The sequence below is a fragment of the Muntiacus reevesi genome, chromosome 1, assembly GCF_963930625.1.
Source record: "Muntiacus reevesi chromosome 1, mMunRee1.1, whole genome shotgun sequence".
In the NCBI taxonomy this organism is placed as follows: domain Eukaryota; kingdom Metazoa; phylum Chordata; class Mammalia; order Artiodactyla; family Cervidae; genus Muntiacus; species Muntiacus reevesi.
The window spans coordinates 92299530-92443708 of NC_089249.1; the positions used below are offsets into that span (position 1 = coordinate 92299530).

The window sequence follows — 144179 nt, forward strand, 5'->3', positions numbered from 1 at the left end:
TATTTTAGCTGAGACCCAAAGGTTAGGAGTTGTTCAAATGGACTTCCCTGGTGGTACAGTAGACAGGAATCTGCCTGCCAGGCAGGAAACATAGGTTCAATCCCTGGTCCAGGAAGATTCCACATGCTGTGGAGCAACTAAGCCAGTGTACCACAATTACTGGAGCCCGCGTGCTGCAACTTCTGAAGACCATGTGCCTAAAGCCTGTGCTCTGCAACAGGAGAAGTCACCACAATGAGAAACCCACACACCAAAACAAAGAGGAGCCCCTGCTCACTGCAATTAGAGAGACCCCATGCATAGCAACAAAGACTCAGAGCAACCAAAAAGAAAATAAATAAATAACTTAAAAAAAAAAAAAGAATTGGTCAAATGATGAATTAAAAAAAAAAAAGAAGAAGAACATGGCAAGCAGAAAGAACAGCATGAGTCTTTACTCATGGTTCTGGGATGGTAAGGGTTTGATGTATGACAGGTACGCAGTAAATATCTACTGAATTAACTTTTAAAATAAATACTACAATTTGTGCAGGGCCAGAGCACTTTAGGAGCACATAGGAGATGCACTGAACTCTTGCCAAGGGCAGCTGGAATGACGCAATGAGGAATAAGCGAAAGTGAAGTTAAAATTGACTTCCTGGCTTTCAGGAGAAGAAACAGCATGTGCAAAGTCCCTGGGATTAGAAAGAGATTAGAAAGCAGTGCTGTATGGCTGGACAGATAGCAAGCTAGATTTAGGAAGGAAAGGTTGGCTGAGGGAAGATGGAAAAGTAGAACTGGCAAGAAATGAGGCTGGACGTGTAAACCAGAGCCAGACCATGATAGAGCCTCGTAAGTCATGGTAAGATGTTTGGACTATGTTAATGAGGTGGTTTTAGCAAAGGAAATGACATGCTCAGATCAGTACATTAGAAAGATCAGTACATTGGTTGCCAGGTGAAGAGGAGGCTGGATGGGGCCTCAGGCAGCAAGACCAAGAAGGAAACTTACAGAAATGCAAGGGAAGGTGGTGGGCAGAGGCAGTGACAGTGGGAATGGGAGAGGAAGAGAGATCCCTAGAGGAAGGTTATGGTACCTGATGCAGTTAGATCAGCAAGGTAGAAGAATCACAACAGGGGCGGGAGCCAGGCTGGTTCCTAGTTCCTCTTCTTTCAGGAAGCTAGCCAGTCTCTTATTTTCGGTGAAGGGTTTCTTTCCAGTAACAGGACTGCCTGTGTCCTACTGGTCATCCTGGGCTCCATATCTTTGTTCACTCCTCGGATCCTGCTCTTTTTTCTCTGACTTCTTGTTGGGTTCAGCCAATGGCAGCTGACAGAGGACTGGATGTCAGGGGAGAAAGGTCACAGTGTTTAATCCCTGTGGCCTCCCTAAGAGAAGGACCCAGGCTAGTTATGCCCTTCAGTCTCTCAGGTCAGCCTTCTCATCTCTACTTTCCCCCTCCCTGGTTTCAGTATTCACTTCCCTCCCCTTCAGTTAGGGCTTACGGAGGTTACAGCTCCACTGACCCGCGGCAGAATCACCCCACCATCTCTTGGTTTCCGTGTGCCTCATCCACACCTTGGTAAGAGCTTTTGAATCAGACCACACCCCCACAAGCCCCGCAGCCAAAAAGGCCAAGATCGCACCCTCAGCCCTTCCTGGTGACCAACCGGCATCTTCCTGTGCACCTTGGCCCATGTCAAGTCCAGTTCCCTCCCGCAGTGTGGAATTCATCTCTGATTCATGGCTCTGACTCTCAGGACTTCCCGAGCATTGCCCACCCCTGCCCTGTTCCGTCCCTGGGGCTTTCCTCCAGCACCAGGGAGACTTGGGGAGCCAGTCATCACATGACTAGTGGTCAAGATCCCTGCCTGCCTCCCTGAGAGGTCAGACTACACCTGCCCAATTGCTGTTCTCAGACTCTCAGATGCTGTTACCATCCTCGAGGCTCCCTGCTGACCTGTAACCTTCTTTATGTCTATCAAGATGTATGTGTCTAGTTCAGTTGCTCAGTCATGTCCGACTCTTTGCAACTCCATGGACTGCACCATGCCAGGCTTCCCTGTCCATCACCAACTCCTGGAGCTTGCTCAAACTCATGTCCATCGAGTCAGTGATACCATCTAACTATCTCTTCCTCTGTCATCCCCGTCTCCTCCTGCCCTTCAATCTTTCCCAGCACCAGGGCCTTTTCCAATGAGTCAGTTTTTTGCATCAGGTGGTCATGTAAATAAGTATAAATAATCGTATTTGGAACAGAATCCAGTCTCCTTACCTCACCACTGCCTATTCTTTTCCTCTACTGCTCATCTCCTTTCTCATCAGGGTCTTTTCCAATGAGTTGGTTCTTTGCATCAGGTGGCCAAAGAAATGGAATTTCAGTTTCAGCATCAGTCCTTCCAACGAATATTCAGGACTAATCTCCTTTAGGATGGATTGGTTGGCTCTCCTTGCAGTCCAAGGGACTCTCAAGCGTCTTCTCCAACACCACAGTTCGAAAGCATCAATTCTTTGGTGCTCAGTTTTCTTTCTAGTCCAGCTCATATCCATACATGACTACTGGAAAAACTATAGCTTTGGCTAGATGGACCTTTGTTGACAAAGTAATATCTCTGCTTTTTAATATGCTGTCTAGGTTGGTCATAGCTTTTCTTCCAAGGAGCAAACATCTTTTGATAGCTCAGTTGGTATGTGTCTCAGTCGCTGGTATTGGTCTATTCCTCCCTCCCCACCCCCCTGGGGGCAAGGATGTTGCCCAGTTCTTGCTTTATTCCAGCACCTACCCCGGTGCCTGGGACCTAGTGGTTACTGGGTAACTTTTTGGCGACCAACGGACCAATCAACTGGACTCTCGTTTTCTGCTAGACAAGATAGAGCACCATTGATTAGGCTGCAGATTTAGTCTTACCTCCTGGAGAAGCATCTCGTCAACATCATGACTATTTCCCATTCATATATGACAACTCCTCAGTTATGTATATATAATATTCTTGTGCGACACTCCTTGGGCCCAATTAATGTCTTCATTGGCCCTAAGCACTGCTAAGTACACAAGGACTGACTTCACATGAAAATAAAAATAAAATTTCATTTTTTGATCTAACAATTGCTAAAACTTTTAAAAGAAACTTCCTTCTAGATTTTTTGCCTGCAAAATTATGAATAAACTCATTACAGTTATACTTATGTTTCTTCCTGTCTCTCAGTTTGGTGGGACCCCAGGCATGTATTTCCTCTATTGGGTAATAGTTTCCATGATGCAGAATAATTCCATTCACTATATGTGGGTTTTACTAGTTTGACTTGACAAAGTCAAGCAAAGGTGGGGGTGGGGTAGGGTAAACCTTCCCTCTCTTTTGTCATCCTGGAAGGATGGAGGGGGCAAGGAAGAGTGAGAAGGAGTCAATTCCCCATTACCATTGCAGGTGTTTTTCAACCTTGGCTCTACTGTAGGGACAAATCTTTGCATGAGATTAACCTACTCATTGCAGGACATTTATCATTTCTGATTTCCAGGTACTAAAGGCTAATAGCACCTTTCAGTCATTGTGACAATTAAAAAAAAAAAAAAAACCTCCAAAACCTTCCTAGGGCGCAGTGCTACTTCAGGGTAAGCCGTAGTACCTCAGGTTAAGAAGCACTGTGACCTGTGTGGTTGAATGCAGGTTGAAAGAATGTCCTGAGTGGTCCTACATTCCCCAGTTCTTTACATCCTCTCTGTCCCTCCCTCCTGAACTTGCTGAGCCAAGGTCAGCAGGTCTCTATGCCCTCAGCTTCTCCCCACTCTGAGCAAGCAACTATGGCTCATGTAGTATTTTGTCATGTGGTGTGACTCTCATTATATCATCATTTTTCACATTAATTAACTCTCAGGGTTTGTTCTAGAACATTTCCAAACCTGCTGGTGTGTCTCTGAGCAAATCATAAGCTCCCAGAGGGCAGAACCCATGTTTTATACCTCTTTAAGGTGAAGTGTGTCCTCCTATACAGTTCAGGAGGTTCTCATGATAAGTATACTAGGGTGGTTTGCCATTCCCCCCTCCAGTGGATCAGGTTTTGTCAGAACTCTCCGCTATAACCTATCTGTCTTGGGTAGCCCTACAGAGCTTGGCTTATAGCTTCAATGGGTTACTCAAGCCCCTTTGCCATGGCAAGGCGGTGATCTGTGAAGGGAGGCATGGTGTGCTGCAGTCCATGGGGTCGCAAAGAGTTAGACACAACTGGGCGGCTGAACAAGAGCAACAAGGTGAAACTTAGGTGTAAGGTGACTCAGGAGGAGGCATCTAGAGATCAGTGTGGAATGTGGGTCTGAGGAGGAGAGAGGAGTTTAGAGCCCAACACAGATTTGGGATGCAGCTACCCGCAGGAGGAGCTGACACTGCTGGGAGAAGCTATGACATTATTTGAAAAAATGACCACCTTCAGGATGTGGGAGGAAATATAATGCCCAACTGAGGAAAAGACGGGATGATAGGCTTGTGGGAGTTCATGGGAATGTTGCTGACTCACAGAAGTCGACAGGGAGGGGACAGGTCACCAGGACCAGAGCACGCGGGAGTGAGGAAGGGCCGCTCCACAGGTCCGCTGAGGAGTTGAAGGTGCCTTCTGGGAGAGAGAGAAACAGTTTGTTGGCAGAGGTGGAAGAACTGTTTGCAATGGAGTGTTTGAAGATGCAGGCAAGCCAGGTCTGGGTAGGAGAACATGAGCTTCAGGTGGGGGCTCTTGGACTTGGTCAAGAAACAAACATTCCTGGAAGACAGGAATGATGGCATGCAGGGAGGGTGGGAAAAAATGGATATTTTGCAGTGAAGGGATTGCTTCCCTAGCAAGTTTGCCAAAAACATGAAATAACTCTGATTCTTTCTTATTTATGCAGAGTCATTTTGATGGATATCAGAAGCTCTTGAGCCTCTTATAGAATGCAGGATTTCTGTCATTAGATTTAAAATGTCTACCCTAGAACATTATAGCTCAAGCCTAGAGAGAGAGGGCATTTGAGGGCAGGCTCAGAAAAAGGAGATAACAGTACCAATGAGCCCAGAAAACCAAAATGCCTCTTTCATTCCGAGCACAGAGATCAGTAATAAAGAAGCATTTAATCCACAGCCTGAATGCAAAGGTTAGAAGCAGGGGGGGAAAAGGCAACCCTAAACTATATGATGCCCACTCTTCCTTTTTACAACCCTGACAAAAATAGGCAGGAGACAAATCCCATTTGTAAGGACAGCAAAATCTCGATCTCCTCTCTGACCCAAACCCTCTCTATGCATCATAAATATTTCCATAGTCATAAATATCATTGATGAGGAAGCAGAAGGCTCTTAATTGGCTCCAACTCATTTCACGGTGGAGGAAGCTAGGAAAAATGCACTGAATAAGAAGAAGACAGGGTGAGAAATCTCCTGGGAGGAAATTAAAATAGCATCTTCTGCCAAAATGATTCTCTATCTATGTGCTGATTTACACCAGGAAAGAATTAGCTGAAGACTCATTGTGAGAAGTATTTTCTCCCACCGTCCCAGGGTCTTTTCTACTTTAGAAATGTCAGTTCTCTTCAAGCTGAGTTTTATGGTGGTTGATTTCGTTGAAAATGAGCCACTATAAGGAAAGAATGGAGCTCACTAGTATTTATCAAAACGTCATAGCAGGATAGTGGATAAATAAACAGTAGTATATTCATACAATGGAATACTATTTAACAGCAAAAGAGATGGGCCACTAATCACACAACATCAGGGACGGATTTCAAAAACATTATGCTGAGTGAAAGAAGCCATATACAAAAGAGTACACACTATAGGATTCCATTAACATTATGCTCTCTAATAGGTGATCTATGGTGGGGAAAAAGTCCAAACAATGGTTGCCTCTGTGGGTTGGAAAAAAGATGGGAAGGGATGTGAGGGAACTTTCTGTAATGATAGAAATGTTCTCTGCATCTTGATGGGAGTTTGCATTACACAGGCACTCACATTTGTCAAAACTCAGCAAAAGTTCCCTTAAGATTTGGGTATGCCATTGTATCTAAATTTTACATCAAATGAAAAAGCTAGACAAAGGCCGAGCTTTAGTAATGGTATGCATACTGAAGTATTTAGCGGAAAGTGTTCTGCTGTCTACAAATTACAGTGAAAAGCACCACTAAAATAAAATAGATTCATGGATGGATACAGAAATGGAACAATACGTGAGAAAGCAATTTTAGTAAGATGTTAATAGTAGAGTTTAGGTGGCTAGTAGACAGCTGTTCCCTGTAAAATTCTTTCCACTTTGCTATGTGTATGAAAAATGTCACAATAAAATGGGAGAAATAAGAATAGTGTGATTCATTAAAAATAGCAAACATTTACTGATTCCCTAGGTTCGCCAAGTGCTTTACATAAATTTTTCCTCATCCTATCCTGATTTTACAGACCAGGAGGTTAGCATTCAGAGAAACGCAATTTCAGAGTCAGGAACTCTTCTCTGCCCTTCTTTTATATGTGCCCTCCAGATGAAGGCACTTATAGTTTGGGTAATAAACACTCTCTTCTGCACCTGCGACCACTAAACCTTCATCCTCATTAACTAGGAAGGTGAAGAGGCCTTCTTGACCAACAATCAATCAACAGTGTCACAAAGACTAACCAAACACCTACTACTTTCCAGGTGGCTCAGTGGTAAAGAATCTGCCTGCCAACACAGGAGACACAGGAGACTTGTGTTCGATCCTTGGGTCGGGAAGATCCCCTAAAGGAGGAAATGGCAACCCACTCCAGTATTCTTGCCTGGAGAATCCCATGGACAGAGGAGCCTGGTGGGCTGTAGTTCATCAAGTCGCAAAGAGTCAGATGCAATTGAACACACACATTCATTACTACATATAGGAAATTCAAAGAAATATAAAACACAGTCTCAGCCTTCAAGAGGTTCCTGCAGTATTGAGCCTAGCCTGGAGAACTGGACTCTGTGTGTGACTTTGGCACTAATTAGCTATGTGACCTTGAGCAACTTACTTCAACTCTTGGGCTTTATTCTCTTTATCTGTGAAATAAGGGCTTGAACTAGACCAGCCCTCAGGTTCCTGACCACCCTCGTGTTTCTGTGACTCTTGACCCATAGTAATTTAAGAGTCAACAGCTGGTCCAGATAGTGTTTGCTAACAGAATACTGAGGAAGGAAATCTCTAGGTGAAGGTGAGTGGGGGATGAAAAATCTCCAGGAAACGGGGTCTAAGCAGTGCCCGTGTGGATGGGGGAGGAGATGCAAACATGGGGCCTGGAGGCAGGACACACAGGGACTGTGAAGAGGGAGTGTGACTGGAGAGCGAGCTTAGTTACCAGAAGCCGAGACAAAAACCAAGATAACAATTTGCACTTTAACTTCTGAGAAGCAGCATCCCACCAGAGATGTTAAGCATGGGAAGTATGTGATGAGATGGTATCTGAGGAAGATTAATCTATTTATTTTCAGTCCTGGAAGAAAAGAGCAGCATAAATAATCACAAATGGCAGATCATTATAAGACTGTGTGGCAGACTCTGGAATACCCTTGCTCTGTGGCTTTCAAGTTACCATCTTGAGAACATTAGGGCTCGTGGGAGCAGGGGGCACTGGGGGGAGGCAGGGGCCAGCACCCTCTCCCATTCCCACCTTAACCACAACAGCACTGCTTTTAACAGTTTCATACATGGGAGTTCCAGGTCAAATTTATTTTTAAATAATTCAAGACTTCAGTTGAATGATGTAAATTAATTACACAAATAAGCAGCCAGACAAATGTGTCGGGGGGGCAGTTGTTGGAGGAGAAATAATTTGCTGGGCACGTGCCTCACACAGCTAACTGAGACTCCACATTTCCACCTGGGAGGTGCCAGCGCTGACGAAGGAGAAGGGTCTTAGGAAGAGGGCAGGTTTGGGAACAGCTGCGCCTGTGCCCCATGGTGTTAACGAAACATCCTCACTCCGTGCAACATGCATGTGCAGGGGACTTTCAACTACTAAGCCCCGGGGGCCTGACTCGGGCTAGGCAGGGCTCTGTCCTAACTTGAGTCCCTCAGCAGGTCCCAGGGCCTCACTCACTTGCCTCTCTTCCTGGTGGCTGCCTCCAAGTAGCTTTGGGTGGGGCACTCCCCGACTCTTTGTGACGTGCCACCCTAAACAAACATTCAAGAGCTTTCCACCCTGTAAAACTAGACCAGAGTGGCAAAAACAACAAAACTTCGGGAGGTTCCACAGGTTCTAGATTCTTGGTTGGCTCTCCTGGCTTTTGTCTTCTTTGCAGGAGATATTAACTGACAGATTCTGCCCTCCACATTTATTCTTGAATGGTCTCATCAGTGGTCTTCTTTCAGACATGACTCTTAGATGCCCTTAGGCACAGCATTAGCTCTGTGTTTGTTTCAAGTGCTCGCTGACCCTCTGTCCCATAGAAAAAGGGCCTTCCTCATAGCTGTGTTTTCACCCCACTACTTCATGCATGACTTTACGCTCTGCACCCTGGTTCTCTAACACTGCCTGACAAGTCACCCAAAGATTAATGGCTTAAAAAAAAAAACCACATCATTTATTCTCTCTGACAGTTTCTGTGGGTCAGGAACTTGGGAAGGACCCAGTAGGACAGTTCTGGCCCAGGGTCTCTCACGTGATTGCAGTCCTGCATCTGCTGGCGCTGTGGCCATCTGAAGGCTTGGCTGGGGCAGGAGGATCCGCTTCCAAGGAGGCTCACTCACCTGACTGTTGAACTACTGCTGGCTCTTGTCAGGGGGACCCAGTTCCTCTCCATGTGGGTCTCCCCGTTTTGCTGCTTGAGTGGCCTCATGGTGTGGCAGCTGGCCTCCCCCAGGCAAAAAACCAAGAGTCCAAGCCAGATGCTGCAATGATTTCCATGGCCTAGCCTTGAATGTCATACCCTATCCCTCCTACTCATCACACAGGGACAGCCCCGACTCAGTGAGAAAGAGGACCATGAAGGGAGCCAAGGATCATTGGAGGTCATCTTGGATGCTGGCCCACGACACTATAGGAGGGTCAGAAGAGGAGGACCTGACTCAAGCCATCAAGTAGTTTACAACTTGGTAGGAGATGGGGGAGAGAAGTCTTACATACTTGTAATAGGAGGAGGAGGAAGGAGGAGGAGGGGAAGGAGGAGAAAAGAAGCAGCAGTGGAAGGGGGAGGGGAAGGAGGAGGAAGAGAAAGGAAGGAAGGAAGGAATAAGGGGACGACAAAGGAAGAAAAGGCCAGTAGACATGCCCTAGAATGCAAATTAGGTATGGAGTAAGCACATAGGAAAGATATAGTCTCTGCCCTCTTGAAGTTTGTGATCTGGTGGGAATGACTGTTTTCATGTCAGTTCAGTTCAGTTGCTCAGTCGTGTCTGACTCTTTGTAACCCCATGGACTGCCAGGCTTCCCTGCCCATCACCAACTCCTGGAGCTTGCTCAAACTCATGTACATTGCACCAGTAATGCCATCCAACCAACTCATCCTCTATCGTCCCCTTCTCCTCCTGCCCTTCAATCTTTCCCAGCATCAGGGTCTTTTACAGTGAGCCAGTTTTTCACATCAGGTGGTCATGTAAATAAGTATAAATACTTGTACTTGGAACAAAATCCAACCTCCTTACCTTGTCCTGCCTATTCTTTTACTCTACTGCTCATCTCCTTTCTCAATGAGCTTCGACCATTCAACCACACTGGCCCTTCCTCCCACACACCAAGCTCCCATCTCCTTCGGGACCTTCCCCTTCTGTTCCCTGGAATGCTCTCCAGATCTCAGCACAGTCAACTCCTTCCTGCCATTCAGGTCTCTATATTTAGTTGCCACATGATCTTTTCTAGTTTTGTCATTCAATTCCTCCAACTGGAACATAAGCTTCATAGAACAGAGACATCGTTAACCTCCAGACCCAGAGAGCACTTGTTACACACAAGTGATGAATATATGAGTATATAATGAGTAAATGAAGTGCCTCTTTCTGACATGGTTCTAAAATTGTATAAAATCATCCTTCTAGAATGTTGTAAACTGAAGCTCCAGCCCTGTCTCTTGTTCATCTTGCAGTCCAAACCAAGGTTGGTGACTTGCAGGCCTACCGAAAATCTAACCTTGCTGACTTCTCATCTCTGAGCAAACAACATACCTCTGCCACACCTGATCTTCTGCCACATCTGAATTCAGTGGATCCAATCTGGGCTGACTGTGTTGCTTGTGTTTTCCCTCAGAGTGGGGTCCTCAATTTCTGACTGCCTTTGCTTGGCTTCTGGAACAACTCCCCTCTCTCTCTCCTCCAAGGGAAGGGCCTTCCAGCCTGTTTTGTTGCACTCATGTTTTCAGCTTTCCTGGGCTGAAATATTGAAAACAGTTGCTCATTAATATCCCAGCTTTCCTGCTTTTCAGGAGAAACAATATGACAGAGATCCCCACGCATATTCGTTTTGAAAAAATGGTTTTTAATTTGAAAGTAAATGGATGCTGCTGGTCTGCAGGTCTTTTCACCTGCTGCGGTGTGTGATTAGTGAGGCCTTTTCTCTCTGGGTGGTGGTGCCAGCTAATGGACTCACGCTTCCTCTGTATGTTTATTTATCTCAGTTAATTAAAATTTTGCCAAGTCTTCCTCACCGCCCTTGTGCATGGCAGGCCAAACATTGGCTTGTGGCACTGATCCGGGCTGGAAGGCTGGGTGGGGGCAGCCATTCTATTAAATATTAATCGAAGAGGGCAATCAGGCCTGTGGGCTTCCACCCCTGGGGTTCTCCCGCTGGGAAGTCACAAATCGATGCCAGAGCTCAGTGCTGGTGGCAATTGTCCCACCAGGCCTGAGTCAGCATCAGATGCAATTATTTGGAATGGTTATTTGACAATAAATCTGAGCAGAATTCTGGGAGATGTCTCTTAAAAACTGGAATGAATTACATACACATCTATCTTGAAAGGGGATGTTAACCATCATGTGAAACTCTATCTTATAAATGATGACAGAGTCAATTTGCTAGCATTAATTTTGAAGTTATGGGTTAGATTAAAGCTAGAAGAGTAACCTACACTTCAGATGTTATGAAACTGGGCCTCCACCATGGCTGGGGGAGGAGATTAAGAATTGAGTGGGCACTCAAGGCCTCTGCTGCTCCATTTTTGGAAATGCTCACAAGTTCACCTTCTCACCAGCCTCCTCCCTTCAGCCACAGTGAGTTGTGTCCTAGCTTTTGAATCATTTCAACAGGTACCATGGCTGACAAACTTGGAAGATAGGAATAGTGCTCTGTTGTGAGTTGAAGTGTTCTATATGAGTAGAAGATGAGTTGAAGTCTTAACCCCCAGGACCTGTGAATGTGACCTTATTTACAAATAGGGTCTTTGTAGACGTGATAGTCAACATGAGGCCATATTGGATTGTGCAGGCCTGATTCAGTGACTGGTGTACTTATAAGAAGAGATCACAAGGACCTATCGTACTGAAACTAACCCAACATTATATATCAACTGTAATTCAATAAAAAAAAGAAGAAGAAGAAAGAAAATAAGAATAGATCACAGAGCCACACAGGGAGACCACCATGTGATGTGAGAGGTGCAGATTGCATTGATACATCTACCAGCTAAGCTGTGCCAAGGATTGCCAGCAATGCCAGAAGGTAGGAAGAAGCAAAGAAGGACCCTCTCGTGGAGCCTTCGGAGACAGCAGCCCTACTAATGCCTTGATTCTGGGCTTCCAGCCTCCAGAACTCCAGAGAGGATAAATTTCTGTTGTTTTAAGTCACTGAGTTTGCAATACTTTGTTACAGCTGCCCAAAGAAACTTAAACACACTCTACTCCAGGCCCCATTGCTGCCTGCCTCAGCCAACTTGCCTCTCTGCTGGACCTCTTGGTCACCCTGGTTCCTTTCCCTTTCTGAGAGGTCTTATACAGTGAAATCCCAACTGGCTAGTAGGTTTACAAAGTGAGGAGTCAGACTAAGAAGAAAACCTCATCATATCTCAAGTCTTGTGGATGATTTTTGCAACATCGTAGTCTGCCTTCTTGCCTAAGTGGAGGTCAGTGAACATAGTAAGATGGTTCATTGACAGTGGAGGATGTTGCTCTGCCTCAAGGGTCATCACTCTAAATTCAAGTCTCCCTGGTTGGCATCACAGATAGAGAGAAAATAAGATGTTGGCATAAAATTGTACTGACCTCAGCACTTATTCTGGAAATTGAATTTTTATTTTCATATTTTTGAGTAGCTCTTTGTCTCTTATAAAATTTGAGTGTATAAGTGCAGTTAGATAGAGAGCTAGGTGAGTTTCTAGTAACCAACCTATCGTTAGGTGAGTTGCCAGCCAACAAGATTCTATAATATTCTGTTGTAGCTGGGGGGAGGGGGTGAACTTGAGGTTAGAAAACTTGAACTTGAATTCTAGCTCTCCTCATCCTCACAACAGGCTTGCAAGGTAAGTATGATTACCCCCCAGTTATGCATGGCAGGTTGGACTGAGACTGTCCCCAGCCCCTCTCCAAAGAGATACACTCAAGAACTAGAAGGATGGCTTCTGCTTTGTTTTGCTGAGTGGGGCACACCCACTGAAGGCAGAGGTGAACTACTCCCGACAATGGGGAGAGTTTTAAGAAGATATAAAGGTGAAAAGGTAAAAAGGTGAGAGAGCAGGAATGACTGACAGGGAAGAGAAATTTGGGAGGGTAGGTGGGAAAGAAATGTGTGATGCAAGTGCTTAAGCTCCAAAATATCCATACACCCATACAATTCAACAAAAAAATAAATAAATAATCCCATCAAAAATGGGCAGAGAACCTTAATAGACATTTCTCCAAAGAGGACATAGAGATGGCCAGGAGGCACATGAAAAGATGCTCAAAATCACTAATTATTAGAGAACTGAAAATCAAAACTATAATGAGGTACCACCTCATACCAGTCAGGCTGGCCATCATTGAAAAGTCTACAAATAACAAATTCTGGAGAGGATGTAGAGAAAAGGGAATCCTCATACACTGTTGGTAGGAATGTAAATGGAAAAGAATGTGGAAGTTCTTCAGAAAACTAAAAATAGAATTACCATATGATCTAGCAACCCACTCCTAAGAATATATCCAAACAAAACTATAATTTAAAAATATATATGCACCCCTGACATGGAAATAACCTAACTGTCCATCAACAGATGAATGGATAAAGAAGATGTAGTACATATATACAATGGGATACTACTCATCCAGAAAAAAAAATGAAATAATGCCACTCGCAGCAACATGGATGAAACTAGAGATTATCACACTAAGTGAAGTAAGTCAGAAACGGAAAGCTAAACATCATATGATATCATTTACACGTGGAATCTAAAATATGGCACAAATGAACCTACCTGCAAAATAGAAACAGACTCAAAGAGAACAGCCTTGCGGTTGCCAAGGGGAAGGGGGGAGGGAGAGGGATGCATTGAGGAGTTTGGGGTTGCATATGCAAGCCATTACTTTTAGAATGAATAAACAACAAAGTCCTACTGTATAACATAGGGAACTATATGGAATATCCTGTGATAAACCATAATGGAAAAAGAGTATTAAAAAGAATATATAAATATGTGTACAACTGAGTCACTTTGTATAGCAGAGATTGACACAACATTGTAAATCAACTATACTTTGATTAAAATTTTTTTAAAAAAGGAGTCTGTCGGAGAAATTGATTTAGTATCTATTATGTAGTATGTGTGGGGGCTTTCCTGGTGACTCAGATGGTAAAGAATTCACCCACAATGCCGGTTCGATCCCCGGGTTGGGAAAACTCCGTGGAGAAGGAAATGGCAGCTGCGTAGTGTGTGATCTGTGTCTTCTCCCCTATATCCCCCCCCACAAAAGATTTCGAGCTAATACGTTATTGAGTTGGATCTGGCTGGGCAGTAGGAATCTGATGACAACAAAGACCACCTATGAGGATTCAACTGTCCCAGGGCTAAAAGGGAGCTGAAGTTCAAAGAGCTTGGGTGCCTCACACAGGGTTGCACAGCCTCAGGTTCTGAAGTCAGATCTGTCTGACTCCACACCTATGTTCTCTCCTACAACATACAGCTTATTCTCATCGTCAACTTGTCAAACTATTTCAAGCCCAAGAAGCAGAGAAGGCTGAACGTTCAAATATTTCAGAACTATTTGTATAAATGTCCTGAACAACAAGCAATAATGACTTATTAATTATAGTTTTCATATGGCTAGACCTTTGCAGTTTTGAGACGTGGCCTTCATTTATTGAGCGTTTACTCAGTGTCAAACACTTTCCTGTGCATTTTATGATCTAATCTTCTGAGTAGGCCTGAATAGTAGACATTTTAATCCCTATTTTACAAGTGAGGAAATATTAAAGAGTTACTAAACCAAGTTGCTGCTGAAAAGCAGCAGATCTAAGACCTAAACACCAAAAATCATGTAATTTACTTTGTCAATAGTTAACATATACACATAGTACAATGTTTACCAAGGATAAGGTCAACACTGAAAAGTTAAAGCCTTTCTCTTCACCATCCCCCAGAGACCCAGTTCCCTTTCCTGCCAGCCTCATATTACCCACTCTGACCAGTTCTTGAGTGTCCTTCAAAGATATCCTAGGTATTTACACATATTTCCCTGAGGGTGCAGCCTTCAGGGAAAAAAGAATGTTTGAAGTTAACTGGAGGAAACAGTGACTTCCCTCAGCCCTCTCTAAGCTTCAGTTCTAAACTTCTGGAGCTCAGATACAATGGAGTATGTTTTTTTTTGTCTTCCTAGGAGCCGGAGAGGGATACAGAACAGAGCATGTGGTCTGGAATCTGATAGGACTAAGTTCAAGTTCATGCTGAGAACTGGTGACTTGACCTCTCTAAGGCATTTCCACACCTGAAAACAGAAGCAAATATCCCTACCTCCAAGGGCTGCTAGGAGGACAAGAAAATAAAAGTAAAATATCTGGCACATCAGACAGCCTTCCTCCCTCCCTCCTGAACAAGAGGCTACAGCTTTCCCAGTGCATCTTTAAGAACACAGAGAAAAGGAAAAGCAAACTCCCCACATCTACGTGCAGTTTAGTGATCGGCTTTGACCCAATTCTACTTCAAAGCCTTTCCTTCTCTTTCCTACCTCCCACTGCCTCCCACCCAGCTGCCAAGTATAGAGAATGCATGAAAACTTAGGCCAAATGGGAACCTGGAATGTTAAAGCCTTTGAGAAAACAGCTGTTTGTTTGTTCATTTATCACCGTACTTTTGCCCCTGTCTCATTTGATTACAAGTCTGTGGGAAAAATAAAAACCCGTTGTGTGGAGACTAGTCTACACAGGGATATCCCACCCTTGGTTTCACTCTGCAGCAGCTCTGTGAAAGAGGCAAAACTGTGACTCAGGTATTAAATGCTTTGGCTAAGAGGCGCGAGGCAGAAATGGGGCCAGAATCCAGGTCTACACTGATTTTCTTGCCTTTTGGTCTCTCTAGTAGCTTTTTATGTATAATCGCTACTGTATTGGTTAGGATCCATTTGGCTGCAAGCAACTGAAAAGCCAAGCAACACTTGCTGACATAACTGGAAACGCGGAGGTTGGATGTCTTTGGTGGAAGCCAAGGACTGTGACTCTGTGTTCTCTCTGCCCATCTCGTGTTTCTTTCCTCATCTGTGTACTGGCTTCATTTTCAGGCTGGCTTCTCTCATGCCAAAATTATTTATTGCACTCCAAACACCACACCAACACATCACAATGTCCAAAGGAGGAAAAGAAAGTCTCTTATTGTGTCTGTCTTGTAAATGAGGACGATTCTTCCTAAGAGATCCCAACCAACAATGCTGTTGGGCCTCATTTTCTCAAACTGGAGCCAATCTTGTGGCAGAGTCTGTCATACGTGTAGTCACTCTGTCTCTTTGGAACACTCATCCTTTATGTGGACAAGGTTAAAATTTTAAGTCCCAAACTTCCCTGGTGGTTCAGTGGTTAAGCATCTGCCTGCCAGTGCAGAGGATCACAGAGCAACAAAGCCTGTACGCCACAACTACTGAGCCAGACAGGAGAAAGGAAGAAAAGTTAAGATGGCAGGAATAGAGGGGCAGATTAGTCTGAGCCCCAACCTGAGCCATCCTATGGCTGAGCCTCTCTCACCTGCTCTCCTCGCCTCCTCCTACCTCTGCATTTCATTCAGCCTCCTCTTCCTACCCCAGGTTTGATAGGTTCTGTTACTCCAGAAGTCCTGGACTTTCCCTCTCAAAATCAGGCCATCTTGTGGTAGATGCTTTTCTTTTAGCGGGTATCCATCATTCCCTTCAACTTTAACTTCGTATTGTTGCCTTAATTTCCCTTTGGGGGAAATCACCCATTGTATATATGCGTGTTTGTGTATGCTCATTCAGTCATGTTCAACTCTTTACAACCCCAAGGACTGCAGTCCACCAGGCTCCTCTGTCCATAGGGTTCTCCAGGAAAAAATACTGGAGTGGGTTGCCATTTATTCCTCCAGCGGATCTTCCCAACCCAGAGATCAAACCTGTGTCTCCTGCAGTGGCAGGGGGATTCTTTACCACTGAGCCACCTGGGAAGCCCTGCCCATTGTATATATAATGCCTCTCTTATGCTATAGAGGCTGGAATGATTAGATCATTCCTCTCCTTGGTCCAGAGTTGGTGGGAAGAGGAGTGGATACATAAAGCTTGACCAACTGTAGGCTCTTTCCTGGACTTTGACTCTTGGGTGAGAGGCAAAGGGCAGGCTGCAGTGGCGTGCAGGCCTGAGCATTCCCCTGGGACGGCCCTGCCGAAGGAGCAATTGCCTGGCCACTGACCGACCTGTGGCCCTTGTCCCATTTCCCAAGCCCAGCCCTTCAGCCTCCTCCTTATGCATTCTGGAAGACTCCATGATCTTGCTGATAATTTCTTCTTTGTTCAAGAGGGCCGGGGTCAATTTCTGCTGTTTGCAATCAAGAATCCCAATCATACCATATGACCAGTCAATTCCACTTTTAGGCATATATCCAAGAAAAATCATAACATATATCCATGTGAAAACTTGTACACCAGTGTTCTTAGCAGTATTCATCATGACAGCCAAAAGTGGAAATGACTCAAAGGTCCATTAACCGATAAATGAGTAACGGAAATGTAGTATATCCATACAATGGAATAATACTCAGCCATCAAAGAAATGAAATGCTGATAGATGCAGCAACATGGATGAACTTTGAAAACATACTCTAAGTGAAAGAAGTTGACACAAAAGACCACGTACTATGTGACTCCATTTATGTAAAATGTCCAGAACAGGCAAACCTATAGAGAGGCAGAAGGTAGATTAGTCGTTGACAGGGGCTTGAGGGGAAGGTGTGGACATGGTATTGTAATCAACCCAGCATTTTGCCTGGAAAACTTTTTGGACAGAGGAGTCTGGTGGGCTATACAGTCCATGAGGTTGTAAGGAGCTAGACACGACTTACTGACTGACCACACACTCATGTACTGATAGTGATAAATGTCCTAATATTGACCATGCTCTTGGTTATACAACGCTGTGAATATACTAAAACCCACAGAATGGCACACTCCAAAAGGGTGAATTTTATGGTATGTGAGTCATATTATAATATTATATGTAATATATATACATGTATATGTATATATGTAATATATGCAAAATATGTAATATATATATATGATATATAATATCATAATATATTATAATAAAGCATTATTTAAAAACAAAAGAGCTCTGAGGATTTCTTGGTTCAGTGGTAAAGAACCCACCTGCCGAGACATGAGTTCAGTCCCTGCTCCAGGAAGATCCCACATGGAACTAAGCCCACGTGCCACAACTACTGAACCTATGCTCTGGAGCCAGGGAGCAGGAACTACTGAAGTCTGTGCTCCCTAGAGCCTATGCCCCACAACAGGAGAAACCACTGCAATGAGAAGCCCATGCACTGTGATTAGAGAGCAGCCCTCGCTCACTGCAGCTAGAGAAAAGCCTGTGCAGCAACCCAGCACAGCCAAAAATAAATAAATAAAATTATTTGAAAAAAGAGCTCTAATCAAAATGCCTTCTGGTTTAAAAAAAAAAAAAAATTGCCTTCTGGTACTAGCAGCTCAAGGTGGGAAGGCGGCCTGGGCTTCTGAGAAGACCACCAGCCCAGGCTCTGGAGGGTTCAGTTCTCAACCCAGCTCTGCTTCTTGACAGCCTTCACCTTCACTCTTTTGGACCTCAGTGTTTTCAGCGGTAACAAGAAGGGGCTTATAAGATCAGTGTTTCCCATACCAGAGTCATTTGTGAGCCACCTTCACGATTATTATTGTGTCAACTGAAGGATTATTTACCTGGTTCTTTAAACAAATGCATTTTTTAAAACCTAGTATCATTCTAGACAAAATTATTTATAAAATCACGCATTTGCTGTGCTGGTTCCATTTTCCCAAAACACATTAAAATCAACATTAGGTGGTAAAGTTAGAAGTGTTCACTCTCCATGTCACTGCCTGATTCCTACCATTTGGGGATCCTGGACTGGGGTCTTCAAGGCTCGTCTACAAACTAGCCCACTGGGTAGAGGACCAGGCCTTGCCTTTGTTCCTCTCTCAGCTAACATGGATTTTTAATTATTGCCTCTTAGGACATGGCCTTGTCCTGTGGCCATCCCTCACTCTGGTTGTGGAAACTTCCAGTCAGAGAGGATGAAGGCTGTCCCAAGGTCACTCAAGGGGTTCTTCCTGAGATGCTGGTGATGGTTATTGTTAATCTAATCTTACAGAGTGGGGAAACTGTCTCAGAAGAGACAGGATTCAAATCCAAATCTTTCCAAAATTCCTGGGTTCTTTATATCACAATAGACTATTGGATCAGATAATATGGGGTGGATGTAACTCTCCGTTGCCATTAAATCAGGCCCTACACATAACTGCCACCTTTGCCTAAGGGCAGGAACAGCACAGAAGGAATGGGACACTAATGTGGCTTCTGAGATGAAAACTATATCCATCAAATTTCTATCATTTCTCTATAATAGTAATAAGCAGTAACAGACTCTGCTGTACTTCCTTCATTATATACATCCCACTAATACTTCCTTGTTCAAAATCCCTATTCCCCACTAGTCAATGACCATGTCTTTCTTATTCACTGCTGCTTCTGAACGCTGGACCCAGCATTTGGCACAGAGCAGGCCTGGCTCAGAGGTAAAGAATCCACCTGCCAATGCAGGAGATGTGGCTTCAGTCCCTGGGTCGGGAAGATCCCCTGGAGAAGAAAACGGCAACCCACTCCAGTATTCTTGGCCTGGGAAATCCCATGGACAGAAGCCGCCAGTGGGCTACAGCCCATGAGGTCACAAAGAGTCAGACACAACTTAGCAACTATCACACACAGGCCCCTCATAAGTCTCAATTATAAGTTCACTTCACTAACAGTCCCTGACCTCAAAGGTCCTCTAGCCTAGGTGCATGTGTTTGGGACGGGGAATGAGGTGGGCCAAGACAAGCCCACAGCAAGGGCAGGACTCAGCTCTGTGTCCCGGTGCCTGCACAGCGGGCAGGAGGAGGTTGGGACGGCCTTCAGTCATGTACCATACAGAGATCAACGTGTATCCCACATCCTCTACCGTGGAGCAGACGGCTGCAGCCACCTGGGTCCATCTGTGGAAATGGTTTCGATCCGTCCAGATCAGAGAGCAGAGCTGAGGAGTGATGCATTTATTCCACCCAACAAGTAACTGTTGACAGTCAGCCCCATGCACAGTCCAGGTACTGTGGAGGAGACAAGTGCAACTCAGGCTTGCACTGAGCCCCATGCCAGCCTCCCGGGTACACAGATCCACCAGCCTAAGTCTGCCAGTTCCTTGTGCAGTATTCCCTCCACAGCAGCGCCGCCTTCCAGAGAGGACGTCTGAACTGCCAGGATTAGGAGCGGTTTTTCCCTTCTGTATCCTCTGGAAAGATGAACCTGGGACTTCTGCACAAGGGGTCTGCAGTGAGCCGGTGAGAGCGTTCCTGGGTAAACAGGACTCATCCAATTCCAGGATCCTTCCAGTGGGGGCTGGGTCAGTGTCTAGATGAGATGGAGGGGGTAAGAAGGACCTGCTCTCAGAGGTAAGAGGACGAGGTAAGATACAGGCTTAGTGCCGGGGCGGGGTGTGGATGCATGTATGCAGGGCCTGTGAAGTGCTGTGTTCCGGGGCTTCAGTGACCTGGGGCTTTCTGGTTGGTTCCTATCAGGGGAGGGGGCGCTCCTTCCTAAGGTAACAAGCCCAGGAACTCTTTCCGTAGCCTCTGCCCTTTTGGGACCAGCAATGACAATGGACCTAAAGGCTCTGTTTTCTGCTTCTGGCACTCAGCATTCTTTCCCCAGGAGGTTTCTGCCCTCGAGGCTCCCAGAGAGCCAGGTGTGCCCTCCAGGATGAATGCAGCGGCCCACCCCCTTGGGAGGCATTTCAGCTGCACAAGCGATCAAAGATGAAGAACCAGGTAAAAGAGTTTTCAGGGAGTCCTAAAGAGATGACGTAATGGTTGATCTACATGGGATTTCTCAGCCTTGGCACTACTGACATCTGAGTCGTATCATTCTTTGCCTTGTGTAGTGTAGAGTGTTCAGCAGCTTCTGTGGCCTCTACTTACTACGTGGTAGTGAGCAATTCCCCAGTTGTGGCAACCAAAAATGTTTCAGATCATTTCCTGTGTCCCCTGGTGGGTAAGATCGGTCCTTGATGAGGAACCACTGCTGTACAGGCTTCAAGGCTTCAGGTTTGAATCTTGGTTCTATCACTGGCTGCTGCGTGAGCACTGCAGTTTGTTTAATCCAGGCCTTAGTTTTCTTATCTGTAAAATGGGGTAATAGTAATATCTATCTCAGAATATTGTTATGAAATAATATGTGTAAAGAATAGTGTCTAGCACATAATAACCACTCAATAAATGCTATTGCTCTTATCACCAGAAACCAAAAGCAGATAAAGTAGAATATCAAAAAGACTGCTCCATAAACACTTAGCACAGTACAAAATAAGAAATTTAATTAATTCGTTCATTTTCTGCCCTGCTTTTTTCTGGAAAACTATCTGAAGCAGCTTAAAATAAAAGCACACATTCTATTGGGCAATTAAAAATTTTTTTTACAACACAAGGGTAATTTTTATATTTAAAGAAATCATACAGATCAATAAGCAAGCACTAACATCACTTAGATTGATGAGGACAGGACCTAAAGCACAAAAATTTATAGGAGAAAATAACACGAAAAAGTGCTCAACAAAGATAAAACAATTTAAATACCAACCAAAAAACAACCTATTAAAAATGTCAGATTAATAGATAAGAGGCAATGAAAGTGATAGTTTCATATATTGTAGTTAGAAGCATGACAAATTAAAATTGATTCCAAGATGAAACTTCCCTGGTGGTCTGATGGTCTCCATGCTCCCAATGCAGGGGACATGGGTTGAATCCCTAGCTAGGGACTAAGATCCTGTACGCCGCATGGCATGATCTAAAAAAAAAATTGATTCAGAGATTAATACCCTTTAAAATTGGAGGGAAAACTAGACAGGGGGAAGTTAATTTCATCAAGAACTCAAAATCGGATAGAGTATTCTCTTAAGCAACAAATAGAAACCCGGGCTTCCTAGCAGCCACTGCAAAAATAAAAACATAGCCAAGAGAACTCACCATCAGGACTTTCAAGATCCATCTATATTTACTTAAGTGAGCATAGTTCACCATTCAACCATCTTTCTTTTCCCAACTTTCAAATGAGATAAACTTTGTTCACGAAACGTAAGAGGAAACTTTTATCAAGTGAGTCTTAACACAAGGGCCTTGAGTAACAGTTAGACAACGTTTCAACAGCAGTTCTGAGGCCATAAAACATGTGCCTCAGCTAGAACAAAAACTCATCTCAGACACTACATACAACTCTATACCGCTGCTCCCGCCCCTCTTCACCTCAAATGCCTTCCCTGCATTTGCTTGCCCCTCTAAGTACAAGTTGGGGCTGGCAGGAAAAGCAGGCTCTCTCCACTGCCTGCTCAGCTGGCCTGCAGGCCCCCTTCCAGACTGACTACAGGACTGGAGGCTAGGACATGCTGCCAGCTGCTGAAACCACGTCGATGGCTTGGCTCTCGTAGCCCCTCAGTGAGGGGATGGCCACAGCAGAGCCTGGCACGGGCGCAGCACCATACCCAAACTCCCCCAGTGCTATTCTGAGTGACCCTCTGGGGACAAGGAGGCAGGGGAAGGACCCAGCTCTGAGTGTGTGGAATAAATGAAGTAGAGGCTCGGAGTGCCCCCAAGGCAAAGGAACACAGTCACCTGAACAGGACGTGGTGAAAGCAGCTCCTTCCCCTCTTAACCTTGCTGTGCCTCAGCTTCCTCTTCTGTAAAATGGGGATAATATTGATTCATGGGGTTATTGTGAGGATTAAAAGAGTTCTACGCATGAAGTGCTTAGAGATACAGTGCCTGACATACAGTAAATGTTCACTACTATTACTATTATTTTAATTTTTGCCCTCAGCACTCTTCTGTGTATATCCTAGACTCAAGCAATATATCTCCTGGCGGGGTTCACAGTACAGGGAGGTGACAGGAAAAGATTTCTGAACCTTTGAATTACTGGGAAGCCCTCAGCCTGAAGACAAGCTATGGGACCAAGTACTAGCTCAAGATACACTGGAGGAGCCCAAAGCACAGAGGACTAGTCCAGTCCTGCCACTTAACTAGTGCCCTTGTACCAGGGCCTAGGGCCTTGGGCACATCCTTGCTCTAGTCTGGACCTCAGTTATTCACCTGCAAAATGAAAAGAAGGGACCCAATAATTCCTAAATTTGACTATGCATCCACATCATTTCAGTTCAGTTCAGTTCAGTCGCTCAGTCGTGTCCAACTCTTTGCGACCCCATGAACCGCAGCACGCCAGGCCTCCCTGTCCATCACCAACTCCCAGAGTTTACCCAAAGTCATGTCCATTGAGTCGGTGATATCATCCAATCATCTCATCCTCTGTCGTCCTCTTCTCCTCCTGCCTTCAATCTTTCCCAGCATCAGGGTCCTTTCAAATGAGTCAGCTTTTCTCATCAGGTGGCCAAAGTATTGCAGTTTCAGCTTCAACATCAGTCCCTCCAATGAACACTCAGGACTGATCTCCTTTAGGATTGACTGGTTGGATCTCCTTGTAGTCCAAGGGAGTCTCAAGAGTCTTCTCCAACACCACAGTTCAAAAGCATCAATTCTTCTGTGCTCAGCTTTCTTTATAGTCCAACTCTCACATCCATACTTGACCACTGGAAAAACCATAGCCTTGACTAGACGGACATTAGTTGACAAAGTAATCTCTCTGCTTTTTAATATGCTGTCTAGGTTGGTCATAACTTTCCTTCCAAGGAGTAAGCATCTTTTAATTTCATAGCTGCAATCACCATCTGCAGTGATTTTGGAGACCCCAAAAAATTAAAGTCTGACACTCTTTCCACTGTTTCCCCATCTGTTTGCCATGAAGTGATAGGACCAGATTCCATGATCTTAGTTTTCTGAATGTTGAGCTTTAAGCCAACTTTTTCACTCTCCTCTTTCACTTTCATCAAGAGGCTTTTTAGTTCTTCTTCACTTTCTGCCATAAGGGTGGTGTCATCTGCATATCTGAGGTTATTGATATTTCTCCCAGCAATCTTGATTCCAGCTTGTGTTTCTTGCAGCCCAGCGCTTCTCATGATATACTCTGCACGTAAGTTAAATAAGCAGGGTGACAGTATACAGCCTTGACGTACTCCTTTTCCTATTTGGATCCAGTCTGCTGTTCCATGTCCAGTTCTAACTGTTGCTTCCTGACCTGCATACAGGTTTCTCAAGAGGCAGGTCAGGTGGTCTGGTATTCCCATCTCTTTCAGAATTTTCCACAGTTTATTGTGATCCACACAGTCAAAGGCTTTGGCATAGTCAATAAAGCAGAAATAGATGTTTCTCTGGAACTCTCTTGCTTTGATGATCCAGCAGATGTTGGCAATTTGATCTCTGGTTCCTCTGCCTTTTCTAAAACCAGCTTGAACATCTGGAAGTTCATGGTTCAAATATTGCTGAAGCCTGGCTTGGAGAATTTTGAGCATTACTTTACTAGTGTGTAAGATGAGTGCAATTGTTTGGTAGTTTGAGCATTCTTTGACATTGCCCTTCTCTGAGATTGGAATGAAAACTGACCTTTTCCAGTCCTGTGGCCACTGCTGAGTTTTCCACATTTGCTGACACATTGAGTGCAGCACTTTCACAGCATCATCTTTTAGGATTTGAAATAGCTCAACTGGTTTCCATCACCTCCACTAGCTTTGTTCATAGTGATGCTTCCTAAGGGCCACTTGATTTCACATTCCAGGATGTCTGGCTTTAGGTGAGTGATCACACCATCATGATTATTTGGGTCGTGAAGATCTTTTTTGTATAGTTCTTTTGTGTATTCTTAACACCTCTTCTTAATATCTTCTGCTTCTGTTAGGTCCATGCCATTTCTGTCCTTTATTGAACTCATCTTTGCATGAAATGTTCCCTTGGTATTTCTACTTTTCTTGAAGAGATCTCTAGTCTTTCCCATTCTATTGTTTTCCTCTATTTCTTTGCACTCATCGCTGAGGAAGGCTTTCTTATCTCTCGCTGCTATTCTTTAGAACTCTGCATTCAAATGGGTACATCTTTCCTTTTCTCCTTTGCTTTTCGCTTCTCTTTGGGACATCATAAACTGCAGATTCCCAGGTTGCAGCAAGTTTGGGAAAGTACTTTCCCAGACTTGAGCGTCTGGAAAGGGAGACGGAGAATCTGCATGTTAATGAGCTCCTTGGAGAAACTGGTGCTCAGTCATGTTGGAAAGTTATTGAGTAGATAATCTCGAAGGCCCTTTCCAATATTCACGTGCTAAATTAAAACAGTAGACTCCTGGAGCAAAGGAGATTGGAGTGATCATACAGCTTAGGGGCCCGGAGCAGGTGGCCACTTGCCTGTGAGAGAGCTCCAGAAGAATAAGGCTAATGCTCTTGGTGCTCTCCCAGGGTTTAACCATCCCCAGAGATGAGAAGTTATACTTTCTGTCTAAACAAATATTCTGTCTCTCCCACCCTGCAGACTTTGTTCCCACAGCTGCAGAGTAGGGCTAGTTGGTGCCCTTCCCCACAACCTGCACAACCTTGAGTGCTGTTTGAAGTCAGCCTGGTCCTAACAACACTACTGGGGAGATGGATCTTGATTTGGGCCCTTTCTCTCCATTCCTGCTGCCCTAGTTTATAGGCTGTTAATTCTTTTTGTTTGGACCATATAACAGCTTCCCAGCTAATCTTCTGCCCTTCAGTCTCTCCAGTCTTCAATCTCTCCTTCATGGCACCAAAAGTTCTTTTCCTAACCCCAGTCCTGATTGCATCACATGTCCTGCCCACTCTCCTCCATGCCTATCAATCAAACCTTAATTCAGCCAATCATTCAAGGCCTTTCAGATTCAAAACCAAGCCACATTTTTGCTTTTATAGCTAGTTGCATTTCTCTTCCATAACCCCTCTCTGGCCAAGAGTCATCTTGGGCTACCATTGACTATCTTGACTATTTTTGACAGAAAGTTCCCCAAACTTGAATACTGTGGAACTCCATTTCTCCACTACTGCCTGTTCTTTGTGGCAAAATACTGATAACAGCTCATGGATACCAAGTGATTCATGGAACTCGGTTTGGGAAATACCCCCTATGCGCTTCCACCTGCTTATCAATAGCCTGACTCTGGGGTCTGCCCAGGTCTTGAACTCCAACTCAGGACAACTGCTAAGGTTGTCATGCCATCTGACATGACAGGTTTCTCTCCATCTGGCTGTTTTTGAATACCATCAAGGTTCTACAAAGGCATGAAGAATTCAGAACATTATTCTGTCCCCATCCTTATTCCTCCTTTGCCTTCCTTCTTGAGCTGGTACTACTTTTCCCCCGAGTGTTGAATTTCTCAAGGTCCATGTTGATTTACTTACATGAGCATAGGTGATCATTTCACCATTTTTGTTTTTCCAACTATCAGATAAAAAGCCTCCTCTTCTAATGAGCAATTTTAGCAGGTACATATCTACCTCTGTTGGGGTTATTCCCCTTTCCCACATCTACAATGGACGCTGTTGACTGATCATAGCACTTGCTCCCCAGCCCCAGATGTGATGGTGTAGATTCAGAATCCTTCTCAACACTCTTCCCCAGATAGGTATTATCCATCAACCAAAGTTGGCATGCCAGTTGAGACAGTCCTACTTACCATCAATGACCTAGTTGATTAAATGGCTAATGTGTTTACTAGAAAAGTCTGTTGAGTTTCAGTTTCAACTCTCTTATGGAAACTTAAACTAGAGTAGTCTCTAGTTACATTCTATCTACTCTAGTCTTTGAGGCTGGAGGATCTGGGCTGTGGGGGAGGCTCTATTAGAAGTCTCATTTGGCATAAGAATTGTAATAAGACTGCCAAGGTCAGAAGGGCTTCAACTAAGAACTGTCTTGGGGCATTGTCTACGTTACCTCTCCTCCTGCCAAGACCCACAGAAATGTCTGGTGAACTGACTGGTGAGAGTGATTAAAAGTAGCACCTGAGAGGCTACAAAACAAATAAAAAACTACCTCTAGAAAGATGAATCTCTGGGGCAGAGAACAATTGGAGATGCCTTTGATGTCTCTAAGCAGCAGCAAGGTTTTCAATTTGGCCTGAACCAATGGAAAAATCATCATTGGAAACACTGATATCTTTGGTCAGATAGCAGGCTGCTCCAGTTTCTTCTCTCCTCCACCCCCTCCTTCTCCTCCAAGCTGATCACATTTCTTTGGTGATTTTCATGCTTAGTCAGTAGGTCTTAGGGGACAAGTGTCAATTCCATAGGGACATATGGACCTTGTCCATATAAACTACTGTGTACTAATGTTATCCTCTGTATGGATTCTTCCTTCCTGTCCTCCTGCCAAAAGCGCTGATTAAACAACTACTATGTGCTATCTGGTAAGCACCACTATGGAAAGCATTTGAACTGCAAACAGGAGTCACCAGGGGAGGCTCTGTAGAGACAAAGATAATAGCACTGCGCAGATCAGCAGAAAAATGCATTTCAAGTTACGTTCTCTCTTCTTTAGATCTCAAAAGAGCTGTAATTGAGTGGGAGCAAATTGAGAGGCTGGCAGCTAGAACGCAGGAATTCCAGGGATTCTACAAAATCATGAAGAGGTGAACATAGGGTGAATACAAAACAGTCTCAAATCCAGAATACAACTGAGAGAGGTCAACAGAATACTTTCTAGCCTTTAATTATTACCTAGGATTGTTAAATTGTTTTATACATATTAACTCTCTAAATCCCCATAATAACGCTCTGAATTAAATATCTCATTATCATCACTCCAAAGATGAGAAATAGAGGCACAAGAGGTTAAATGATTTGCCCAAGGTCAGCAACTTGGAAGAAAGTGGTGGAGTCGGGACTTGAACTTATGTAGCTCTCATTGTAGAGTCCTAAACTACCTGAAATATGTATATCTAAACAACAAAGAAAGTGTTAATTCATGAACTGGAGTGGGATGGGGTGGATAATAACTGGTTGGAGTTTTTGACCCAAAGATATTCTGTCAGTCAGAGACAGAAGTTTTGGGGACTTCCCTGGTTTCCCAGTAAAGATTTCATCTTGCAATGCAGGGGATACTGGTTTGATCCCTGGTCTGGGAACTAAGATTCCACATACCATGGAGCACACACATTGGCCACAGCTAGAGAGTCCATGTGCCGCAACGAAAGATCTCTCATGACAGAACAAAGACCCCATGTGCCACAACAAAGACCTGACACAGTCAAAAATAGTTTTTTGTTTGTTTTCTTTTTGTTGTTTGTTTGTTTTGGCTGTGCTGTGCAACTTACAGAATCTTAGTTCCCCAACCAAGGATTGAATCTCAGCCCTCCAAAGTAAGAGAGTGGAGTTCTAACCCTTGGACTGCCAGGGAATTCCTGATAGAAGGGTTTTGATAGATGCGAAGCTCAGAGTGCCTAGCATGCCCTCATGCTTCTAAGGAAGGACACACAAATGCCAGTCGCTCCCCTAGACTCACTCAGATCTGCTAGTGTGCCCTTGACAGATGGTTGACTGGGGCTCCAGGGCCTGAGCCAGATTATAGTGTTCATGTTCTTTAACGCCAGACATGGAGACAGATCTGCATGGGTCCCTGTAAAAGCAACCTATATTTTTGACTAGAAAAACATGTGATGTAATTAGTAGTGTAGCAATGTTGCTGGTCCTAGAAGCCTGAAACCCTACCCTCTACACTAGACTCTACTACCTACTGTCCCTTGATTTGGTTTCTTCATCTGTAAATATTTATTCATTCAGTAAACAATTTTGAGTGCCTCTCTGTGCCAAGTACCACATGCTAAACTCTGAAATCACCAAGTTGGACTCGGTAGTTGGCCCCCAAAGATCTATTTACTGGCAGAGGCAGACAGGGAAAGGGTGTATTATGATGCCCTGTGTCCTCTCCAGAGACCTAGGGAAGGCCCCACTCTGGAGGGCCGCACCCTCCTCCCTGGGGGTCAGTGAGCAGCAAATGAGATCACACCGCGGAAAGCGCTTGGTAAACAACAGAGGGTGAGGATGAGGTGTGCTGGGAGGAGGGGAGGGCTATAACCCAGGAACTGTCTGCAGACCTTGGGCAGGCAGCTGACCAAGCTAAGTGCTCAGTCTGGGGCTGGGCACCTGGGTGAGGCCTCCTGGATGCGAGGGGACCAAACCTGAAGCTCTTGAGTCGCTGTCCCAGCAGGCTGAGCCCAAATCTTGCAACCTGGCCAAGCTTCTCTGGGCTCTGCCAGGCAGCAACCTAAACCTGTGTGATGTTGCCTGGGACTAGGTGCTTTTGCGGCACTGCGCCACCCACGACCTCTTCTGGGTGGCTGGAACGTGGCAAAGGCCAGGTCACCCCTCTATTGTGCAGCCCATGAAGCCCGATTCCCACGAATCCCCTTATATAATGAATATCCCCAAGAAACGCAGGCACTAGGTGACGCCAGCTACTACCATTCTCTGTGCTAAAGCGCCACCTAGAGGTCAGCTCTAGCTCAAACGGTTGTGTGGGTTCGTCTCACCATTTGCCTCCGCCAGGAAAACATGGAAAAGAGATGTTCAAAGGACTAAAAGGAAAGAAAACAGCAGGTGACAGGTAAGAGGATCCCATCATTCCTCCACCAGGCCCCCTGTCACTTGCTGATGAGATAGTCAAGGGCTGAAATGTCTCAGCTTCTCACTGGTCAGGGTTTCCTCCATGACTAGGGACCAGTGTGAGAATGTCACTGTATCTCACATACTCTAAACTCTAGATCCGAAGAGCAAGCATGCCAAGAAAACCCTCCAGTTTGCCCTGCAGCCTAGACCCCAGCCCATCTACTCCTCCTTTCCTACCCCAAAGTTTAGACTCTCTGTCTAGCTTGGGAAAATAGTTTTTCGGCAGATAAGCCCTCCTCCTAGCGAGAGTTTGCTGATGCTGCTTACATTTCTGGGATCGGCTACCTTATGCTGAGCATGAACACACATTTATCGTGGGCCATTTATTCAGAAGTAGCTGGATGAATCTACAGAGGCATCAAAAATAAGCCAATACTTCAAAATCAACACAGAGTTATTTTTTCCTGAAGAAAATCCAAGCCAGATGGTAGTAGAGTATCAAGAAAAGTAAGCCAAAGCTCCCAAACTGAGCAAGGATCCCTTTTTTAAACCCTCTTACTTTAGGTTTTTCTCTTCAATCTCTTGCCAGACCTGCAACTTAGTTTCCTACTACTAAGCTTTTTAAATTCAAGTATAATTGGAAAATAAGATACATAAAATATTCAATCTCCCATTATCCATCAAAGTGTCCTAGTTCTTGCTGCTTGGAGATAGCACTATGTGTAGTATCCATGGAATGCTCACAGAGACAATACATCTTTGCCTGCAGGCAGCTTCTGGTTGCTCTTCACACCAAGGACAATTCAAACACAGGGAAACCCTGAGGAGCCTTAGGAAAACTAGAATTATGTTTTGAATCTATTTTTTAAAAGCTATAGCTGTTTATCATGGTATAAAGTGCAGTCTACTGACTGGTCGAAGGGGCCAGAGGAAATGAAGTTGCCATTTCCCTTCACCTATACTCTCAAGTAAGGTGGATGAACTAAATTCCCAGGTGGTACAGTGGTAAAAAATCTGCCTACCAATGCAGGAGATGCAAGAGACTCGGGTTCAATCCTCTGGGTCAGAAAGATCCCCTGGAGGAGTAATAGCAACCCACTCCAGTATTCTTGCCTGGACAATTCCATGGACAGAGGATCCTGGTGGGCTACAGTTATTGGGGTCGCAAAGAGTTGGACATGACTGAGCAACTGAACACACACACATGCTAAATCTAGTAAATTCAGTTTGCTTCTCCTGGTCGCAACAATTCACTCGGTGATCACACAATCTTGATGCGAGATTCTGAGATAGTATTATTATTGCTGTCTTTCAGAGAAAGAAACAGAGGCTAAAAGAAACTGCATACTTTTCCTATAAGTGAAGTAGCCAAGATTCGAACTCAAGTGTTCTGCTTCCAGTTTTCCCAAGGTCAACATCTCTCTTGGCATGAAGTCAATGTATTAAGTACTGAAAAGAATGTTCTGAAAAACAATTCAGTCTGCCACAGATTGTTGCAAAAATTCTTACAGTCATCAGTACTACACAGTAAGTGGAATTTGTAGACCAAGGATGACCCTCATTCAGGGTCACTGGAGGTCAGTTCATACAACACACTTTCTGGGAGGATCAATATTTCTCCAACAAAAAGATTTCTTTAGATTTTGGTTCCAACTTCATTCCTTTCATTTAAGCTAGACAGGTTCTTTGCCCCCTATAAAATCCCATGCAAGTGTTGTAATTATTATACTCTGAAAAAATGAGTTCCCTCCTGGGGCTGGGAGACTGGGTGAGGCTACCTGGATGCAAGGGGACAAAACCTGAGGCCCTTGGCTAGCTATCTCAGCAGCCCTAGCCAAGAATGAAGAACCACTAAACAATAACTAGAAGAAACAAAGACACAATAGGGACAGTGGTGAGGATGGGTCTCTGTGCCCAGAAAAACCAGTATTTCAGAACTGGAATGGGGCCTCTGAGAGCATCTGATGACTTTCCAAATGCTCTCTTGGCAGATGATATCAAGACCCAGCAGTTAAGCTACTTTCCAAGATCACACGGTCAGCAAGTGGCACAGCTGATCAGAATGTCAGTCCAATTGATTTTTAGCTAAAGGTACTTTTTCGTTTAACCATAGATTCAGATTGTATCTTGTTTCTAAATACAATCCAACTAGGAACCCAAATCTCTGGGGCTACCCTTGAAATGACTCTTGAGGGAAACTTGACATTCCTTATCTTGAGCTGTTTGAGATGGGATGGGATGGGAAGGGGAGAGCAGGGACAGGAAGGAAAGGGAGGGGCGGGGAGTGTTCTTGGGTGCCCATAACAATAGCCGATAGCTGAAGTTTTCCCCACAGTTTGCTGGGAACTGTGCTTAGTACTTTAAATGCATTACCTCCTCACAACAACAGGATATGGTAGGCATGATTCTTTCTACTTTACAGAAAAGGACAAGGCACAAGACTTGAGATTTCACAATGTGTGAGAGGTGAAGGCAGGAAGGGAACAGAGCTGTTCTACATCAAAGACGGTGCTTCAAATCATCGACTTAAAAACTGTATGGTTAATGCAGGGCCCAGGGAAACTCAAAATTTTGTTGGTCGTAAGAAATCCTCACATACCAGTCAGTTGTCCCTGCAGAAAAGCACAGCTCTACTGAGCATGAAAGAGGGTATTTCCACCATGGATGGCAGATGGGGTACTTAGGAGTTTAGTTTTTTTGCTTATTCTGGCCAAAGTCTCTTACCGGGGCAGGAGAGAAGAGTAGGATGAGCAATACGGAAGGGAACGTTCAGGACTGGAGGTTTAGTGGAGACAGAAAGGAAACAGGTTTGCTTTCTAAGCCAATGTGTGTGTGCTAAGTCACTTCAGTTGTGTCCAATTCTCTGTGACCCTACGGACTGTAGCCCTCCAGGCTCTTCTGTCCATGGGAATCTCCAGGCAAGAATACGGGAGTGAGTTTTCATGCCCTCCTCCAAGGGATCTTCCCAAGCCAAAGGTATTCTAAAAGCCCACTCTGCCTTCAAGAGCTACAAAAGAAATTCTGTCATTCTTTTTTTTTTTCCAAGCCCTCCCCCTGACCCCTCCCCACCTATGCCATTCTTAAATTCTGTCATATACCCTCAGTAACTATTTGACTAACAAATCCTGCATCTGCTAGAATTTGAATTTGACACAAGGAAAGACTTCTGGGGAAAATGAACCAGTCATCTCTGTAAACTGGAATTTCTCATTATAGACTCCCTTTCCTGGAGTAAGGAAAGTAATATACCCAGCCAGTTCTTAAGGGCTTCTCTAAATTAAGGCTGAAAGGAAGAAACATTGAGACTTTCAACAGGGGAAGACAAGGAGGTAGTTTTCAAACTTCTTCCCTCCTCGGGTACTAAAGTCTTTCCACCTCAAAGGACCTTCCAAAAATGGTACATATTCACAGGTAAGACAGATGACTAAAGTGTCAGAGAAGACTGAAGCTTGTGGAGGAGTGGGGCCTGGGAGGCAAAACTCCAGCCGATAGGATGCATTGCTTTTTCCCCAAACCTGCAATTCATTGCGATTTATTCTGTGCTTCTCCAGAAGTTAAAAGTCCTCAACATTACACACTTGAGTCTTAACCTGAACTTCCTTTTCAGTAAGAGCTCATCTGTGTGGTCCCCATGCCACCTCCAGATTACTCATATAAAGAACAGGGCCCTGGAAGCAGCGGTAATTCACTGTTTGATGATAATTGTATTTCTTCTCTGCACTAACTGTTCTAGCATGGAACATATACTCATGCACTTGTCTCTGGAGCTTGCCCAGAAGAATAAATAACTCCAGCTAGCCTCTAGCACTGTGACCTTAACCACATGTCTATTGTTTTTGAGAGAGAGGAATTCACACAGCCTTTGACGGCACATTTTAAAAAGACAAAAAGTTAAACTACTTGATCTGGCATACGACTCAAAAGCAGTCATTCCACATATGGGATTCCACTTATTGATTTAAAAACCTGGCCTCTCCTTTGGAAAGAAGAAGAAAACAGAAGCTTAAATGCACTTACTTCTAAATGCTTCAAATACCTTGCTTTTGGATCCAGATGCACTCAACATACAATCATTCATGCCGTAAACACGTGTCACTTTTTGTGTTCTGGCAAAGCATCGTTCAGTACTGCAGTCACTGTTGCAACTGCTGTGAGGCTGGCGATGTGCGATATTTCAGAACTCCAAGCAAGCCAGTCAGTGTTCGCCAGTTTGATTTCCAGTCTCTACAGTGCATTTCAGTAGATACAGCATCAACTGACGTCAGAGAAGCAGCAGCAGCTCAGTAGAAGCCCATGGGTTTCGGATCATCTGACTAAACAACTTACTTAGCCTGAGTTGTAAGAAAATTCTACCAGCCTGGCTGGGTTACTGAAAGACTGAATTAGTTTGCTGGGGCTACTACAACCAAAGACCACTGAGTGGGTGGCTGAAATGACAGAAGTTTATTTTTTCACAATTTTGCAGTCTGGAAGTCCAGGGTCAGTATGTCAGCAGGTCTGGTTTCTTCTGAGGCCTCTTGGGGGCCTGCAGATGACTGCTTTCTCACTGCATCCTTCTTGCATGTGGTCTTTCTTCTGTGCACTTCCAAGTCTGGTGCCCAGATTTCTTCTTGTTAGAAAGACACCAGTTATATTGGATTATGGCCTACGCTAAAGTCTTCACTTTAATATAATTACCTTTAAAGACCTTACAGGGTCACATCCTGGGGTACTGGAGATTAGGGCTTCAACATGTGAATTTGGGGGGCAGGGAGGTGGGGCACAGAATTCAGCCCATAACAAAGACTAAATGACAAAGTAAGGCCTTGATAAAAAGTTCATTTTTTCCTTTCTAGGCATGGGGTACGAACCTGTGCTTTGAAATCATGAAGTGTAATTTTAACTCCTGCTTCTATTGCATGTTAATTATGTGAATTTGTCTAAGTTACTTGTTTCAACATCTGTAAAAACCTCCTGCAGGGCTTCCCTGGTGGTCCAGTGGTTACGAATCTGCCTTGTAATGCAAGGGACATCAGTTCAATCCCGGTCCAGAAAGATCCTTCCTGCCGTGGGGCAGCTGAGCCCCATATGCCATAACTAATGAGTCTGCACTGTGGAACCTGTGCTCTGGAGCCCATGAAACAGCGCTACTGAAGCCTGCGTGCCTAGAGCCCATGCTCCACCAGAGAAGCCACCACAGTGAGAAGCCTGCACGCCACAACTAGAGAGTAGCCCCCACTCACCCCAACTGAAAAAAGCAGCAACAAACACCCAGCACAGCCAAAAGTGAATAAGTAAAACTTAAAAAAAAAACCAAAACACCTCCTCAAACCACTCTTGTGAAGATGAAGTGCTGAGTATGTGAAGTGCTTAACAATACCTGAAAGGGGTAGGCAGAATGTGTTTGCTAAAATTGCATTATTTGTTCCTAGCAGTAACTGACTGATGCTACCAGACCACCTTCCTTGTCTCCTGAGAAACCTGTATACAGGTCAAGAAGCAAGTTAGAACCTTACATGGAACAACTGATGGGTTCAAAATTGGGAAAGGAGTAAGACAAGGCTGTATACTGTTACCCTGTTTATTTAACTTACATGCAGAGTACATCATATGAAGTGTCACATGGATGAATCACAAGCTGGAATCAAGACTGCCAAGAAAAAAAGCAACCTCAGATATGCAGATGATACCACTCTAATGGCAGAAAGCAAAGATGAACTAAACAGCCTCTTGATGAGGGTGAAAGAGAAGAGTGAAAATGCTGGCTTAAAATTCATACATTCAAATAACTAAGATCACAGCATCCTGTCTCATCACTTCATGGCAAATAGAAGAGGAAAAAATGGAAGCAGTGGATGGTGACTGCAGTCATGAAGTTAAAAGGCACTTTTGCTCCTTGGAAGGAAAACTATTGACAAACCTAGACAGCAGATTAAAAAGCAGAGATACCACTTTGCTGACAACGGTCCGTATAGTCAAAGCTATTGCTTTTCCAGTAGTCATGTACAGATGTGAGAGTTGAACCATAAAGAAGGCTGAGTGCTGAAGAATTGATGCTTTTGAATTGTGGTGCTGGAGAAGACTCTTGGGAGTCCCTTGGGCAGCAAGAAGATCAAACCAGTCAATCCTAAAGGAAATCAACTCTGAATATTCATTGGAAGGACTGATGCTGAAGCTCCAATACTTTGGCCATCTGATGCAAAGAGCTGACTCATTGGAAAAGACCCTGATGCTGAGAAAGACTGAAGGCAAAAGGAGAAGAGGGTGGCAGAGGATGAGATGGTTAGATAGTATCATTGACTCAATGATCATGAGTTTGGGTAAACTCCAGGGGATCGTGACGGACCAAGAAAGCCTGGTGAGCTGCAGTCCATGGGGTCATGAGGAGTCAGACAGGAGTTAAGAGACTGAACAACAACAGTGCTTCTTGTCTCTTTTGTCAGGAGCTTTGGGAACTGCCTTTGATGTTGCCCTATGACCTAAATAAAGTGACCAAACTTGGTCTTAGAAATTTCAAGATTTCTTAAAAAAAAAAAAAAAAAAGAAATTTCAACATTTCTTGATTGGCTGAAAAAAGCAGCAGAGGTGGCAGATGGAACATTCCCTATAGAGCCTTGATTACACAAGGCTTAGTGAATTTTACAAACATGTAGGTCCTAGCAACTGGCCCTGCAACACAGACAGCTTCAGCACTGGGTTACAAGCTTCTAAACAGCTGAGGGCAAACAAATGCCTTTAACTCAGCAGGACTATGACTTGGGCCCTAGTACATCACACTTCAAGACAAAAAAAAAAATGATAAAGTCATGGCATTTTTCTTCATTCCACCTAATAAGAAAATGACAGTGTGTTTCCCTATCAGGAATAAAGTAAAAATCAGCTTCCACTGTACATTTCCAGTCCAGTCGTTGACCATATTGAAAGTGGTCAATGCCCAGAAGGCTTTTATTCCAATGTTTGTCTGTAAGCACTCTTCAGAACTGGAAAAATATCACAGTGGGAAAAATTCTGAACATGAGTCAGAAGTTCTGAATTCAAATCCTGACTCTATTGCCTAAAAGCTTTTTCACACAGTTTGATGATCTCAATGAGCCATTTGTGGTAACTACAGAAAAGTAGATTAAAATCCTCTGCCCAATCCACATCTTAGGAGTACTGTGTGAGTCAAACAAAGTGTTTGTGGAACATGCGTCAAAGAATAAACAGCAGCAGAGGTGACGATGGGATCAGTATTATGAGCTTGGCCTTCAAAGAGTTGACAAACTCAAAGGAAATAGCCCCTAAGACCATACAGCAAGGAGGCTGACCAGAATACTGACATTCTTCAAGTATCTTATTAAAGATTTACCAGATAGAAGACAGTCTTCAAATTCTTGATGCAGAAAGCACTCTTATTTTAGTTGTACTGGATCTTCATTGCTCTACACCAGCTTCTAGAGAGAGCAGGGGCTCCTCTCCAATTGCACTGTGCAGGCTTCTCATTGCCATGGCTCCTTTTGTTGTGGAGCACAGCCTCTAGGCACACAGGCTCAGTGGTTGCGGCTCTCAGGCTCTGGAGCTCGGGCTCAGAAGTTGTGGCACATGAGCTTAATTGTTCTGCAGCATGTGGGATCTCCCTGGACTAGGGATCCAACTAAAGTCTCCCACATTGGCAGGCAGATTTGTTACCACTGAGCCTCCAGGGAAATCCAGCACTCTTACTTTCTAACAAACTGTCAGATGCGTTTCTTTCCATCCACCAGGCATACAGCACCACAGTGGGCAGCATAAGGGAGGAAGAGAACGAGCAGTGCCCACCCGGGGCAGCTCACAGTGCAGGCTGCGTGCACCCACAGCAGGCTGGAGGCTGTGTGCGACAGCTACACATGGCAGGAACTAAAGGAGAGCAGCTCTTCCCCATTTTAACTTGTACAGCTATTTGGAGACCGTCTCAAAAGGACCACAAACTTTAAAATGCACCACTTCATTCCTGTCCTTTAGGCAAGAAAAGACCAGAACATCCTCATGTATTTTAGCTTTATTGAAGACATTACAGTAGACAAACAAGTAGACAAACACATGCTTTATAAAATATACATTCTCATGTGTGAGAAAATATAAATAGATACTAGGAAGGGCCACACTGAATGACAACTTGGCTTATAATTCTCTTTACATACATCGAGTACCACGGCAGCTCAGACTGACATCCTCTGACAGGTAAAAAGGGAGAAAGGGAAAGGAGAGGGAGAAGCAGTCTCTCGATGGATCAAGAGGCCACTTTAAGTAGCCAAGAGATATCCAAAGAGCACTTGACCACCTGCTGATCAATTAGAACTGACAAAAGATCACTTCACTCCTTACATTTGAAAACAGGTTCAAATCAAGCTGTTTCTTTACCTTCACCCCACCTGTTGGTAGAGATTATTAGAACTGCTAAGAAATACTCAACATACAACCTTGAGGGAGCAGGTCCAAGTATTACTCCTCACACATGCCCATGTGCACGCGCGCGCGCACACACACACACACACACGTCCCTCACTACACACACACACGTCCCTCACTACACACACACACACACACGTCCCTCACCACACACACACACACACACACACACACACACACACACACACACACACACACACACACACGTCCCTCACTACCCACAAAATCTCCAGGTGATTCGTGGGCTTTCAGGTGTTGTTAAGAGAACTTTGTAACATATCTCAATTCAGAACATGTTACTTTTGTCAACAAACCAAAAAGTTGTGAAAGAGAGGAACTGAGGGAAGGAAGGAAGGAAGGAAGGAGAAAGGAAAGAAAGAGGAAGAAGGAAGAAAATTAAGGTTAACTGATGTTGACTTAGACTGTACTCCAAACAAAAAAATTTTAGGTTAGAAGAGGGAAAAACATCTGCCAAATTGAACTAGGAAAGAGACCACGTAATGGAAAAATGGAAAAATGAAACGTTACTAACAGGTTGCCTAGCAATCTTAACTCAACTTTCTTGAGGTCCAATTGCTTCACAATTACTTCTATAATTTGCATCAGAAGCAAAATAAGAAATGGAAGATGTAGCATAAAATGACAGCCAATTTACCTCTGTTAGTTCACCACTCCTTTGGCATTTCTGTGGCTATGAACATGATTAGAAGAGGCCACAACACACTTGGGTAAAACACTGGCTACAAACCACCACCACAATCCCATTCCCATTCCCATGGAGCCCCACTGATACAGAAATGGTGGGGGGGTGGGGAATAAAAAGAAAGAAACAGGAATAAAAATTAAAGAGTAAAGGAGTTATAAGCTGTAACATTTTTTTATTATGGTAACGCCATTTGGCTTAGGAGCATTATAGATTTCCTCAAAAGAATAAGCCCAGTTTCAGGTTTGCCATTATTAACACAGAACAGGCTCCTTTTGTCAACCAAAGAACATAATCTTTTAGTTAAAAATAAATTTTTTTAAATTATACAGTAAATTTACTGTATACAAAGGATTCTGAAGGACGAAGATTTTAGACTGACCGCTTCTGGAGAATTCCAATGATAAAATTGCAAGAGGGTTTAAGTCATCTTGTCCATATTCCATTTCAATACAGAAATTTCTCCAATGCTCTTAATAGATGATTACTTCGCTTCTGTGTATACTTCTCTCATCAAAGGCTGATTATTCCTATTGTCAAACAAATCTAATTTTTAGAGTGTTAGGATATATAGAATTATTGGCAAGTGTATAAACTCTATTTCCCTGTAACTTCTGTCCCACTGATATGACCCCTGTCCAATGGAATAAAAAGAGTTCATCTAATCCTTGTTCCCTATGACAACCCTCTACGTAACTAAAGACTTTATCTCTCCCTCTTCTTAGGAAAATGGGTAAGATTCTTAAGTTGCTTAACATCTTAATGTTGCTTTTACAACCTCCCAATGGGCAACATGAAGGTAACTGTTTTTAAACATGAGATTTACCTTACAGAAATATACACATTTAAAGCATTATAAGACGGCACATTAGAGGGGACAGCACTTTGGGCTGGGTTTCTGGTACTTCCTGTTCTACAGATTCACCTGCATCTAGGGAAAGCACATCAGAGGCTGAATGACAGACAGAAAGCCAGCAGGGTCCACTTGTAGATTCTGTGGCAGGGAAGCTTGAAGTACAAGAAAAACATTATTTCTTCTTCAAGGTAGGCTTACAGAATCAGTCTCAGAGGGGCACAAACAAATGAAGAGAATGTATGCATCCCAACTGTTATGAAGTGGTAATTGGGTGGGGGACAGAGTATTTCTCTCGGCATTTGTTTGCCTTGCTCTTACAACATTTCTGATTAAATGGGTGGCAGGCAGACATTACACTGCTGGGAGGAAACAATGATGAGCCACTAATCCTGTTTATAGCAGAGCATCTGCTTGGTCAAAAACACGCAGTAATGAAAAATTTCAGGAATTCCACCTCCTAAGATTAGAATTTATTAAATTTACTATTTTTAAGACCAGGGGTAGACTATCCCCATTTAACCAAATTCCTGACTAGTTTTTTAGGCGAGTGTTTTTATTTAGGAAAGCTAGCAATATCTGGGAGGACATCTCAGCCAGCTGACACGACAGAGAACCTGGCTACACAGGAGCAGCCTGACACCAGGGGCAGTAGAAGGACCACTGCTAAAGGAGAAGCAGCGACTGTGTATTTTAAGTTTTCTGGAGCACTGGTTTTGTCCTCTCACATGTAACGGCTGATGCTCATTGCAGCCTTGCTCTAACTCCACCTTTCTCACTGAAGAAAGTCCATCAGAATGTGCGTCAGAGTACTATAATTAGAAGAATGAAAGGTGAGTCATAAACTGGTCACAAATTAGCAGTGGCATACCTCTCAACAGATTCGGATACTCTGGTGTGCTGTAACACACCAAGGGTGGTTCTCAATCTAGTCAAGATTTTTCACGTTTACTGATACTGTTTTAGAAGCTGAAGGTATTTTCCCCTCATGAAAGGTTCTTATAGCATTACTCCTGCTATAGAGGAAATAAATCTGGCTCAAGTCAGAGTAAGCAGCATCACTCCTGTTCTACTCTAACAAATATTTCATGAAAGCAGCTTTTTATTAGAGTAGATAATCCTCCTTGATTCCTGGAGGGACCACAGATTCATAGAACGTTACAGCTGGAAAGGGCTTTAGAGCATCTAGTAAAACATCGTTTCACAAATGAAAAAGTCAGGCTGAGAAGTAAAGAGACTTGCCCTTGATTATACAACTTGTAAGCAGCAGAGCTAAAACTAAATCAGGTTTCTTGATTCCAAGTCAGCACAGTACAAGCTACACTATTAATACAACCTAGTAAGTAAGAAGAGGGATCCAAAATTGAAAGGAGAAGAAAATAGTGGTACTTAAGTTCAAAATGAAAATGAATGAGGCTATTTAAAAAGGAAAAAAAAAAAAGATGTGTTGGTATAAAACAGTTAGAAAGTGCTACTGCCTATGGGACAAAAACAGGATTGAAAACTAGTATGAAATTCAGCCAAACTTCTTGGCAAAGAGCTGAGAAATTACATAAAGTTTAAAACCCTTGAAATGTACAATGACTTAAAAACTGATATTTTCATTTAAGTGACTGAATTCATCTAGTACATAACTACTCCTCACTAAACTCAGAGGACAGAATCCGACAGCCTTTCTTTCTGAAAGCAGAAAGAAAGAAGAGCTTTAGTTCATTACACTTTATTACAGCACTAAGTCTTTTGTTAACATAAAGCCTTCTGCTATCAGAAATTCAAGAAAACGTTTTGGCTTAAATAATCACTTGTACAAAACAAGGACCATGCTGAAGTTTTATGAGTTTCTGCATGTTCTTCCCCAAAGCAGTATTCCCTTAAGATATACTGTGCATTGGCAAAAGAGATATTAAACTGTTTAAAACAAACACACACGCACAGAAAAAAACCAATCTTTGGTTTCCTCATCAACAAAGTACTTTGCTGAAAGAAGATATTCCCAAAACAAGTTTTCCTTTATCTATGTGTATATGACAATAACAAGATTACTAGTCTTTTGAAAGTCTTTTTATGCTAGAAAGATTATATTACCTGGCACTTGTAAACAGATGACAAATGATTAGATGTATGAATCTTTAGGTATAAAGAAAGTGGTTAATTACACCAAGATTGTGTTTGTGTGCACGCAATCACTAGGTACCGTGCTTCTATACTTATTATACTTCTTAACAAGTATGTATTCAAAACTCGAAACAAAATCTTTGGATTCACTAAACCAAGTTGTACAAAATCTGTGGTCTGAGAAGCTGTTGTCAATATTATAACTGGATATTATATATATAATTTTAGCATATCAAAAATATTTACATTGCAACACATATGATCAATGAATACAAAAATTATTTATAAATGCACATATATTTACAATGAGACCCCTGAACCAAAAAAGAGAGAAAGTCACAAGAATACAAAACTCTTGACCTGGTAACAATTGGTCAAATCTGGGATTCCTGTCGACGACCTTGAATATCAAAGCCCCACTCTCACCTATACGTTTAAAATCACTGCAGAATCCCAGGCACATTTCCCAGGGGCCTCCAAAGTTATTTCTCTTCCTTGGAAGGCAAAACAAAATGGCGTTGTTTATTCAGGGTCATTCTGTAGGTTGAGACAATCCAAGGTGTTTAAGCAGCAAGAAGACTCTTCCTAAGAGGCCACGCACACCTGGGCACATCCTGGCAGAACCATCAAAAAGCACTTTGTCCTTTATCTTCCTCTGCTCGGGTTGCACATTTTCTATGAGATGTACCCATTTCGGTCAGCCGTTACCCTTTCTTCATCAAGTATAAGCCAAACGAATGCCCGGCCTACCTTGGTGTGGTCAGATAGAATTGTAGACGCAAGTAAAGCAAATGCTGACTCGGGGGTTTCTTCTGAACTCTGAGGTAGTAAATACAAAATCAACTAATCTGAGTCTGCTGAAATTTCATCCTAGAGTGAGTTTCATGTGCCCTCACTGCCATCTTGAATGTTCCGAGTCCTACTAAAATCAAAAGTGTGGTCGTGTAACCTGTGACAGGGCATGGGGGAAGTGGAACAGTCTGGATCACTCTCTGCCAGGCCCTCGTTTTGATGGAGTTGTGATGACTCAAGGACTGACTGCTGGGGAAAAGGAGGATGAGGCATACCTGGTTCTCTGCTTATGTTCCACAGAGGCCGCTGCAAGGTTTCTGAGAATGAAAGACAGTAATAATTACCAGTGGTGAATGGAAGTTTAAATTTTCTAAGACTTAATTTTCTTCTACCAAGTCTTCAAAGAAATAAAGATGCCCAATATTCCTAAATAAGGACATTAAGATCAAATTTATACTTGCCATTTTTCTTGTAACGGCCAAAACAAGAAAAGAAAACAAAAACTGGAACTATGGTCTTTCAAACCGTTCTAACGAACAACCTCACCAATTAATTACTGAAATTGTGCTATGTATGATCTACTTTCACCTATTATTGGTGTTTCTGCTACTATAAAAATGAAAGCTTAAAATTCTTTATACACATGGAAACAGACTAAAAGAGAATTAGTATCCAAATAGTAATGAAAGTTGCATAATACATAGGAAAAAAACATGGCTTAAGCAGTCAGTATATCATTAAATAACAAATAGCTATCTTTAAAAAATCATTTTAAAAATAAACAACCATTCCCCTTCAGCTTCTAGCATGCCAGTAATTCTAAAAACAAAATAATAACCAAAAGCTGGTGTTTTTAAATCAGATTATCTGTACTTTGGTTTAAAAAATATGCATTTCTCATTATTATTTACTGCAGTGGTGAGCTCTTTCCCCAGAGAACATTGACTGAAAGTTATATTATTAACTTAATGGGGCTGCATTTTGGAAAAGGCTAGCCCAACATTCTAGAAACAAACACTCAGAAATAAAAATAAGACCATGTGCAAAATAAGCTAGAGCAGGGTTTCTCAAGCTTTAATACGCATAAAATAACCTGGAGACTGTGTTAAAATACAGACTCTGGTTCACATGCTCTGCATTTCTAACAAGCTCCTAGGTAATGCTAATGCTTTGAGAAGCAAGAAGCTAGGTAAGGAACAAGCAGCGTACCAAAGCACTCTCATTTGCTGAGTTCCTCACTTACAGACCAGATTAACAATACAGATAACCCCAAAGCTGGGGAAAGATACACTGCATTTTTAGTTCTACTTAGTATTTTTTGTGTGTGTACAGCTCTTCTAAGACATGGGGAAATGGATTTAGTGTTGATGCCTTTCTTTCACGGACACAGAACTTTAAAGACGAGACTAACTTTAATAACAGGATATTTTTCTCTGACCTGTATGCACCCTCTTTAGACAACTTAGTTAAGAAAACAACAGAGCACATAGCAAAAGTCCTTGCTGTTCCATTTACTCCAGCCAGAACCATCCCTGGAGGCACCACTACACAACGTCTTCCACTGGAAACCTGCAGTGGTGAGCCCCACCCTACTTCCAGCACTCTTCTATTCCAGGCTGATGAGAGGGTGAGAGCTGATGAAGAGTCTGGATGGATAAGAAGACATACTCAGGAATGCCCTTCATGGTCTAGAAAGTTTCATTTTGCTTTGTTTTGATTTGCTTTACTGACTGGGTTGTTTCAAATGCCCCATCACACAACACAACATGTGTTCCTCTTCCTCATCTGCACAATACAATTGAAAGCAAACACCTGCCAAGTCAAACTGACATTCAACTTTACCTAATAGAACAGCAACCAAATAAAATGTTTTTAAGTCATAGAAGTGCAAATATTCACCAAATTATGCCCAAATTATTGTATCCTTGGTATTTCAGGTCTCCATTGTTTAAATAAACATGGAAGAAAAAAGTACTGCCTATGTGCAACTTTTTTTTATAGAAACTTTTTCTGTAACTTTTCCTGAATCTTTACAAATAAGACCTTGCTACTCCCACAAAAACAGCTTTCATCCTACAACTTCAGACTTTTTTCCATAAAAATCTCTGGCTCTAGTTTATAAAAGTTAACAGTAGCTAATTATTACAATATACCAATTTGTTTGTTTCTGTCAAATGAGAGTGCTACGGACATGGCAGAAGGAAAAATCAAGTAGGTGAAAGTGAAAACCAACCAAAATAACAAAAAACACTGTGCCCTTTACCACTGCTCATCTGTGTGGAGGAAAGTTTCTTCTCATTTATCCGCTCATGGTTGGTGGGAAAGGCAGATCTCTCTCTATCTGTTGACGACACCAGGCTCTCCAGGGTAGTGGCATCTTGGGGAGGATGTGCCAAGTAAGTCTCTTTGGGCATCTGGACCATGAGGCTGGACAGTGTCTGATCCAGAACATCCTCTTCAGTAATATAGGTGTACGGACAGTATTCTCGGGTCCGGGAGTAGATGTTAGCATTGTCATAGCAATCTGAGCAGATAACTCGGGTGCCAGTGCCACCTAATGACAACATGGAAAAGAAACCAAACTTCCCTCAGTTAAGGACTCAGTCTTGCCAATCATTAGTTTTGGCTAACAGTTGTCATCATTGTCATCGCAGCTGGCATTTGTCAAAACTTACATTATAAACGTGATGAAGTTTCAAGGCCTTTCTGTGAATCAACTTATTTAATCCTTGTAATATGCTTATGAGGTAAGGGCTAACTATTATCGCTATATTACACATGGAATAACTACAACACAGAGGGGTTGGGTAACCTGCCCGAAGACATATTGCCCAGTGGAAAGCTAAAACCTAAACTCTGGTCCTCTGACTTCAGCACGCAGGCTCTTGAATAGTACATTAAATTATCCTTGTCCAGCCTGAATAAAGTCATGCTAAAATCAAGAGGGCCAAGATAAGGTTGGCACTGTGCTACAAGACACATGTTTGGCTTAAGCAAACTAAAGCAGAGAAGAAGCTAAGATGATTTCAGTTCACAAAAGCCCCTGTGACTTTCATGAGTCAAGCGGTTAAGCAACACTAATTGCTAAAAGGACTCCTAGAGAAAGTTTCTGACAGTCAAGGGTCCTGCCTGACATGTGTGTGTTTGGTAGAAGTAAAAGTTTAATAACGAGCTCCCTGGACCATTATGTGTTTGAAAATTGAATGATAAAAGAGAGGAAAGTGAGAACTAGAGAGTGAGTTACTTATTCATGATCAAGCAACAGAATTGTTAGAATGGGAAATGAACTGGAAGTAATTAAGTTTAACCCAGAAAGTAGTGCTATTTTCTACAAATTGCAAAGAGTAGAGGCTTTTAAGTATTCTTTAAACAGCTAGAAGGACTTCCCTGTCAGTGCAGTGGTTACAATTTGCTGTTTTCACTGCCATGGCCCCTGGTTCAATCCCTGGTCGCAGAACTAAGATCCTACACACTGCTGGGTGCAGCCAAAAAAAGCTAGAAATACCCTCCTTTCCATGGAAAGTCAAAAGAAAATCCAACTTGTCGATTTACATAGAAGTTCTAGTAACACCCAGTCTAAAAAAAAAATCTCTGTAGAAATGAAAAAAACCTTCCATTTGATTAGTACTTGAAGTACTACACGGATTCATTCAAAGAATCTTTGAGAATCTTGAGAGAAATGCTTTATAAAATTTTGTTGCTTTATTTTTAAAATGAAGAAATTAAAGCTCAAATTTTAAATAGCTTCTTCATGACCACATGGCTGGAAAGAACTGAGAGCCAAACCCAATTCTATCCCTTAACTCTCCTCCCTGTGCCTGTCACTCCCCATGGGAAGGGTGGAGTGGAGAAAACTGCTGTTGAGAAGTTAGGTTCTTAATTATTAGAACTTAATTATTTTATATCTTAACTATGTTATCTCTCTGATGCTCTCCAATATATACTGAGAATAATCAATGCCCTTTAAACTTGAGTGAATGTCTACCCGTCAGCAGACAGAATAAACTTCCTGGACATGGTCTGAAGGGTGCTCATGCCTGAAAAGGATAAAAGACACCTCAAAGAAGTTTCTAGAACATCTCTCTCCCATAACAATACTTTGGTTTGAAAGCCTTTGCTGTGTTCGCCAATCCCTTGTTTAAGAATGTGTTCCTCTGGAGTAGGAAATGGCAACCCACTCCAGTATTCTTGCCTGGAAAATCCCATGGACAGAGGAGCCTGGCGGGTTACAGTCCATTGGGTCACAAAGAGTTGGATGTGACTTAGCACACACATAAGGAAATAATTACTGTGTATGTGTCACTTTCTCTTTGCTTGTAATTTATATTTGTCATGTAGTAGATTAGCTAATGATATGGGTTGTAGAAATAGATTACCTAGGTTTGAATTTTTCCTCCCTCTAAATGATCACTAAGTGTAGCCTTGTATAAATGTCTTAATTTCTCTGTACCTCAGTCTTCTAATTGGTGCAGTAGTGATTATACTGGCACTGAATACATAGACTGCCATGGGGACTGAGTCTGCACATGTAAAAATATTTAAATGGTTTCTGACACATAGTAAACATCATTCAATAAATGCTAACTATTTTTGTCTTTTTGAAAAAAAACAAAAGAACCTGTTCCTCCTTTCTGTCAAATGATTTTCTCCTCTGCTAAGACTCTAGTCAATTTTCATCCTATTTTGCATGGATCCAAATGTTTTCATTGTGTATCTTATTTTAAAATACTGCCTCAAGTTAGTGGGGAAGACTATCCACTGAAAACTAAACCCAACAGGGTAGGCTGAAACAATAAGCACAGACAATGAAGAGTTATTACCATCAGTGCCTTTGTGTAAATATCCATTGGCAGGAGGCATAAGTTGCTGATGACTGCCTGCCTCAGAGTTGCTGTAGCCTTCCTGTGGTTCAGACAGTGTTCCTTGGGAAGACAAGTAGCTGGGAATGTCTGCAGGCAAATTGAGTTCCTCTGTAAAAGAGACATCTGTAACTCTCAAATAAAGTTAGGTAATTTAAGCCAACACTCAGAAGACTATTTTGCAAATGTATGTACCCAGGAACTCAAGAGCTCTTAGAATTTTCTCTGAAAATTATTTCTCATTAGATTTCTCCCCCAAGCTTCATTTTAAAAGTATTAGCAAAAGAAACAAAACCTAAAGTCTGAAATCCATAGATGCACTTTCACAATCTATCTGGCTGTACTGTACCTCCTCTCTCACAGGGTTTCAGGGTGAGTGAGAGGTGTGAAAGACTGACCTCTGTCATAAGGACTCCACTCTTTCCCACAGGAAAATTAGAAGAGAAATGAGTCTTAGGAATTAAAGAAAGAAGGTGCACTGCAACTGTTTGTAAGAGCAAAGCCTGGGGGAACTGTCTAGAAATTCTTAAAATTATTCACTAGAGAGGTTCCATCACATCAAAGAAGTAGGACATTTTAACAGAAAAACTCTTCCTCTATCACACATAAAGTATCAAAACTCTTTACTACATTCTGACACAGACACAAGCCACAGTGGTCAACCGGATACCACTTACCTGTGTTCGTGATGCTATAGTCTTCGTTTTTCCTTCTCATGTGGTAAATAACAATGACCCAGATCAAAGAGGTACCCACTACACAGCAGACCACAACAATGATCACAATGCCAACTGTGGTCCAACCATCATCTTCATGTCCAATGCTACTCTGGGAAGAGTCACAATTGGGGGATGAAATCACATTTAGGTAAATGTGACCACGTTCTGTCCCAAGAGTGTTTGACATAATGCAGGTATATTTCCCAGCATCATCTAGCCCAGCATCTACGATGATAAGTAGCTGGTTGGCTGCAGCAAAGAAGTGTCGTTCTGTCACCAGCAAAGGTCCATCATCTTTGGTCCAGTTGAGGCGAGGGGCGGGACTCCCTCCAGCTATGCACTGTAATACTGCAGTTTCACCTCGGGTTACTGTCTTGTCCTCCAGGGGTCTAATAAATGAGGGCGTCTCTAACAGAAAGATGCATTAAAAAAAATATCAGGCAATTTTATCCTTAAGATTCTACTGAATTAGACTAATGAGGTTATGATGAAATAAGCATTTTCTAAGCTCATGGGAGGATTAGAAGTTTTTCAGAAAAGCAAAAGTCTGAAAAAATCTAAATCTCCTCTCAAAAATTCTACCTAGAGCAAGTGATCCTAGGCAAAGAAGTCAAGATTCATATACAAAAATGTTTATTACAAAATTAACTGTAATTTTTAAAGATGAAAAAATCTAGCAGAAAAATGAGTAACTTACAGTACAGTCACATATTTCATGAAGACTTAATGACAATGTAACCCTGTGATACAATATTAAGTGGAAAAAAGTAGGTATACACAATCACATGAAGATGAGTATTTTTAAAAAGTCCAGAATATGCCAAAATCTAAACAGGGTTTGAGTGACTTTCGCTCCTTTTTTCAAATTTTCTGTATATCTTAAAATTTTTAAACAATAAATTTATTTTCCTGGCTACACAAGTAGTTAAACAAACCAACACATTTTAAAAAACCCCAACATCTGGAAGCAAAGAGAATTTGCCTTGATTTGAGTCCCATAAAGACAAATGTTATAATAAGGAAAAAAAAAAAACTGGCTTATCAGGGGAAATCTACAGGGAAAAGATATTTTACCAGAGCACAAGATTAACAGGAGCACACTGAAAGGAAAACAGGAAATCTAACCAGAAGACAGGTCTTTTCATCTTTTACAATTTTTTTTTTTAATGAAGGGGGAAAAGTTAAATTGTCTCAAGTTCTCTGAAGCAGTATGATGAAAATTCACTATGAATGGTAGAAAAAACATATACATGAAGTAGAAAGCTGACAGAGAGAAATGTAACAGGACAGAGGGATTTGAATTTTCAATTCATGGGATAAAAATCTCCAATTCTGCCCTCAAAATTTCCTGATTCCAGTTAACTGTTCCACTAATATCCAAGCTTGACACATACCTGTATAAATTGGCAGAACAATGAAACAAAGATATAAGGATCCCAACCGAAATCTAACTTGAGATTTTTCTTGCCATTAAGACGAAGAGCTGATCCACAATAAAAGGACTCCCACAAAAGTATGGATCTACAAAGCAGTAAACATACCTAACACGATGAGTGAGGCATTTGCTGAGAGACCGCCTGCTATATTCTGTGCCATGCAGCTATAGATTCCCATGTCTTCTATTTTCACATTTGCAATGAAGAAGACATCATCCTCAGGCATGACATGCATGCGTCTCTCTCGAGCCGCAGGAAAGTCAGTACCACCATCTTTCTGCCAGGAAATCTGAGGTGCAGGGTGCCCCTCCGCAGCACATTCTAATCTGGCCATGGCACCAGTGCGAATAGTTAGATCCATTGGAGTTTTCAGAAAAGATGGCATCTCTGTTCCAAAAGAGATCACCAAAAGATAGTGGGTGGGGAAAAATATATATACATACACAGACACACACAAGGGAGAATCTATTAGGCAAAATACCAACTGTTGTGTTGCTCCATTTCTTTGAGAAGACATGCTCTCTGTATTGATAGTAAATACAACTTCAGAGGCCATGTTTTCTCTAAGAGTCTCAGAGCATGGAGTTACAGTGATGACTAACTCTTCCAGAATGCATGACAAATCTACCTGATCTCCTTGACAGGGGCAGAAAAAGCTGAGGCCATAAACTTTTCTGAACCCACATTTTAGCACTTAATATTTACTATTCCTTACTTAAGAGATGCATGATAAAAAAAAATTTATGCCTTCAAACAGCTCATAAAACAGCCCGAGAGCAAGACACATGTACATCTTTCGGTTGCACAAAGCCTGAAGTGCTGTAGTTATTCAATCTAATAGGCAATAGACCAATCAAGCTGTTGTTTATCAGACACAATGAAAAAGAGCATTATTTTCAAAAATGGTTTCATTGACTACACTTAGACAATAATGATCAATGGCCCCCAAATGTTCTCGACACTCCACTATTAAGACGGCCCTGTGACAAGTGTCGGGAATAAATTTTATAGTTTTTAGAAGAGAATTACAGTTCTAGAAAGAAAATGGAGAATTAAAAATAAATTTTTTTTTTTTCAAAAACACAAAAGAGAATAGTTCATCTCCTGAAACCATGGAATTCACCTTTACCCCTCAGTCAAAGACTAATTAGGGACAGTAAGTGAGTAAATTAACAATCCCGCCTGTACACTATCATAACCCTAAAGACAAAAATAGTAAGGACCCTGAGCCAGTGTCAGGTTTAATGTAATATTCTTGGTCAAAAGTTCAAAAATTAAACACGAAAAATCATTCTAACTATAAAACCAGCAGGGAGCATCATTTCTTACCATTCACAGTCAGTTTGGCTTTATGAGAATAGTTAGAACCAAAGTGATTAGTAATAATACACTGATATTTTCCTTCATCTGTGAAATTCACATTGAAAAGATGTAGGACACTAGTATATTCCAGAGCTTCTCCAGCCTGTTGCTGATAACGAACAAAATTCTCAATATCAGCATCATACAAGGCTTCACTGTCTTTGCGCCACAGAGCAGACATGGGTGAATCACTGCTGCTCACTGCAGTGCATGTCAGAGTCACATTCACGCCTCTCAGAGCAACTGTGGTTTCAGGATGAGTTCTTATCTGTGGCTTGAGCAAATCATCTAAGAGGGAAAAATACAGGGCAGGAGCCAAGTCACTTATTTATTTTTGCTTCTACAGATTCAATTTTAAAGCAAATAATGTAAAACTGCATGTTCTGTTGACAAAATGTCATGATAAGGTTGAAAGGGCCTACAGAACCAGAACCCAATTCCCTTATTTCAACATGAGGAAAATGACATCCAGAAGGGTCAATGACTTGCTCTAAGATATATAAGTCAGCAGCTCAGTCTGGACTGGAACCCAAGTTTTCACTGGAACCCAAGTTTTCAAACTTCAGGGCTTAGTACTCTTTCTACCCTCCCTTACTGTCACTTACACTTAATACGCACCATCTTAAGTATTACCAGTTACTGGCAAAAGCAAAAACTTAAATTAGAATTTTAAAACAAGCTTTAATTCTATTACCCTTTGTATCTATGAATATGTATGTGTTTGTGTATATATAACATATAAAAATAGATATTCTATTAATAAAACATACTATCTCAAAGTACTTTGGCATAACTCTCAACTAAAATAGTGAAAAATTTCAAATACATCGAAAATCCAACTGAAGACTGGCTTAGGACTGGCTAAAAAACTATAGATTAATAAATAATAATATATTAATGAATTGATTCAGAGAAGATATATGAGTTTTTAATGAAATGTCTTTACTCAGTAACATTTCACTGTGTCATATATAGCGTATGTTTACCTTTAACACTAAGTAAAGTCAGAAGGGCATTCATGGCACTGTAACTAGGTTCTTTGCTTTCTTCCTTAAAATCTGTTTTACAAATTCACAAATTTTACAAATTTTAAATTCGTAAAAACAAGTAAAGTATTTTATGCACCTGAACTTCTAAATGTCCTAAGCATTTTTAAGTGATCTGGCAATATACAGGTATCTAAATGCTACTAGCAACACAGACAGACTGATCTAAAAGTTCCATTGTGTAAAAGCTAAGAATTAACTACTTTAAAGGAAATGTAAGTGTAAAAGAAAAATCTCCAAAATGAGAATACAGATGTATACTTGAAATGACGATTAAGCATTAGAATTAAGACAATTCGTCTATGACAATTTGTCTATGTCCCCTCTTCCCCTCCAAAAAACTGCCAAATCTTGCTGCTTTTGTCTTAAGAAAATGTATTAAAAGTAGAAACCAAATGAAACTGGTACATCCATACATTGCTGGTGACCACATAAACTAGTGCTGTTTGAAAATGCCTGGGAGCACTTTTTTAAGATCCACCAAATATAAAATCATACTTTTGAATGAATTCATGAACAAACTAACTCATACTTCTTGATGCAGGAATCTTACTAGATATTTATTCTAAGGCTAACAATCCCCTACAAAGAAAAGGCTTACATTCATAAAGATGCTATTATACTGACATTATTTTAAATGACTGTTTAAGAATACACAGAGGAAAAAAGACTGCCTAAGTTATATTAAGTCAAAGAACACAAAATTTAAGCTACAATTATAATATTACAGAAAAAAGTAAACAAATGGAAACAGGCCAGTGGGAAAGCATTCTACTTTAAATTTTTTAAATTCTGTTAAGACAGTAAGGAATAAGATACAAAATTTAAAACAAAAATACAAACCACAGACAAAATCTTTCAGATCCACATTCAGGATGCTTTGCCCTGCAAGCCATTCAGGGTGTGCACAGCTTACATTCACAGAATGTTGAAAGTTATTATCAACCAGCCACTGAAGCAACCATTTCAAATGGCAGTCACAGAGCAAACTGTTTGTGTTCAGAATCCTGTAGAAATAAAGAGGAAAATAACTGCTCTTTATTTTTCATTCCAAGTTTCTCCAGCATTAAAAGCTCGCTGCATATCTATTCACTTTTTTTGCCAAAAAAATGCCTAACCTGACTTTAAGCATAAGAAAACAAATTCAAGCGGTCAATCTTGTTTCCTGAAATATGACAGCATGATGAAAGACACTAACAAAAGATGTTGGGGGATAAGGGTAAGGGATTTATTTTTAGTGTAAACGAAACTAAAGAGTCATTACAATCAAATGTAAAGTGAGATACTTCATTAAGAAAATATATCTACAAAGGACATTTTTTGGACACTGGGGAAATCTAAGTATCGACTGCATATTAGATATTATTTTATCAATGTTAATTTCACTAGGTGTGATAATAGTATTGTGGTTATGCAAGAAAATAACCTTGCATAGGAAATACATGCTGAGATATTTTAGGAGTAAAATGTCATGATGTCTGTAGCTTACTTTCAACTGGTTAAGCAAAGTAATAGTATGTATATGTATATGAGTGTGTGTGGAAAGAGGGAGAGGGATGGAGAGAAAGGGAGGGTAAAGGAAGGAAGGAGGGAGAGAGAAAAATATGTAGCAAATTTAGCAAATAGTTCAGAATTGATGAATCCATGTAAACAACATGGATATTCACTGTGCCTTCCTTTAAATTTTTGAGGTTTAAAAATTTTCTCAAAGAAATTTGGAGAAGAGCCTACTGTATGCATTAGAACAAAGAGACAACTTTGTTGTGGAGAGGGTATAATTATTCTCAAATTATTTCATCAAGATTAAAAACATTTCAGCCCTGTGGCAACATGTACTGCAACTTAAACTAAGAACCACTGAAAAATGGTTTGTGGTCAAAACAGGCCTATAAAATACATCTGAAAAGTCAGTGTTTTCTTTTCATCACCCTTAAATGTCCCATCCCCTTGGAACTACGGAAAGCAAGTGATTTTGACAATATTATAACCTGCTTTGTATGCATCTTTAAAATCCTCAAGTAGTTTTACAGTTTGGTATAAAAATATCTAAGATCTGATTCCAAAGAAGTTTCAAACAGTCTTTAAGGGTAGCCCAAAAGTCATATTTTATCAAGGGCAATTTTAAGTAAGCAGGCCAAAGACTACCTTCTGCATTTAAGAATTCTTATGCTATATGCATTCATTCATAGAGAAATATCTGAGACTACTATATGCCAGGCACTATTCTAGGCTGTGGCACTATCGCCCTCACAAAGCTTGTATATTTAGACTCAAGCAATAAACAAACAAATGCAAAGTAGAGTTACAAAGTTAAATCCTATCAAGGAAAACAAAGCTGGGCAGAGACAGAAGGAAAGCAGCTACCACTTTAAAGAGAGCAGCTACCAGTTTAGGTAAAGCAGTCAGGGAAAGATTTTTTTAAGAGATGGCATTTGGGCAAAGACCTGAAAGAATCAAGAAAGCAAATCACGTGATCTGGGGTAAGAGTGTCACAAATGGAGGAAACCGCACAAACACCTTGAGGCCAATGCTTAGGAAAAGCATCTACAAGGAAAAGCTCCAGGAAAAGAAAGTGGGCCACTGACGCCAGAGCAAAGAAAGTGAAGGGACAAGGATGGGAATGAGCCCCAAGAACTGGGCAAGAAGGACCAGACGGGGCAAGTGCTTTATAAATTTAGGAAAGAACCTGAGTTGTTCTTTTCCTACATGTGCTAGAATACACCAGAAAGTTAGGAACAGAGGAATAATATATGGTCTGATTTATGCTGTCTTAGGTATAATGTAAGTTGGCTCATGAGACCTGGACTCATATCCTAATTTCACTACTTACCTTAAGCAAGATACTGAATGCCTCCAAAATCTCAATTTCTTTTTCTGGAAACTGGGATTGAGAATGCCTACCTCAAAGATTGTTTTGACTAAAGCATTTAGCACAGTGCCTGGTCACAGATACCAGAGAGTCCACATTAGTTCACTTCACTTCCACTTCTTCTCCATCTTTCCACTCTTCACAAGCTAATGAACCCTGTCTCGCCAGTGGAGTACACCCTGTGTTCTCTCCACAAGTATATGGAGAGATATACATCAAATACTAACAGTGGTTGTCTTCTGAGTACTGAGGATTAGGGGTCTTTCTCTCCCTTGGTTTAATTATCGAATTTTCTACCATGATTATAGAACTTTAATGCAAAACAATTTTTAATTTATATCTGACTCTCCCATCTCCCCCTCAGGATTTTTGTAAAGCACTGTGAAGGATACAAAAAAGTATCAAGAGATATTTTAATAAATGGTGATGTCAAATTCAGTATCATAAACATGACTTAAATTTAAGAGCAACTAAAGAGCAACTAAAACTTCTCAGTAAAAAAAAATCTATTAGAATTCCTGCATTAGCAGCCTATTCAAACCAACTCACAAAATTACCAAATGACTCTCTGAAGAATGAAACTACAGTATTTGCTTTCACCTACTATATAAATTATATTTAAAACAGAGTTCTCTTTAGAATTAAAACTTTCTTGCTGGCCCTCAGATTATCACAACCAAAAAATGGTAATACCGATATACTGTTATGCAGTAAGCTGTGCCTTTTCAAGTTCAAGTGAGCCTTAAGAGAAATAACTCAAAATATGTCAAGAGACCAAAAACAAAAAAAAAGCCACTTTAAAAATCTGGCAGAAAGTAACAAAAAATGAACTTCATATTTTAACTTTTGCTGTTATCTTAGTTATTCATCTCTTACTGTGTGCCAGGCTCTGTGTGAAACATCTTCTCAAAAGCTTTCTAAAGCATTTGGTGGTAAATCCATGGCTGACTCATGTCAATGTATGGCAAAAACCACTACAATATAAAATTTTTTAAAAAAATGATATTGTAAAAAAAAAAAAGCATTTGGTGGTTGGGGGCGGGGGGGACGACGACACAGGACGGGTTGTGAAATCCTAACTATTCATGGCCTATTAGGCCCTACATGATGCTGTCAACTTAACTCTCTGCCCTCTTTCCTACCACTTTTCTCCTTGCTCTTGTCTTCCAGCCACACTAGTGTGTCTGCCATTCTTCAAGCACAAGAAGCAAGTTTCTACCTCTGGGTCTTTTCGCCTGCTCTTCCCTGTGCCTAGACTGCCCCTCACCCAGTATAAAATGGCTTGCCACTTCATCTCGCTAAGGGCCTGGCTCTAAGGCTGTTACCTTTAGAATAGCCTTCCCTCACTATTTCAAATAACAATCCCTGTCACTCTGTACACCTTTGACCCAGTTTTTTCTTCAGAACATTACCTGATGAGATATCATACACCTACTTGTTCACAATTTATTTTTCCTTTAGAATTCACTGCAACATGCTGTGAGGACAGAGGCTTTGTCTTGTTCACTGCTGCATTTTTAGCATTTAGAACAGTATGCTACATAGCAAATGACAATATTTCTCGGACAAACAAATTATTTCATTTTATCCTCACATAACCCTGAGGACAGTGCTATTCCCATTTTGAGAAGGGAAACTGAGTCTTAGGCTAAATACATAGTAATAAAGAATGGAATAAGAATCTAAACCTAGACAGTTTGAATTCACATACTTCCAGTGTATCACAAACTATATGTGGAGAAGGACCAGTTTTTTAAATTCTCAATCTGTTCTGATCAATACTTTTATAAAATTCAACAAAAGTGTCATAGTAATGTCAAATTGTTCTTAAAAGTTTCTAAAACCATGTGTTCTGAATTTCTGTCCTGATCTCATCATGAATCCATTCTGGTCCATAGACCTCCCTTTGAGCAGCCTTCTGGCAAAGCAAGATAAGTTGATATACCCCATTGATTCTCACCAGTGGCTAAATATTCAAATCACCAGAGCTTAAAATTAATAGCAGTGCCCAACTAACCACTCTTCCCCTGGGAAATCCACACCTAGGAAATAAGAATAATTTTTTAAAAATCATGAACAAAAAATGGTAAAAATGGCATGTATTTTTCTATCATAACTATTCAATAGTTTTGGAACATTTTAGTCATTTGAACAGACTACAGGCATCCTCTCTGACCATTAAAATCAAAGTGCTAGATCACCTCCAAAAAATTATGTAATATCTTAACTGTAACCCACCCCAAGGGAACACATGTCTCCAATAGTCCAAAAAGGAAGAAAGGAATAAAAAAGGAACAGAAGGATAAACATAAAGCATAAGGAGTAGCGCTAAGGTCTCTTTTAACTATAAGCATCAGCAGCATAGGAAAAGAAATAGAAGGTCTTGGAGCCACACACTCTGGGCTTTTCAATGTTGAGTTATTTTTAAATTACATCCAACCACCAAAGTAACTGAATGTTAACACTTTCTTTTTTCCTGCCTGAATTGTGTGCTTTGCGAAATATCTGGGTCACATTCATCACACATACACAACAAGCATGGATAACTATCTAATTAGTGACAAAAAAGACTTAAGGTACTTACAGTTCTTTCAAGCGAGTCTGGGAAAAAGCATTTTCTTGGATAGACATTATAGCATTGTTGTTCAAATCTCTGAAATGAAGAGAAATGAAACATTCCCAGTCACCATTTCTACAGTTAAGTTATATAAACATTTTAAATGGTCATGAAAACCTCTGCTAATAGCAAAGATTATTTATATACTAATCAAAATGAATGATAAATACTCACAGATGCTCAAGGGACTCAAGACCAATGAATGCTTTCTTTGTAACTGACTTAATCTGATTTCCTTGTAAGATTCTGAAATACAAACAAACCTTTCTAATAAAGCTCTCCACTAAACAAAATTAAGTTCATTAAAATAAACATTTACAAAAAAAATAAACAAAAAAATAAACATTTACCTATAAAAAGTGAAAATAAGCTTAACATGCATTTTTAAGAAAGTTATGAATCTTTATTATCAACCAATGCAAAGTACAGAATAAAGGCATCTATTAACATGTTGGTGCTCAATGAGGTACCTGTAAACAACTATCTGACCACAGATAACTCTTGTGGTTTTTAATAATAAACTGGATCATATTCCCAGTTTCTCCCTTCTCAGCAAAAGATCATTCAGTCAAAGAAATTCAGGCAAGTGTGAAGCCTTGGAGACATTCTTAATGGGAGATCTAAAATCTTACTTGAGAGAATTCTCTTTTGCTAGTTAAATTACTCATAAATCTCACATGATTAAAAAGATCACTAGTTCAATTGTAGTTTCAGTGCATTTCTTTTACTTAAACTGAAATTTTAGTTCCACAAATAGCTTCTCTTTAAGTGACCTTAGGAATGCTCTTTCAGAGAAAGTGCCCCACCACACACATACACACACAAAGAGAGAAAGAGAAAAACAAACCAAAACACAAAAACGTTAATAAACAACAAAGTTTCTTCCTTTAGTGGATGAGTGAAAAGGCTGACTTTCTAGCCATAGCAAATAGATACAATCCAATTACATTTACAACTGATTCTTGACCTTTGCAAACATACATAAATGTGAAAAATACATACAATTTAGTGAGACTTGTGAGTCCAGCAAAGGCTTCACTAGCATCTTCTATGGCCCATGAAATTTCATTGTTTCTTAAGTTTCTATAAAAATGTCAAGGATAGACAGGTTATTTTAGTCAGCATGACCATCATACCATCAGGCATCATCCTGACATAGCAATGCTAATTTTGACTCTTATATTAAAGGTTATTTATGATAAACATTCAATTCCTCCTCTTAAAGAATACTGAGATAAGCATGTAAGCACTAATTCTCATAAGCTAAGAATTAAGCCAACCTTGATAAAGACATTAAGCAACCCGCTAAGAGTATTAATCTTCCTAGTTAATAGCCTGTAACTGTGTTAGCATATTAGAAATTAGTCAAGGACCTACAAAAAGCAGGAGGAATTCAAGATGCAAGGCACATGGCTTACCAATCTGATTTCAGACTGATGGGATTTGGGGTGACCCACACCTTCCCCTGAGACCTCAAACCTGACAGAAACTAATGTCATTAGAGAGCTTCACAGCTCAACAGCAATTAAACAGGCCCCCTGGGAAGTAACAATGATATACCCATGTGCTAGAGTGATCACTCTGCTTTCTTTAAAAGAAAAAATATGGGTCTTTTAAAAATTCATTCTTCCATTCTCAGAGGACATGCAACTGCACTGCACCTTGTCCTCATAGACGAAATACCAGTTAAAGATATTTAGTCACTTTTGCACGTGCACCCCAATGTTCATTGCAGCACTGTTTATAATAGCCAGGACATGGAAGCAACCTAGATGCCCATCAGCAGACGAATGGATAAGGAAGCTGTGGTACATATACACCATGGAATATTACTCAGCCATTAAAAAGAATTCATTTGAATCAGTTCTAATGAGATGGATGAAACTGGAGCCCATTATACAGAGTGAAGTAAGCCAAAAAGATAAAGAACATTACAGCATACTAACACATATATATGGAATTTAGAAAGATGGTAACGATAACCCTATATGCAAAACAGAAAAAGAGACACAGAAGTACAGAACAGACTTTTGAACTCTGTGGGAGAAGGTGAGGGTGGGATGTTTCGAAAGAACAGCATGTATATTACCTATGGTGAAACAGATTACCAGCCCAGGTGGGATGCATGAGTTAAGTGCTCGGGCCTGGTACACTGGGAAGACCCAGAGGAATCGGGTGGAGTGGGAGGTGGGAGGGGGGATCGGGATGGGGAATACGTGTAACTCTATGGCTGATTCATATCAATGTATGACAAAACCCACTGGAAAAAAAAAAAAAAAACTAAATAAAATTAAAAAAAAAAAGATATTTAGTCACTTTTGTTTCTTAAGTCATCTCAGAACAAAGCACAAAGCTTTTCGCTTTGTAAGACATATGTAAAGTTATGTGAATAACAGTAAGGAGATAGATCACTCTTCCCATTTAGCTATGTCTCTACTTGAAGTGAAAGCTATAAAAGATCACCTTATTTTACCAAAGAATATACAACTGATGGCTCAACTCTGCAGGACTCTGCACTCCTCCGCAGAACTCACTCACCAAAGTGAGTAACAAGTGTATCTACTCTGGCAAGAGCCCTGATCCAAAGCCAGAATATTTCAGATCTGTTCCTAACTCTGCCTTAACTATCTTTGTAGCATTAGTTATTACTGCTGCAATTACTTTCCTAAGCTTTAATACTAAAAGTGATAATCAGTGCTGTACTGAAAGAACCTGTCTGCCATCCCATGCACTGCCAAAAGGCTACAGCTGCTTCTAATATAAATTCTTAAATAAATTCCTGAGATTGCACTCATCTAATTTAACCTCTGATAATGTAGAAAAAATAATCACCTTTAATTTTTCAAGGTCAACCCTAAAGGAGGACTATTTCATTAAGTAAAAAAAAACCAAGCCCACACTGTGCGCCACGGACACCGTCACAGAGTCACCAGGCTCTGTCACTGACGGTTAGGTCCCGAGGTTAGGAACCTGCCTCTTGTCTAAGTCCATTCATCAACTAAACCTGACGACCAAAGAGGCCCCTACTCAAGAGCCTTAGCAATCTACAAATTCTACCAATTACTCTTACTTCATTATGCTCTAAGTTTGAGTTTACTGTATCTCATTAAAGTATCTCTTCATTCTATTACATTCCATGATAAGGATAAAACATTCAACTTACAGAACCACAGAGTTGAAAATGCCTTTTGCAACTATCTAATCCTATGTCCATCCTTCACTGGACAAAAAGAAAAAAATAACACCCAGGAAAAGTTAAGTGATTCTGTTTGTCTGGTAGTAAAGTAAAAGATCACATAAGCTTTAGTATAAAAAAGACTTGGGTTCTAATCCTGGCCCAAACATTTACAAGGGATGACTTTAAATAAATCATTTTAATCTCTCTGAACTTCAGTCCCCCAATATGGAAAGGAGTAGTAATAACCTAATACTCTGAAAGCCCTTGACCCATATCAGATCATTAATAAATGTTAGTTTTTTCTGTCCAAAATAATGCAGCAAATAACAGTAGCAGGTCTCCTGCCAGGGCTGTTCCCATAATACATCCTGCATTCTTCTGAATGAGAAATGGTAGTTCTGGTATTCTACTATTAGCGGAAGGTCAGAAGAGTACGAAAATGTATGTTCTTGACACTAGCAACTGCATATTATTCCACAGTAAAAGATGCTCTGTTGTTTAGTTAACTCAGAATTCAAGTACAAGCTGAAATCACTAAAGTAAAATTTATGTATAGGGATAAAGATAAGCAAGACTGTCTTGCCCCACAACACAGAAGAGAACTGCAAAATATTAACATACACAAATTTGTAGATTCATTAGTTATTTTGCTTCACTGCTTTAAAAAAAAGTCAGCAAAAAAAAAAAAAAAAACCCCAAAAAGGACAGATGTACTTACAGTGTTTGTAGATTGGAAAGAAACCTAAATACACCATCAGCAATGTGAGTGACTCTGTTGTCCCCTAAATTCAGCCTCTCCAGTAAGCTCAGACCCACAAAGGCAGATTCATCCAGACGGGTCAACTGGTTATAGGACAAATCACTAAAAATAGGAAACATGGTAAACAAGTAAAAAATTCACTCTCTTTTAGTTCCACTATCATATTCTTACTCCACTTACATGATAAATTTAGGGCTTTCAAACTTCTAATAAAAAGGGATATTAGATCTCATTACTAGCCATGGGAATGACTTATTCAATCTGCTCTAGTCTCTCAGCCCCCACTGAAATGCCATCCCACACTCACAGTTCAGACAGTCTTTGGCAGAACTCCCACGCATCAGGGCTGATTCTTTCAACAGCATTCTGGCTCACATAGAGCTGCTGCAACATTCGCAAGCCGTACAACCAGCCCTTGTTCACTTCTGTAAGGTTATTATGCTCCAGTTCTCTGCAGAATTAGAGAAAGAAAGGGGGAAATATGTTTCAAACAAGGCACTGCAATGGGAGATTCCAAAATCCTCATTAAGTCTTAAACAGAGAGCCATACACTTTTGCTCAACCCAAGTGAACAAATTCTTTTCATAAATATGTTACTTTAGATTTAGTGCAAGAAAGTAGTGAGATTGTCTAAAATGTACCTGTAAAACAAACTCACCACAAGATATAGTATACCTGGTTCTAGTTAAATTCTGATAATTTTCACCTACCAAACATTAAGGGAATACAAACACTTTAGATGAAATGTTTGGAAAAATGACAACAAAAACAATGGTTAGATAACAAAGCTTATAGTTTAACTTATTTCACATAAAAACTGAAGTACTCTGTTAGAATTAAAGTTACTATCTTAGCTGTTGAGCACTGAAAAGACCAGGACTCCTTTCCTGACAATCTCCTATTCTAGTTCACAGTACTTACAATTCTTCCATGTTATCCAAGCCAAAAAAAGCTCCATCCTTAAGTTTGCTAATTCCATTCCGTTGCATTTTCAAAGATCTTAAGGAGTCAAGCCCTTGGAATGTGAGACCCTCCACAACTTTAATCCTGTTTCTTTTAAGTTCCCTTTAAAAAAATTGTTTTACAGTCAGAAAACCGGTTTGCTGATTTTCCCTAATAATAATAAAAAGAAACAGACACTATAAGAAAAAACGATCTTCTTATAATCCATCTATTCAGTTACTCACAAGAACTGGAGGTGAGGTAGCTTGAAGATCTTGGGTGGAATCATGCTAATTCTGTTCCTGTTTAACTTCACCACTAATAAGGAACTTGACAAATTATCAAAGCAACCAGCCTCCAAGACGGTTATCCTATTATTACTCAAATTCCTAAAATGAACAAGGTAACAACAAAAAAAATTTAATGAAACTAAATAAACATTCTACCACCAGAAAGCTGCCCCAAGTCTATGACTGAATCCCAGTTCTACCACTTAGCAACTGTAAACAACTTTACATATCATGTAACTGCTTTGCTTCTTCAACACAAAACAAGGGTAATACCTACTTCATTCAGGCTGAAACAGTGTGAACATGTTTTATAAACTGTAAAACATTAGCATACATACATACATATCATCATCATCACACAGAGTAAGCTGCTATTTAACAGACCACTACCATTTATCTTTCACTAAACTGGTAGTAAAACACAATCCACAATTAAATCTCAAAAACTGCCCTGGATACTTAATATTTTCTGTAAATAGGGTACTCTTTCTTGAAGGGCAGGGAAAAAAACCAAAAAATCTAACCTAGGTTTGTTTCAAATAAGCAAAATCACAATAAACAACAGACATATCTGGGAAGATAAATATCAACGAATAACAAACAAGCACTTCAAAGTAAATCTAACTTAAATTCTTATTTTACCAAAAAAAAAAAAAAAAAAATTCTTATTTTACTTACAGATATTTAAGCTGCATTCGAGGAAATGAAGATGTCTTGATTTCTGATATTAGATTTGAGCTGAGATCTAAAGTCTCGAGAGCAGGGTAAAACTGGAACACTTCTGCATTTATTTCCGGGATTATATTATGAACTCTACAAAACAAAGATTACATTGAAGCTATTGCCAGGGATCCACCCTAGAGCACAAAAATAACTACGGTTAACAACAAGGGTCCCTAAAACAAAAATAAAAAAACTGTGTACTATTCACAATTTAAGTAAAAGACCTGACATCTTATTTACTTACAACGAGAGGAGAGTAATATTAGAAGTTGGTTCTCCAAAATACGGGATTTCTGTTAGTTCATTGTAATTCATTTTCCTGGATAGGAGGAAAAATAGATTTAAAAATTTAGTGAGGGAAATGTTACCTCTTGAGTTCTAGCTTCTAGCTAATACATATTCTTTAGAATAGATGCCACATTTGGGAAAAAGCCTATGACTCAGAATGAGTCAGACTAAATGTATTCTACTGATAAATTGGAAATTTTAATTAACAAGTTTTCATAGCACAGAACTATAATTTGATACCAACATTTGAAAGGTTAGGAAATATTTTGCAACACTATATATTTTTAATTCCCAGCAAGGTTTTTTCAATAGTTATATAAGCTATTGAATACAGTTTTTAAAATATACACACACAAATCTTTTTTAAGTTACTCAAAGTTAGGGAAAGCTGTTTGAGACCACAGACCTAACAGGTTATCTCAGTTGTTTCAGTAGTAAATCTAATGCAATCACATTTCACCAACCTGGTTTTCAATCACTGAGCAACCTCAACAATCTAGAATACAGAAAAGAAGCCAGGAGTAAAATGCCTCCAATCAACCAAATGAAGTAACTAAGTCCATGCAATATATAATAAAGCTCATGCACTTCCCACTGAGCATTTTCCTTTCCTCAGGGCCTACTCTTTCAGCTAATAAGCTTGTTAATTGTTCATTCAGTCCACAGCAGATTAGAGGTGGTCAATTTGAGGCAGGTAAGAAGAGAATGCAGAGACAATGAGAGCACGAAGTACCTTTTGTCACAAAGATATTCAAAAGAAAAACTCATCTGAGGTTCTGGGGGTGTTTAGTACAGAGGTAAACAGTTGTGCCTCTGAAAACATCACAATGCAATAACTACATTAATAATATTTTAGAAAACACTCTCCAAAAACTACATAATAATACATTTCAGTACTAAAGGAAAAATGTTAGTGAAGTGGAATAATGAATTACATTAAACAACACTCTTCAAATGATACCAAAAATATTGTATTTCATATAAATTTACTTCAGACATGACGCTTCCATCTCAGACAAGTCAAAAGGTAAAAAATAAATTTACACAACAGAGAGTTTTAAGGCTAAAACTCTGGCAAAATATATACACACACACACACACACACCACTCTAAACAGGGGAGAAATCTTACTTTAGGGCCCCTGGAAGTAGAATAGTATTTCTATGCAGTTTACAACTTGAAATCATCAACTCAATGGCATAATACCCAAAGAGTTTGTGATAGTAACAAAGCTAAACATAAGTTTAGATTTTTAAATATATTTTAATCTAAAGTTTTATTTTCTTCAAAATTTTTTTTTTTTTACATTTTTGGACTGAATATCCTGAAATTCCTAATTCACCAAATCCCCTCCAAGAACTTGATGTAAATTTAAGTAAATAAAAATAACTTACAGTACATATACACCATGGAATATTACTCAGCCGTTAAAAAGAATTCATTTGAATCAGTTCTAATGAGATGGATGAAACTGGAGCCCATTATACAGAGTGAGGTGAGCCAGAAAGATAAAGAACATTACAGTATACTAACACATATATACGGAATTTAGAAAGATGGTAACGATGGCCCTGTATGCAGGGCAGAAGAAGAGACGCAGAAGTACAGAACAGACTTTTGAACTCTGTGGGAGAAGGGGAGGGTGGGATGTTTCCAAAGAACAGCATGTATATTATCTGTGGTGAAACAGACCACCAGCCCAGGTGGGAGGCATGAGTCAAGTGCTCGGGCCTGTTGGGCTGGGAAGATCCAGAGGAATCGGGTGGAGAGGGAGGTGGGATGGGAGACCGGGATGGAGAATTCGTGTAACTCTATGGCTGATTCATATCAATGTATGACAAAACCCATTGGAAAATTAAAAAAAAAAAAAAAAAGAAAAGAAAAAAATGGCAAATATTGCCAAATCCCTTTGGAATAAATCCCTCATTCTGTCGAAAAGGGAAGGCTGGAGATCCATGTATCACTGAATCAGAGCCCTCTGGATTTATATGAAATTTTAAATTAATAAGAGAAGAGAAACATAATCAGCAAAAAAAAAAAAAAAAAAAAAAATAACTTACACTTCTTGTAATGTTTGAGACTCCAAGCTGATGTTCCAGTTAGACAACCGATTATGACTCAAATCCCTAAATGAAGGACAAAAGACCATTTTTAGGTTAATGTTGGAAAGCACACTTCAAGGAAAGAAAAAACAGTGAAACTAAACTAAGAATCTAAAAAGCGCTATCAAACATGAATCTGAGTAGCACAGATAAAAAAACGTTTACAAAGGATAAATAAAAATTCATCTAGATTTCAAAATAGCTTTTTCAGTTTTATTGAGGGCTTTTTTAATTTTTGTTTTTACTCACTACGAAATACATTCACGTGATTCAATAATCAAGAAGCATAAAAGGATGTACAGTAAAAAGTCTCCCACTTTTCTCCGGTCATTCAACTTTCCTTCCCAACATCAACAAATGAAAATATATATATATATATATTTTTTTAAATATATTAATACCATTTCTTTTATAGCCTGTCAGATATACCAGAAAAATTGTATACAAATGGTAGAATAATTTACACATTATTTCGCCTCTTGCTTTTTTCACTTAACAATACATCTTATAGATCATTTCAGTGATATGGTTTCTTCATCCCTTCTAGTGATTATATTATACTTTTTATTATAACGCACTATATTCTATATACTTTTGAAAGAAATACACACTTTTAAAAAGTAATAAGAAGTAATATATACTTCTAAGGTAATATACACTTCACATAATATATATTACAATATGTTATATATTATACTTTAACTATAGATAAACTTGAAGATGGACTGGATTTCACAAGTCAAAACAGTGAGTTTCTATTTTAGAATTAAGGTTGACCACATCCCTGATAGAGATGTAGTCTTCCTTAAAAAAAAAAAAAGGGAATCTAGCTTCAGAGAAGGGAAATTCATCTCACTCCAAGTTACCTTAATGATGATGATAGTAGTGGCAGCAACAGCTAACATTTATTAAGTGCCACACACTCTTCTATGCACTTTATACATATTAACTGTCTAAGTCCATACAATAACCTTATGAGGCAAATACTTTTACAATCCTCACTTTCCCAGCAGAAACAGATGGAGAAATTAATAATTTGGCAATCCAAGGTCACACAGCTAATAAGTGAGGAAGCTGTAATCTTGAAATTCCATCATCTCACTTCTTGTATTCTTGAAATTCCATCTCACTTCTATCAGATACAGCAGAGATTTCACTGATATTTAGTCATGAGTCTAAATATTTAAATAGGCTTAAAAATTCACCTTGATGCTTTCTGGCATCTTTTCAAGGCTGAGATGGAATCCAGCCCACACAAGCTGTCTGCCCAAGAGATGTATTATACATTACAATATGGCTAGCAATGGGGACACACTAGAGACACATTACAGATCACTTTATCTCACTGTGCCACCATGGGCAGCTGACAGATGCATGCAGTTTGAACGATGTCTCTATCACAGCAGAACAATTTGTTCTCAGCTAGATTCCTGTCTGTGCATCTGTAAAACCTAGCCACTTTCATGTAAGAGCCTAATTTACACCATAATGTAACTAAGGCTAGAGCCAATCATCACTTTTTCACATAGTTCTAAAATCTTTTTCATACAGTTCTAAAATCTATATTTTAAGATATGTGACACCAGATATCAGCTCAAGGACACTCATGAATGGAGGGACATGCTGGAAAATGTTAAGAAATAAAAATATGAATTCACTCCACATAAAAATCTTATATGCACTTTCTTTAACTGGAGAATAATTACTTCACAATATTGTGGTGGTTTTTGCCATACATCGACATGAATCAGCCACGGGTACACATGTGTCCCCCCATCCTGAACCCCTCTTCACCTCTCTCCCCGCCCTATCCCTCTGGGTTGTCCTAGAGTGTTGGCTTTGGGTTCTCTGCTTCACACATCAAACTTGCACTGCTTATCTATTTTATATATGATAATATACATGTTTCAAAGCTATTGTCTCAAATCATACCATCCTAGCCTTCTCCCACAGAGTTTGTTCTTTACATCTGTGTGTCTCTTGCTGCCCTTATGCAGACACTTTCATCCAATTCACACCTGCTACTGAACAGTAAACACAGAATTTCAAATTAATACAAGCAAAAAGATATTTATTTATTGTGGTGCTTCAACTGAAGGAGAAATTCAACTGTTTTAATTTAAGTTAGATACTCTGTATTCTGCTTCAAGGTGGCTGGTCTGGCCAACAGAGAGCTAGCATCATCTGTGTAGAAGGCTAGCACAGTAGTATTTCATTCCATATCTCATGCTTTCTGGAAATTAGGGTTTTTTCCTTTTACAGATTAAAGGCTTTCATTTTAATCAGTGCCTCTAATGCCTTTCCAAACCCTAATCTCCTTGACAGTATAACTTTTGGCTCTATGATCCCCTACAGTTCTCTCATGGATGTTAATGATGACCAGACAATCAGTTTTAAAGAAAACCATTATTAAAGAAACCTAAAGCAATCAAATGAAACTCAACTTATATATAGTATAAGCCACTATGTACTCAGTATCAGTGAAAACTGTCCAGTGTTCTCTACTGGAGTAAAGAATAATTTTCTCTGTATGTTTGAAGAACCTCTAAGGATTTTCAGTGGAACGCAAAAGATACCTGAAAAACTCTGGAGCCTCTCTATAGACTAACACTGTCTTAAGAATATATGCCTCATAGAACCCCATAAAATGAGGCTCTCTGGACTTTTCTGCAACAAATCTACATAGTACAGACTAAAAAATTCAGCAAACTGAAATTCACTCCCCTAAGTAGTACTATCATATAAAGCAACTAGTATAAATCATATAGCTGCTCTATCAAAATACCAGGTGTATAACTACAATTATATGGATTGATCTGATAACAGATATTTATGCACAAGCATTTGCTGAACCATATGCCAGGCACTGTGCAAGTGCTAAGGTTACAACCACTGTCAACCTTAGTAATCTTTTTGTCTTTTTCAAAAGCAGCATTTAGAGTACTCTGTGGAGTCACTTCAAAAAAGTAAACATGAATTCAACATCAACTCAGCTACTACTCTTCATGGAAAAGGCGTAAATTAACTTTTTTATATCTTAATTTCACTCTGGCGTTTAATGTTACATGGGCATATGAAGGGGCTTCCCAGACGGCAACAGTGGCAAAGAACCCGCCTGCCAATGCAAGAGACATAAGTAGATGTGGGTTTGATCCCTGAGTTGGGACAATCCCCTGGAGAACATGGCAACCCACTCCAGTATTCTTGCCTGGAGAATCCCTGGGCAAAGGAGCCTGGTGGGCTATACTCTATGGGTTTGCAAAGGGTCGGACACGAGTGAAGCAACTTAGCACACCAACAGGCATATGGAGGCGTGCACGCACACATACACACACACACACACACACTTGCTTTCCATAAGCATGCCTTCCTTTTTTTTTAAAGTACTCCAAAAAGCCCAAAGGAGACAAATTTGAACACTTCAAATATCAGATGTAAAACCCTTAAGATTAACAATTTGAATAATTTTCAAAATTAAGGTCTCTCTCACTATTCTTGTCAATGGCCAGTCATTAATTTCATTTTAGTTCAGTAAAACTAATGCTAGTTTGTTTTTTAGTGAAAGTCCTGAAATGGAGAACTGTCTTTCGAAGATTTTCCCCTTGAAGTATCCTTAAAATGCACTTAACTAGGTGAAGCAATTTAATGCTTCATAAACATAACCTAAAGAGTCTAGCTTAAAAAAAAAAAAAAAGAGAGAGAAAGAGAGTCTAGCTTTCGAACAGTCAATAATCTTTATTTTTAACAGCACTAATATCTGAATATTTATTGATATGATATTTGGAGAATAAAGACCTGAGCAAAGGCCTTAGCTCAGTGTTATACTCAGCTCTCACTCATGCTCATCTACAGGGATGCAGCTGTAATAAAAGATGAATTATTTAAGTTCTTGATATCATGTGGAGCCAGAGGTGCCATTAATGCATCCATTTAGCATCATCAGGGTGTAAATAATTTATAGGATGTGCAGAGCAATCACAACAGTTTGAGGAGAATCAAGTTCTGCAAGCTAACTGCAAAGAAGTCCTGTAGCACTGGAGACACTGGAGTTTTCTTCTGTCCAGTCATATAAGTACATCTTTGAGCCATCATCAATATTTTTTGTTTTTCAGAATATGTAGCACTAATAATTCTGAACTGTGAACTTCAACAATAACAGAATTTGTGATGAAGGGGCTCTTTGCAAAAGTTGTAAGATAGTAACAATATATATTAAGTCCAATAGTTTGGGTATGACAATGCTTTATGTATTTATCTGGTATAATTCACCCTTTCTTCTGTGAATGGAAATCCCTGTTTTGCTAATTAGAGTGTATCCAGCATAATTTACTTTTAAAAATAATACTCAGGATTATCATTTTGGTGAATTATAACACTATGATTTAACAGGCTGATGCTCAATCAGCCTTAAGGGCTCTTGGAGCACACTAAAGACAGATTCCAAAACAACTCGAAATGTTGTCTGCTTTTAGTTTTACTTTTCCTTTACCACCAACAGCTGTACACAAAAGCTATCCCTTCTTGGAATTGTCAGTCTTCACGTCTCTAACAGTACTCTTTGCATTTTTTTCTAATTTGTTGCTTCCTATCATCTATCATAGGCTAGAAAACCCAGTGCCTGTTAGAACTGTCCGAAATAGGAGTAAATGAGATAGATGTGTGTGAGGGTATGAGAAGCTCCTTTACAATAAGTGCTTCCTGGAAGCACTTTTGCTTTTCTGTTGAACTAGTCAATCCTAAATGAAATCAACACTGAATATTAGTTGGAAGGATTGATGATGAAGCTCCAATACTTTGGCCACCTGATGCGAAGAGCCGACTCATCTGAAAAGACCCTGATGCTGGGAAAGACTGAAGACAGAAGGAGAAGAGGATGACAGAAGATGAGATGATTGGATGGCATCATCACTGATTCAATGGCCATGAACTCTGGTGAATTCTGGGAGATGGTGAGGGACAGGGAGGCCTAGAGTGCTACAGTTCATGGGGCAGCAAAGAGACGGACACGACTTAGGAACTGGACAACAAAAGGCACAGCTGGAGATATTGGGCAAGTATCTTTTAGTATAAATAAAACTGTATTATGGCATGAAACACAATGCTACTCCAAATTAAAGTTTCTATCCTTCATTTGCACTACTTACTTGCAATACACTGTGTAACACTTTTTATATGAATACAAAAAGTTGAAGGTGGTAGGAAAAACGGAGCATTAACTTCAAGAGGCATATGTTCTTCCATTATCTTTCTCTGGGATATTAATGATCGAAAATACTGCGTCATTGTGGGGACCACAACAACAAAACAAAAAATACAAATTCTATAGTTACATTTAAGAACAGAGTTTCTGCAAGCCCAGTCTTTGTACCTGGGGCAAGTCATTTAACCTCTCTAAACTTGAGTTTTATCTACTATTAAATAAGGATACTATTAATAGTAACAACCTCAGTGGATTGCTCAGATGATTAAAAGGATACAGATAAAATGTTTAGAATACAGATCAGTGTGTACACAGTAGGTGATTATATAATTGTTGTTCAGTCGCTCAGTTTTGTCCGACTCTTTGTGACCCCATGGATTGCAGCATGCCAGGCTTCCCTGTCCGTCACCATCTCCTGCAGCTTGCTCAAACTCATGTCCATTGAGTTGATAATGCCATCCAACCATCTCGACTTCTGTCATCCCCTTCTCCTCCCGCCTCAATCTATCCCAGCATCAGGGTCTTTTCTAATGAGTCAGCTCTTCGCATCAGGTGGCCAAAGTATTGGAGCTTCAGCTTCAGTATCAATCCTTCTAATGAATATTCAGGACTGATTTCCTTTAGGATTGACTGGAATGATTTCCTTGCTGTCCAAGAGACTCCCAAGAGTCTTCTCCAGCACTACAATTCAAAAGTATCAATTCTTTAGCACTTAGTCTTCATTATGGTTCAACTCACATCCATACGTGACTACTGGAACAACCACAGCTTTGACTGGACCTTTGTAGGCAAAGTAATGTCTCTGCTTTTTAACATGCTGTCTAGGTTTGTCATAGCTTTTCTTTCAAGGAGCAAGCATCTTTTAATTTCATATCTGCAGTGATTTTGGAGCCCAAGAAAATTAGATTTGAAATAGAATGATGGTTCAACACTATCACCTATTCTAAGTATTTAATTTTTTGTATACAAAGGCATAATCCACTTCCCAAGGTAAAATCCTTTTTTTTTTTTTTTTGGTCATCCCACAGAATGTGGGATCTTCTTTCCCATCCCAGGGATAGAATCCTCTGCATTGGAAGCACAGTGCTTAACCATTAGATCACCAAGGAAGTCCTGGCAAAATTTTAATTAACTGGAACTACTCCCCTAAATTAGTTTATTAAAGTTAATAAACTATATATTGCTTCTGAATTCCAATTTCATGAGAAAAATGCCAGTAATAAGGCAGTCCACCAAAGATTTGGTCAAATTATTGAGGTATAAACCTACATCAAGGGCTTCCCAGGTGGTTCAGTGATAAAGAATCCACCTGCCAATGCAGGAGATGTGGGTTTGAGCCTTGAGTCAGGAAGATTCCCTGGAGGAGAAAATGGCAACCCATGCCAGTATTCTTGCCTGAAAAATTCCATAAACAGAGGACCCTGACAGGCTACAAAAGTCCATGGGATCTCAGAGAGTCAGACATGACTGAGCAAGAAACCTATACCACAAGGTGTTTTAGAATAACCCAGTAATACTTCTAAGAATCCATTCTACATATACAGCCATGTAATTATTAAGAGATACCTACCAGGAAGTTACTATAATAGCAAAACCATAAAATAAAAAGAAATCTAAATGCTCATTAAAACAAGATCAATGAAATAACTTATGAAAGTTCCATAGAATGGAAATCTCTGCCGCCAGTAAAAAGAACAGCATCAGGAATATGGTGAATAATACTGTTAATAACTTTATATGGAGACAGATGGTTATCATGACACCAGACTCATCATGGGGATCACTTCATAATGTGTGCAAGTGTGAAATCATTATGTAGCACACCTGAGACTAACATAATACTGAGCACCAACTAAAAGAATAAGAGATATTTATACATAATACATAGAACAGCACTGCGGGGGGGGGGGGGGGTGTTTAAAGAAAAGGGAGGACCTCCAAGAAGGTTCCACCAGGGGGCACCTTCTAGGACTGCTGCTGCCAACGCCTCTAACCCTGAGGCAGGCCCCTGCTAACCCACACCTCCATGGGAGACCTTCCAACACTAGCAGGAGGAGATGAGTGCCCGTCCTCCTACTCCGCCACCCTGAAGTAACGTCCCATGAAATCATTAGATATTGGCCCCTTGTGTTCAATGTGGCATTATCTAAAATAGCCAAGATGTGGAAACTAAGTGCTCACTGACGAATGGATAGAAAAAGGATATATAAGAATATATGTATATGTATGTGAATATATATACACACATATATCTGTATTTATATATTCATATATAACATAATTGCATATAAATATTATATATATTTATCTGTATTATATACGTACATATACAAATATTATTCAGCCACAAAAAAAAAAAAAGAATCCCTGTGATTTGTGACCAAAAAAAAAAAGGAAAAGTCATATATGTAAAACTTTGTGGAAGTACACCCAAGAAACAGTTAACAGTGAGCCTTCCTTAGATGGAACAAAGGAACCTTTCACTTTTCTATTTTATATGCTCCTGTACTGTTTTAATAGTTTACCATAGGAAAGTATTATTTAAAAATAAACTCACACATAAAATCTATCTTTAGCCCAAGATATGACTGGGAAAGATTTTAATTCTGTTACTTTTCAAAGAGATTAGGAATCTTCTTCAGAACAACACCCTAAATTGACCCAATGGGGTTAATTATGACATTGGACAATGGAAAAAATAATAATCAGATTTTTTTTGTATTCCTAATTAGTAATATACCTCAGAAACAGAGTGTAAAATACATATATACTAGACTTAGTTTTTGGACTGACTTATGAAACAGTGAATTGCACTTTATATCCCAGTGTCTGACCCTCAAATCTCAAGCCAATGAACAGCTGAATTTTTAATAAGCAGTACAAAACCATGGTCCATCTAGTCAAAGCTATGGTTTTTCCAGTGGTCATGTATGGAAGTGACAGTTGGACTGTGAAGAAAGCTGAGCACCGAAGAATTGATGCTTTTGAACTGTGGTGTTGGAGAAGACTCTTGAGAGTCCCTTGAACTGCAAGGAGATCCAACCAGTCCATCCTAAAGGAGATCAGTCCTGGGTGTTCAATGAAAGGATTGATGCTGAACCTGAAACTCCAATACTTTGGCCACCTCATGCGAAGAGTTGACTCACTGGAAAAGACGCTGATGCTGGGAGGGATTGGGGGCAGGAGGAGAAGGGGATGACAGAGAATGAGATGGTTGGATGGCATCACCGACTCAATGAACATGAATTTGAGTAAACTCCGGGAGTTGGTGATGGACAGGGAGGCCTGGCATGCTGCGATTCCTGGGGTCGCAAAGAGTCGGACACAACTGAGCGACTGAACTGAACTGAACAAAACCATGGCATACTAATCCCATGCTTTTATTTTTTATTGGCTATTAACTGCTTTGCAATATTGTGTTTCTGCTGTACAACGAAGTGAACCAGCTATATGTATACATATATCCCCTCCCTCTAGGACTTCCCTCCCACCTCCCCTCACCCCACCCATCTAGGTCATCACAGAGTAATCTCATGTTTTCATTTTTTTTTCCATTTAGTCAATAAAATAAAAAACAATTCATCAACAGCAGGACAAAGGCTGTTGCTTATATATGAAAATATACAGAAAGCTAAGGTATGATCCATCATCAGTTTCTGGGTATCAAGTGGGTTCACATCTGTGTATCAAACTATTTTATATTTATATTTGGACAGACTATATTTTATTATATTAGGTTGGTGCAAACATAACTGTGGTTTCAGACCATGAATTTTAAGTCATTATAACTAGGCTCAAACAACATCTTTATTAATTAAAATAGGAACCATGATCTTCAACACATTTTTGCCAATAAGAACTAAGTTTGTTTATAGCTGTAGCATAAAAATGCATGCTTTGGAATTCGACAAACTCTTGAAAACATCCTGCTAGTTGTAGAAGCAAAAGGTTGTCAAGATACTTTAAGTGGTAGTTGGTTGGTGAGAGGTCAGATGAGTATGATAGATGAGGCAAAACTTCATAGCCCAACTCATTCAACTTTTGAAGCACTGGTTGTGCAATGTGCAATTGGGTGTTGTCGCAGAGAACTGTGCCAGTTCCAGGCACTGCAGTTTTCAGTACATCTCATCGATCTGCTGAGCATACTTCTCAGATGTAAAGATTCTGCTGGGATTCAGAAAGCTGTAGTGGATCAGACTGGCAGCAGAGCACCAGCGACCATGACCTTTTCCTGGTGCAAGTTTGGCTAAGTGCTTTGGAGCTTCTTCTCAGTCACAGTGTGATCTCATGCCACAATCCGATCAAGAAGTGGTGCACTGTTGTTGTGTAGAGTAAGATGACACTTCAAAATGACAACTTTTTTGGTTTGCAGTCAACTCATGAGGCACCCACTTACTGAAGCTTTTTCACCTTTCCAATTTGCTTCAAATGCCAAATGACTGTAGAATGGTTGATGCTGAGTTCTTCGACAACTTCTCATGTAGTTTTAAGAGGGTCAGCTTCAATGATCCTCTCAACTGGTCACTGTCAACTTCAGATGGCCAGCCACTATGCTCCTCATCTTCAAGTCTCTCATCTCCTTTGCAAAACTTCGTGAACCACCACTGCACCGGTATGTTTGTTAGGAGTTCCTGAGCCAAATGCATTGTTGATGTTGCAAGTGCTTTATGCACAAGTGCAAGTGCACTGCTTTACGACCCATTTTGAAGTCAAGTAAGAAAACTGATCAAATTTGCTTTTTGTCTAACATCATTTTCCTAGTCTAAAATAAATATGAAATAAACAGCAAATACAAGCTATTAGAAGAAAAAAGAAAAAGCAAGAAATGTGTATGAAAATTATGTATAACATAAGCACATTTATTTAAGAATATATTCCAGTATCAAATGGCAAAGTTCAACAATGAAAAACTGGAATTACTTTTGTACCAACCCAATAATTATTAAGTTACAGTAAAGATTGTGGGAAGTGAATAGATATGCATTAATATAAGTTGTCTTATCACAATATTGGCAGAGAAGGCAGGTCTAACCAAAGCCAAGCATCAGCTGGTTTCTCACTATTAACATAATCCATCATTCCTTAATACTCATGTAGCTTAACCTGGCACCAAGTCTAGTATCTCCTCAAATATACCTAATTATGCTCAGGGTTGGTTATGCTTTTCAGGCTGCAACCTGCCAAGATTTTTGATTAAATAAGCAGGGTGTCAAAGTGATTTTGAAAAGGAAATGCAAAAAATAAAAATGTATAAGAAAAATCCAAAGTTAAGAAGCATTTAGCAACAAATTTATTTACATCACACTTCATTAATGTTGCACTGTTTATGGTTTAACTTGTATTTTTTTTTATGGTTTAACTTTAAACTATTCATCACTACTAGTATTCTGATAGTTATTCCAGTATTTAAGTTTATTACAAACAACATAGTTACAGTCTCTTTTTTGGGGAAAAGTTGGGGAACAACAAGAGAAACAGAGGAAAAGAATACACACACTTAAAAAAAGGTTTACAGCAAAGTAAAAAAGCTGGCATTAAATATTCTATTCTGGTTTTTATTCCAAATATGAAATTAATAATTTGGATGGAATCTAATTACTTAAATTGCTTTTGTTTTTTATTTGAACCAGCGAAACATCTTAACATTTTTGATGACTAGAATAACACAAGCTGTGTCATTTAGTTTGGCATAAAAAAGAAAACAACATACAAATGCATTGTTTTTTTTAAACATTTTGGCTAATCTCTTAATATGATTTGCTTTCTCTACTGCTTAAATGCCAGTTTTCCATTAGTATTAAAAAGTCCTCAATAAAGAAAGTATACTGTATAAAATGTCATGAACCTAAGATAAGGGAAATGTATTTTCCAGCATGCGGAAGCCAAATGATTATCTTAATGTACAAGTAACTCTTTGATTACTCATGCGCTGATTATATATGTTGTATATAAGGAAATGCAAAATACTTTTAATGTAATGAAACATAATTAGGCCAACAATCTCTATAAAAATAAAAGTGTCTTCCAAAGCATAAAGGACTTAATTCTTTTAAAGAATTAAGTAAAGCACAGATCTTCCAAGTAACATTCAGTAAGCAACAACCATTTACGGTTCAGCGGTTCTTCACCACCACTGTACATCAGCATTACCCGGGAACATCTAAAGCACTGATGCAGGGGTCTCCTTCAGACCAATCAGAGCAGAATCGCTGCGGTGTGAGACCCAACCACTGGTACTGTGCTAAGGTTCTCCAAGTAGCAATCTAACCCGCAGCCAGTGCTGAGAACCACTCTGCTTCTCCAGAAATCTAATACCCAAAAGGATGCTCTGCTAAGGTTCTTTCTTTTCTCTTCCCGCCTTACAATAAACCTGTCAACAAATATTTGACATCTACCATATGCCAGGCACTGCACTAAAAAGCAGAGAATAAAACAGGCATATTTAAGAGTTATACAATCCCTCTTGGAGTTTACAAGATCACCTTAAGATAAAGTCTCAAAAAAAAAAAAAAAAAGATAAAGTCTCACTGACACCAAAATGTCACTAAACAGTATTCATTATCAAGATGAAATTCCTATAAATCTCTATTTGCACCACAGGAAGGTAGGATAGAAGGGGCAGAAGAAGGGATGGATGCTTTTCTATTTAATTCACCTCTGTTTTGCTTATTTCTTTTAATAAGAATATATGCCCTTTAATAATGTATGCATGTTTTCTAAAATTAGATTTTAAAAATGAAGTCTTAGATAAACACAGCAAGACATACTAGTAGATTGTTGGATAGCTCCATGGATATCTCACTGGAGAACAGAGTCAGGATATAGGTTTAGGTAGGGAGTCTATGGGATTCCCAGGTGGTGGCAGTGGTAAAGAAACTGTCTGACAATGCAGGAGACAAGCGGGTCCCATCCCTGGGTTGGGAAGATCCCCTAGAGGAGGGTGTGGCAACCCACTCCAGTATTCTTGCCTGGAGAATTCCATGGACAGAGGAGTTTGGCGGGCTGCAGACCACAGTGCTGCAACAAGCTAGAGACAACCAAAGCGACTTCACACGCAGGGGAGTCTAGCAAGGTAAAATGACCCTAGGTTTTCTTACCACTTTTCAGCAGTAGCCTTGTCTGTCTGTCTTCATCTTTTAACTACTGTTCCCTTGCCAGCAAGATCTTGTCAAAAAGACCAAAGCTCAAAGATAAAACTCCTAAAAGATATACTGAGCACACTACTCTCCTCTTTCCAAGTGGTTCTAACACCTAAAATTAAGTGCCATTCAGGACAAGGGAAGCAGTGGAGGCAAGTTAATAATAAGAGAATCAAATTATACAAAGAAAAGCAATTAAACCAATATGATTTTCCCCTACCAGATTAACAAAAAATAATTTAGATGATGATAATCAATGCTAGGGAAAGTGTGATAAGAAAGGCACTCTCAGTGTCAAAAGGAGTTTAGATGGTAAATCAAAACAGCAAGGAGAGACAGGAAAGCTTTAAGTGAACAATACAAAGAAATAGAAGAAAACAATTAGAGATCTACTAAAGATCTCTTCAAGAAAACTGGAGATACCAAGGGAACATTGCATACAAACACAGGCACAATAAAGGACAGAAATGGCAAGGACCTAACTGAAGCTAAAGAGATTAAGAAGTGGCAAGAACACACAAAAGAACTATACAAAGGTCTTAATGACCTGGATAATGTGTTCACTCACCTAGAACCAGACATCCTGGAGTGCAAAGTCAAGTGGACCTTAGGAACCATTACCACAAAGCTAGTGGAGATGTTAGAATTCCAGATGAGCTATTTAAAATCCTAAAAGATGATGCTGTTAAAGTGCTGCACTCAACATGCCAGCAAATTTGGAAAACTAAGCAGTGGCCATAGGGCTGGAAAAGGTCTGTTATCATTCCAATTCCAAAGAAAGGTAATGTCAAAGAAAGTTCAAGCTACTCTACAATTATGCTCATTTCACATGCAACCAAGATAAAGTTCAAAATCCTTCAAGTTAGGCTTCAATATATGTGAATCAAGAACACCCAGATGTAGAAGTTAAGATTTAGAAAAAGCAGAGGAACCAGCAATCAAATTGCCACCATTCTTTGGATCATAGAAAAAGTAAGGGAATTAAAAAAAAAATCTACTTCTGCTTCACTGACTAGGCTAACATCTTTGACTGTGGCTCACAGCTAACAGTGGAAAATTCTTAAAGGGATGAGAATACCAGACCACCTTGCCTGCCTTCTGAGAAATCAGTACGCGGGACAAGAAGCAACAGTAAGAACTGGACATGGAACAATGAACTGGTTCAAAGGTGGGGAAGGAGTACATCAAGGCTGTATACTGTCACCCTCCTTATTTAACTTATATGCAGAGTACATCATGCGAAATGCCAGGATGGATGAAGCTCAAGCTGGAATCAAGATTGCCGGGAGAAATATCAATAACCTCAGACATCCAGATGACACCACCCTAATGGCAGAAAGTAAAGAGAGCCTCTTGATGAAGATGAAAAGGAGAGTGAAAAAGCTGGCTTAAAACTCAACATTCAAAAATCTAAAAGCATGGCATCCGGTCCCACCACCTCATGGCAAATAAATGGGGAAAAAAATGGAAATAGTGACAGACTTTAATTTCTTAGGCTCCAAAATCACTGTGGATGGTGACTGCAACCATGAAATTGAGATACTTGCTCCTTGGAAGAAAAGCTATGACCAACCAAACCAGCATATTAGAAAGTAGAGACATCACTTTGCCGTCCATATAGTCAAAGCTGTGGTTTTTCCAGTAGTCATGTATGGATGTTGAGAGTTGAACCATAATGAAGGCTGAGTGCTGAAGAATTAATACTTTTGAACTGCAGTGCTGGAGAAGACTCTTGAGAGTCGCTTGGACAGCAAGGACATCATACTAGTCAATCCTAAAGAAAATCAACCCTGAATATTCATCAGAAGGACTGAAGCTGAAGCTCCAACACTTTGGCCACCTGATGCAAAGAGCTAACTCACTGGAAAAGACCCTCGTGCTAGGAAAGACTGAGGGCAGAAGAAGGGAACGACAGAGGATGAGACGATTGAATGGCATCATCAACTCAATGGACAGGAGTATGAGCAAACTTCGGGAGACAATGAAGGAAAGGGTAACCTGGAGTGCTGCAGTCCCTGGGGTCACAGAACCAGACAGGACTGAGTATACGAAATCCAATCAATCTAGTCCAGCAGTGGTTCCCAAATACATGATGCAGTTGCCACCAGTCAACAAGAAATGAAAATAAAGTCAAGGTTACAAGTTTTCCATAAAGCTAAATATATTTAATCTACAGAAATTGCCCTTAACTCTAAAATCATGTATTTGCTAATTTTTTGATGCTATCATGACCATCAGTTCAGTTCAGTCGCTCAGTCGTTTCCGACTCTTTTCAACCCCGTGGACTGCAGCACACCAGGCTTCCCTGCCCATCACCAACTCCCGGAGTTTTCTCAAACTCATGTTCATCGAGTCAGTGATGCCATCCAACCATCTCATCCTGTCATTCCCTTCTATTCCCGTCTTCAATCTTTCCCAGCATCAGGGTCTTTTCCAACGAGTCAGTTTGGCATGAGGTGGCCAAAGTATTGGAGTTTCAGCTTCAGCATCAGTCCTTCCAATGCATATTCAGGACTGATTTCCTACAGGATGGATTGGTTGGATCTCCTTGCAGTCCAAGGGACTCTCAAGAGTCTTCTCCAGCACTACAGCTCAAAAGCATCAATTCTTCAGTGCTCAGCTTTATGGTCCAACTCTCACATTCATACATGACTACTAGAAAAACCACAGCTTTGACTAGACGGATCTTTGTTGGCAAAGTAATGTCTCTGGCTTTTTAAAATGCTGTCTAGGTTGGTCATAACTTTTCTTCCAAGGAGCAAGTATCTTTTAATTTCACGGCTGCAGTCACCATCTGCAGTGATTTTGCAGCTCCCAAAAATAAAGTCTCTCACTGTTTCCACTCTTTCCCCATCTATTTGCCATGAAGTGATGGGATCAGATGCCATGATCTTAGTTTTCTGAATGTTGAGTTTTAAGCCAACTTTTTCACTCTCCTCTTTCACTTTCATCAAGAGGCTCTTTAGTCCTTCTTTGCTTTCTGCCATAAGGGTCGTGTCATCTGCATTTCTGAGGTTATTGATATTTCTTCTGACAATCCTATTTCCAGCTTGTGCTTCATCCAGCCTGGCATTTCACATGATGTATTCTGCATGTTAAGTTAAATAAGCAGGGTGACAATACATAGTCTTGATGTACTCCTTTCCCAATTTGGAACCAGTCTATTGTTCCATGTCCAGTTCTAACTGTTGCTGCTTGACCTGCACATACATTTCTCAGGAGGCAAGGTCAGGTGATCTGGTATGCTCATCTCTTTCAGAATTTTCCACAGTTGTTGTGATCCACACAGTGAAAGGCTTTGGCATAGTCAATAAAGCAGAAGTAGATGTTTTTCTGGAACTCTCTTGCTTTTTCAATGATCCAGCAGATGTTGGCAATTTGATTTCCGATCCCTCTGCCTTTTCTCAATCCAGCTTGAACATCTGGAAGCTCATGGTTCACGTACGGTTGAAGCCTGGCTTGGAGAATTTTGAGCATTACTTTGCTAGCATGTGAAATGAGTGCAACCGTGCAGTAGTTTGAACGTTCTTTGGCATTATCTTTCTTTGGGATTAGAATGAAAACTGATCTTTTCCAGTCCTGTGGCCACTGTTGCATCTTTCAAATTTTCTGGCATATTGATTGCAGCACTTTCACAGCATCATCTTTTAGGATTTGAAATAGCTCAACTGGAATTCCATCACCTCCATTAGCTTTGTTCGTAGTGATGCTTCTTAAGGCCCACTTGACTCTGCATTCCAAGATCTGGCTCAGTGAGTGATCACACCATCGTGGTTATCTGAGGCATGAAGATCTTTTTGTATAGTTCTTCTGTGTATTCTTGCCACCTCTTCTCAATATCTTCTTCTTCTGTTAGGTCCATACCATTTTGTGGTGTAAGATGGTGGAGTAGAAGGATCTGTGCTCATCTGCAAGAACTCCAAAACTACAACTCACTACTGAACCACCATCGACTGAAGAATGCTGGATCCCACCAAAAAAGATACCCCATGTCCAAGGGCAAAGGAGAAGCCCCAGCAAGATGGTAGGAGGGGCAAAATCATGTTTAGAATCAAACCTCATACCCACCAGAGACACTCAGAGGGCTCAAACAAACCTTGGGCACACCAGGACCCAGAGACCCCACAGAGACTGAGCCAGAACTGTATCTGAGTGTCTCCTGTGAAGGTACCGGTCAGCAGCGGCCCACCGCAGGGGCAGGAGCTCTGGGTGCAGCAGACCTTGGTACGGCATAAGCCCTCTTGGAGGAGGTCACCATTAACCCCACCACAGAGCCGCCAGAACTTACAGAGGACTGGGGAAACAGGCTCTTGGAGGGTCAAACTACGGTGGAGGGAACACAGCTCTACCCATCAACAGAAAATTGGATTAAACATTTACTGAGCATAGCCCTGCCCATCAAAACAAGACCCAGATTCCCTCTCAGTCAGTCTCTCCCATCAGGAAGCTTCCATAAGCCTCTTATCCTTATTCATCAGGGGGCAGACAGAATGAAAACCACAGTCACAGAAAACTAACCAAATTGATCACATGGACCACAGTCTTGTCTAATTCAATGAAACTATGAGCCACGCCATGTAGGGCCAGCCAAGACAGGTGGGACATGGTAGAGTTCTGACAAAACATGGTCCACTGGAGAAGGGAATGGCAGACCACTTCAGTATTCTTGCCTTGAGAACCCCATCAACAGCATGAAAAAGCAAAAGGAAAGGACCCTGAAAGATGAACTCTCCACGTCGGTAGGTGCCCAAAATACTACTGGAGATCAGTGGAGAAATAACTCCAGAAGAATGAAGAGACTGAGCCAAAGGAAAAACACCACCCAGTTGTGGATGTGACTGGTGATGGACTTAAAGTCCGATGCTGTAAAGAGAAATACTGCATAGGAACTTGGAATGTTAGGTCTGTGAATCAAGGTAAGTTGGAAGTGGTCAAACAGGAGATGGCAAGAGTGAACATTGACATTTTAGGGAATCAGTGAGTTAAAATGGACTGGAATGGGTGAATTTAACTCAGATGATCATTATATCTACTACTGTGGGCAAGAATTCCTTAGAAGAAATGGAGTAATCATCATAGTAAACAAGAGTCCAAAATGCAGTACTTGGATGCAATCCCAAAAATGACAGAATGATCTCTGTTCGTTTCCAAGGCAAACCATTCAATATCACAGTAATCACGACCATAAAAACAAATAAATGTTGGAAAAGAGGGGTTCTAATGCCCTTACTTGAAACAAACAAAAAATTGACTAATACATCTGGTCCTTCAATTCTCTGTGTATGGGGGGTGGTAGGGGTGTAAAATCAGAACAATGTGATACAGATCTCTGCACATATGAAGAATCCAGTGAGTTTTTAAATAACCAAATAAAATTTAGAAGTTTCTGACATACAGACGCAAAGACAGTATCTAGGGAATTTCCTGGCGATCCAGTGATTAGGACTCAGTGCTTTCACTTAGGGGCCTGGCTTCTATCCCTGATCGGGGAACTAAGATCCTGCAAACTGAGTAACACGATCAAAAAAAAACCCAGTACCTATAACCGGTACAACCACTATGGAGAAAAGTATGGAGATTCCTTAAAAAACTGAAACTAGAACTATCATATGATCCAGCAATCCCACTCCCGGGCATATATCCAGAGAAAACCACAGTTTGAAAACATACATGCATCCCAATGTTCACTGCAGCACTTTTTACAACCACCCAGACGCAAAAGCAACTTAAATGTCCACTGACAGAGGCATGGATAAAGACAATGTAGTACATATACACTGTGGAATATTACTCAGCCACAAAAAGGAATGAAATAATGCCATTTGCAGCAACATGGATGGACCTAGACATTATCATACTAAGTGAAGTAAATCAGATAAAGAAAGGCAAATATCACATACTGCTTATATGTGGAATCTAAAAAAGAAAAAAAGTACAAATGAACTTATTTACAAAACAGAAAGAATCACAGACTCTGAAAACAAACTTATGGTTACCAAAGGGGAAACGTGGGAGGGAAGGACAAATCAGGAATCTGGGATCAACAAATACACACTATACATAAAATAAACAAGGATCTACTTGTACAGCACAGGGAACCCTACTCAGTATTCTGCAATAACCTACACGCAAAAAGAACCTGGAAAAGAATAGACATGTGTGTATATATATACAATGAATCCTTTTGCTGTGCACTTGAAACTAACACAACACTGTAAATCAACTATAATATAAGAAAAAAAATTTTAAAGACAGTATCAAATAATAAAGTTTCTGTCCAGGAAAAATATTTTATCTTTACTCACACACACAATGCTCCTGACGCCAGATATTTCGGGGCTTCTCCCCCCACACGAACCAATTCTCCAACACCCACTGGATATCCTGCGATTCAATTCTGACACTAACTAGAGTTAGTGCAAACCCCATAAATTAAGGTTTTAGTACCACAAGACTGCCCCCATCCCCACTTTAAACACCAATTACAAATAGAAGGTCCCCATGTTACCCACAACTTCTGTCTGACTTGGCTACAAACTGGAGGTTTCCATGACACCCTCCTTGGATTCAAACACCTGCTAGAACAGTTCACAGAACTCAGGAAAACACTTATGTTTACTAGTCTACTATGTAACAAGAGAATATGATAAAGGACTCAGATAAACAGCCAGATGAAGATACACACAGGGGGAGATCCGGAAGGGTCCAGTGCAGGAGCTTCGGTCTCCATGGGGTTGGGATGAACCCCCCACAGCATACCTACCAGCAAGTGTGGTCATCAACTCAGAAGCTCTCTCAACTCCATACTTTCAGGAATTTTATAGAGGATTCATCACACAGGTATGATCAAGTACTACCTCAATCTCTACCCCTCTCCTCCTTTAGGAGGATGGAGGGGGCAGGGGAATGCAGGTGAAAAGTTCCAAGCCTCTAACCACAGCTTGGTCTTTCTGGTGACCAACCCCCATCCTGAAGCTATCTGGAGCCTACCAACAGTCACCTCATTAGGTCAAAAGACACTCCTATCACCCAGGAAATCCCAAGAGATGTAGGAGCTCTGTGTCAGGAATCAGGGTCAAAGAACAAATATTATACCAGTAGGCATTCCAAATCCTCTTTTCACTTTGGAAATCACAGGGGTTTCAGGAGCTCTGTGTCAGGAACCAGGAGCAGAGATCAATTCACGTATTTTCTGTTATTTCACAGCACACATTCTTGGTCTCTGGCCAACCCCCCCTTACAGCAAAATGACACACAACTCAAAAAAGACACTGGCACATTGTTAGAATCCCATTCAGTCATTAATAACTGGACCATCTGTCATCATATGATATGAAAAATAATTTCCAGGCATGGCCACTTGGGTTTGCAGGCTTCCAATTAAACTTGTCAGGTTCCAAATGCAGGTATGGTCTAGGCAAACATATAATTTCATTGTTTAAGTTGTCTGGTGTAACTGAACTAAGATATGATATTATCTACTACTCTGAGCCCTTCTGAAGTGTTAATATTGGATTTCCCTCACTATAACAACCCATTTATTTGTTTCTTTATCTTCAGCTCTTCCAACCCAAACTCTTCCAACTTTAGAAGGAACATCAGGTTCAGCCACTGTGCTGATCTAGATAGCAAACATCGATACTAGTTTAGCAAGTTCCTCCCCTTCAATCCACTCATTCATTTAGAGTAAGGTTACAAACGTATAGAACTATTGGGCTATTTCTACCACCAGGCAATATAGAGACATTCACTGTTGGCCTCAATTTTACGAGATGGAATGAAAGCACAACACACTCCACCAGACACTTAGGAACCTTGGCCCCAAATCTAAAATTAGAGTTAGTTTCTTGCTTAAGAACCATCCATTTCCAGCACTTGTATTTGCAGCCCTGGTCCTGGTAACCACTGCATCAAGCAGGTGAAAAAAGTTGATATGACATGGGGAAGAAAGAAAAAAGTATAGTTATTACACCAGCATTCTTCTCCCTTGGTAAGAATTGCATAGTCATTCCACACCCTCTTCCCCAGACTCACCAAAAGAGAACTCTATAGAGTACGGTCACTCCTTTAACCACACCCCATGTTGTGAGTACACTTTGATGGTATATAATAAGCCAGCCTTTCACATCTTTATCTCCCCCATCTTAGATAACCAATGTTTTAATTGCCCATTCCAGTTCTCCATCAAACTAGTACCCTGCAGAGGCTCTCTCTCTGCCCACTGTTGGGACATTATGGGCTATAAAGTATAGTCTTTGGTCTGAAGAAATGATGGTCGACCATCCAAATTGGTACAATTACCTTCTCTTCTGGTTCTTTTAAAGCACTCTTGAACACTGGCATCTTCCATCAAGTAAGCAAAGCCTGGTCCAGAGTCAGTGTCTACTCTATCGGGACTCATTTGTAGCCCCTCAGGCCCACCAGCACCAGGCTCACTTACCAGCTATGTTCAAGCCTTTCCACCAGAGCAATCTGACATAACCATCTGCTGCCTTTGTCTCTTTTGCTTGGAGACAGAACATTATTCTGTCAACGATTACTGTCACTTTGTGCCTCAGGGGTACAAGAGAATTATGTTTATAGATTCAGACTATCTCTGCATTCCTGCAGTGTCCCCAGATCCACCTCAAGAAAGCACACAGGCGTATTTGCTTATTGATCCTAATCACCTTCTGAAACTAGAAGGGGCTTCTCCTAGTGGGCATCAAGAAAGTCCTACTTTAATGCACCCTTCAAATTCCCACAGTAATTCCCACAGGGCCCTGCCCCTTAAGGGCATCCCTTAAACAGGCCAGGTTTTCACTACTCTTCTGCCTGACCATATGGCCTGGCCATAGGCCACTGCCCATGAGTCAAACTCAAACATAGGGGTTTTTACCACTGTTAAATTCTTACTCTAGGAAAGAGGACTCCAGGAAAACAGCATGCAATTCAACCCACTGAACTAATGTCCTTACCTTCTTCAATCAGTGGTGGCCTTCCAAATAGGATGCTGTCCATTCACCTCGCAACTGTCATTCACAAACTAAGCAACTCTTTGTTGGTCAGTTATAGGACACTGCTAGGTGACAACAGAACCCAGCAGCTGCTCACAGTTCCAGAGCCAGTCCTGGGGGGAAAGAGGCTCCCTGCTCTTCAGGATCCCCTCCTCACACGCCCCAGGCAGTACGATTCTGTGTAAACCATTTTCACTTTACTACTCTTCTGGGCACTGCCCTCCCCCAGAGTGTTTATCAGACATTATGCAAGACATCACGAGTATTTCACATTTCAAGATTACTTTATGAGTTTTAGTCATAGTGGCAGTTTCAATTAATGTGCAATAGCAAGCCAATAACTACCCTTCAACTGGGAATTCTGCAGTCTAAAGTCCTAGTAGTTGCTGCTGGGAGGCATTCGGGTACACACAGGGCTATCACACAGAGAATTTGTTCATACCAACACTCCAACTTCTACCCTATATTGTGTGGGCTTGGTCCATCTCATAGGTTCCCACTTAGCAGGTCCAATTAATATTGCTTGAAGGGTAGATTTACATGCCTTCTGTTTTATGATACTATGTGGTAGAAGAAACATTCCCTGATCAGATACAATGTCCATCCTCATTATGTAATCAGGTAAAAGTCTGATCAAACATATCAATCTCCTACAAACTTTCACCTTACATTCTTAACTGTAGCCTCCACTAGGGCTGATATTAACAGGTTTTTATTTTACAATACTAAGTAAGGGAAGCAATCCCCATCCAGATATAACACCCATTCTCATAAAATATTCAGATAAAGGAGATACAGCTTTTTTACATAAAGCCTGTTTAAACATTCCTACTTTCATAATTCTATCAACTCTTAAACTTTTATGTTCTTAGCTGCATCAGGTTTCACAAATGGTTTTGGTACCACAGGGCAAGATGCTCTCCTATCAAAAAATCCTGGGAAATTCTCTGCCTTCTGACCATTATCCACTCTACTGCAAAAGGTTTCAGGGTACTCCCACCATAGGCTGAGCCAAGGGACCCTGGTCCTCTTTGTCAATTTTTTTTTCATCCATGCCACAAGGCATATGGGATACTAGTTCCCCAACCCGGGATCAAACCTATACTCCTTGCAGGGGAAGTGGGAAGTGTGGCATCCCAACCACTGGACTGCCAGAGAAGTCCCCCTTTGGGTCAATTTTTATCCCATTTAATCTGCCTAACCAATGACCCAAGCATTTGCTGGTCATGTTTCTCACTGCACTCTCAGTCTTCGGACTTTCAGACTTCTTCAAACTAAACAGCAGATTCAAGGCCCTTTACTCTTCGGGGATCAGAACGAGGTCCCTTCAGCCTGCCCAGCCTTGGATAGTGCAGTATTAAAGCCTTTGTTTCAACCCAATTAAAGTCCATTTTATTCATCCCATTTCTTAAAAGTCATCTAAAGCCTTCCATTCTCCATTCTGCTTTCCATGGGTTGGATCCCATGATTCTTCCCTATTTCCTTTGTTTTGCTAAAAATAATTGCTTTATTCCCCACATTTCTAAATTTTTAAAATGTTTGCCCTAAAATAAACAAATGGATCTTTAATCCATTTTGAGTTTGTTTTTGTGTATGGTGTTAGAAAGTGTTCTAGTTTCATTCTTTTACAAGTGGCTGACCAGTTTTCCCAGCACCACTTGTTAAAGAGGTTGTCTTTTTTCCATTGTATTAAAGATCTAAATGCAAGACCAGAAACTATAAAACTCCTAGAGGAGAACATAGGCAACATAAATCACAGCAGGATCCTCTATGACCCACCTCCCAGAATATTGGAAATAAAAGCAAGAATAAACAAATGGGATCTAATGAAACTTAAAAGCTTCTGCACAACAAAGGAAACTATAAGCAAGGTGAAAAGACAGCCCTCAGAATGAGAGAAAATAATAGCAAACGAAGCAACAGACAAATGATTAATCGCAAAAATATACAAGCAACTCCTGAAGCTCAATTCCAGAAAAATAAATGACCCAATCAAAAAATGGGCCAAAGAACTAAACAGACATTTCTCCAAAGAAGACATACAGATGGCTAACAAACACATGAAAAGATGCTCAACATCACTCATCATCAGAGAAATGCAAATCAAAACCACAATGAGGTACCATTACATGCCAGTCAGGATGGCTGCTATCCAAAAGTCTACAAGCAATAAATGCTGGAGAGGGTGTGGAGAAAAGGGAACCCTCTTATACTGTTGGTGGGAATGCAAACTAGTACAGCCGCTATGGAGAACAGTGTGGAGATTTCTTAAAAATCTGGAACTAGAACTGCCATATGATCCAGCAATCCCACTTCTGGGCCTATACACCGAGGAAACCAGATCTGAAAGAGACACGTACACCCCAATGTTCATCGCAGCACTGTTTATAATAGCCAGGACATGGAAGCAACCTAGATGCCCATCAGCAGACGAATGGATAAGAAAGCTATGGTACATATACACAATGGAATATTACTCAGCCATTAAAAAGAATTCATTTGAATCAGTTCTAATGAGATGGATGAAACTGGAGCCCATTATACAGAGTGAAGTAAGCCAGAAAGATAAACACCAATACAGTGTACTAACGCATATATATGGAATTTAGAAAGATGGTAACGATAACCCTATACGCAAAACAGAAAAAGAGACACAGATGTACAGAACAGACTTTTGGACTCTGTGGGAGAAGGCGAGGGTGGGATGATCTGAGAGAACAGCATCGAAACATGTGTATTATCAAGTGTGAAACAGATCGCCAGTCCAAGCTGGATGCATGAGACAAGCGCTCGGGGCTGGTGCACTGGGATGACCCAGGGGGATGGGATGGGGAGGGAGGTAGGAGGGGGGTTCAGGATTGGGAACACATGTAAACCCATGGCTGATTCATGTCAATGTATGGCAAAAACCACTACAATATTGTAAAGTAATTAGCCTCCAACTAATAAAAATAAATGGAAAAAAAAAGTTTGCCTTGCTAAGATCAGCTCCTTAACTCTCTCCTTTGCCTTTCCTCATTATTACTAACCTAAAGTTTTTATTGGCATCTATGTAAGATCCCTTGTAGCTCAGTCTGTAAAGAAATCTGCTTGCAGTGCAGGAGACCTGGGTTCAATCCCTGGGTTGGGAAGATCCCACAGAGAAGGAAATGGCAACCCACTCCAGGATTGTTGCCTGGAAAATCGTTGCCTGGTGGGCTGCAGTCTATGGGGTCGGAAAAAGTCGGGCACAACTGGGCAACTAACAATTATGTAAGATCCAGAGGGCAAGCTGAAGCAGCAAATGCAAAAGCCTTCCACATCTGTCCCTTGGCTTTGCAGCAGTAAGGTTATACGGGGTGCCCATATAAGAGTTCCCCCTCAACCACAGCAGTTACCATGGACTGGGTAACAAACATACTCAGCAGGTGACTATCTCAATTATCAGAAAGATAAATCCACGGGGCTTATATATGAAACACAGTTTGCTTTCCCTTGATATTTTTTGGAGGAGGTGGGCAGTCCTCTACTTCAGGGATAGGGAGACCTTACAGTGGCTTCTGTCCAATCCATTAGGCTGGCTGTTCCCTCAGGAACAAACTGCTTTGTGTCTGAATCACATATGGCCATCAGTGATTGTTTCATGGTAAGCTGTGGGTCTTTCATCAACTCAAACATGCTTTTCCCCATTGTGGCATCTAAAACCAGATACTGCTACTAAATTAATTACTCCACAATCCATTTTAATAAAGGTTCTTCAGGGTATTTCCTGGTCTTCAGTAAGCTGGTATTACTGATCCACAAAAGCAAACATCTTCACACTATACTCCCTGATTTCAGTAGTTTCTTGGTTTTCCTCTCCTCCCACCCTGACTACATTCTTGATGACCAGAGGTCTAAGAGGTACTTTCTGCTATCCTTGCATAATTTTTTCCTTGGTGGGCAGCTTTGAGGCCAACGACCAAAGCTCTGACTTAGTGAAATCTGACCTTGGTCCAACATCAAGGTCTGACTCAGGACTCACTTTTAATTTCAATTTTAGCTCTTACTCATTATATTACAAAGAAAAGGCAATAGCGACCCACTCCAGTACTCTTGCCTGGAAAATCCCATGGATGGAGGAGCCTGGTAGGCTGCAGTCTATGGGGTCTCGAAGAGTTGGACACGACTGAACAACTTCACTTTCACTTTTCACTTTCATACATTGGAGAAGGAAATGACAACCCACTCCAGTGTTCTTGCCTGGAGAATCCCAGGGACAGAGGAGCCTTGTAGGCTACCGTCTAGGGGCTCACACAGAGTCAAACACGACTGAAGTGACTTAGCATCAGCAGCATTGTATTATATTATTTCAATGTCAGCTATTATTATTTGGTTACCACAATAACCAAGAGATTAAACATTTCACCTTCTTGTTAGTTTCCATTTCCTTATGCATCCAGTGGACCAACATGCTGGGAATTTGATTCATCTCTAAATTCCATTGGTAACTTTCACCGTTAGTAACTGAGAGCAGCAAAGCTGCTGCTCCATACTATGGGTGACCACATGCTCTCCCAGGAATCGAAGGTTCTGCATCCCCTGCCTTTTATCCTTTCTCTTCCCATACCATGTTTCCATGAGCCAGGTCCATTCTAGCAAGTCTCACTCCTGTGATACCAAATGTCCAGGAAAAACTCCCTGTGCTAAAAGAAAACATAATCAATGACACTCATTAAAACCTGGTAAGAAAGACTTTATTCATGGTGATGCAGGTTATCTCTATGAGTACAAGGACTAAAATGATGGAATTCTGCAGTGGGGGAAGAAATTGAGCTCAACTCCAAATACTGCATGTGCTAATACAGATTCACAGCCACGAAGCAGGGTGGACAGACAAGGTCAATGGATGGAAAACTGGAAACAAGGGGAAGGGGGGTTCTGGCTAAATAGACCTAAGTGGATTCTTGCTGAAGACAATCCATGGTGATCAGACATCACCTGAGAGATGGCAGAAGATGAGAAACCAGATCACAGATCAAGGGTGATCAGATATCAAGGGTTTATTGCTAAACTGACTTAGCAGGATTCTTGCTAAAACTGCATTTTACAAGGAAGTATACAGATGAGCCTAGAAGGAGTCCGATTAAAATTTAGTCAAAGAATCTTTGTCAGGCCCCTTTCTGTTCAAGGAGAGGAGAAACATACGTCTATTTTCTCATTCAGTGGTCTTTTGCTCATTAAAGACCAGGGTAAACCTTCTGTGGAGACTTGGTATTAGTGGATATTTGCTCAATGGTGCCAGTAGTCAAGCATTTAATAATGGCAGTTTCTATGAAAATAAAAGAGAAACCAAAATTAATAACTAGAGACCCAGTTTATCAATCCAGACACAGCCAGTTGGGATTCTTAGATTTTGACCTTGAAGCATCTTTTAATGGTAGAGTGAGGATGGTAGTGGTCACCTGAAGAAGTTTCCTGGTTTGCAGTTTCAATGTCTCTGGTGAAGGCACTAACTGTTCAGGGGGCACAGAGGTTGCCCATATACAAGGTGTTGTGGTCTTTTTTTTTTAGGCTTATACCAAGTCATCTAGCTTCATCTTGCAGAATTTCAGGAAAAGAGCAACTTTAGTTCTCAGGGATGCCACGTCAGGAGGGTGGGAGAAAAACTGGAAACATCAGTTTGGAGCATCACAGCCAGCTGTCAGAGGAAACTAGAACTGAGAATGTGTAAGGACTGGCCAATGTGCAAGACAGAATTCACAAGACTGCTGTACAGTTTTTGTTTTTTGTTTTTCCCTATTTTTTTTTCCATTTATTTTTACTAGTTGGAGGCTAATTACTTTACAATATTGTAGTGGTTTTTGCCATACATCGACATGAATCAGCCATGGATTTACATGTGTTCCCCATCCCGATCCCCGCACTACAGTTTTATACTGAAACAAAAAACATTCTCTCTATAGTCAACCGTTTAATTCTTGCTTGCAAATTCTGATCTCATTAGATTGGTTCTGATTAGTTACATAACTGCAGCAAGAATAGTGACTGACCATATAAGTAGGCTCTTTTTGAGTTGGTTCTACTGAAACTTAACAAAAGGAAACTCAGATTAGGCTTTTAAATGCCTCTCGAGGCTAGGAAGACAGCTCAGGAAGTAGCCACCAGACTTCATCTCCCACTCCTAAAGATTCAGGTGAATTTTGCTTTTCTTGGGGTCCCCAAGATATCCTAAGGGTCCTGAGCCAGCACAGAAGCGACTTTCCTTACTCACCTATGAGGTTGGGAACCTTATCAGCCAGATACCAGGCCAGTTTTCCCAAGAACACTGGTCCATGAACTCAACCTTAGTAGCTTAAACCAGATTCCATAAACAGTTCACTCTTAACTATAACATTTCAATCAAAGCCATAGTAATATATCAATCATTTACAAGTTGGATCCTGTTACAAGAGCATATTATTGAACTTATTCAAATTACTACACTGTCGTGAAAATAAGAATACTAACTAAAAAAAAAAAAAAAAAAAAAAAAGAATACTAGCTAAAAGTTTCTGAATTCTGGAGGAACCAAGTAGAGAGAAAAAGTAATTGTTTCTTCTTTGTTCACAAAGGTATTACTGTTGTTAAGCTATACATAACACAACAGAAAAGAAAAAGGTTATTTAAATCTGAAGAAAAAAACATTAAAGAACCAGCATTGCTTCAAATAAAGAGTGATAAAAAATTATAACCATTCTCATTAGTTTATCTGGTGTAATGTAATTAATTATTATTCTAATTGGTCTTGGGTTAACCGTTTTATCAATTCATCAGGTTCATTACTTCTGGAAATTCTCAGTCTTGTGGCATGGCATTCCTGATGCCATCATGGAGCATTCTTGCCTGTGGCTGACTGTTCATACTTTCAGAGAAGGAGAGTAAAACAACAACTTATTCATGAATGAAAAAAGACTTAAAATGGCTATGATTAAAGTTCTGATGAGAGTTCATTTGATAAGGAAAATTAGTTATCTCTGTGGCATATAATACTTCCACATAATAACCAGACAACAAGACTATTTCATATCTCTATGAACTTCATAACTTTTCTGAAACACCTATATTAGTAACTTATATACATACATATATAACCTAAGGTTTGTCCTCATTTATTTCCTATGCTTCTCACGTAATTTAAAATATCAAATAAACCTAAATAGTTTAACATATTCTTTTACAAGGTGAGAGACAAATCCTTTGAGATTTTCCAGGGGCACTCTGGAAAGTCTCAAAGTTAGTTTGAAATCAAACAGATTCCATTCAGAATTTGATTTTGTGAGGTCAAAAACATCAAAAAGTTTTACAAACCTGACTAAGATCACAGGTCATTGTGAAACAATACTCAGTTATCCATTTAAACAAAGTGGAAAGAGATTTCAAAGGCAAATACAGAAAGTCACAGTTGCTTTAAAAAAAAAATAGCTCTTCTAATAAGAGAAAACTCAATTTTTTAAAGTAATCAAAAATCTGAAAAAAACAACATGAAATATAGGAAATTAGTTTGATAAGATACAAAATCTTTGTCTCCTAGACAGATTACTTAGAAGGCAAAGGCACAGGAAGGACTTCGCTGGTGGGCCAATGGTTAGGAATCCACTTGCAGGGGACAAGCATTCTACTCCTGGTCCCAGAAGATCCCACATGCCACTGGGCAACTAAGCCCATGCACCACAACTACTGAGATCTTAAAAGGAGTGGATCAATGATCCAATAAAACTCTGGGATTCCAGTTTTGCATCAGGAATACTTATGTAACTGCTCATTTATCTCTAAGCTAATTTGAACAGAACTGGATTTTATAAACTAATTTGGTAATATCATCTAGAAATAGAAAAATTCACATCTATCTACAACATATATACAGACCCACATAAACATACACACAGATTCTAACAGATCTCAGGTTTCACTGGAAAATTTTAGTCGTAAGTTAGTAAACACAGAAATATAAACTCACTCGTTTATATAAAATAATAATCTCTTGTATTTTCACTGTATTTTTATGTGAGTTGTGTCTATGGCAAATGGGACAAGTTAAGGTTATCTGTTTACCAATTTTGTACAGACCACCTTCCCTTGCCCTGATAGGTAATCATATGGAGACTATGGACCAAATTTTTTAGGTGTTGACTGAGGAGATATCAAGAGACTTATCTGGATGTCTCCAAAGCCCATTCAACTGGTGAAAACATCCAGTGTATTTCCAATCAGGCTTTTTCTTTTTCAGTTGTTTTTGGGGGTCCCTAAGTTCCTTAATAGACTCCAGTGGAGAGCAGGTGGTCCAAAGTTCAAGTGACTATAAAGATGGAGGTGGAAAAAGGTTTGGCAGGTGGACATAGGGATGAAGGATGAAGGGATTTTGAGGGAGACATATCCCAGGTGGCGCTGGTGGTAAAGAACCTGCCTGCCAAAGCAGGAGATGTAAGAGATATGACATGGGTTCAATCTCTGGGTGAGGAAGATCCTCTGGAGAAGGGAATGGCAATCCACTCTAGTATTCCTGTCTGGAGAATCCCATGGACAGAGGAGCCTGGCAGGCTACAGTCTGTGGGGTTGCAAAGACTTGGACACAACTGAAGTGACTTAGCATGTACACATGCATCATAGGATTCAAGGGAACTGGAAGGAAGACTGAAGGCGGTGAGAAAGCAAAGGAGGAGCAGAGCAAAGAGAAAGGAGAGGTCTTAGAGGAGCCAGTGTAGAAAGATCTCAAGTTTCCCAAAGAAGTCCGTGCAATTCCATATTATCCTCAATAAAAGCATGCGAATAAGAATGGAGGCAGACAGAGTCAGCAGGGATTCAAGAAGGGAGTTTGAGCCATCTGATAAGTTCTCATGGAAGAAGTAGGACCCAAGAGAGAGAGAGGCCTCACAGACAGCCAGGAAGAAAGATTGCCAGCATAAGGGGTCGAGGAATAATCCCCACTCAGGAAAAACAGAGTCAGGAAGAAGAAATTTCCAGGCCAGTAAGTAAGCCTCAAACAAAGAAGCCTAGGACTCTAACTGAGCTTTCTTACAAACACGGAACCTGGGACTCTAACCCAGCCTGTGTTTATCTGGGACTCTATCCCATTTTCTGCAGCATACAGTTGACCTCTGAACAAGATTTAGGGGCACCGACCATCTGCAAAGTTAAAAATCCACAGGTAACTTGTAATTGCCTTCCAAACATGAGGTTTCTCTGTATTCAAGGTTCTGCATCTGTGGATTCACCCAACCATGGACCGTGTAGTACTGGAGTATTTATTTACAGTTCAAACCCATGTTGTTCAAGGTCAACTGTACTCAGACTCTTAAACATCTAAATCTGTCCTTACCAGCTTCCACAGATGTTTGTCCGGTGCAATGGTTCAGGAGTCGGACTCACCAATGGATCCCCGATCAATCAGTCAGGAGTGAAGATAACGACTTCAAAGGTATGCACTTAGGGTCCTGGGTGAGAGGTCCGGGGGTCCAGTGATGAATCTGACCCTATCCAGAGTTGTGGCACCACAAACTGTTAAAAGGAAAAAAATATTCAATGATACTTGTTACAGCATGGTAAGGAAGACTTTTGGGGATAAGGCTTTCTCCATGAAGGAACCACTGCAAAGAAGTTTTGAAGTTTGGGAAAAGAGATTGGGCTTAACTCTGAATACTCCATGAATAAGAGGAAACTCACAGCTAGTAGGGTTGGTGAATGGAAAATTACTAAGAGTAAACATCAGGGTAAGGGGATTTTTAACGCAACAAACCCAACAGGATTCTTGCTGAAGACAGGCCAGGGTAATCAAATATCACCTGGGGGGTGCTATAGGTGGAGGAATCTGATCAGACACTGAGGATGGGGGATTCCCACTACACTGACTCAGTAGAGATACCGCTAAAACTGCATTTTACAAGAATGTGCAGAAAGGGTCCAGGATAAGGTTCAGGAGCCTAACTAAAGTCTGGTCAAGCAAAAAATTTTCGTCACTGGTTTTTTCCTTTACTCACACATACAATACTTCTGACACCAGATGTGTGCCTTTCCCCCCAACACCAACCAATTCTCCTTCACAAGCTGGCTATCCTGCAATTCAATTCAATTCTGACACTAACGGGCATTAGTGTGGACCTCACTGCTTAAGGGCTCAGTCCCACAAGACGGCCTCCCACTTCAGACACCAATCACAAGTCCCCACGTTGCCTGCAACTTCTGTCAACTTGGTATAAATTGGAGGTTCCCAAGACCCACCTCCTTGGATTCAACCACCTGCTAAAGCAGCTCACAGAACTCAGAAAAACACTTACTCACATTTACTGGCTTACTATGTAATAAAAAATACGATAAAGGACACAGATGAAGAGCCAGATGAAGACAGACAGAGGGTGAGATCCAGAAGGGTCCAGTGCAGGAGCTTCTGTCTCCATGGAGTTGGGATGCACCACCCTCACAGCATACCGCACAGTAGATGTATTCACCAACTTAGCAGCTCTCTGAACTCCGTACTTTAGGACTTTTACGAAGTCTTCATCACACAGGCAAGATCAAATACTACCTCAATCTCTAGCCCCTCTCCTTTTTCAGGAGGATGGGGAGGGGAGACGGGTTTGAAAGTTCCAAGCTTCTAATCATGGCTTATTCTTCCTGGTGACCAGTCCCCATCCTGAAGCCATCCTGGAGCCAACTAAAAGTCACTTCATTTGGTCAAAAGACATTCCTATCACCCAGAAAATGCTAAGAGATGTATGAGTTCTGTGTCAGGAATCAGGGTCAAAGACCAAACACAAAAATGAAAGGCGCTCCTAGTTGTCCTATCACTTTGGAAATTACAAGGGTTTCAGGGGCTCTGGGTCAGGAACTGGAAGCGTTTATATTAAGTCAGTAAATCATGTCCAACTCTTTGTGAACCTATGAACTATAGCCCACCAGGTCCTCTGTCCATGGGATTTTCGTGGCAAAAATACTGGAGTGGTCCTTCCCAACCCAGGAATCGAACCTGCATCCCCTGCTTTGGCAGGTGGATTCTTTACCAGTAAACCACCTGGGAAGCCTGTAACTGGGGACAGATACATATTTTAGAATCCAGGATTAATGAATTTTGTCCACCAACTTTCTGATGACTACCACAAGTTAGAGCATTTGAGTTTGAGTCATTAATAATTTAAAGCACTGCATGTGTTTTAAAGATTCAAAAATACATAAACCCACGTGCACTGCTGGTTTCATAGTTGAAAGCAACTGATTTTTTAAAAAATGTTGTATTTCTCAGTTTAAAACAGCACAATCCCATCTTTTAATATCGTAAGAGTTCTTTTGCTAATGTAAGGCTTCCAACCAGTTACATTTCTTCAAGGGAATTGCTCTCCAAGGCATTTCACTTCAACTGAAAATGCCAATTTCACTAGAGGACACTTACAATTTTTGAATTTTATTTAGCTTTGAGCCATCTGTCTTCATTACACAAAAATCAAACCTCGACATAAAATAAATGTATCCGACATGAAACTATTTCTAATTATTGTTTATCTACCAATGGATGAGCTTGAAAAGTAGGCCACATTCATTTCAATTACAGCTAAATGAAGTTGTGTTGTTTTTAAACCTGCACCAGATTTAGTCTGTCATAATCAGATAGCTGTTTCAAGAATTTCTTAGGAAAAGGTACTTGTTGCATTACTAAGATACTATACTAGGTTTAATTCAGACTATGCTGCACATTGATATAAATTTTTACCTTTTATCTGTGTCAACAGAATCAGAATTAGTTAAAGTTATCACTATCCTAAAACAACAGAAAACACCTTATTACAATGCAGGTCTATGCTATGACAACATTTGGTTGTTAACATTAATTTCCTCAAGGAATTTACAAAGTAGCTTTCTTTCCTAACATAACCTAATTGCAAATGTATAAAGGTTTTAACCACTGCAAAGAGAAACATTCTATTTGTATTACATTTCTTTTTTATTTTTTTAATTAAAAGATAATTGCTTTACAGAATTTTGTTGTTTTCTGTCAAACATCCAACAGCCCCTCATACTTTAGCCACACCTGGATCTATTTTTCACCTCGGACTTTTTTTAGAGATGACTCTATTAGAAGTCTGTCAATTAATAAATACATTGTTCAGTTAGTGGCAGGAAAATAACTGTATGTTAGTGGTTAGGAAGCTCCATAATTGCAGCATTTAATACCTACTGTTGTTCCTAATGCCATCAGGCTGACTCAGACTAATGAACTCTTCAGATGCCACTGTCTAACACAGGCCTGTCAAGATGAGCACTCAGCAGTGGAGTCTCCAGAAGAATTCATCCAACCATGGTACTTGCTTCTTATACATAAACAAAGAGTACTGATTTTTAGATTATTTGCCACAAGGAAATGTACATCACTTAATTCTGTCACGGATAAGCCTTCTTCTTTACAGTGACTCTTAAAGTAGAAGAAAAATGCTATTTATAAAAATGCTTGTTCAAGGTAGCACTGGATGTAGTAACACATGAAGTTTTAACCCAGTTAAATACGAAAAACAGCACAAAACTAGCCAAAACGTGAACGACAGCCAAAAAACAGTAGATAAGTCTTTATGATAAGGATATAAAACCACATACCCGCGAATCATTCAAGCTGATGCATTGGATGATGCAGCCCAAAGTGGCCGAGGAGCCCCAACCATTCAAAGCCAACTCTGGTGCCCCAGAACCAGTGAGCTCTTAACAACATCCCCGCCCCAACTCCTCCCAGCCCAGGAATCACATACTCCCAGGTGCCAAGAATTTTAACTGTGGTTTTCATACAAGTCTCCAGAACCCTAACACCAGGATTTCAGGCTCCCACCATCCTCCCCAAAAGTTCACAACATCGCCATGGCATTTACCTTCAGAACTTAGGCTCCCGGCCGCACCCTCCGGCCAGGCATCTCTCTCCTGCCCCTCTGGGAGGGGGAACCCACCCACTCTCCCCCGCTTTCCTTTGGTCCCCACCCAGCAACTCTACTCACAAGCTGACGGCATCGGGGGGCAGCGAGGTCGCCAGCGCCCTCCAGCTGGGCGCTGGTAGTTTCCTGCGACTGCAGTCCAGCAGCGGGATGCGGCAGGAACAGGGCGCGGGGCAGAGGCCTGCACGGGCGGCTGGCAGCAGGAGCAGCACTGCCTGGGCGAGGAAGAGCAGCCGGGAAAGCAATCTTGACCCACACTCCAGCAGCGGCTCCTCCCGAACGCCTTGGGGCGCCGGCGCCATTTTTCCCTACTCCCCACCACCCCCCCGACCTGGACCGAGCCAAGAACAGCAGCCAGCTAGAAAAAGCAGCTCGGCGGAGACGTCTGGCGGCTGCGCGACCACCCAGAGAAACGGCTGTCGCCTGTACCCTCTAAGGGCAGGCGAGGGGCGGATACCGCGCGGCAGCGGGGGCGGCGGCCGAGGACACAGAATACAGGCCCTGTGGTCAACGCTGCTTCGCCCCGCCCCACGACGCAACGTCTTCACGCACAGGAGCCAACCAATCGGAGGCACAGGACGAGGCGCGTCGGGGCGGGACTCCACGAGGGGAGGTAGTGGAGACAGCGAGCTCCTTAAGGAGGACTTTAAGGTGTCCAGAGTTTAGGGGCGGCCCCTGGGGTTCCACCGCCGTTTCTCCGCTGGGGGGCGCAGTGGCTCCTTAGGAGGGAGTGAGGGCAGAGGCACTGAAGTCCGAAGTCCTGATTTGCGATGTATCCGCTATGGTATTAGAAAAGGATCTTTAATCATCTCTCGGCATCAAGTAAGAGGAATGGCAGAAGAGGTGCCTCCCGAGTGGCAAACACTAAGGGGATGCGGGAGCTTTCATGACCCCATTGGACTCCAGAGCCAAGCTTGAGCCTCCTCTGCAAGTCCTGCTGGTCAGTGGCTCCTGCAAATGGAAGGCAACTCCCAACAGGAAGCCACATCAGTTGGTGGATTCTTAAGCTCGTCAGAGCAGACACGTATTTATTCATCTGTGTACCTCCACCTTCTGTTCTGTCTTGGAGTTCAATAAATGTTGATGGGGCCACACTTGCAAGGCATGTGTTTAAGGAAAATACTCCTCTTTCCTCTGATTTGGAGAATGCTGTGGTGTATTTACACTCACTCTCACACAAGCAAGCAAGACATATAGGTAGAGAATGTTGAACTGTCAACAAAGAAAAGGCTTAAGGTGTGAGGGTTTTTTTTTTTTTTTTAATTCTAAAGCAGAGGCTGCAGAAAACGTAAAAAGAACAATGAAGTTTGGCAACCTTGTAAGTGTGAATTCATATGACCAAGGCACAGTAAGTCCAAACAAACTGAAATGTGAGACTTTGGAGAAGAGAAAAGTTTATTGCAGGGTCATGCAAAGAGACTGGTGGCTCAGGCACACACAAAAAATCCCCCAGTTCCTAAACGGTTTTAGTAAATAAGTGTTAGTCGCTCAGTCGTGCGCAACTCTTTGCAACCCCATGGACTGCAGCCCACCAGGCTCCTGGGTCCGTGAAATTTTCCAGGCAAGGATACTGGAGTGGGTTGATATTTCTGTCTCCAGGGGATATTCCAGACCCAGGAATCGAACCCAGGTCTCCTGTACTGCAGGCAGATTCTTTCAACTGAGCTACATAAAGGCCAAGTGAGGGAAGGGGTCACAGAGTGTGTGATCAGCTCAGGCACAGTTGTCTGACTGACTGACAGTGAGGTAATAGGTTGGTGTCACAGGGGTTAACTTTATCACTCCTGCAACTCCAGGAGGCCTGGGGCTATGTGCTCCAGGTCATCAAGTAGTTAACATCTTCCATTTGGTTGTGGCTTTTCACATCTGAGGAGATACCCCACATTGAGAAGATAACCCACGTCCAAGGGCAAAGGAGAAGCCCCAGCAAGACGGTAGGAGGGGTGAAATCACGTTTAGAATCAGACCCCATACCCAGCAGAGACACTCAGAGGGCTCAAACAAACCTTGGGCACACCAGGACCCAGAGACCCCACAGAGACTGAAGCAGAACTGTGTCTGAGTGTCTCCTGTGAAGGTACCGGTCAGCAGCGGCCCGCCGCAGGGGCAGGAGCTCTGGGTGCAGCAGACCTGGGTATGGCATAAGCCCTCTTGGAGGAGGTCATCATTAACCCCACCACAGAGCCGCCAGAACTTACACAGGACTGGGGAAACAGGCTCTTGGAGGGCACAAACAGAACCTTGTGTGCACGAGGACCCAGGATAAAGGAGCAGTGACACCACAAGAAACTGACCCAGACTTGCCCTGAGTGTCCAGGAGTCTCCAGCAGAGGCGTGGGTTGCTGGTGGCCTGCTGCAGGGTTGGGGGCACTGAGGGCAGCAGTGCTGCATGGGACCTTCTGAAGGAGGTCACCATTATCTTCATTACCTGCACCATAGTTTGGCCTCAGGTCAAATAACAGGGAGGGAACACAGCCCCACCCTTCAACAGAAAATTGGATTAAATATTTACTGAGCATGGCCCCATCCATCAGAAAAAGACCCAGTTTCCCCCTCAATTAGTCTCTCCTATCAGGAAGCTTCCATAAGCCTCTTATCCTTCTCCATCAGAGGGCAGACAGAATGAAAACCACAATCACAGAAAACTAACCAATCTGTTCACATGGACCACAACCTTGTCTAACTCAATGAAACTATGAGCCATGCCATGTAGGGCCACCCAAGATGAACAGGACATCGTGGAGAGTTCTGACAAAACGTGGTCCGCTGGAGAAGGGACTCATTTCAGTACTCTTGCCTTGAGAACTCCATCAACAACATGATAAGGAAAAAAGACAGGACCCTGAAAGATGAGCTCCCCAGTTGGTAGGTGCCCAGTATGCTACTGGAGATCAGTGGAGAAATAACTCCAGAAAGAATGAAGAGACTGAGCCAAAGCAAAAACAACACCCAGTTCTGGATGTGACTGGTGATGGAAGTAAAGTCCAATGCTATGAAAAACAATATTGCACTGGGAAGACCCAGAGGAATTGGGTGGAGAGGGAGGTAGGAGGGGGGATCAGGATGGGGAATACGTGTAACTCTATGGCTGATTCATGTCAATGTATGACAAAACCCACTGAAATGTTGTGAAGTAATTAGCCTCCAACTAATAAAAAAAAATTTTAAAAAAAAGAAAAACAATATTGCATAGGAACCTGGAATGTTGGTCCATGAATCAAGACAAATTGGAAGTGATCAAACAGGAGATGGCAAGAATGAACATCGGCATTTTAGGAATCAAAGAACTAAAATGGACTGGAATGGGTGAATTTAACTCAGAGGATCATTATATCTACTACTGCGGGCAAGAATCCCTTAGAAGAAATGGAATAGCCATCATAGTCAATAAAAGAGTCCAAAATGCAGCATGGTTGCAGTCTTTAAAACGACAGAATGATCTCTGTTCGTTTCCAAGGCAAACAATTCAATATCACAGTTATCCAAGTCTATGCCCTAACCAGTAATGGTGAAGAAGCTAAAGTTAAATGGTTCTATGAAGACCTACAAGACCTTCTAGAACTAACACCCAAAAAAGATATCCTTTTCATTATAGGGGACTGGAATGCAAAAGTAGGAAGTTAAGAGATACCTGGAGTAACAGGCAAATTTGGCCTTGGAGTACAGAATGAAGCACGACAAAGGCTAATAGACTTTTGTCAAGAGAACACACTGGTTACAGCAAACACCCTCTGCCAACAACACAACAGAAGACTCTACATATGGGCATCACCAGATGGTCAATACCGAAATCAGATTGATTATATTCTTTGCAGCCAAAGATGGAGAAGCTCTATACAGTCAGCAAAAACAAGACTGGGAGCTGACTGTGGCTCAGATCATGAACTTATTGCCAAATTCAGACTTAAATTGAAGAAAGTAGGGAAAACCACTAGACCATTCAGGTATGATCTAAATCAAAACCCTTACAATGGAAGTGACAAACAGATTCAAGCGATTATATCTGATAGACAGAGTGCCTGAAGAACTATGGACAGAGGTTTGTGACACTGTACAGTAGACAGGGATCAAGACATCCCCAAGGGAAAAAAAAATGCAAAAAGGCAAAATGGTTCTCTGAGGAGGCCTTACAAATAGCTGAGAATAGAAGAGAAGCGAAAGGCAAAGGAGAAAAAGAAAGATATACCCATTTGAATGCAGAGTTCTAAAGAATAGCAAGGAGAGATAAGAAAGCCTTCCTCAGTGATCAGTGCAAAGAAATAAAGGAAAACAATAGAATGGGAAAGACTAGAGATCTCTTCAAGAAAAGTAGAGATACCAAGGGAACTTTTCATGCATAGATGGGCACAATAAATGACAGAAATGGCATGAACCTAACAGAAGCAGAAGGTATTAAGAAGAGGTGGCAAGAATACATAGAAGAACTATACAAAAAAGATCTTCATGACCCATATAATCATGATAGTGTGATCACTCACCTAAAGCCAGACATCCTGGAATGTGAAGTCAAGTGGGCCTTAGGAAGCATCACTATGTACAAAGCTAGTGGAGGTGATGGAATTCCAGTTGAGCTATTTCAAATCCTAAAAGATGATGCTGTAAAAGTGTTGCACTCAATATGCCAGCAAATTTGGAAAACTCAGCAGTGGCCACAGGACTGGAAAAGGTCAGTTTTCATTCCAATCCCAAAGAAAGGTAATGCCAAAGAACGTTCAAACTACTGCACAATTGCACTCATCTCATAGGCTAGCAAAGTAATGCTCAAAATTCTCCAAGCCAGGCTTCAATAGTACGTGAACCGTGAACTTCCAGATGTTCAAACTGGATTGAGAAAAGGCAGAGGAACCAGAGATCAAGTTGCCAACATCCGTTGGATCATCAAAAAAGCAAGGGAGTTCCAGAAAAACATCTGCTTCTGCTTTATGGCCTTTCACTGTGTGGATCACAACAAACTGGAAAATTCTTTTTTTTTTTTTTTAATTCTTAAAGAGATGGGAATACAAGGCCACCTGACCTGCCTCCTGAGAAATCTGTATGCAGGTCAAGCAGCAACAGTTAGAAATGAACATGGAACAACTGACTGGTTCCAAATCAGGAAAGGAGTACATCAAGGCTGTATATTGTCACCCTGCTTATTTAACTTATATGTGGAGTACATCACAAGAAATCTGGACTGGATGAAGCACAAGCTGGAATCAAGACTGCCAGGAGAAATATTAATAACCTCAGATATACAGATGACACCACCCTTATGTCAGAAAGCAAAGAAGAACTAAAGAGCCTCTTGATGAAAGTGAAAGAGGAGAGTGAAAAAGTTGGCTTAAAGTTCAACATTCAGAAAACTAAGATCATGGCATCCAGTCCCATCACTTCCTGGCAAATAGATGGGGAAAGAGTGGAAACGGTGAGAGACTTTATTTCTGGGGGGCCCCAAAATCACTGCAGATGGTGACTGCAGCCATGAAATTAAAAGACGCTTTCTCCTTGGAAGGAAAGTTATGACCAACCTAGACAGCATATTAAAAAGCAGAGACATTACTTTGCCAACAAAGATCCATCTAGTTAAAGCTATGGTATTTCCAGTAGTCATGAATGAATGTGAGAGTTGGACTATAAAGAAAGCTGAGCACCAAAGAATTGATGCTTTTGAAGACTCTTGAGAGTCCCTTAGAGAGCAAGGAGATCCAACCAGTCCATCCTAAAAGAAATCAGTCTTGAATATTCATTGGAAGGACTGATGCTGAAGCTGAAACTCCAATACTCTGGCCACCTCATGCGAAGAACTGACTCATTTGAAAAGACCCTGATGCTGGGAAAGACTGAAGATGGGAATAGAAGGGAATGACAGGATGAGATGGTTGGATGGCATCACTGACTCAATGAACATGAGTTTGAGAAAACTCCAGGAGTTGGTGACGGACAGGGAAGCCTGGCGTGCTATAGTCCATGGGGTCGCAAAGAGTTGTACATGACTGAGTGACTGAACTGAACTGAACTGAACTGAACTGAACTGAACTTTCACATGTGTAAAACAACTCAGGAAATGTGCATCAAATACTGTTATCTAGGTACTTCAGAGAGGAGCTAAAGCAGAAGATATGAGGGAAGGCCCCATAGAGTCCTGCTTGATTACAACTTTATATTCATCCAGCTGTATATTATACCCAAGATTATGAACAGACGTTAAGAATAATAGTGACACTCCACTTACATTGAGTGGTTTTATGTTCTTCAAGGAGCATTTACATCAGTTACATGGTCTGATCTCTCAACTACTGTGAAGTTGGCAAGACAGTTACTACTGTTGAGGAAACAAGCCCAGAGAGGTTAAACTAACTTAGCCAGAAACAGAGGCAAGCTGGCATTACTGTGGGTTTTCTGACTTGTAAATTAAAAACCTGAACAGGTTAAGACGAATGACAATGCCTAGGTCATACAGTTGTCCTAGAATGTAACAAAAGTCAATCTTCCCATGGCAGGTTTGGAGTCACAATTACGGTTTTAAGGACCTTTTTCTGTTTCTTAATATTGAAATATTTCTTGGACTCAAGGACATATCCAATGCTCCAATCCAAACTAAACGTTTAAAAAATCAAGACAGCAGAGTGAAACTTGCTCTTACTTAGCCTCACTTCCCTGCTGTTGAGAATGCTTAACAACCTCAGCTAAGAAACCGGGCCTAGACATTTGAATCAGTTCTAATGAGATGGATGAAACTGGAGCCCATTATACAGAGTGAAGTAAGCCAGAAAGATAAACACCAATACAGTATACTAACAAATATATATGGAATCTTAAAAGATGGTAACAATAACCCTATATGCAGGACAGGAAAAGAGACACAGATGTATAGAACAGACTTTTGGACTCTGTGGGAGAAGGCGAGGGTGGGATGATCTGAGAGAATAGCGTTGAAACATGTATATTATCAATTGTGAAACAGATCGCCAGCCCAGGCTGGATACATGAGACAAGTGCTCAGGGCTGGTGCACTGGGAAGACCCAGAGGGATGGGATGGGGAGGAAGGTGGGAGGGGGGATCAGGATGGGGAACACATGTAGATCCATGGCTGATTCATGTCAATGTATGGCAGAAACCACTACAATATTGTAAAGTAATTAGCCTCCAACTAATAAAAATAAATGAAAAAAAAAAAAAGAAACCGGGCCTAGAAAAGATCCCCACAAGGAAAAAAAGAAAAAATGAGGCATCTTAGTATCACTGTGCCTTATAGTTTCAAAGCTTCCCAGGGGCCCTTTAGATGTCCTAAGGCTCTCTATGCAGTGTCTTTTCCAATAAGTGGTGAAGGTCACATCTGCAAGATGTCCCTCCCAGCTGTTAATTTCTTCTGCACATTATTTTTTCCATTTTGATAGCACTTATATGTACCTTATATGTCTTTATACTCCCATATGGACTAGCACAGATACTGCCACATAATAAACATTCGGTAAATGTTTGATAAATGGCTAGATGATGAGATTATTTTATATTCTACTTAATAAAATTATCTAAACATTTTTCTGGGGCTTCCCTAAGGGCTCAAGTAAAGAATCCACCTGCCAATGCTGAGGATATGGGTTCGATCTCTCATGCGGGACAACTAAGCCCAATGCCTACTGAAGCCTGCATGCCTAGAGCCCATGCTCCACAACAAGAGAAATCACTGCAATGAGAAGCCTGCACGCCGCAACAAGAGAGTAACCCCAGCTCACCACAACTGGAGAAGGCCTGAGCACAGCAGCAAAGACCCAGCAAAACCATAAATAAAAGAAATAAATTTTTAAAAACTAAAATAAAATTTTTCTTTTGAAACTTTCTTAGTATGAAAAAAATCCAAATAAAGAGAATCACAGTATAACCCCCCATGTAGCCAAATAGATTTAGCAAATGCATGTTTTCAATAAAGAGTTTAGTGGCTCGCTTCTCATTAAAAATGGAATAAAGAGTTTTGTATTCATTGCTCTAGAATTATCTAATTAATCGTTGGGTGCTAAAGTACCTGGGCAGAGTTTTTAGAGTTCAGTGTGATCTACAAGCAGACATAACTCAGTTCCAGACTCCTGAATAAAACAGGTTGGGATTCTTTGGTGGTCCAGTGGCTAAGACTCTGAGCTTCCAATGCAGGGGGCCCGTGTTTAACCCCTGGTGAGGAAACTAGATCCCACATGCAATGACTAAAGATCCCATTTGCCGCAACTAAGACATAGCACAGCCAAATAAATAAATATTTTTTAAAAAGAAAAATAAAACTGCTCACTTTGGATACGTTGTTCCAGACCTTTGTATAACACCACCCCATTAAAATTTAGCTGCCCCATCTTCCATATCTATCTCCCATTACATCTCCCATTGTCTTTATTTCAGTAATAGAGATATATGTACTGAAATAACTATAAGGCTTTTCTTCTTTGACACACACACACATATATACTAGTATGTGATATATAATATAGGTCACATACACCATATAAGATATATGTAAATATCTACTATATGAGGTATGTCATCCAAGTGTGTGCTAAGTCACTTCAGTTGTGTCCAGCTTTTTGTGATTCTATGGGCTGTAGCTCACCAGGCTCCTCTGTCCATGGGATTCTCCAAGCAAGAATACTGGAATGGGTTCCCATGCCCTCCTCCAGGGGATCTTCCCCACCCAGGGATTAAACCTGTGTCTCTTGTGTCTCCTCTATTGGCAGGCAGGTTCTTTACCACTAGCGCCACCTGGGAAGCCTGAGATATATCATATATGTGTATAAAACATAATATTCCAGACATATTCATTATAAAAACTCCTCACCAGCTTGGAATATATGAACCCCCTTAAAGTGATAAAAGGCATTTACCAAAAACCAACAACAAACTTCATACTTAATAGTGAAACATTAAAAAATATTTATTTTACATTAGGATCAAGATAAGGATGCCTATCACTGTTTCTACACAATAGTGTACTAGAGGTTGTAACAAGTGCAGAAAGAGGTCCTAACAGATACAAGCAAACATATTAAAGGTACAAGGATTTTTAAATTGAACTATAGCTGATTTTTGCATTCCAGTCCCCTATAATGAAAAGGACATCTTTTTTGGGTGTTAATTCTAAAAGGTCTTGTAGGTCTTCATAGAACTATTCAACTTCAGCTTCTTCAGCATTACTGGTTGGGGCATAGGCTTGGATTATCGTGATATTGAGTGGTTTGCCTTGGAAATGAACAGCGATCATTTCTGTCATTTTTGAGATTGCATCCAAGTACTGCATTTCGGACTCTTTTGTTGAGCATGATGGCTACTCCATTTCTTCTAAGGGATTTCTGCCTACAGAAGTAGATATAACGGTCATCTGAGTTATATTCTCCCTTTCCTGTCCATTTTACTTCGCTGATTCCTAGAATGTCGACATTCACTCTTGCCATCTCCTGTTTGACCACTTCCAATTTGCTTTGATTCATAGACCTAACATTTCAGGTTCCTATGCAATATTGCTCTTTACAGCATCAGACCTTGCTTCTATCACCAGTCACATCCACAGTTGGGTATTGTTTTTGCTTTGGCTCCATCCGTTCACTCTTTCTGGAGTTATTTCTCCATTGATCTCCAGTAGCATATTGGGCACCTACCGACCTGGGGAGTTCCTCTTTCAGTATCCTAATTTTTGCCTTTTCATACTGTTGTTCATTGGGTTCTCAAGGCAAGAATACTGAAGTGGTTTGCCATTCCCTTCTCCAGTGGACCACACTGTCAAACCTCTCCACCATGACCCATCTGTCTCGAGTGGCCCCACACAGCATGGCTTAGTTTCATTGAGTTAGACAAGAATGTGGTCCTGTGATCAGATTGCCTAGTTTTCTGTGATTATGGTTTCAGTGTGTCTGCCCTCTGATGCCCTCTCGCAACACCTACCGTCTTACTTGGGTTTCTCTTACCTTGGACGTGGGGTATCTCTTTAAGATAATCAGATAATCATGATGGTGTGATCACTCACCTAGAGCCAGACACCCAGGAATGTGAAGTCAAGTGGGCCTTAGGAAGCATCACTACGAACAAAGCTAGTGGAAGTGATGGAATTCCAGTTGAGCTATTTCAAATCCTAAAAGATGATGCTGTGAAAGTGCTGCACTCAATATGCCAGCAAATTTGGAAAACTCAGCAGTGGCCACAGGACTGGAAAAGGTCAGTTTTCATTCCAATCGCTAAGAAAGGCAATCCCAAAGAATGCTCAAACTACCGTACAATTGCACCCATCTCACACGCTAGTAAAGTAATGCTCAAAATTCTCCAAGCCAGGCTTCAGCAATACGTGAACCATGAGCTTTCAGATGTTCAAGTTGGTTTTAGAAAAGGCAGAGGAACCAGGGCTCAAATTGCCAACATCCGCTGGATCATTGAAAAAGCAAGAGAGTTCCAGAAAAACATCTATTTCTGCTTTATTGACTATGCCAAAGCCTTTGACTGTGTCGATCACAATAAACTGTGGAAAATTCTGAAAGAGATGGGAATACCAGACCACCTGACCTGCCTCTTGAGAAACCTATATGCAGGTCAGGAAGCAACAGTTGGAACTGGACATGGAACAACAGACTGGTTCCAAATAGGAAAAGGAGTATGTCAAGGCTGTATACTGTCACCCTGCTTATTTAACTTCTATGCAGAGTACATCATGAGAAACGCTGGGCTGGAAGAAGCATAAACTGGAATCAAGATTGCCGGGAGAAATATCAATAACCTCAGATATGCAGATGACACCACCCTTATGGCAGAAAGTGAAGAGGAACTAAAAAGCCTCTTGATGAAAGTGAAAGAGCAGAGTGAAAAAGGTGACTTAAAGCTCAACATTCAGAAAACTAAGATCATGGCATCTGGTCCCATCACCTCATGGGAAATAGATGGGGAAACATTGGAAACAGTGTCAGACTTTATTTTTGGGGGCTCCAAAATCACTACAGATGGTGATTGCAGCCATGAAATTAAAAGATGCTTACTCCTTGGAAGGAAAGTGATGACCTACCTAGATAGCACATTAAAAAGCAGAGACATTACTTTGCCAGCAAAGGTCCTTCTAGTCAGGGCTATGGTTTTTCCAGTGGTCATGTATGGATGTGACAGTTGGACTGTGAAGAAAGCTGAACGCTGAAGAATTGATGGTTTTGAACTGTGGTGTTAGAGAAGACTCTTGAGAGCCCCTTGGACTGCAAGGAGATCCAACCAGTCCACCCTAAAGGAGATCAGTCCTGGATGTTCATTGGAAAGACTGATGCTGAAGCTGAAACTCCAATACTTTGGCCATCTCATGCGAAGAGTTGACTCATTGGAAAAGACCTTGATGCTGGGAGGGATTGAGGGCAGGAGGAGAAGGGGACGGCAGAGGATGAGTTGACTGGATGGCATCACCGACTCGATGGACATGAGTTTGAGCAAACTCCGGGAGTTGGTGATGGACAGGGAGGCCTGGCGTGCTGCGATTCATGGGGTCGCAAAGAGTTGGACATGGCTGAGAGATTGAACTGAACTGAATAGCTGATTTACAATAATATATATTAGTTTCAGGTGTTCAACATAGTGATTCAATATTTTTATAGATTATACTTTATTTAAAGTTATTACAGGAACTTCCCTGATGGTCCAGTGGTTGGGAATCCACCTGCCAATGCAGGACACATAGGTTCAACCCTTGGTCTGGGAAGATTCCACATACCACTGGCAACTAAGCCTGTATGCCACAACTACTAAGTAGGCATGCTGCAACTACTGAAGCCCAAAGCCCACACACAGCAATAAAGACCCAGCACAGTCAAAAATAAATAATTAAGTTTTTTAACTTATTACAAAATAATGGTTATATTTCCCTGTGTTGTACAATATGTCCTTGCTGCTTATCTATTTTACACAAGGCTTCCCTCATAGCTCAATCGGTAAATAATCTGCCTGCAATGCAGGAGACCCAGGTTCGGTTCCTGGGTTGGGAAGATCCCCTGGAGAAGGAAATGGCAACCCACCCTAGTGTTCTTGCCTGGAGAATCCCATGGACAGAGAAGCCTGACAGGCCACAGTCTATGGGGTTGCAAGAGTCGGATATGACTTAGCGACTAAACAGCAACAACAAATCCCATATGCCTATCTTGTCCCTGCCACTTCCCTCCTCCCAATGGTAGCAACTCGTTTGTTCTCCATATCTGCAAGTCTGTTTCTTTTCTGTTACATTCTCTTGTTGGTTTATTTTTTAGATTCTACACACAAGTGATAACATAGAATATTTGTCTTTCTCTGTCTGACTTATTTCACTAACCATAATACTCTCTAGTTCCATCCACCTTGTTGCAAATGGCAGAATTTCATTGTTTTTTATGTCTAAGTAGTATCCCATTGTATGGATATACCACTTCTGTATCTGTTCATCTGTTGCTCGGCACTTCAGTAACCTCCATATCTTAGTAATTGTAAAATAATGCTGCAATGAACATTGCAGGGCAGGTATCTTTCAAATTAGTGTTTTGTGGGTAGTTTTTGGTGGGTTTTTTTTTTTTTTTTTTTTTGGATAGATACCCAGGAGTAGAACTGCTGGGTCATATGGTGGCTCTACTTTTAGTTTTTTGAGGAACCTCCATACTGTTTTCCATAGCGCTTGCACCAATTTACATTCTCACCAACAGTTTACATTCCCTTTTCTCCACATCCTTGCCAACATTTGCTATTTGTGGTCTTTTTGATGATGGCCATTCTGACAGGTGTGAAGTGATCTCATTATGGGTTTGATCTGCATATCTCTGATGACTGTCAATGTTGAGCATCTTTCCATGTGCCTGTTGGCCATCTGTATACCTTCTTTGGGTAAATGTCTACTCTGATCTTCAGCCCATTTTTTTATTGGATTGTTTGGGTTTTTGGTATTGAGATGTATGAGCTGTTTATCTACTTTGGATATTAACCACCGGTAGTCACATCCTTTGCAAATATTTTCTCCAATTCAGTAGGTTTTCTTTTCATTTTGTCAGTGGTTTACTTTGCTGTGCAAAAGTTTACATTAGGTCATTAGTCCTTTTATTTCTGAGTTTACTTTTGTATATGGCATAAGGAAATTTTCTAATCTCATTCTTTTACAAGCAACTGACCAGTTTTCCCAGCACCACTTATTGAAGAGACTGTCTTTTCTCCATTGTATATGCTTGCCTCCTTTGTCATAGATTAATTGACCATAGGGCATGAGTTTATTTCTGGTTCTCTATTCTGTTCCTTTGATCTATGCATCCTTTTTTTGTGCCAGTATAAAGACAGAAGGATTTTAAAAGAAGAAACAAATTACCCTTACTCACAGAGGATAAGATTGTCTGAAGAAAAAAAATCCAAAAAATCTTCAGGTAATCTATTGGAACTAGCAAAAAATTCCAACAAAGTTGTGCCTACAAGATCAAAATACTAAAATAAATATTATTCTAATAAGTCAGCAATAATAAAATACAACTTTCAAAAGATAGCATTTGTAATAACAATAAAAGCTAAAAGATTCTTAGGATAAGCTGAAAGATACCTAGATCACACAAAGAAGTGCAAGAGAATACATATGTAGAGAATATTATAAAACAAATTGAAAACCATTTTTAAAAGACCTAAGCAGATAGAAAGTTTTTTATTATGCATTTACACTTAAAGAATGGTTATTATAAAGTTGTCAATTCCCTCAGGTCAGTTTGTAGATTTAATACAATCTCCTCAAAATTCCCAAATGTACATGGTATTGCAAGGGGAAAAAAATAATGAAAAAAGTCTTGTATATATATACTTGCTTTACCAGATTTCAAAATAGATTTTAAAGTAGTAGTGGTTAAAAAGTGTAGTATTAAAAAAAAAAAGTGTAGTATTGGGGGGAATTCCCTGGTGGTCCAGTGGTTAGGACTCCACACTTTCACTGCAGTGGGCATGAATTTGATCCCTGCTTGGAGAACTAAGATCCAGCATGCCTCGCAGCAAGACCAAAAGAAAAATGTAGAGTTAATTCAAGTCGATGCATGCACCTCAGTATTCATAGCAGCACTATTTACAACTGTTAAGATACAGAAGTAATCTAACTGTCCATCAACAGATGAATGGATAAAGAAGATGTGGTGTGTGTATACAATGCAATAGTACTCAGCCATAAAAAGGGAGTGAAACTTTGCCATTTGAAACATGAATGGACTTAGAGGGCATTATGCTAGGTGAAGTAAGTCAGACAGAGAAAGACAAATTCTGTACAATATCTCTTACATGTAGAATCTAAAAAGTAAAACATATTAGTGAATACAACAAAAAGAAACAGACTCACAGATATAGAAAACAAATTAATGGTTACCAGCGGGGAGAGTGAAGGGGAGAGGGACAAAGTAGAAGTAGAGGATTAAGAGGTAAGATGTCATGGAAAAACCTGAACAAAATTTCTGGCTAACCCAATACAAAAATCAATTCAAGACCTAAAAATGAAAAGCAAAATCAAGACTTTTAGAAGAGAATAGTAAAGACTATTTTTTTCACTTGAGTACAAAATTATATCTTAAAATGAAAAAAAAAATTCATAAATACAAGAACAGTAAATTTTAATACATTACAGTAAATTTGAATTTACCAAAGACACCATAAAAAGATTTTTGCAACATTCTTAACCTCTGCATGTGGGCCACCTGAGAGGGAAGTGAAACTTCATGAAGGACCCTTTTTATATTCCCATAGTCTTACAAACAGTCCTACTTACATTTCTGTTTTAATTTAGTCACCTTTCTACATTGTAATTATTTTTCAAGTTATACCCAAACATATAGCTTCAGTTCTTGAATTTCAGCAAGTATGAGCATCACCTGAAAGTCTTGTTAACTCTCAAATCCCAGAGTTTCTGATTCAGTAGGTGTGGGCTGACACTTGAGAATTTCCTTTTCTAACAAGTTCCTGGGTGATGCTGAAGTAACTGGTCCATGGGCCACACTTTGAGACCTACAGTAGAAGGTATTTTACACAGTACATGTGTTTTTGTGGTTGTGGAGAATTAGGAGACAAAGCAGTGAAAGAAAGTGTGGCACCCTCCACCTTCACCTTGGGCGGAGGCCAGCATGGAAGCTCATAATTCTAGGTGGCGAATAGGAGTGCTGACAGGGCAGCAGGTAGGAGCCAGGTGTCAGGGGAATGAGTTTGACTTGAATTCCCTTTTCCCTAAATATATGCCCAAACAGGTAGGTATGATGTAACTGGTTGAGAAAGTAACTTCGCTGACTTCCCATCAAACCATTCCCCCACCCCATCAGCTCCCACCCCCCACCCTCACTGTCCCCACTTCCCCATCCTCAGAATAAACTCTAGTTTCACACCCTGATGGTAGGAGGGAGGGAGTTGAAAATGCTGACTCTGTTGTGTACCCAACAAACCAACTGTCCCTGGGCTGCTGGAACTTCTGAGGTAAGCTGTTAATCCATTTTCTTGTTTTCATCTAGTGGGTCTGCTCCTTTATCCTTCCCAGGTCGAGAGGAGACCCACTCCCACTCTGGATGAGGCACTGCATGTGCCTAAGTCACTCAATTGTGTCTGGCTCTTTATGACCCCTATCAGACTGTAGCCTGCCAGGCTCCTCCATGGTGATTATCCAGGCAAGAATATTGGAGAGGATTGCCATGCCCTCCTCCAGGGGACCAGAGGATCTTCTGGACCCAAAGACTGAACCCGAGTCTCTTACCTCTCCTGTATTGGCAAGCGGGTTCTTTAGCACTAGCGCCACCTGGGAAGCATGGATGAAGCATTAGTGACGGTTTAATGGGTCCTTGGGAACCTGGGGGTTTGCATATTCTCAGCAATCAGCAAGAGCAGTCGTGCGTATCTGGGCCCTCCAGCTTGACTCTGCTCACCAGCCTTCCAGGCCTGGAATGCACCCACAGACTCTTCAGCTGACTAAAAGCCCAGGGAACCGTGTGTGTGTGTGTGTGTATGAGAAAGTGCGCGTGCGTGTGCATGTGCCCAAGGGGCAGCCAAAGGCCAGTGCACAGAAGAAAGCTTTTAAAGGCTTCCAGCTAGTCATTATCTCCAGGTCAGAACCTTCCAGGCCCTGAATGGGACTCATCCAAACAGCCAGACTCTCTGTATAATGAAGTGCTCCCTGATTATCCTGATGATGCACCCAAACACTAGGGCCCAGGATGATCCATCTACTGCCAACTCCGATTCCTTGTTCAACTCCCCCATGGAAGTGAGGATGTCCCTGCAGCTCCCCTTCCGCCTCCCTTCCCCAGCTTGATACGCATCCCTAGAGGACCCTGCTCCTGGAGGGGTTGAACTGAAAGGACAATGACAACAACAGTTTATTAATTGGACTCATGAGAGGCTTAGGCAGGGAGAGAAAGAGAAGCTGGAAGAGTAAGAAGGAAGGTGATAAAGACAGGAACATCTACAGCACAGGAGTTCAGGACAAGATTTCAAACTGGAACCAGCAACTCACTTTCTATGTGCCTGGGAAGTGAGCAGGCAGGGATTTGAAGGATGGCTTTACAAGCCTCACACTTTTTATAGGGAACATGGTCATTTTCATCAGCAAGTTGTACCATCCCATGTCCTAAAAGCCTGTGCTCTGGGCACTTCATTATTTGCTTGTTTGTTACTAATATTTATGTGGCTGTGTCGAGTCTTAGTTGCTGTACACGGGATCTTCCATCCTCATTGTGGCATATGGGATCTTTAGTTGCAGCATGTGAACTCTTAGTTGTGGTGGGTGGGATGTAGTTCTCTGTCCAGGAAATTGGACCTGAGTCCCCTCATTGGGGACACGGAATCTTAGCCACTAGACCACCAGAGAAGTCCCTACTTGATTGTTTTAGGAACCTTATTTCAGTTAATATTCACAAGAGCCATATGAGATGGGAATTCCTTACGTTCATTTTTCCCCTGGAGGAGGAAATGGCAACCCACTCCAGTATTCTTACCTGGAAAATTCGAAGGACAGAGGAGCTTGGTGGGCTGCAGTCCATGGGGTTGCAAAGAGTCGGACACGACGGAGTGACTGAGCACCCAACTCAGGTAGGTTGAGAAGAGGAGTTTTCATCGCCTCCCTTAATCTCTCTTTGCTCTAAGCAGGCATCTTACCTAAAAGAAGGCTAGCTGCAGAAATGGTGAGCCGTCATTATTCTCTAGTGGAAGCTACAGTTTGAATGGAAGATAAGGATAGCCATGAGCTTTAGCCTGTAGAGCTGAAACCTAACCAAGCAAGCTTAGGGGATAAATTGCCAGGACCTGGAGCTAGAAGCTTATATTGGATGCAACTGCAAGGGTTCCTTCAGGGCAACCTAAATCCAGCTCACTGCCCTCTCCAGGCAGAGGTTTGAGGGAGTTGCTAACAGCATGAAGTTTTCCTCAACATTTTAAGATCTTAAAAAAAAAAAAAATGTTTTGCTATCCACGAGGCTGACAGGATAATCTGCACTGGTAGCTGTGTCCTTCCTGTTTGTCCTGAAGCAGTTCCAGCTGACCAGCCACTGGGAACCTGCTGCTTAAGCAGCTGGTAATGGACTGCAAAAACAACACGAGGAAGGCCTGGCAGGCAGGGGTCAGAGTGCTCCCGGAACTGAGGGCCTTGCCTTGCTGATAGGAGCCAAGGAATAGAGACACAGGAGCACAGCTGATGTGTGCATGTCTAGTTGCCTTCTGCTCTGGGCTTGCTTTGATTTTTTTTTTTTTTTTTTGCAAAAAGTAAGAAATGCTTATAAGCCAAGTTCAAATCATATGGGAGAATATAAAGTATAAATTGAAACTCCTCTTCCCAGATCTCCCACTCACGACTGCTATTTGCTGTCTATCTTTTCATATCTTCTTCTGCCAAATCTTAGCATAACTATGAGCTTACATTTTAATTTTTTATTATTTAACATAAAATGGAAGGGATGTGTTGACCTTCAACTTGATAACAAGCTTTCCAAAATTCAATATCAATTTACCCTCCCACCAAGAGTGTATAAAAGGGTACATTTCCTCCCATCTTAGCCAACAGTGACTTATTTTGTAGTGAAAAAAAGTGCTAGTATGTAAACTGTAAAAATACCTCTCCTGAGACTTCCCTGGAGGTCCAGAGGTTAAGACTTCAGGCTTCCACTGCAGAGAACTTGGGTTCCATCCCTGGTCAGGGAACTAAGATCCCACATGCTGCATGGTGCAGCCAAAAGTAAAAACAAAACAAAACAAAAAACCTCTCCCACTTTTTTCCTTTCCTTCCATCCTTTCACCCGTGCTGTACTTCAGTCGTGTCCGACTCTTTGTGACCCCATGGACTGTAGCCCGCTAGGCTCCTCTGTCCAGGAGTGGGTTGCCATGCCCTCCTCCGGGGGATCTTTCCAACCCAGGGGTTGACCCGACCCAGCCTCTCTTATGCATTAGCAGACAGGTTCTTTACCACTAGCACCATCTGGGAAACCTGTCGTTTCACCTACTTTCTATTAAATTCACAACCTCTGACCCATGCATATTATAGAATTCCAAAGGTCTGTCAGCCAATGAAAAAACAAAGAGAGGGGGATTTTATGGCTCATCAACTGGTATACACAGAGATGCAATCTTCTGTAACAGGTGATCACCCATCACCTATATTCACTAGAGTTCAAATGTACAGCTCTTTGACCGACAAAAAAAAACGATGTATGTTCAAGACTTCTTGCTAAGTTTGGGATCTCACTTGATCATCAGATAATCATGCAGTTTAAAAAATCAAGCGTTATCTCCCTACTTTAGAGATGATAAAAAGGAGACTAACAAATCTGGGCGATGTGCCTAAGTTCACAGTGCTAGTCAAATATGGAACTCTAAATCAGCATTCTCCCTCTTATGCTACAGCCACGATTTTTGTCTTTGTGTAAATAAAACATAGGTGTGTATGTGTACGAACAATAAGGGCACAATGTGTAATTTGTGAGCACATATTTAGATCACACCCTGTTTTATACCAACAGACATATACTACGTATAATCTCTATGTGTATAATACTGATACAATGTTTATGAAATGTAGTAGATTTTATATATATTGTGTTCAGGAGACACTAAGAGGTGGTTTAAAAATAAAACCCCACCTAAATGTCACCTGGCAGGCCCTGACAAAAGTATGTCAGGGACTACAACATGACAAAAATAACACTGCTGTATGTCACATGTGTAAGTTGCTAAGAGAATAAAGCCTAAGAGTTCTAATTACAACAAATTTTTTTTCCTATTTCTTTAACTTTGTACCTATATGAGATAAAGAATGTTCACGAAACTTCTTGTGATAATCACTTCATGCTATAAATAAATCAAATCCTTATGCTGTAACCTTAAACTTATACAGTGATATATGCCAATTATATCTCAATAAAACTCGGAGAAAAAAAGTGTGTCAGAGACTAAAAAGAGTTGGGAAAGGAACTCTAAAGGAGATCGCTTACAGTCACAATTCTGAAACAAATGACGTGTAACAGGGGTTAAATGAATGGAATTTTGGAATCAGATCATCTGGGTTCAAGTCCTAACTTAACCACATGCTAGATGCATGACCTTTGACTACCAGGTTCAGTTCTCTGGGCCTCAGGTTCTTCATCTGTGAAAAGGAGATAAAATTCTCTATCTCATAGGATTGTTATTGAGAGGATGAAATGAGATAATACAATAAAATATCTTATAAGTCTTATAAGGAACATATAAGTCTCAGTAAGAGTAGTTATTATTAATTCTTATATGTTTGCCTATATTCTTATTATATTCAACATAGTTCAGCTGTACAGAGAACTAAGTCTATGACGGAAGAAGTGACAATAACAAATATTAGCATAACGATTCTCTATTGCTGCCCCGGCTGCTCACTAGAATCATCATCTGGTAAGCTGAAAACAAACTACTGATGTCTAGGCCAATGAAATCAGAAACTCTGAAGGTGTTGAGAATCACACCTTAAACAGAGGCTGCCATGAGTGTGAAGATTTGGAGGCTACTAAAATTCATGAATGAGGTTATATTATGAAAATCAAGGATTTAGGGATGTCCCTGGAGGTCCAGTGGTTAAGAATCTGCCTTCCAGTGCAGGGGAATGTCAGTTCAATTCTTGGTCAGGGAACTGAGATCCCACATGCTGCATGGTATGCCCCAAAAATTTAAAAATAAAAAATAATAATAAAAACGAGTTGAAAAAAAAAACCAAGTTGCCTCTGAGCTTTCTAACACCATGAACTGATAAATTCCTTTGTTGTTACTCAGTTGCTCAGTCATGTCTGAATTTTGCGACCCCATGGACTGTGGCATACCAGGCTTCCCTGTCCTTCACCATCTCCTGGAGCTGGCTCAAACTCATGTCCTTTGAGTCAGTGATGCCATCCAACCATCTCACCCTCTGTTGTCCCCTTCTCCTCCTACCTTCAGTCTTCCTCAGCATCAGGGTCTTTTCTTGATAAATTCCTTATTCAAGTCAATTTTTTCTATTTGAAAGCATCCCAGAAAAGTATTTCTTACAGGTAGCAATAACAATGCACAAGGAATGCCTAGTGTTTCTTCCTATTTCACAAGAAAATAACAAGTATTTTGCCAGAGCCTCTTCCTTCTCTCTCTAGAACCCATAGCCCAAGGTAGGCGTCCCTAAGCAAAAGCAAATAAACAATAAACAAACAGAGCAAAAACTCTTCTTTCAAAGTCATAACCAATTTGAACTCAGGTCTCTTGAACCTATGGCAAAAGTCTTAGGTTCCCCTTGTTAAGTTGCTGAGGGGTTCATTAAGTTGTTAAGTTCATTTGCCAGTAACTTATACACAAGCATACACACCCCTTGCCTGCCATATTTGTCTCCCTCCTCTGCATGGCAAATCCACCTTCAAGGTGCAAGTCAAGTGCCACTGCCCCCATTTTTCAGAGGCGGGCCAGGGAGGCTTTCCTTGGTCTTTCTGCTGCAGTCTGTTGTACACACCTCCATCATTGTGCTTCTCACATGCTAGGGTCCAGAGACTCTGTGCCAGTCTTCCCCACCAGGCCATGGCACCTCAAGGGCAGGGCTTCTTTTTCATCTCAGTATCCCCAGAGAGGCAGTATAAACTGGTGGTTCAGTAAACTGGTTCTAGAGGGAGATTGCCTAGTTTAAAATCCCAGCTCCTCCTCTTATTAGCTCTATTACCTATAAGAGAGTGTTTGCTGCCTCAATTTCTTCATTGTAAAATGGGGATTTAAAACTAATATCCATATCATAGATGACTGTTAAAATTAAACAAAGTCCTCTGGCAGGGGGCTTTGTGCAGGTTAGCTATGACGATGATTACAACTAACAGCAAAGACAATTAGTACCATCCTAGTCCCTGGCATGTTCTAAGCCCATTGTTGAAAGTAAACAGTAGGGACTTCCCTGGTGGTCCAGTGGTTAAGAATCCACCTTGCAATGCAGGGGATTCCGGTTAGATACCTGGTCTAGAAACTAGGATCCCACATGCCTTGGGGCAACTAAGCCCATGTACCACAACTAGAGAGTCTGTGCGCAGCAAAGAAAAACCCCAAAGGATGCAGTGAAGGTCCCGAGTTCACAACTAAGACACAACACAGCCAGATAAATAACTTTTTTTTTCAAAAAGTGAACAATAGATTTCTTAAAGACCTTTAATTTAATCCCAGAGAGGCAGAATGCTATTCTCTGATTACTGCTGAATCCCAAAGACTTTGACCCCAAGGGAAGAGGAATGTGAGGCCTCTGAGGGAGCTTATATGGCTCAGCCTTTGCAGTTCTAGTAATTAGGCCACCTCTGAACAGCTTCTTACAGTGGCCCTTTTTGTTCTGCATGCAACCATTTTGAGGTCTCCCCAAATCCATTAATTTCTGGGCTCAAAACAGCCTGATTTTTTTAAGTTCCTTTTTTTTTTCATAACAACTTAAACAGCACAAAAAGGAGAAAATAAATTATCACCTCCCTAGTCCTAACTTAAGAGGTAATTATTGCTTATTGCTTCCTGTATTTCCTCTCACACATTTTCTTTTTTTAGTTTCAGCTTTAATTGAGGTGTAACTGACAAATCACAAACTGCCTTTAGTTAGAGTACAAATTGGTGAGTTTTAACCACACATATATACCTGTGAAGCCATAAGCAAGATCAAGATAATGTACCATCCATGGCTTTCCCTAAGTTTCCTTCTGTTCCTTAGTAATCCATCCTTCACTCCCCCAATCCCCAACCCTGTCTACAGGAAACCACAGATCTGTCTTCTCTCACTATAGATAAGCTTATATATTCCAGAGTTTTACATAAATTAAATAGGACAAAAAGTACTCTTTTTGGGGGGTGGGGAGGGAATCTGGCTTATTCTATGCAATATAATTACTTTGAGATCCATCATGTTATTGTATACATCAATATTTTGTTCCTTTTTAATTGCTGGGTAATATTCCATGCTATAGATATATCTCAATATATTTATCCATCCATTATTGATGGACATTTGAGATATTTCCAGTTGCTTTTTGTTACAAATAAAACTGCTCTGAATATCTGTGTCCAAGTCTGTGTAGACATAAAAGCCAGTCTGATTTGAGCAACTGTTAAAACAACAACAGCAACAGCTGTAAGTGATAGTGGTAACATGTGGATCGAACACAGATCTGACAGGCTATCCCACACATATGCTGAGCCACCATGCATGCTACCTTTCAGAAGAATGACCAGGTCAGTGAGGTCCTAAGTTAAACTGTGCCTTAACACAATGGTTAAAGAAGCTAAGTCTGCATTTTCAAATATTTTTCGAAAATACTATTTCTTTTTAGTAAGTTTAGCTAATAATTTGCATAAAATCCTAAGCATCAAATTATCTAAACATTTACAAATAAGAATCACTGAGTTGCTGCAAACTTTGATTTCACCAGTCCAAGTTCCCAAGTTCCCACCTTGTACAGAGCCAATTCAAACACCATCACTTCTGGGAAGAATTTGGACAGGCACCAGTCATCCTGAATACACCGTGCAAGAAATCGAAACACTGACAAGAAACTCCCTCAGGGTAGAAATTTTGATCATAGCCATATTCCAGCACCTAGAGCCTTCTCTCTCTCTCTCTCTCTCTCTCTCTCTCTCTCTCTCTCTCACACACACACACACACACACACACACAATTTTTTTTCTAAGTAGCTCGTTTCATTTTCGGACAGTTCAAGACTCTTGAGAGTCCCTTGGACTGCAAGGAGATCCAACCAGTCCATCCTAAAGGAGATCAGTCCTGGGTGCTCATTGGAAGGACTGATAACTGAAGCTGAAACTCCAATACTTTGGCTACCTCATGCAAAGAGTTGAGTCATTGGAAAAGACCCTGATGCTGGGAGGGATTGGGGGCAGGAGGAGAAGGGGGCGACAGAGCATAAGATGCCTGGATGGCATCACCAACTCGATGGACATGAGTTTGAGTAAACTCCGGGAGTTGGTGATGGACAGGGAGGCCTGGTGTGCTGCGATTCATGGGTTCGCAAAGAGTTGGACATGACTGAGTCACTGAACTGAATGATTGTAAAGTCTTTCCTTACATATAGCAGATATTGACTACACTTTTTGTCTTAATTATGCCCTCTGGAGCCAAGTTTTCCACATGAAACTAAAAAATATTTGAAAATACAGACCTAGACTCACTAACCATTTGTGTTAAGTCACAGTTTAACTTAGGACCACACTGACCTGGTCATTCTGAAAAGCAGCATGCATAGTGGCTAAGCATATGTGTGGGATAACCTGCCAGATCTGTGTTCAATCTTAATTGTAGCTGTGTGATATGGTGCAAATGTTTACTGTTATTATGTCCCAGTTTCTTCATTTGTGAAATGAAGATAGTAAGAGCTATCAAGTAAGACTGTTGCAAGGATTAAATGAGAAAATATACTAAAGCCTCTTGCACAGTGTTATTATCATGGAATATCCTCCAGTTCTTTAAAGATTTGCCTAAAAGAACATCCACCAAACCACATACAAGGCTTCAGATATGGTCGCTCCAGGAGGAATTCTTTTATTTTTGTCTGCCTTTAGTAGTCGTACTAAAAATAATGAAGATCCCCTCCCCTCAGGGTTTTCCACAGGATTTTCTTTAGAATCATTCATTCAAAATCTATACCTGTTCAATCTGTTTCTAGACTTAATTACAGGATGCAATATTCTTATTGATTTGGGGTAATTATTCCAAAATAACAAAATCTTTTTGAATCTTGGCCCTGTTGGCTAATTCATTAGATACTGTTCCCAAATCTGTCATCTACCAATTTAATAAAAACACTTTCTTAAGCCCTTGATGAAAATGCCAAGGAGGACAGGACCAACAACCCTGAATCAGTTCACATTGACATGAGCTGTTTAACCCATACAACCTAGCACACCATATTAGAATCTTGTCACATTTTTCGTCATTTCCATAATATCAATGAACTCTGTAAATGTCTTTCTAAAATCAAGATGCAGTGAAACTACTGCATCTCCTGAATTCACACATCTAGTAACTTTATCATAAAATAAAATACAGACAATTTGATAGGAAATATTCCTAGAAAACTCATTCCAAGTGATAACATCTTTCTTTATGAAGTGTCAATATAACTATTTAATACACTATTCTGAGATTTATTTTTTTCTGTGATCAATATCCTGCTACTGAAGCTCTGAAATCTGCCCCTTTCTCATTTATGGAATTGATATTTTCATGTTTCCTGCCTTCTGACACCCTTTCATTCTGCCACAACTTCTCAAGGGTTCTTTTAAAGTTAAAATATTTATAACTTTACGCTCAAAGATAAAAAATTGATGGTAGAAAAAAAAAATTGCTGGTAGATCCATGATACATCAACAAATTATTTTACTACTATGGAATATAATTATCTGGGCCCAGAAATTTTGGGGGCATTCTTTAAAAAAATTTGGGGAGGAACATTTTTTAAAAGCTCTTTTACCATCCTCCTTACTCGCTCTGACTTCAATTTCTTCACAGCATTGTTCATGTCTTTATACTTGCTACACTAGATCCTTTGACCTTTCAGTGTCTGCGTGTCTAGAGTTTTGGTCTCAGTGCCTCTTTAGTGTGAGAAAGAAAAACGGGAAACAGCCAAATCAACAAAAGTCAGTCCTGGCCCACACTCGTCCTTGTTACATCTCTCCATTAATTTTAAACTTGATAACTTAAAATTCATTCATCAGATATTTTGATGTATACTTTTTTTAAACTTTTGAATTACTGGCATTTAAATAAATAAAAGCATATTAATTTCTAGTGACATTCCAAAATAATCATGAATGATTTTAGACTATTTGTTTACGCTCTCTGTGCTTCAGTTTTTTCATTCATAAAAATGGGATAACAGTACTGGCTTCATAAGATTTTTGTGAGGATTAAATAAGTTTGTATATGTCAAGTACTCAGAATAGTATGTGATACACAGCAAGTATTATTTGTTGTTTCATTGTTAGCCCAAGGCATGCATGTGTGTAGTAGACATTACTGAACACTTGAGGAGACATTATAGAAAAACAAACTGAACTTGATCATCATTTCTTCCCCAAAGCCTCCTTGCTTATCTAGTTTTCAAACCCTTTCCCCTTCCTTTGACCTCTCAGAAACGCTGTTCCCCTCTCTCTGTTATGCAAAACAACTGACCTCTTCACCGCCTAACTCAACCCTAGGCCTTCTCTACAAAGACAGACTCCTGACTATGCTCTGCTAACAAGTGAGCATTTTCCCCAGAGCCAACTTTTCAGGGCCACTTAGAGAGCCCTTTTCCCCAAGAGCCCCTGGGAGAATCAGGAATCAAGATAGAGGTTCATTTCCCTATCAATATGCGTTTTGTCACCCTCCTTAAAAAAAAGAATCTGTAACAATCAATTATCAGTCTAAACTGCGATTTTAATTACTGAGACTTATAACCATTTTAAGTACATATTTTAGACACATTTTAAAATACACATTTTAAGCATATTTTAACATGTTTATGTTTAATATGTTAATATTCTATTAACTTCCTTATGCTTGTGGCTCTGACAGTAAAGGATCTCCCTGCAATGCAAGAGACACAGGAGACATAGTTTTGATCCCTGGGTTGGGAAGACCCCCTAGAGGAGGGAATGGCACTCACTCCAGTATTCTTGTCTCCCCTGGACAGAGGAGCCTGGCAGGCTACGGCCCCATGGGTTTGCAAAGGGTGGTCCACCACGGAGAGACTAACACTTTCACTTTCAAAACACACATTTTTAAACGTATTTTAATATATTCTATTAACTTTCTTAATATGAAATGTCATCAGTGTGTTGCTTAGATCTTGATATTTTAATTAGTCTGATGTCACTGAAAACTGAGGTTTTGAAAACTCGTCTGGGTTTCCTAATTCCGAAAAGAAAAAAGTCAAGAAGGATGTAACAGGCTCGGTCACCCACAGATGCAGCCCTGATTCTGCCTAAGAGGGGAAGGAAATCACAAGTAGAACTTGAGGGGTGCTGCTTCCTTGGCTTCAGTGAATGACTGGGCATCTTCTCCTCCACTCTCCCAAGTTCTCCCAGTTGCTATTTCTCCTTCCAAGCAAGGACCTGGCCAGACCTGAAGGAGCCCCCTATTCCTAACCAATTCCAAAGGGAGATGGGAAGGTCTCCTAGGAGATACTGGACTTCCCGCCACTAAAGGCAGTTGGGGGCTAGGTGGTAACGATAGCTTATGGTGAAGGATGAAGGATTCATGATCTCTGGACCAAGCTTGATCACTCAAGAGCTTTTACGTAGCAGAGTGTCATTAAAGTAAGAAAAGGGACAGAGAAATCTTCTGACACAATCAGAAGGGGAACAGAGAGTGCCCCCCTCACTAGTGATAGCAAGAGAGTTGTATACTTTTTAAATTAGTTATTACAATAAATCAAAAGAATGCAGTAAAGATCTCACTAGACTCACTCCCATAATTTACATTTTAAAATAACAGGGTCAGCCAGAAGGTTTTCAGGAAGGAGAAACTGTCCTCACGCAGGGTACATTGTTGTTATATAATCCTTAGTTTAAACTGAGCTCTTTGTTGTGTAATCATCAGTTCTAGGCTTAAAGAAAAAAACATTCTATGTGACTAAGGATGTAGAGAAAAAAAGATGTTCTCCTTTCCTCCTCCTTGAGAATTCCAGCTTTGAGAGCCCCAGACCCCTTTCTCCTCTTCGGGGACCTTGGACTTCTTATCAACCTGCCTAGGAACTGACTCTCTCAATAAGTAAAAAATTAAAAGATGAGACTAAGCTACAAGGCATGTCAGACCAGTTATGTCTGATTATGCAACCCAAAGTGTCCCAAGACTTCATTAGACCAAAACTATAAAGTCATACCTCTTTAATATACATGTTGCCATAACTCCAGGACTGCATGGAGATCCAGCCAGTCCATCCTAAAGGAGATCAGTCCTGGGTGTTCTTTGGAAGGACTGATGTTGAAGCTGAAACTCCAACACTTTGGTCACCTGATGCGAAGATCAAACTCACTGGAAAAGACTCTGATGCTGGGAAATATGGAGAGCAGGAGAAGAAGGGGATGACAGAGGATGAGATGGTTGGATGGCATCACCGACTCAATGGACATGGGTTTGGGTGGACTCTGGGAGTTGGTGATGGACAAGGAGGCCTGGCGTGCTGCAGTTCATCGGGTCACAAAGAGTCAGACACAACTGAGCGACTGAAGTGAACTGAACCATGACTCCAAATCGTCTTCTCTAGAATGTGAGTAGCTGATTCCCACTAGATCTCCGTTTTCTTTCCTGTTTGTTTGTAGCAGGAATCACAGAAGAAACCCAACATGATCTTGATATTTGCAAATTTCCTCCCCAAGTACACTTGTCACCCTTGCTGCTGCTTCACATCTCCCAAACCTCGAGATGCTATCCGGGGACTGGACTGTCTCCTCCCTCATGCTGGATACTGCTGCTGCTCTCCCCAAGGCGTGTCTCCCCAACATGGACATAGGCTTCATCCTTCCCTCCCCAAAGCACAGAGAAGACCAGCATGTGAGTGTCAAAAAAATGTCTGACAGAAGATTTGAGTCTCACGAGAGTCATGACACTGAAATGGAGAGACACCTAAACTAGAGGGGATATATCACAGCTTTCTGAATTTGTTAGTCCACACACTCACAGGGGAGCGTCTACCAGAGCTGGCTCCATGGGCCTTCAACTTGTGCAATCACACAGACCCCCATGCTTACCAGGGCCCCACGTTTAATATTCTGCTGTTGCCATCTTTTTTTGTTTGTTTGTTTTGGCTTTTTAATTAATTTGTATTGGAGTATAGTTGCTTTACAATGTTACGTTTATTGTTGCCATCTTGAAATTCTTAATACAGTTTTGAACAAGAGGCCCTGAATTTTCATTTTGCCTTGAGTCTTGCAAATTATGTAGCTACTCACACTCCCTACTTCTTAATTGAGATATAATTGGCATATATATAACAGTAAAATCATTTTAGGTATACGATATAATGATTCACTATTTGTACATGCTGTGAAAAGATCTCCACAATAATTCTGGTTACAATTCACCACCATACATTATTACAATCACGCCCTCTATGAATCATTCCTCTCCCAAACTCCTGACCTGCCTGTGTTTACAGAGACCAGATCACTCTCACCACCCAAAGTGTCTATGATTATGCCCCTTCTACCTGGAGTTCTGGTCCAACTCCAGACACAAAACTGCTCCAGAGATGCAACCTTACCCACAACAAAGACAACCAAGTAGGTCACTTATAGGAGATGAAACTGTCTGCCAAGTACCAGAACCACAAGGCAGTGAGTAAGGAGCTTTGATTTCAATATGAATAGATAACCAGCATATAGCTGGGGGTCATACAGATCAGATCATCCAAATGTGGTTATCTAAAGATCCAGACGGGGCTTCCCAGGTGGCGTTAGCAGTAAAGAACATCCCTGCCAATGCAGGAGACATAAGAGATGCATATTTCATCCCGGGTTGGGAAGATCCCCTGAAGAAGGGAATGGCAACCCACTCCAGTATTCTTGCCTGGAGAATTTCACGGACAGAGGAGCCTGGCAGTCCATAGGGTCGCACAGAGTCGAACACAACTAAAGCGACTTACAAAAGATATTTGGTCCTAAGCAGACCAAAAACTGAGGAGGGCATGGCAACCCACTCCAGTGTTCTTGCCTGGAGAATCCCCATGGACAGAGGAACCTGGCGGGCTACAGTCCATGGGGTCGCAGAGTCGGACACGACTGAGCAACTAAGCAGAGCACAGACCAAAAACCAAGCAAACAACCGAAAGTTTACCTGAGACAGGGTTTGGTTGAGGGATTTGAAACTACATAGACTTACTCTGCACAAGAAGATGTTTTGGGGAAAAGCCAGAATGTTCCATGATACCAGAACATTCTGAAAATTTTGCTGTTCTCATCTCACCTTCACCCTTCATCTCCCCAGTCTCCCACCTTCTCCTTCTCCTCCCGTCCTCCACTCCACCTTAACTCCTTTAGGGCAGTTTAAGTAACTATCTAGACCAGCCCCTCATGGTGTCTCCCCAGCAGGAGTCCTATAGTCTACAGAAGTTCCAAGACTTGGGGATACAGGGGTGATGGTCTCCTGGTGCCCAGCTCCAGTCACAGCTGGAAAGTGGCAAAAACAAGAACCTGGAGGAAATGGGTCACTGCCCGTGCTTGGCAGGAGCAACTGCTGTGCCTGGGCTTTTATTCTGGGAACAAATCTTTGCTCTCTTCACCAGTGACCCACATAACCCATAATTCCCAACAGCAATAAAATGGGGCAATAAAGAAGGACTGATTCCACATTTGCAGGGTAAGTGTTCCCTCCTAAGAGATGAAAGATGGAGAGACATAATGCTCTCGTGGAGACAAAAGAAAATGAGAGATTCTGAGAAAATGAGAATTTTAGAAAAAAGTCTGAGGCTTGACTGACTCCCCCTAGATGCCCTCACCGGAAAAAAAAAAAACAAAAAAACACTTCTTCTTTTTGTAATCCCTCTTCCTATTTTAAACACCCCTTCTTTTCCTTTCAAGGTGAGGTAATGGGGAATGAGTGTCCACTGAGCCAAGTCAAGCTGAGAGCTTGGAATCATGGGAGCCAGCAGAGATCTTGGCAGAACTCGGCTATTTGTTGGATGGGTCCTGGAAACGCGCACTGAATTGGCTACTCCGTCCTTCCTGCAAACAAGATTGGAACAAGATTCATCTACTGCATGAGGTGGTGACTTTGTGACCTCTTGGCCTTAGTCACGTCCTCTCTCCCACCCCTGCCCCGGGGACTCTCTCTTTTCCTTGGCTGCCCCAGAGTCCCAGAGTATTATTTATCCGTCGGCAGCAGAGGGCGATCTGTCCCTGGAGAATGATCTGGTCAGCTCACGCGCACCCAGATCGCTAATGACTTGCAGCTCCATCAACATAAAGCTACCTCTTCACAAAGGAACATTGTCACTAAGCATTTTCCTTTTCATTCGTGAAAGCTCACTGCCTCAGCTAACCCCTTCCCCCTCCCTCCTGCCTTCAGGCTCCCTGGCTTTCCTCTCCCAGCCTCTTGGAAGCAGCAGGAAATGAACAAGGTCCACAGTGGAGAAAAACAAATCCCAGGGCCCTGATGAGGGAAACCACAGGGAAATGACCAAGTGGCATTAGCAGCTATAGGAACTATAGGCAGCTGTGTGTGTGTGTGTGTGTGTGTGAGAGAGAGAGAGAGAGAGCCAGAGAAGGAATGTGTGTGTGTATCCAATACAAGTACTTGATAAATTTCAGTATACAGAAAAATTATCTGGAGAGCTTGTTAAAACACGGCTTCCTGGGCCTCACCCAGGAATTCTGATTTAGTAGGTCTGGAGAAGGGCCCAACATTTACACTCCCAAGATATTTTCGTGCTGCTAGTGGTAGATCACATCTTGAGTAACACTGTTGTACACCAAATGCGGTGAATAGATTCTACAGGTCTGAGTTAGGGGCTTTTTTGAATAAAATCCTGATAAGGTGAATTCCCCTAGAACAGTCCAGATCCTTCCAAATCCAGGCCAGAAGATCTTATCGCTCAGCCTCCTGCCCTTGCCTCCCCTTGGAAAAGGATCAGAGACTTTATCAAGCAGAGCATTGTTTGGAGGGGGATGAGTTCAAATAATAGGCCGGTTCTCCATTAACTGTTTATCTCATCCCAACCAGCAGGAGAATCCCACAGGCCTTTGCTTCACAGTAGGCAGGGAATGGAGATTCTGTCTACATGCCGTCTCTACCACGGCTGTGTTCAACAGCTTGTGGCCCAGAGGCCTCCGACCCCTACCTTCAGCATCCTTCAAACTTCTCTATAGTCACAGAGGTTTGTGGAGTAACCTGGTTATTCTCCAGATAGCTGAGCACTCAAAGACACTTAGAGTGTCTTAAGGAGAGCCACTGACTTCTGTTTCTGCACCAAAAGATAACAAGACAGAGAAAAGTCTAGCAAACCCAGTCCTAGTCCTTAAGGAGCCCATAGGCTAATTGGAAAGATATGTAATATGTAACAGCAAATGTACCAAAATGTAGTAGAGCAGAGAGATAGCAAAAAAAAAAAACAAAAAGAACCCCCACAAATCTTGAAGCCATCAGAGGAAAGGGAAGTCACCCTGAAATAAGAGATTGCACTGAGATGGGAAGGGTCAGTATGAGTTCACCAAGAAGACAAAAGGTCAAGGGCAAGAGCCATCTGCTTGGAATGGGAAGAAACATGTGAGAAATGCCGAAATACAAAAGGCAGGCTGGGATGAGGGTCCTCTTTCAGAGTACCTGGTATTTCAGCCCACTTTGGGCATTCATCACCACTCCAAAACCAAAAGGGAGACCAAATGGGAAGATTGGTTTCACAAACCCCTGTTAAGAAGTGTCAGCAGGAGGTACTTTCCCTGCCAAGACCTGTTCTCCCAGGGAAGACACCGGGTGGGGTTGGGGCCGGTTTTCCCTCTGGAGGCCGCTGTGTGAGCCGGAAGAGATCTATGGGTCTAGAGGACTGATGCTCAGCTTCCTCGCGTGACCGTTTACTCGGTTCTGGCAGCTAAAGGGCTAGCAGCTGGCTGTGCCAGGCTATAGCAGATTAGCAAACGGGCAGAAACCACAAAAGAGCCCAGAAGATCGGTTTGTGAGCACAAGAAAGCCACTCCCAGTGACTCCAGAATGACTCAGGAGGCTCATGAAGGAGAAGTAGGTTGTTTAAACACCCTGGCTGCTGCTGCTGCTGCTGCTGCTGCTGCTGCTGCTAAGTCGCTTCAGTCATGTCTGACTCTGTGCAACCCCACAGACGGCAGCCCATCAGGCTCCTCTGTCCCTGGGATTCTCCAGGCAAGAACACTGGAGTGGGTTGCCATTTCCCTGGAGTAGGAAACAAAGAGCCCTGCTTGGTTGCTGCTACCATAACCCAGTTTCTTCCCCTGGGCTCATGAGGGGATCCAATTAACATAGAGGCTGGCAGGGCTGCTAGGGGTTTCAGCACGGTAATCCTTTAAGAAGGGTATAGGACCACGGATAGTTTTGAAGGACTCAATTTCCAGGCCCACTGTTTTTTCATTCGTGTTCTTCCATAAAATTGGCGTGACTCAGAGGGCATCTGCAACCCTGGTTTTCTTTTCCTATCTCTTTCGCAACTGCCCTCTTGCCATTTTACAAGAAAAAAAAAATTTACCTCTCCCTCCTCCCTAATCCTGTTAAGTGATGCATTCATTGCTCTAGGGTATAAAATCCTCTGGGACTTCAAAGGGACAATCCCACAATTATTTTAATCCAAAGAACCATAAACACCTCCCCATTTTTTCCATCTCCCGAAGAGAAAAATTCCCAATAAAATTTCACTTCTTAAGAAGTGAAATAATGCTGACTAATTATAAAGACTTGTAATATCTGCTGTTTTGATAAATGCTACTACTAGTAACAGTACTATTTCTTAAACAATTAGAACCTTCTGTCATTGAAAATACTTTTTTTTGAAAAATATTTTAAAATGAATGTCAACTGATGTATTTTTTTCTGACAGAAAAGTATGTATAACAGAGAATCAATAAAATACTTTGTTACCAAATTATATTAAGACAAGGTTGGGACTTCCCTGGTGGTCCAATGATGCAGGGGGCCCAAGTTTGATAACTAAAAGATTCGCAGTCTGCAACTAAGACCTGCTGCAACCAAACAAATAAATAATACATTTTAAAAAATTAGTTTCATTTATTTATTTTTGTGCTTGATCTACATTGCTATGTGGGCATAAGTAATGATATTTTTTTAAAGGAAAAAAAAATTACATGAAAGAAGAATCAAAATATGATTTCAAGACCTCCCTGATGGTGCAGTGGATAGCACTCTGCCTCCCACACGGGTTTGATCCCTGGTTGGGGAAGATTCCACTTGCCACATTGCAACTAAGCCCTCGAGTCACAACTCTTATAATTCTTTAAGCTTACAATGATAAATGTTAGATGTCAAGTTTAAAATGCATATAGAGAGGGCTTCCCTGGTGGCTCAGTATTAATGCCAAGCAGGAGATTCAGGTTTGTTCTCTGGGGTGGGAAGGTGCACTGGAAAAGGAAATGGCAACCCACTCCAGTATTCTTGCCTGGAAAATCCCATGGACAGAGGAGACTGGTGGGCTACAGTCGGCTGAGCCACAAAAGTCAGGCAAGACTGAGTGACTGAGAAAGAAAAAAATGTACGAACCTCCTTCAGAAAGATACAGGAGCAAAAACATTTGAGGATTCTGGCTCTAGGCTATAGACATTTTCAGAGTGGGAACCTAGAAGGGCTGTGACTCAGCACCATTCCAAGACTCTTCCAGGGCGGGGCCAGACCAATCTTCAGCTTTCTCCTTAGCCCCTTTCACCCCAGCTCCCAGCAACCAATACCAATTACTCATTTTGAAATTACACAGACTCAGGCGTTTGCAGACTCAGTCACGTACACAAATACCCAGGTACACTTGGGCAAGGTATTTAACTTTTCTGTGCCTCAGCTTTCTTCTAATTTATAAAATGAGAATAATATTTACTGCTTCTTCCATTTCTACTACTTTTTTTTTTTTTTACTATTACCACTACTTTTAAATGTACTCATTTAACAGAAAAAAAAAAAAAGAATGAGAAACAGAGGTCAAGCCAGATGTCAAAGGTCATCTGATTTGTCAGCCACAAAGAACTGAAACCCTGGGAAGCCAGGATTTGGCCCACCCACCCCTAATTTCCAGCAGTGACTCAGAGCTTGCTAGAGAATCTGGAGGAAAGGTTCCTAACACCTTTTCCTGATACAAGCATTGAGGACAATCTATTCTTTCACAGGTTTCAGCTAAGCATTGTCCAGAAGCTTCCATAGCCACAATTGGGAGCCAAAGCTTAGACACAAATTTCTCGTCTCCTTGTCCTACGGCTAGATCCCCTAATCACAAAACAGACGAAGATACTTGCTAAAACCTCCTATCACTTCTCATTTGTCCATTAAATGCTAAAAACTTAGGTTTTAAGAATCTAATAACCAGGAAGGACTTTAGAAATCAGACTGTCCTTGATTTGTGGCCCAAACCCTTCCCACCAGTCAATCTGCAGTAGGGTTTCAAAGACCGACTTCTATCTCTCTCTAGTTGGATCTCCTTGATGCTGGCTGGCCTTAATACCCTGAAACAAAAACAGGTGATTGGAGTTAGTGGGTAGTGAGAGGGGAGCACTTTTGACTCGAGTGACCAGTGATTCTCAAACTTTTAAAGCTCATAATGCCTCTTGATTAAAAATTATTAATAATAAATACTGATATAGTCCTTTAATGTGAATTGAAACAATGTTTGGGATTTACATATATGTTTTGAATTTATATTGATCTGTGTCCTTGGGAAGATTCAGGATGCTGCAGAGAATCATTCCACCTCTTTACCCACCCCACATGTGTCTAGACCCCACATCCTGACACTAACACACACTTCTTGGCTCCATGTGGGGTACATGCAACTGACCAACAAATATGAATTGAAAGAGGTGTGAGCACATGTATGTGGGAGCATGGGGATGGGATGGGGGGGAGTTGCCAAGAGGGAAAAAGAGGAGTTATATATAAGCAGAGGAGAAGAGTAGGGGTGGGGCTAGAAGGAAAAATTTATGAAAATATTACTGTTCTTCCCAACTCATAGAAATAAAAGCAACAGACAGGTCAGAGATTCAAGGTTCAGAAGGTGGGAAGGGCCTGATTGCACAATCTTCTAAAGGATTTCTATTTTGAAACTTCATGGTGCTCTTCTGTCAGTTGATCCTGTTCTTATAGTCTGTTTACTGTTCTGAACTCTCCTGATCTCTCTTTAATTCTTGCCAGTCCCTCTGTCCCCTCTATTAGAGTAATTACCTGCAGTCCTGCCAAATTCACACAGATTAAGACTAGAGGGGCTTCATTTATCATACAATCCAGTTTTGTTTTGTTTTTTTAATTTTTGACTGTGATGACACAGGAAGAAGTACATTTTACACCATGACCTAGTACCTCTAGTATATAGAATTCTAGTGTCAGTTGCTCAGTCGAATCTGACTCTTTCCGACCCTATGGAGAGTAGCCCACCAGGTTCCTCTGTCCATGGGATTCTCCAGACAAGAATACTGGAGTGAGTTGCCATGCCCTCCTCCAGGGGATCTTCCCAACCCAGGGATCGAATCCAGGTCTCCTATATTGCAGGCAGATTCTTTACTGTCTGAGCCACCCAGGAAGCCTCTAGTATATATACAATATAACCAAAACCATGTTTTATGAAACAATCCTTATTTTACCCAAATCATTACACTCTGGTTTCAATTTTATTGCCAGTCGCCACCCACCAAATTGATAAAATAATTTGCTAATGAATTACAACTCAACATTTTGAAACACAGACTCATTTTACAGATGAACAAACTGAAACAAAAGGAAAACCCAAATCATCACTCCCTCAAAACCAAAGTTAGAACTCGCAACTTTTTGCTTGCAGGAAGCTAGCTAGATGTGACTATGAACAAAAGGTTTGATTGGAATGGGAGAATTTTTAAAGTATGCTATTTTAGTGCATGAAAGTCTTGTCTGTTTCTGTATGGGCTTTCTGCCATTCTCAATTATTCAGTGCCAGATTGAAGAGACCTAGTAAAAGGAGAAACTTTGATGAATTGGGAATGCAAAATGCATTTTGTTTCTTTTTTCCTTCCTTCCTTTCTTGTTAATGCATAGGACCTCTACTGCTGATCTCTGCTGGTAACTGAGGTAGAAACTGTTATATCATCAAGCAGAGCAGGGTAGGGGGTAGGGGTAGGGAGAGAAGTGAGGTGAAGAATGAGGACAGAGATGAATGGAATTTCCTCTTCCCCTCCCTCCCTTCCGCTCTCTCCCTCCCTCTCTGTCTCCCTTCCCCCCTTCCTTCGTTTCTTGAGCAAAGTGTTCTCAAATACCTATCATATACCAGGTCTTCCACTACTTTGTACAAATGGAGTGAAAAAAAAATCTCTTGAGAAACAAATGCTCTGGCAAGGCAATCAACTTGTAATCAATGACCGAGTGTGCTACACAGAGGTGAAGACAGTGTAAAAAGGAAGTTTGAGCCCCTAGCCTATAGTATTTGGAGTGGTGTTAGGAAAGATTTCCTTGAGGAGGGGTGGCTGAGCTGACCCTAACCAAATGAAAAAGTGAGGAAGGCAGCCTCAGGCAGAGACCCTGCCAGAGCCTGTGACAGTCTTGCTGTTTTCTTACATTAACGCACAGGATTCCTAATTTCAAGGAAATCTGAGAAATTTCATTGATGTTGAACTTCCATCTCTGGATAATACTTGAACTGAAGAGAGAAAGATATCTACCCCCTCCTCCCCACTCGTATCCCCCCTCCTCCCCACTCTATTCCACACCCCTCCCCCACAAACCAGTTCTGTGTTGGGCGGGGAAAAGACACAGCTGTGCACACCTATCTTGCTCATTCTTTGAATTTTGAAATTGGTTACAATGGAGGCACATTGTTTTTACACTTTCTGAAACTAAGGAACTCAGAAATCCAGCAAGAATAGCTATTGAATATACAACTGTTGTCATTACTTGGGGATAATTTATAAAAACAACTCCCTCCCCCAACACAATAGCCTTGCTTAAGAGGCACTTACAATTGTGCTGGAGAGCCACCCCCCCCATTCCTACCCACCCACCCACCCCAACACCCCCAAGAGACTGGAGAGATAGGGTCATTTGTTTGGATAAGACCCTGGCACTAGAGCTCAGCATGTGGCCTCAGGCAAGAAAACAAAACGGGGAAAGTCGGGGAAAAGCTTCGAAGCTAAGACTAGACCCTTGAAATATCAAGCTTTCAACCCAGCAGATCTTGGAAAGAGAACTCTTAAAAACAGAAATAAACAAAATTGGGGGGGGGGGGGAATTCTCTGGCAGCACAGTAGTTAGGACTCGACACTCTTACTGCTGAGCGCCCAGGTTCAATCCTTGGTTGGGGTACTAGGATCCTGTAAGTCACCCTGCAAAGCCACACACACCCACAAACAAATCTTGTCTCAAGATTTAGCTTGAAACTAAGCAACTTAGCACATTATTGGTGATTCTTATGTTGCAAATAATTATATTTTGCTCTAAAACTGATCGAGATGATGTTAGAAAAGCTAAATGAAAATCCTGACAATTTGGTGGCTTCACCAACATTCTCTCTTCCCAGTGGATCAGCAAATTCATTAAGGTTGTTTCTGTTTCAGATGACCACTATCATCTACTAAAATTATCTGAGGTCGTTATAGTTTAATTCAACCATTATTTCTTAGCCATAACAGATTTGAAATTCCAAAAGATGGTGTGAACTATGCAAGTTGTTTAATTCTGAGGCCTCTTAAATACAAGATGGTAGTTCTCAAGACTTTGAATAAATGGGCCTTCATTTAATGCTTATTAATACCAAGAATTTTTAAAACTTATACTCTTGTGGACTTAAAAAATATTCACAACCTAAAAGTGCAGAATTAGGTTTTACAAAGTGGGCATTTTTAGGACTCAAGCCCGGAGGCAGCATCTCAAGTAATCCTGAGAAACCTGCTCTGAGGAGCCAAGAGGAAGAGCCAGGGGCTCTATAGAAGTCTTGCAATAAAGAGCAGGTAATCAGAATATCAAAAGGTGATTCTTAAGTAAAGAAAACCAGATAGTCCAAGTTAAGGAATTTAGTGCTTTTCTTTGTATGGGAAGATGCAAGGATCTGGGCTCACTGAAATCATTCTTTTGATATGCTATCTGGGGCCAGTATCTTCTGTTTTGACATCACACCCTAGGGAGTGGCTGTAGGGAGTGGCTGCCTACTACTTCTAATGGCTGCTAGGTGGTGAGTATTTTCTGAGTTTCCTTAGACTCAGGGGCTCACCTTGGTGGGCTGCAATCTCTGATGACTGTGAAATCCTTTGTTTACTGATATGGCAGGATATATTCCATTTCTCACCCTCTCATATATATAAAACAATCCTAAAAAAAAAAAAAAAAAGGCTATTTTATTCCAGGAGACTCAGAAGTTATGCAGGCAATGGAAAAACCAGGACTTGAAATCCAAACATGCCTCCCTTAAGAATCCACAATCTTTCCATCCTATCATACTGCCTTCTCAACTGAACCAAAGGAGGCTCTAACTTAGTTAATTCACCAAAAGTTGAAAGCATCATTCTCAAGGCAGGAGAATACCCAGAAAATCTCTCTTCCCCTTGATTTCCCCTTCCCTCCCTTTCACCATCCCTTCCTCCCTCATACTTCAGGTGCCCCCACTCTCTTCCCTTTCTCAGCTCCCTTCCTATCAAATCTTAGACAATGCCAGACACTCAAGCAACAGAATTTTCACTACTCTTCAGGCCACTACCCTGAGGCTCCAAGGAGACCTGAGGGTTCCCCTCTCCATTTCAAATAAGCCTAATAGAAATTGTCAATTTTTTTAAGGCCACTCAGATTTCTTTGTTTTTGTCCGAAGTTCCATCAACTCCGTGTAGGAGGTCTGGTTGTCTTCTGTGATATGTAATTAATTAATAAGTTTGTCTGGCAGGCTAAAATCTTTCCACCTGAGAGCTATTTAGCACTGAAAATTTTAGGGCTTTGCAATTTAATCCCCAGTAACAAAGCAAAATCAAGTGGGCCTTAGGAAGCATCACTACAAAGCTAGTGGAGGTGATGGAATTCCAGTTGAGCTCCTTCAAATCCTGAAGGATGGTGCTGTAAAAGTGCTGCACTCAATATGCCAGAAAATTTGGAAAACTCATCCACAGGACCGGAAAAGGTCAGTTTTCATTCCAATCCCAAAGAAAGGCAATGCCAAAAAATGCTCAAACTACCGCATAATTGTACTCATCTCACACGCTAGTAAAGTAATCCTCAAAATTCTCCAAACTAGGCTTCAACAGTACATGAACCATGAACTTTCAGATGTTCAAGCTGGATTGAGAAAAGGCAGAGGAACCAGAGATCAAATTGCCAGCATCCGTTGGATCATCGAAAAAGCAAGAGAGTTCCAGAAAAACATCAACTTCTGCTTTATTGACTATGCCAAAGCCTTTGACTGTGTGGATCATAACAAACTGTGGGAAATTCTGAAAGAGATGGGAATACCAGACCATTTGACCTGCCTCCTGAGAATTCTGTATGCAGGTCAAGAAGAAACCGTTAGAACTGTACATGGAACAACCGACTGGTTCAAAATTGGGAAAGCAGTACGTCAAGGCTGTATATTGTCACCCTGCTTATTTATGCAGAGTACATCATGAGAAATGCTGGATGATGAAGCACAAGCTGGAATCAAGTTTTCTAAAAGAAATATCAATAAGCTCAGATATGCAGATGACACCACCCTTATGGCAGAAAGTGAAGAAGAACTAAAGAGCCTCTTGATGAAAGCGAAAGATGAGAGTGAAAAAGTTGGCCTAAAGCTCAACATTCAGAAAACTAAGATCATGGCATCCAGTCCCATCACTTCATGGCAAATAGACGGGTAAATAACGGAAACAGTGACAGACTTTTTTTTGGGGGGGGGAGGGGTCCAAATCACTGCAGATGGTGACTGAAGCCATGAAATTAAAAGACACTTGCTCCTTGGAAGAAAAGTTATGACCAACCTAGACATCATATTAAAGAGCAGAGACATTATTTTACCCACAAAGTCCATCTAGTCAAAGCTATGGTTTTTCCAGTAGTCGTGTATGGATGTGAGAGTTGAACTATAAAGAAAGCTGATCACCAAAGGATTGATGCTTTTGAACTGTGGTGTTGGAGAAGATTCTCAAAAGTCTCTTGGACTGCAAGGAGATCCAACCAGTCCATCCTAAATGAAATCAGTCATGAATATTCATTGTAAGGACTGATGCTAAAGCTGAAACTTCAATACTTTGGCCACCTGATGTGAAAAACTGACTCATTTGAAAAGACCCTGATGCTAGGAAAGATTGAAGGCAGAAGGAGAAGGGGATGACAGAAGATGAGATGGTTGGATGGCATCACCAGCTCGATGGATAAGAGTTTGAGTAAGCTCTGGGAGTTGGTGATGGACAGGGAAGCCTGGAGTGTTGCAGTCCACAGGGTCACAAAGAGTCGGACACGACTGAGCGACTGAACTGAACAAAGTCTTAGCCTGATGGGATCAACTCCTTCAGTAAACATTCAAGCAACAGTGGCTTTGTGTTGCAGAAGGGTTCAGGTTGAGGAACTAAAATCCCATGGACAGAGAAGCCCGGTGGGCTACAGTCCATGAGGTCTCCAAGAGTCGGACGGGACTCACTGACTAAACAACATCCAGGTCCACATGCAGTGGTTAAGATCGTGGGCAGAGAGACGCCATTCAAATTCTGACTCTGTCACTTGTTATGGACTATTGACCAAATTATCTAACTTTTCTGTGCAGTTTTCTCACCTGTAAATAGCAGTAACTATCTCATAGGATTGCCAGCTGAATGCAATGAGATAACACATGTGAAATACAAGATATATAATAATGTTCAACGAATGCTGTCTTGCATTTTTCTTTAAAGGATCATAATCAAAGCTTGACTTTTCATTATGACACAGGTACATCTCCTCCTCTCCCATCTGCTTACCAATTCTTTCTTTTTTTTTTTTTTTAACCCTCGAATTAAGTGGATATCCTAGGTTGATGTTGAAAAGTGCTTAAACAAAGCCGAAAGAAAGTTCCAGCCTTTCCACCCTGAGTTCAGGCTATGACTGGCCATAGCAGAGAGGGCATTTGGGCTGCTAGAAGAGAGAGGAGGAAGAGGAAAAGAACAAATAAATGCCTTGTTTTCAGGAAGTGAAGTTAAAGTCGCTCTCTCGTGTCTGACTCTTTGTGACCCCATGGATTATACAGTCCACGGAATCCTCCAGGCCAGATGAGGAGCCAGGAGTCATGCTTAGAAAAGAGAGGCCCACCAAAACCGAACTGGGGTAAGAGTAAATGCTGAATATGTAAGTGCTAGAAGGGAAGTTCTTCCTTTACTGCATGCGATGCAGAGATTCATTGTGGGTCAGGGAAGATTTTTGTGATGCTCTGCCATCACCCTCACCTGTTCCTTTTACCCGCACGCTATCCCTCCCCACCCCAACCACAACAGTAATTGCCACAAAGCACTACTTTATTTTCGTCTCTCCTCAACTAAAGTCTGTGACACATACAGGATTAAGTATAGACTTCTTTAAAAAAAAAAAAAAAAACTATAAACTTATAGTTTTTTTTAAACTGTAGTTTTTTTAAAACTGAACTTATCCTGAGGTCTGCCTCCTCTATATCTTTCTTTATTCCTTCTTCTCTACTCAATAATGTCCTCTTGTTATTTCCTATCTCAGGGCTGCTTCTCCTTTTTAAACTTCCCCTGAAGTGAAGTGAAGTGAGGTGAAAGTCACTCAGTCCTGTCCGACTCTTTGCAACCCTGTGGACTATGCAGTCCATGGAATTCTCTAGGCCAGAACACTGGAGTAGGTAGCCTTTCCCTTCTCCAGGGGATCTTCCCAACCCAGAGATCGAACCCAGGTCTCCTGCATTGCACGTGGATTCTTTACCAGCTGAGCCACAAGGGAAGCCCAAGAATACTGGAGTGGGTAGCCTGTCCCTTTTCCAGATCTTCCCGACCCAGGAATCGAACCAGGGTCTCCTGCATTGCAGGTGGATTCTTTACCAACTGAGCTATGAGGGACTTCCCCTAATCCTGTCCTATTTCCTCAACATTCCCTCATTTGAAATTTATCATTTACTGCCTGAGGTTAAGGTTCTTTATAAACTTTTTTTCCCCCGTTTATTAGATTGTTAACTCCTTAAGGGTAGGTGCAATGTTTTACTCTGGATGGTATTCCCTGCCAGCACTTAATATGTACTTTAGAAAAGATTGTTGAAATAACAAATGCTGGAGAAGGTGTGGAAAAAAGTGAACTCTCTTACACTGTTGGTCAGAATATAAATTGGTGCAGCCACTACAGAGAACAGTATGGAGGTTCCTTGAAAGCTAAAAACAGAGTTCCCATATGATCCGGTAATCTCACTCCTGGGCATATATCTGGACAAAACTATAATTCAAAAAGATACATGACCCACTATGTTCATAGCAGCGCTATTCACAATAGCCAAGACATAGAAACAACCTAAGTGTTCACTGACAGATGAATGGATAAAGAAGATGTGGTACATATATAAAATGGAATATTACTCAGCCATAAAAAAGAAGGAAATAATGCCATTTGCAGTAACATGAATGGACCTAGAGATTATCATAGTAAGTGAATAAGAAAGACAAATACCAGATATCACTTACATGTGCAATCTAAAATATAGCACAAATGAACTTATCTATGAAACATAAACAGAAAAAAAAAAAGAAACATAAACAGACTCATAGACATAGAGAACAGACTGGTGGTTGCCAAATGTGTGTGGAGGGGGATGTAGCAGGAACTTGGGATTAGCAGATTCAAGCTTTTATATTAATATATATGATGGATAAACTACATCCTACTATATAGCACAGAGAACTCTAGTCAATAGTCTGTGATTGAAAGTGAGGCCTTTCTCTCTCCCATTTCTTGTAGGCAAGACTCCAGCCTCCATGATCTTCCCTGAGTTTCAAAGGGCAGATTCGAACAGTTGCTAATCAAGTTATTGTTGTTGTTTAGTCCCTAAGTTGTAACTGACTCTTTTGCTAAGCCACGGACTGTAGCCTGCCAGGCTCCTCTGTCCATGGGATTTCCCAGGCAAGAATACTTGAGTGGGTTGCCATTTACTTCTCAGGGCATCTTCCTGACCCAGGGATTGAATCCATGTCTCCCGCATTGGCAGGTGGATTCTTTACCACTGAGCCATCTGGAAAGCCCAAGATCAACTGTACTTCAATTTTTTAAGAAAGAAATGATTGCTGAATGGAGTCAAAGCTGAATAACCATCCTTCCCCCACGAGACCTTATTCATATTTATTCTCCAAACAATACCCAAACAGAATTGATTAAAAAGCAGAAAACTGAGGTTTGAAGAATGAAAACTCCCAGAGATGGTTTCAGGGAGGGAGTGGAATGGAAGCAAATCCAGTGGTGATTCTGCTTGTCATTCTGTCTGTTTAGTCTCTCTCACCTCAAGGCTATGGTGACAGCCTGGAATGAATTGAATCCTGAACAGCAACTGCAGGTCTGCAGGCCTGGGATGAAGTACTATGTCTCTTTAACTCTTTCTTCGGAGAGAATTCTAAAAGAGTGGAAGAGAGAAAAAGGAAATTTAGTCCACAGAGAAATTAACTGCAATGCAAGACCACACATAGCTTTAAAATTCAATGCTTTCTTTCTCTGAAGATACCCAGGTCAGTTTGTCTCTGCTATTTTTCATCATATAAATTACTTTGCTTGAAGGGCAAGTGGGAGTAAATATAGCAGCAGTATCTCTGATGTAACATTTACTGACCTGGCTTTGACACGTCCTTGACATTGTCCTTTAGAAAAGAAAGAGAAAAAGAGAAACTGTCTCTGCTACTGTGTGTAAGAGAAACTCCCATTCTCAGCCATCATTCAAGTATGGGAGACTGATAAATATGAAGAATAAAAATGAAAAAGTGAAAGATGCTGGTAATTTGTCAGCTTTCCTGTGTTTGGCCATCCCTGGCAGGTGGGCCAGAGCCAGCGACAGTCAATCAGCAGTATTTACCAAGGTGGGGGTAGCCAGATGCTCATGCTGGAAACTACGCACAGTTCAAGTTCCCATTCTGAACCTGCATTTTAAAAACATCCTGCTTTAAAAAAATAAAAAAATAAATAAATAAAAACATTCTGCCTAAAAAGTTTTGTAGGTTACCGAGTCCCATTTTCCCCTTATTCTTTCCAGTCTCTCTCTTTTTTTTTTTCTTAAAGCAATGACTTAAGGATAGCAATGATGAAACTTTACTTTTTATAGAGCTGAATACACATCTAAAAGAAAATTGTGGGACTTCCCTGGTGGCTCAGTGGTAAAGAATCCTCCTGCCAATGCAGGAGACTTGGGTTCGATCCCTCTGGGAAGATCCCACATGCTTCAGACCAACTAAGCCCAATAGCCACAACTATCGAGCCTGTGCGCTAGAGCCTAGGAGCCTCAATTACTGAAGCCTGAGCACTGTAGGACCCATGTCCCACAAGAGGAGCCACTACAATGAGAAGCCTGAGCAGCGCAAGTAGAGAGTAGCTCCTGCTTGCCGCTACTAGGGAAAAGCCTGTGCAGGAATGAAGACCTAGAATAGCACCCCCACTCCAACAAAAATTAAGTAATTGTGGCTCTCTCTGAGGAGAGGACTGGATAAGTGGGTGAGTTCAGGGTTGAGGGTGGGGAGGAGGGC

General features: G+C 41.1%; 1 protein-coding gene across 2 annotated transcripts; it reads right to left on the minus strand.

Moving 5' to 3' along the window:
- Positions 1-40170: 40170 nt before the first annotated feature.
- LRIG2 (leucine rich repeats and immunoglobulin like domains 2) lies at positions 40171-99925 on the minus strand. 2 transcript variants are annotated; one of them, XM_065906800.1, is made up of 18 exons: positions 99485-99925; positions 65143-65208; positions 63039-63113; positions 62750-62884; positions 62027-62170; positions 61761-61904; positions 61147-61290; positions 60798-60941; positions 57904-57984; positions 57076-57147; positions 56869-56937; positions 52259-52422; positions 50337-50657; positions 49113-49394; positions 47530-47979; positions 46814-46963; positions 44257-44547; positions 40171-42310 (listed from the first exon to the last, which is right to left on the minus strand). In XM_065906800.1, exons 1-18 carry the CDS (start codon positions 99721-99723, stop codon positions 42084-42086), a joined length of 3198 nt encoding a protein of 1065 aa, XP_065762872.1. In that variant the 5' UTR covers positions 99724-99925; the 3' UTR covers positions 40171-42083. The 2 variants fall into 2 exon arrangements, with proteins under 2 accessions (XP_065762872.1, XP_065762879.1); XM_065906807.1 differs by lacking the exon at positions 99485-99925 and adding an exon at positions 95836-96003.
- Between the last annotated feature and the right edge of the window lie 44254 nt (positions 99926-144179).

Excerpts from the sequence above, each read along its gene's own strand:
- LRIG2 (XM_065906800.1), bottom strand. The coding sequence starts at position 99,723 with ATGGCGCCGGCGCCCCAAGGCGTTCGGGAGGAGCCGCTGCTGGAGTGT. Across the intron at positions 57,148-57,903 it reads CTCACAAGTCTCACTAAATT|AATCTTACAAGGAAATCAGA; the intron begins GTATGTATTTTT and ends TTTGTATTTCAG. Across the intron at positions 49,395-50,336 it reads AGCCAAACTGACTGTGAATG|AGATGCCATCTTTTCTGAAA; the intron begins GTAAGAAATGAT and ends CTTTTGGAACAG.